The sequence below is a fragment of the Sarcophilus harrisii genome, chromosome 2, assembly GCF_902635505.1.
Source record: "Sarcophilus harrisii chromosome 2, mSarHar1.11, whole genome shotgun sequence".
NCBI lineage: Eukaryota > Metazoa > Chordata > Mammalia > Dasyuromorphia > Dasyuridae > Sarcophilus > Sarcophilus harrisii.
In genome coordinates this window covers 167,010,865-167,155,043 of record NC_045427.1, presented here as the reverse complement: position 1 = coordinate 167,155,043, position 144,179 = coordinate 167,010,865, and the positions used below count along the sequence as shown (strand labels likewise).

Sequence of the window (144,179 nt, the reverse complement as noted above, 5' to 3'; positions counted from 1 at the left end):
AGCATAGTAGATTCTGCTCCAACCTTTTACCTTTACTCTGTATGTATCTCCCTATTTCAGGTGTGTTTCCTGTAAACAACATATTGTAGGCTTCTGGCTTTTAATCCATTCTGCTAACTGCTTCCTCTTTATGGGGGAGTTTACCTCATTCACATTTATGGTTAAAATTACCAAGTCTGTATTACTTGCCATCTTGTTAACCCCTGTTTATGCTTTTCTCCCTTCCTTCCCCCTTACCCCCCTCCCCAGTGTTAAACTTGTGAGCACCACTTGCTTCTCACAGCCTTCCCTTTTTAGTATCCCTGCTCCGACTTTAGAGTTCCTCCCCCATCTTACTCCTTTTACTCTCAATTTCTGTATTCCTTTCCACTTAGCTTATTCCTTCCCTTTTCACTTTTCCCTTCCCACTTTTCAATGAAGTGGGAGAAGTTTCACCATAAATTGAATATGTCTAAAATTTTTATCTTTAAGCCAATTCTGATGACAGTAAGATACACACTATATTCATCCCCCTCCATTCTTTCTCTCAGATATAATAGGTTTCCTTTGCCTCTTCATGAGATGTAGTATGCCCACTTTACCCTTTTTCTGGTACAATTTCCTTTCCCCCTTTAGTTTCTAGAACAAAATATACATGTATTCTTTATATATCTTTATAGCAGAAATATAGTTCCCAATATTTCTTTTTACCTTTTTAAGTTTCTCTTGAGTTCTATATTTGTAGATCAAACTTTTTGTTAAGTTCTGGTTTTTTCATCAAAAATAATTAAATTCCCTTATTTTGTTGAATGTCCATCTTCTTCCCTAGAAAAAGATGCTCATTCTGACTGGGTAGGTTATTTTTGGTTGCCTACCAAGTTACTCAGCCTTGCAGAATATCATATTCCAGGCCCTTTAATCCTTTAATGTGGATGCTGCTAGATCATGGGTAATCCTTATTGTGGCTCCTCTATATTTGAATTGGGTTTTTCTAGCCACTTGCAGTATTTTTTCCTTTGTCTGATAGTTCTGGCATTTGGCCACCATATTTCTTGGTGTTTTGATTTTAGGATCCCTTTCAGTAGGAGATCGATGAATTCTTTCAATGTCTATTTTACCCTCTGTTTCTATGACTTCTGGGCAGTTCTCTTTGATAATTTCCTGGAAAATAGTGTCCAGGCTCTTTTTTTTTTCCATCATATTTTTCAGGGAGTCCAATAATTCTCAAATTGTCTGTCCTAGATCTATTTTCCAAGTCTCTTGTTTTCCCAAGAAGGTATTTGACATTTTTCCCATTGTTTAATTTTTTTCTTTTTGATTTTGCTTGACTGATTCTTGTTGTCTCCTCAAGTCATTCAATTCCATTTGTTCAATTCTGATTTTCAATGAAGTATTTTCTTCACTCACTTTTTTATATTTTTTTCTAATTGTCCAATTGAGTTTTTAAGTGAGTTGTTATGTTCTATGGAATTTTTTTCCATTTTGCCAATTTTATTTTTTAGAGAGCTATTTTCTTTTTCCATTTCACTAATTCTGTTTTTCAAGGATTTTATTTCTTTATCCACCCTGTCCTTAAATGAGTGGGATGACTTCTCCAGATTCTCTTGCCAAGCCTCCCTTTCCTTTTCCCATTTTTCTTCTAGCTCTGTTGTGAGAGCCTTTTTAATTTCTTCTATGAGAATCATCTGTGTTGAGGACCAGATGATATCCTCCTTTGGGGATTCATCTGGAGACAGTCTGTTTTTAGTCTCCTCAGGGTTTAAAGTCTGCTCTCTATCTGTATAGAAGCTATTAATGGTTAAGGTCTCTTTAAATTTTTGGCTCATTTTGTCAGAGAAGTATCAAAGAAGACAAACTAGCAAAAAAATAGAATCTGCTTTTTTTTGGGGGGGTGCTGAGTGGTGTTACCAAGCTTCCTCTACAGACTGCATGTGTGGGGGAGAGCAGCGAGGCACTAGCAGGACATCAATGGCTGTGCTGTGCCTGTGCTCTGAGATTTTGAGAGTGTGCTGAGACACTGTGGGGGTGAGAGGGTGGCCAGGTCCCAAGAGACTCTAGCTGTTCGGGGTTGTATTCTTCACCCCCTGTGTTTTTAGCTTCTCTGCTTGCCCACTGGCTTGCTGCCAGAGCACAGTATCCAATACTGTGGTAAAGCTCTTCCCGCAGAGATGGCTGAGATCACAGCCCACCCCTCTCCGGTCTGTTCAGTGTGAGCTGCCTGCCAAACTTTTGCTGCTGCTGCCTGCCTTCAGCTTGCACCCGATCTAAAACTGTCCCCACCCTCGAGCAAAAAAGACCTTTCCTGGAGCATTTCAAGGATGTCTTCTCTTGGTAATTATTTGTGTTATTTTTTTCAGCCAAGCATTGATTCCGAGGCTTGTCATGAATTAAATTCTGAGAGAAAACGCAGAGCTTAAGCAGATGTGTGCCTCCTCTCCACCATCTTGGCTGGAAGTCGAGCTTCTCTCATTCTTGACCCAATGTGCTTCTTTGCCTGGGTTGGAAAATATGTATGGAATGGATGAATTAAGTGGAATATTAATATACTGTTAATTGGTATCTCTTTAGGGCAGGGACTGTATCTAACTCAGTAACTTCTAGTATTTGGCAGAGTCCCATACACTCGGTAAACTTACATGAAATATTTGTTAATATTTCTACTTCTGCTGGAGGAACTGATCAGACCACTGGAACTTTTCCTCTTCCTTCCCCCTCTTCCTCTGGTTCACCCTCCAACCCACAAACCTTGTTGCCTTGTAGCTCATAGCATTTAGAGTTGAAACAGACCTAAAAGACCATTCAGGTCCCACCCTATAGGCCAAGGGATCCTAAGGGATCTCAGAGTTATTTTAAAGGATCCAAGGATACACACTAAAAGTATTGCTATTTTGATCTTTGTCTCCATGTAAAATGACTATATACAAAAATCAAGCATCTTTTGTAGTCTAATTTTTTCAGACATATATACCATTTTTCAAACACTCTTTTAATTAATAAAATATAAACTAAACTATTTAAACTATATTACTAAATTTTTGCATGCATTTTGTCAATAAATGGATACTAATAACACAACCCTCTCAAATGTGGGGGTAGGAGGTGGTGGGTTCTGTGAAATTTTTTGTCTATTTTAAAGGTGTTCTATTCAGAAAGTTTGGAAATCAATGATATGGTCCAACTTTTTAATATTATATATAAGGAAATAAAGGTTCAAAGATAAGAAATGATTTTTCCAAGCACAACTGAGACAGAATTTCAACCATGATCAAGTATGATTTTGTGATGCGTTTTAGTGTAATGCATTTTAGTTTTAATTTTTGTATGTTCTCTATTTCCTGATATATTTATTCTTCCTCCCAGAGAGCCATTCCTTATATCAAAGAGAAAAAAGGTATCTAATTGTGTTTTAGAACATAATTCTCATTTATAGATTAAAACTATAAGTTCTTTGAAGGCAAATAATCATAGACTTATTTTGTTGCTCTTAATGCCACTTACCTTTATCCACAGGGAACCCACCCAAAACTGAAGACATAATCATAATTTATAATGCTGAATCTGATTTTTGAATGAGATAGAGCACTGATAGTATACAATAAACACACTTTCCCTGTTCCTAGTTCTTCAAGAAACATTAATGCCATCATTAGAGATTATTAGTTTGCTCAAGGATTACAAAAGTAAATAACTTCTCTCTGAAAGTTTATGAGAGGCTGACCTATGACCTATAGGTCAGTGAATCAAGATGGTATATTATACTAATAAACCACTTTTCCTCCTAAAGTGCTATCACATTTATCATCTCATTTATCAAACTGCAGTGAAAAGGTACATGGATTATTATCTGCATTTTTATGATAAGGAAATTAGAGTACATAGAGGTTAAGTTAAATGGTTTGCTCTAAGTCAGACATTTAAAAATAATGAGCAGAAGTGAGATTATATCCTGGGTACCTGAATTATTTTTCTGTATTCTTTGTTCTCTGTTGGCTCCCTCTTGTCTAGAATGTAAGAAATAAAAGTGTTTTTAACTCTCACTCATACTATATTTTTGTGAATAAAGACTGAAAAGGAAGAAACTCCAAAGTGGAAATTAATACCAAATTCTCAGGTATTGGGTGTTTTCTATTTCTAGCTATTAGTAGCTCCCTAAACAGTTTTGGATCCCTATGTAAATATCAGGTTCAGGGTCTCTAGTCTTGCCTAGTTTATGGTAGGTTATAACAAATCATAGCTATTTATTGTGAAGAAAGTAATCCATGATATATTTACCTTTATTTCAAATGTCTTCCTATGGTTCACATAAAGGGTGAAGTCTTCAAAAAGTAAACTGGAGTAGCTAGGTGGCATAGTGGATAGAGCACCAGTCCTAGAATCAGGAGGATCTGAGTTCAAATTTAGTCTTGGACACTTGTTAGCTGTGTGACCCTGGGTGAGTCACACAACTCTGCCTCAAAAAAAAAAAAAAAAAAAAAAAAAAAAAAAGGAAGTAAACTGGATACAATCTATCAGCATTACAATAATATAGAATACCGTATTTGGAAGAAACCTTAGAGATGACCTACTCCAGTTCCCTTATTTTACAGATGAGAAATCTGAGGCCCAAAATAATTTTTCTCAAAGTTATTCAAGTAATTAATTGAAGAAAGGCATCATAGCACTGCAGAGTGATTGCTGAGTTTGGAGTCAGAAAGACCTGTTCCCAGTTCCTGATTCCAATACATAATGATTGTGTGACCATGGATAAGACATTTAATCTCTTAGTATTATAATATTTCCAGTCAATTAACCTGTAAATCCACAAGCATTTATTAAACTCTTCTTACATATCAGGCAGTGTGCAAAATATTGAGGATATAACAACAACATCTCCACCCTGGCAAATTTTGAAACAATATATGCTTTCAAAGAACAAATATTCTATCAAGGAACAAAAGTATGTACAGGTAGATATAAAATATGAACAAAATACAAAACAATTTCAGATGGGGCTCAACAGGTAGAAGAACTAGGAAAAGCTTCATTTAGGAGGTGATACTAGAATTTAACTTTAAAGAGTCCTGGAGATTCTGATAGAGTATAACAAGGAGACATTAGATCCCTGTCACTGGAGATAGCCTATGGAAATGCACAGAGAAGGGGAAGAGAATATCATGTGTGAGGGCAAGGTGAATGGCTTAATCCAGCAAAGGAGATTGAAAAGAAGCTGTCAGGCAGAAAGATGAACTAGGAGAGAACAATGTCACAGCAAAGACTATCTAGTAGAAAAGAATGGGCATCAGTGTCAATGATGCATATAGAGCAGCTAGAAAGCAATGGGGGGAAGGATGTGGGATCTGGCAGTCAAGAGATCACTAATGAATTTGTAGAGAGTAGTTTCAATTGAACGATAAAGTTGGAAGCCAAATTACAAGGGACACATACATGTATAAACATTTGCATAAAATATGCATGACATAGGGGGAGAGGCAGAGACAAAGAGACACACTAAAAGAGACAGTCTCAGAGAGAGAAACAGAGAGAGACAGAGAGAAAAAAGAGAGAGAGAGAGAAAGAGAGTAATAAAAGGAAGAAGTAACATAGGATGCTCAAACAGGAGAGAGAACCGAGTGGTTTTGATGTTATCTTGAAAAGATAGGGGAAACCTAAGCATGTTTGAAGACAGAAGGGAAGGAGTGAGTAAATTGGGATTATAGCCTTAATACTTTTCATAGCAGAAGAGTTGTTAATCTGTATTGGTGGAGGAAATTTCTGTATCAGGGAGTTACTAACATTGTTAAAACTACAAGTCTGAACCCAAAAGAAAAATTGAAGGCAGATACAAAATTAAAATACAAGTCCCCTGACTCTCAGTGCTGCATGTTTTCCGCTGGATAATGACTTGAAATGACTTTCCCTCTACTGGCTTGTATGTGTATCAGTATTGCCTTGTCTAATTCTTCTAGCAAAGATGTTTTTTTTTTTTTTAACTTTGTCCTGGCTTTGAGTCTGCAATTCTTTTGTGGTCAGGAGCCTGGGTTCCATTTCTAGTCTGGCCTCCTTGTTGCTTTTGTGTTTATGAACAAATCAATGCAACAAGTAAATTACTGGGAACAAAATCCTTTCAAGTGTCTTTAATGCAATAACAAATAATAATGAGCCATCATCTTTGACAGCTTAATGAAGCTCTGGGGAGAGAGGTGGTGACCATGCATGTGCATAAGAAGGCCAGATCCTGGCAAACTTGTACTCAGATAATGCCAACTCCATTAGTGGAGAGGATGAGGAAATTGGGTTTTCTGGGAATCTGGTTGTTTACTTCCTGTGGATTATTTTGCAATTATGTGCTCCTCAATAAAACCTCTCTGTCCCTGCAGGCAGCCTGCAGGTGTTACTCTGTAGGTGCTTGCCTCTGTATGCCATCTTAGTGGAAGCCAGAATGTGCATCTTACCAAAGAAACAAACTGATAAAGCAAAGACTCCCTAAACTATATAAGGAGCAATGATCATAGCTATCAATTATCTAGCTCTTTAATATTTGCAAAGTATTTTACATGTATTAGTTCCTTTGTTCCTCCCCATAATCTTGTGAGTTATTATTAATTATTATCATTCCCATTTTTTCAGATGAAAAAAACTGAGATTCAGTTATGTAAAAAGACCTACCCAGAGTCATACAGTTAATTATATTTCTTAAGCAGTATTTGAACTGACTTTAAGTCCTGCACTCCATTTACTGTACTACTACCAAAATATTTCTTCTTTCCATCTTTGCCTTATAGTCATTATTAAGGATTAATTCCTTGGTGCCCTGAAGACTTTTAGATTTATTAAAATGAACATAGCCCCCTAAAAGAGTAAGAGGAAATTACTATCATTTTCCCTTTGTCAGGAACTATTTAGAAGGTAAATTCACAATTTACCTGTGAGAGGAACCTTTGGTTGTGGGACAAGAATAAGAGTCTGGGTATACAAGAAAATAAGGATCTCAGAATCTCAGGAATAGGGAAGTCATGATAAGTCCAGTATTTGGAGACAGGGGACGCAAGTTTTTAATCTGAATCTTAGTTCCTTATCAAATGAGAGGGTTGGGTAAGATCAGGTGTTATTAATCTGTGGTCCATATTTCACTAAGAGGTCTATGGACAGATTTCATGAAGTTGGTGAATTTGGATAAGAAAAGAATAAAACATTTCATCTTTATTTTCTAATCTCTACATATAGCATTTCCTTCAATTATTTAATAAGACTAATAGATAATTTATATAGTACCTACTATGTTCCAGGAACTGTGAAGTGCTTTTACAAATATTATTTTATATGATCCTCATAACAATTTTGTGAGGTAAAGGCTATAATTAAGTTCTACTTTTAAATGTGGAAATTGAGGCATGATGAAGTTTGCTGACAGTCAGACAATTACTTAGTGTCTGAAGCCATATTTGAACTGTCATTTTCCTGATATCTGATCCAGAGGTAGTTAGATTTAGATCTCTGAAATATGCCATGTCTTATTGAAAAAATAGGTGAATTTAGGGAAAATCCATGGACTGAGTAGGAGACATATGGAAAGATCACTGAGAAAAACTTTACATTATATGCCCTAATTAAATATAATCCTTTTTATATCTTTGTACTTTAGCCAAACTACCATTATGCAAAGGTTGACTGGCTGGTTTGCGTGAGAGTCACTTATAGGCTTTTCCACAGTACTAACAAAAAACTTTTTACACAAAAATTTAAGAACCCTTAGAGTAGATGATTTCTAATGTACTTTTCATCATATCTGCTCATGATCCCTTGACTGAAAGTGGATTGTGAAAGGCAATAAGGATAAATATCTTCAAATTTTTTCTCATAGCAGTCTTCAAAATTAACATATGAAAGCCCATGAGGAATGCTAGACCCATGTTGATTTATTGAACAGTGAGTTCTAATTTTTTCCAGTGCACAGATTAACAATCCCTACAAATTTCTCATAATGTCTCAGAATAGAATCATGAAAACATATTGAATTGAACTTTAATTAAGCAGGCATTTATTAAATTAAAATGTTCTAATTTTCTAAATGTTTCTAGTGTTACAGAATAGGGTTTTCCATCTATACTCCATATTCCTTCAATGCTCCATGCATTGATTTAGGAGGTTTTGTGAATTAAAAAAAATACTTTAATAGTTATATTTTAATATAATTGACTACCTTTGTAATAATCTTAATTTTATTTTACATGTTTAAAAACATTATATTGAAAAGGAGAAATAGGCTTCCCAAAATTGTCAAAGGGATCTATGATACAACAATGACTAAGGATCCGTATTTTTAATTGATATATAATTGCAAAGGATTGGGTTAAATTATTCATCACCAAGGCCTAGTAGAAACTATAGCAAGTATGTTGTGTCCTTGTCTACCATATAATTGACATTATTAATTGATGGTTTTGTTAGGTGCTTTCCCTGTGATTGAACTGTGCTATCCCTGCTAAAAAAAATAATAGGTATACCTGTGGAAAATCCATCTGGGCTAGAGGAAGACCACTAAGAAGATCCTTATATTTTAGCCAAATCATCATATGCAAAAGCAGGTTGATTGCTTTGTATGAGAGGAATCCTGAAATAAATATTTAGAGAATTGAATTTAAATTAGAATTTAATTGAATGCAAATTTTATTTCTGACACATACTAACTGCACAAGCATGGTTAGGTCATACAAGTCCTCTGGGCTTGTTTCCTCATCTGAAAAATTAAGGTAATAATGCCTATAGATCTGTGTTTAAATCCAGCTCTGGACCTCAGCAGTTGTGGGAGCCTGGACAAATCACTTAAACTCTTTGCCTCAGTTTTTCCATCTGCAAAATGGGGATGACAATAGCACCTACCTCACAGGGTTGTTGGAAAGATCAAATGAAATAGTTGTAAAAGTAGCTAGCACAAAGCCTAGCACATGTATATAAAAGCTTATTCCCATCACCCCTTTCTCCTTTTCCTTCCCTCCCATAATACCTATCTCAGAAAATGATTGTATATCAAATGAGATAATGTTGGTAATAGAGAGCCTGGATTCAGGAAGATTTTTCTTCCTGAGTTCAAATCTGGCCTCAAACACTAACTAGCTATATGATCCTGGGTGAGTGTTTTAACCCCATTTGCCTCAGTTTCCTTATCTAGAGAAGAAAATGACAAAGCACCATACTGTCTTTGCTAAAAAAAAATCCCAAATGGGGTCATGAAGAATCAGACACAACTGAACAACATGTAACTGTACTGATCTATATCAATGACAGTTATTTTTATCTCTATAGTTGCTGTTTCTTTTTTTCCTTTATCTTGGTTATATCACACTCATTAGTAACTCCATAAAGAATAGATGGTAGGAGTGGGAGGAAGTTAAAGTAAATTTTATCCCTATTGATATTATTAAAATTTAAATAAAATTTAATTATAAAAAATGTGGAAACTTTCTTAAAATGAAGGATTAATTTCATAAAATTAGGAATTTTCTAAGATATCCCATATCTCCTTTCCATCAATTTTCTGTACCCCTTCACTGCTTTACCCATAACAAGAACTATAGTCATGACCAGCAGACTATATATTACTTCAGTATCAAAAGATTAGCAATTTATTTGGCATTGAAACTCCTTCTACCAACAAAGAATTCAGTCCCTCTATGCCTTAAAGATCATTTAGTGAGTTACTGTGGTAAAAAATAAACAAACAAAAACAAATCACCTGATGACCAACTTTCTAGTGATCTTTCTCTCCAAATGTAGTTAAGCTGGTTTTTGAGTAACAGAGTTCATCCTGGGGTCTATGTGCTCAAAGCCTTTCTACTGTGATAAGATTTGCTAGGGCTTTTGCTCCACTAGTACAGCCTTTGGGACCTCAGTGTCATCTCTGAGTCCTTGTGAAATATTATAGTTTGATTTCATTGGAGAGGTATATGTCAGAGAACATTTTTAACACAAGATCTGTTTCCATATATATTTTTCTTTAGTTTTTTTTTTTTTTTGACATGATGATTTCTCTAGCAATGTAAAGAACATTTAGAAGGAAGGAAAAATAGGAAATAAATATTTTTTAGTAATAAGAATTGTGGAAAGGTCATTCTAGAACTTGTTGTCATTCAGTTGTGCCCAACTCTACATAATCCCAAAGTCCATGGGGTTGTCTTGGAAAAAAACAGTGGAGTAGTTTGTCACCGTCTTCTCCATGGTGTTTCCATTTTACGAATGAGGAACTGAGGAAAAATAGAGGTAAAGTGATCTGCCCAGAGCCACACAATTAGTAAGTGTCTGAGGCTGGATTTGAATTTAAATATTCTTGACTCCAAGCCCAGTGCTCTATCCACTCTACTACCTGGCTTCCAATTTGGCTCTCAATATGGTAGGACCATAAAATGCAAAATAATTGTTCTTTCTTATTTTGTCATTAGACACATTAGGAATAAATAGCAGATGGCTTTTTATTTTAATTTGGAATGTCTCTTTGATATTTATATTGGATATTGTTCATAAGGGGCTCCTTTTCAGAATTTAGAATGGGAAATATAGGGATCTCCAAGTAGAACCCAAGGTTTGTCACAGGGACCTGTGGAAGTTATGCTCAAATCATACTGTGGATTTCTTCATCCCTACATCCACTCCAATAATATTTCTATTTTATATATTATAGAGGTAATTATTCCATTCCTACTTGAATATCGCCCTGGAAATATTTTGATGAGATTGGAAGAAATAGGTTTTTATGAGCTTCCATTTAAACTGTAGCACCATGGGGAATATGTGAAAAGACAGTAAAATACAAAGGCAGAATTATGCTAGAGCCAACTTGAAACATTTGAGTGATCTCAACGTTATATTTTCAGTGTGAGAATCAACATTTTATAAATCTGCAAATACCACAATTCAGGGATTGGTGTGTTATTTTGCTGATAGTCTAGATTTTAGAAAGTGATGGAGAAAATTTTAATAATGTAAGTTAAATTTTAAAATGTGTCATAGGTATATTCTGTTCCCCCTCCCCATGTAAAGCCAGTTGTTAAACTTTTAACAAAATATCCTACAACAAACACCACCATTTAAGGGAAGAAAATACATGCTACATTTTGTACATAGAAATAATAATTTAATTTTTATACCTGGAAGGAATCTTTAGTCTAAGAGCCTCACTTTATAAATAAGAAAACTGCAGGTTAGAGAAGGAAAGGTAATAAGTAACAGAGCCAGAATTTGAACAGAGGGCTTCTCAGTGGTCCTTTCACTGCACTGTAATGTTTTGTATGGGATGAGTCTGGCATTTGATCAGATTACTTGAGGTGGCATTAATACACATGGAGAGACTGGAAGCATTTTTCAGAAGCATTATGAAATGGAAACATTCTACATAAGTCTGTCATTTGATGGAATGCAGTGCTTTTTCTATTTGCTTCAAAGCCAGATCTTTCAAAATGTCTTGATTTGGCATGGCTATGACTTCTGTGTGGATTTATAATTGAGCAACAACTCGCTCAGGAAAGATTTCTTTCCTTAAGAAGTTAGCATAGATATTTGGTCAGTTTATTGTTTTTCATTCTAGGTTAGCAAATTGAATCTTTGGTCTGATCTGGGAACACAAAATCACAGTGATCTGGGTTGAATCCAGGAATCTTGACCAGATATTGCAACTGGACCAGCAATAACACCCTGAAGAGAAAGTATTAGGGACCAAAGCTCAGCAGGAACTGAAAGGAATATTGGCCTTGGACATGAACTTGGTGGGACCAATTCTATATGGGAGCTGATCTACTTTGTGAGTCTAATCCTTACTATTTTCCACAAACAAAGGCAATATAAGGGAGGGATCATATCTCCACAGTATAAAGGGAAATGTTTGTATTTTGTTTTTGCTATATCTTTGAAATAAATATTTCTACATAATAACTAAATCATGTTAAGTGGTTAAATGGACCACAATATGCCAGTTCTGTCCCCTAAAATGAGGGGGCACAGCTAATATGGACCCAAACAATGGTAGAGAAAAGCAATGTTTAAATCACATCATGGTTATCTGAGACTAAGTGGGAGTGAGATAGAATAGGATGGGTTTTCATAGAGCAGGACCAGGGTAAAACATGTTACCAGCATAAAACAATCTTTTTCATTTTCTATGATTTGGAGATATAACTTCCTCATTGCATCCTGCTATCTCATATGACTGTATAATTCCAGTCACTTGATTTTTCCCCACCCAGTGTTACAGATAAGATCACTCCAATTTCACATGCTCTATGGATAGCTTTGCCTTCATTATCTCCCCATATAAATCCTCATATAGGATATTTCCATATAAATGAAAACACATAACCTCTTTTTTTCTTCTTTACTTATTTTCTGCCTTTTATTTTAATAATATTTTATTTTCCCAAATACATGCAAAGATAATTTTCAACTTTCACCTTTGCAAAAGCTTGTGTTTCCAATTTTTCTCACTCACCTCCCCCACCCTTCCTACCCCCTCCAAAACAGCAAGCAATGCAATATAAGTTAAATATGTGCAATTCTTCTAAACATATTTACACATTTGTCATGCTATGCAAGAAAAATCAGATCAAAAGGGGGAAAAAAAACTATGAGAAAGGAAAAAGTAAGCAAACAATAGCAACAACAAAAAGATGAAAATACTATGTTGTGATACATATTCAGTCCCCATAGTCTTCTAGTTGCAGATAGCTCTCTCTATCACAAGTCTATTGGAACTGGCCTGAATCACTTCATTGTTGAAAAAAGCCATGTCCATCATAGTTGATCATCACATAACCTTGTTGCGATTTACAATGATCTCCTGGTTCTACTCATTTCACTTAGCATCAGTTCATGTAAGTTGTCCAGGCTTTTTTGAAATCATCCACCTCATCATTTCTTTTAGAACAACAATATTCCATTACATTCATATACCATAATTTATTGAACCATTCCCGAACTGATGGGCATCTATTCAATTTCCATTTCATTTTCCAATACAAAAAGGGCTGTTATAAACTGTTCATTTTCTGTTTTAAATTGACCTATGATACAGTTGGGCATTTGTCCAGTGGAAAAAAAAATTACTCATAGTGAGAAAAATACAGTACTGAAGGAAGAAGAAATACAGCAGTTGTGACAGGAAGCTGTCTCTGGAATCTTTGTTTATATGACACCAAAGGAATTTGCCGAGATTGTGTTGAAGAGGTTTCCTCACCTTAAATCTCTAGACATGGAGAATTGGTCTTTAAATATCCATCTCTCCTTTAACTTTGTCTATCTGGAAGTGCTAAAGCTCTTCTGACAAAGATTTGGCAATGAAGAGGAAATGTTAAGTACCCTTATCAGATAATTATGAATTTGAATAATCACCAAGAATATTCTTTTGAGTGTGTTAATTATAAAACTATAAAGAAGAGTTATGAGGAAGCAAATTCTCACTTAGATACTGAAAATTCCAATTGGTCTCAGCCAATTTCATTTCTTAAGCATGATAAAACTCTTGAAGAGTTAACTAGTCTAGTATACTTGATTTTTAATGGTTTCCTTTGACCTCTGATCATTTTACCCCTAAATAAAATTTATTTGGGTTTTTAATTTTTTCTTTTTTCTCTGTGTGCAAATAATTTAGTCTGAATTTTAGCAAAATCTCAAATTGTTGGAAGTTTAAGATCAATTCCTAGAATGCCCTAGAATATTACCAAAGAAAATAGTAGTGACACGGGGATTTCTTGACTTTACCATTCAATAATATAGATATAGATGAATGGAAATTCATTTATTAAGTACTTAATATGGGCTAGATACATATTAGCTACTAGGAAGACAAATACTAATACAAAATAATTCCTGCTGTCAAGGAGATAATGGGAGAATACATATAGGAGATAAGGCTTAAATAATAGAAATAATAATAATAATTATATTATTAATTAAACAACTCCTGATCTAATCATTAAAACTCTTCTGATATTTAGATGTTAGATTGACCTTTCATGTTTCTATGGCTAAAAATATCTATCACCCTGAGGCCAACTTAGTGAAAAGCCTTTTCAATTTATCTAGGCTATTTTATTAACAATGGACATTTCTGGATCTGTATTAAATGCCTTTTCAGGTTGGTAGATTATAGCAGAGCTGGTCTCCATTAAAATCCCTTCTTCATGCTGCAATGAAGTTGTCAAAATAAGATGCTAGTGGAGAAATAATAAAAACAGAAATGTATATTATCAATAGCTCCACTTTGTAAATGGGCAAATTGATACTTTCATAAGTTTATTGTGGGAACACAGCCATTATCTATGATTATCAAGATATGAACCCTTTTCTCAATTCAATTTAGTTCAAGTAAACACACATTTCTTTAGCCCCCCACTGTACTGAACTAGGTTCTGGGAATACCAAAAAAAAAAAAAAGTCAAATAGTTTCTGCCTGAATGGTGGAAGAGTAATAATGATGGTAGTGTACCAAATGTATAGCGATAAGTAAAAGTAAGCAATTTAAGAAGAAAAGATGTTCTCACCCTTGCCAGAATTAGTAGTAAGAGGTGTTTAGGACTTTCCATAAGAATAACAGAAGATGTATTGAAGGAAAGTAGATGCAAAGATGAGGAGGGGAGAAGGGAATACATTTAAAATGTAGAGAAAACCTTACAAAGACAGAGAAATTAGAGAAGGCATGTGTGTCCAATTTAGTTAAACCAAAATGTGCATAGAACTAGGATGCAATAAGCCTGGAAAGATAGGTGTGATTGTGCAAGATTTTCAATGAAAATCTACTTCCAAAGACAATATTATTTCTACTTTATCAGAATAATTAATTTCCATTATTTGGAACAACATGGAAAGTGTTTCTCTAGACCCCTTAACATTCTGAGCATGCAAAATTCCACTTATTTCATGAAGTTTTTCTTGGTCATTCTGGCTTGAGAGTCTCTAGAATTCCATCCTTTGACTTTTGTAGGATGTATTATATCTATCTCTCCTATGATTCCTTTCATATATTTTCTAGTATTATATTAATTTGTATGCTTTTCTGACCATTTAGACTGAAACTCTTTAAGGATAGGAACAAAATATTATATTTCAGTGTAGTTGCCAATGTGGACATCATTATGCTAAGTTTATAGCAGATATCCAATAAATATTCAATGTAAGAATGAGTGCATTGGCTTTCTTCTAATTTCTTCCTAATGTGTGCCTGTGAAAATAACATTCAATTTAGCATATACATCTTCTTCATAAACTACCAAAATTGGTAATGGAACAAACTTGGTTGTGTTCTTTTACACCAATAAAAGTAAACTTCCATGATCAGAGCAAATTGTCATCATTAATTCTGAACCTGCTGTGATATACCTATCTATTGTTTGTATTTTATTCTTGTTCAGTTATTTCAGTTATGCCTACTCTTTGTGTGACCCTAATAGGGGGTTCCTTGGCATGATACCAGAGTAGTTTGCCATTTTCTTCTCCAGCTCATTTTACAGATGAGAAAACTGAGGTAAGCAGGGTTAAGTGATTTGCCCAGGGTCACACAACTAGTAAGTATCTGAGACTAGATTTGAATTAATAAAGATGAATCTTCCTAGTTCTAAGCCCTATTCTAAATATGATGCCACCTAGCTGTCCTAATTTTTATACTAAAAATAGTAAAATCACTTTTACCCTCTGACTCCATAGGCTTTTGCATTCTTCCTAAACTTAAACAATGTTTATAGACCAATACAGGGATGTGTTGGTAAAGAATATACAAATGTCTGTGTTTATGTTTGTATGCATATATTATGCATAAACACTTTTAAATGTAATCTGCATGTTTATATTTTCTCTACAATTTTCTTAAGTCTATACAATTAAACAAAAAATAAATCAAGACCTGGTTTACATCCTGTGTCAATGTCTGAGGTAGAATGCTCACACTGAAAATTTAACAACTAAATTATTTATTATAATTATTATATCATATTATTATGGTACTATAATATTATTATAATACTGATATTATTGTTAAATTATTATTTAACTAAATTAATTAAAGCTGATTCATATACCCCTGGATACTAGGACTATGCTCTTTGACCCAAGAAAATGGAATAAAGAGTTATGAGAGGCAGTTGCAAAGAGATAAGGTTAAGTGTGATGCTCAGAGAAATGTCCTAACAAAGAGAATTATGCAAAAGGAAGAATAGATGGCTTTGAGCGTTAGTCAATTTTCCTTCATCAGAGAGCTTCTTGGTCAAGAGTGTAGCAGGTATTTTTCAGGTATGGTTTGGATTAAATGGCTGTAGAGCCCTCTTCTAACTCCAGAATTTTGTGATCTCTGATTATTTTTTATACTAAAGCCTGGTCTTATTCACTGAACCATAAGATTTCATAGCAAATCACAAATTATCAGTTTCAATTTCCTTATTTTTAAAATGAAAATAATGATAGCTATAGTATCTACCTCTTATAGTTGTTGTGAAAATCACCTAGTAAACCTTAAAGCCCTATGTAAATGCCAGTTATTATTTATGAACTTAGGCACAGACATTTTTTTTAATCATAATGTAACCAATGGATTTAGCATAAAAGGATGTAGCATCATCTTACTTCTAATGTTTGACCAAAGAAGAGTTATAAATGCCTATTTATGTATGCCACTTTATAGCTTTGGTAGCAATGCCCAACCTGATTTCAAAGTTATCTTCGATAACACACCAAATGAGAAAAACCCATTTAGCCTGGAGGGATTAAGCCAAACTTTGCCTTTCTACTTTAAGGAGAAAGGAGAGTTATAAAAACAGGTTTTAATAAAAGGGCCTGCCTTGGATTAGGAACTGGTGACCTTTCTGAGCAGATAGTTGAAGAGGCTAAAAGTTCAATTTTGTAGGTATTAGTCCAGAGGGTTTTAAATGTGCTCAACTACAAAGATACTTTGCTGGTACAGCAAATGACCGCAGTTTAATGTGTTTAAAGAGCAAGAAAGATCAACAACCCATAAATTCTCTTGCTCACAGACAAAGCTTAAATGAAATGGATGTCGACAAGTCTACAACTTTGTTTTCAATGTTTCAGCTGTCTTTCCTGTTTCCACACATCTTTAGCAGCAATTGTTGTCCAGGACACGTTGACTATCACTTAGTGGGAGCAATCAAGGTCTCTGAGTCTTAGAATGAGATACTGAAGAATGAGAATGTCCGGTGATCTATTACTCTTGTAGGAGTCAAGAGGATAAATAGTTTAGAAATTATCACAGCCCAGAGATATTGCTTTAGCATTGAGATTCTGGGGATCTGTCCACAACCCACTAAAGTTGTTCTCTTCACTACCTGTTTTACCGACTCCTCCCTTCCCTTTTTTTCTATTGTTGGCATAGGACTGAGTGCTCCATTTTCACACCCAGAGCCTGGATGATGAGCTGGCTGCCTGGGGCTAGCCTAGCGGTTTCAGTTTGCTAAATATTTTTCCTGTGTGTCACAGGCTTGGACCCTGGCCATGCCATAATTTCAGATTATCATGACTGAAGAACAATTTGGCCTTCCATGCTACAGCTGTGTCTATTCTCTTTTCAAAGTTTTCTTTTCCAGAAGCTATAAACATCAGGGCTTATTCAACAGGCATTCTGTCCCATGGGCTTCAGTATTGGGTCCCTTCTGAATTTTCCTGAATAACTTTGGAGGAGAAGGCTATGTATTTGGAAAGCTGAGGGGCAAAGGAATATGGACAAAGGCCTTTTCCTAATTAATGTGGGACCCACTTTTGGCAACTGATCTGAATTCAGGACTCAACAAAATAAAATACTGGGTGTGATATGCATTTCTGGGAAATGATTCTGGGGTTCCTGGACAGGATCCTTCTTGTTAGGAGACTGTATTATTGGGGCCAAAGCAGCCAACTTATTTATCAACATGTTCTTCCAAATTTAGGGGAAGGTTTTTTCAGCTTGTTATGGCAATATCATATAGATCAAGTTAGATCAAGATTTCCTTGATGTAATTTTTTGCTTAGGATTCATGCTATTTACAGCACCTAATGTTTTGGATTCCTGGGGTGAAAATCTTAGTCATTTCAATTTGAAAGACATAGAGATTTGGTATTGGAAAGATAAATGCTATTTGCTGTTTGTGAATATATATGTAAAATATATACACTATAATTTGATATTTCTCTGGAAATTTTATGCAAAAAGCTCAATAAGAAATTTAATATGGACATTCATCAAATAACAGCAACAAAAACTGCTATTGGAAGAAGGCATCTAATATGTTGGATATAATCCTTCACAGTAAATTTTTTCTGAAATCATGAATAAGATTCCATAAGATAGGCAGGAGTTGATGCGGTTGAGCTTTGTATGATTGAAATGAATTCTTCTGTCACTGAAATCATAAAGTCATTTGAATAATTGAATGAACTTCAGTCATTCCATAGGTAGCTATAGATTTCTTTGATCCTGTATAACATTTCCTTTCTTTTTGCATTCAGTTTTAATGTGATTGGATAATTCTAAAGCTAGGTGGTATAGTAGATATAGTACTCTCCCTGGACTCAGGATGATTAAATTTCCTGAATTCAAATCTGACCTTAGTCATTTAGCTGTTTACTCTGGGTAAGTCCTTTTATTCTGTTTACCTCAGATTCCTTATCTGTAAAATGAGCTGAAGAAAAGAAATTTTTTTCTTACTTTTTTTCTTTTTTCTTACTATAGTATTTTTGCCATGAAAACTCCAAATGGGGCCACAAACAGTTGGACATGACTGAAAAAAAATGACTGAACAACAGGAAGTCAGTCTAAGTAAAAACTCCTAACTTGAATATTGTGATGTGTGAATTTGTATAAATTTGTGTATTGTGTAAATGTATTTAGAAAGGTTACCTAGCATAGGTGATCTTTCCAGGGCACATGCTATGTTTGACAACTGATTTTCATGATCCATGTGGACATCTGTGTAGCACAGTAGACAGAATGCTGGACATGAAATTAGGAAGAAAAGAGTTCAGATCTGGTGTCAAGCACTGGTTCCTAGTTATATGACCCTGGGCAATTAACTTAATCTCTTTTTTGCCTCAATTTCTTACTTTCTAAAACAGGGATAAAAATTAAATCTACCTCATAGGGTTATAATAATAAAATGAGATAATATCTGTAAAGCACTTTAATCTTAAAATGCTATGTAAATGCTATGATGATGGTGATGGAAAATAGATGCTAAATCTAGTGAGGAAATCTACGATTAGCACAGTTAAAGGCTGTTTTCTGTTGCTTCCTGTTGCAACTTTTAAGAATTAAAGATTTAGACCAAAGATTATTTCTTTGATAATACCATACCACATTAGACTACTAGTAATTTACATGTACCACTAATTTACATAGTGCTTCAAATTTTGCAAAGCAGTTTATGGATGTGATTTTTTTGTGACTCACAATGATTTTTTGAGATAGGCATTACAGATATTATTACTATTGTTCTTGTTACCATATTACAGATCAGAAAATTGATTCAGTTTAAGCTCCCCATGGTCACACAAGTAGTAGGTATCAGAAATCAGGTGTGAACCCAGGTTTTCTGAAGTCCAAGATCAGCATCATCAGTACAATAGGAAAAATGAAAATAAATACTAACTTAATAATTAATATCTAGATATTTAGCTATATATTCCATATATTATGCGGACATAAATACTGTTAAAATTGTTTTGGGGCAGCTAGTGGCACAGTGGATAGAGCACCAGCCCTGAAGTCAGGAGGACCTGAGTTCAAATCTGGTCTCAAACATGTAACACTTCCTGGCTGTGTGACCCTGGGCAAGTCACTTAACCCCAATTTCCTCAGCCAAAAAAAATGTTTTAATACTCATATATCTAGAATAGGCTTAACTCTGGAATGAGAAAGCAAGCAAGAAAACATTAAACATTATACTCTTAGTTTGTGTCTCTTTCCCTTCATCTTTGTGTCTCTTGCCTGTCCATCTCTTCTTTTACCTCTCTCCCCTTTTTCCTCTCCCTCTTCTGCATCAGTCTCTTCTTCCAGATGCCAAATTTGGAATTGAATGAAGATGCTCTTTGAAATAGTTTGAGATATTGGAGAGTTGTCAAGTTTTACTTATCAAATAAGGAAACTTCTCCCAATTCCATTCCCTCTTTATTTCACTAGACGTCATAAGTATAGAAAAATGGAGTGTAGGACAATGTATAGAAATACTTCATGTATTCTCTGTTGTCTGGGAATGAGGGATTCCAGAAAAGTGAATTTTCTAGATATGTTCACTTTCTCCTCTTTTAAGTAGTAATTGATAATTTGAATATGATAGAATTCTATACTTATTAAAACATTATTTATCCTTTTCTTGGTAATTTAGATTCATCATTTACTATATTTTGCTATAATATATTGATTTACCAAATTATTTTTTATTGTAAGTAGCCTCAAACGACTTTGTTTTTAAAGTTTTCATAACACACACACACATACACACACACACACACATACACACACACACACACATACAGATTGTTTTCTCCCTGGCTGTCAGGTGCTGTCAGGTCACTTTACTTCATATTATTGTGTACTTACATACTTGGGCCAAAATGGATTTTCTTATCTTTTTCCCCTAAGTCCTTTGTCAACTTTCCCATTATTACTTATGGTAATCACCATCCTCCCAGTAATATAATCTAGGTGTCATCCTGTGTTTTCATTCTGTGCCCTATATACAGTCAATTGCCAAGTCCTCTCAATTCTACTTTTGACATCTCTCATTTATTTCAGTTTCTTTCCTCTGACACCTTAGTGAAAGCTCTTATCACCTCATGCCTAGATTATTACAGTAGTCTTCTAAATGGTCTTCTTTATTCAAGTTTGCCCTTATTACAGTCCTTGTATGGCAAACTATGTCTCCTGACTCCTTTATTTTTAATGGCTATTTCCTTATGCTTTCCTCATTTTCCCTATTTTTTTCCTCGTCTTTTCATTCTTGTTTCCCTGGGTTTTTTTCACATCCCAGCAAAGCTGTACTGATCCATACTCTATTATATCTCAGCCTCAGAGACTGCATTAAGTGAACAAAAATGTGCAAAAAGTCATATACCACCTCTCCCTTCACTTTAGTCTAAGCTTGTAGCCTTTTCAAGTTAAATAATTTGCTGTCTGTGGGATACACAACCTTGAAACTATTTTGAACCTTGTTAAAGTTGTCAGCATAATTGAAACCATCATATTAAAAAGCATGAGAGCAAGCCCCTGCTTCATACCATTGGGTGACTGGGAAAGTGTGAGAGCATTGTTCATTATTCAGAACCTAAGCAAGCATACACTCAATGTATTTCAGAGTTGAAAGACACCTTAGAATAGGAGTTCTTAAATAGGGCCCATAGAATCCCAGAGTGATCATGTATAGATTTTATGGCAATTGGAAACTTGGAAAAAATATGGAAAAAAAAATTCTACCACTTCTGCTAATTTTAGCCTGACACCGCCAAGATGATCTGCCAAGTATTCAAACTCTACTGCAGAAAGCACAATTCTGAAGATTTGGCTATGTTATTTGAATGCAATCATACATTTATCTAAAAGACTATTTTATGGAGAGCTCACATAAGGCATTTTCATGTGGAGAGCAGAAGAAGCTATACAAGATACTTAAGGTGTCTTTGAAGACTGAGAGATGTGGGAGACTCTAATACAGGACCACTCAGTATGATGTGTCTGCATCAAACTCTACAAGCAAAGGAGAATTGCAGTGCTGAAAAGAAACATGTGATGTGCAAATTTAGGAACATCTCCTCTCCAAACATTCACATGGATTATTTGTACTCTACCTGTCTTCCAAGCTCATATTGGTCTGATCAGCCACAGCCAGACATACCTGATCCCAACATAATAATGTCATTTTGGTCCTCTGAGAATGAAGTACTACAACCAATCAAAGTTGTACCTTCTATAAGAAACTTTTTTCTAATTTCCATAAGTGACTAGAACCTTTTCTCTGTGCTTTCCCCCAAATAATCCAGTCTATATTTTGTTTGTATGTAGTTGTTTGCATATTGTTTTTTTCCTTTAAACTGTGAGTTTTTTGAGAACAGGACCTTTTTTCTTTCTTTATATCTCAACACTCAAATACCTCTCTCCCTCTCTCTCTCTAGACACTAGGGCCATCTCCAGTCATCTTGATCCTGCCACTGAACTCAGATGGCTCTGGAATAAAAAGTGAGGCTGGCAACTTTGCACAGTCCTGTCTTGCTTAAATCCAATGCATTTGCTTCTGATGGAAAATGGTGAATTACCTAGAAAAATTCTGAAAGTTCAGGATCCTTTATAAAGGAAAACTTTGGAAGGACTGTAAGAAGCAATATAGTGGAGGAGTAATGTGTTTTAGATGACAAAAAGCTAGTTTGGGTCAGGATGATCTAGATTAATGACTCACCTCTGACACATAATGGCTATGTTTTCTTGGGCAAATCCTTTAACATTGCAGTGCTCAAGAAAACTTTCTAGAATAATAAATGGTACAGTAGGTGTTGATAATCATTGATAAAAGGAGTTTCCTTACTGGAAGTTCCAGGTACTAATGAATCATAATACTTTTTTAATGGCATTGGAGAAGGAAAAAGAGTGTATAAGGAGTATGAGAGTGCAGGGAGATGGAAACATAACCATAGAATTTCAGAGTTGGAAGAGATATTAGCGTAGGGGTTCTTAAATGAGACCTGCAAAACCCCTAAGTGATCCATGGATAAATTTTATAATATCTGGAAACTTGGATTGAAAAGTAAACTTGTGTCATTATTTTCACTAATCTATAATTGAAATTTCCTTCAATTAGGATTTTTTCCTTTAAAGAGTATATTGACTTCACCAAAATTTCCCAAAGAAGTCAAAATCCTCCAAAAGGGATGATTTAACATAAGACTCCAGAAGAGTCTTTTTTGAACATTTTTAAACATGTCAACCATCCTGTGAAGGAATACCTATAACTGATAGAGAAGGAATCACTCATGAGACAAACCATTCCATTTTTGGGAAACTAATTTTTAGGAAGTTCTTCCTTTTATTGATGGGAATCCAACCCTATAAAATGTCAACTATTTGGTTCTCTTTCTTGTCTCCGGAGCCACACAGAAAAAACATAGCTAGACAGCTCTGCCTCAAAACTGAGGATGGCAGTAGCCATCCTCACCCTTTAATTTTAAACACATAATCTTAAAGTGTGTATCCCTTCTCTTCCTTACCTTTGTTAAAAAGAATAAGAAGTAACTTCTGTATATGTGGATGATAAATGGATAAAGATAAACTTGTACATATAAAAGAAACACCTTCCTCCCAAACTTTTTTATCCTAATGGGGATAAAATAAAATATTATTTGTAAAGGACTTTGAAAATCTTAAAGCACCATGTTAATGTTAAATATGTTTGACATCATCATCACTATCATCTTCATCTTCATCATAATTATCTTTTCCTTTAAGAGATCAGAATGAGATAAACAGTTTTCCTTGAAATTAAAAGCTGTATGATACAATTAAATGAGAAATATCTTATTATATGCTGGTATCTTGTTATATGACTTGGGGCAAGGGATAGGATTAGATGATTTTTAATTTTCCTTCTGATTCTAAAATTCTAAGTCTGTCATACTATTGCATCATGGATCTATTAGAGTTTTGACTTTATATAATGCCTGTAACAAATTTGGAGAAAATATAGAAATTGCAGAAATAAAGTACAATGTTTCTAGCCGAGGAATTTTAAAGAAGACACATAGTTCATAACCTGCGACAATTTCTCTTGATTTCCTTTTGCAGTGTTTAATTACCATGACAGTCAAGAAATCCTAGCTTATGTCTAAATGAATTATCTCTTGCTATTGCCAATGTTTATGCCTCTGGCTAACCCTGCTCCTTTGAATTTGCTCTTTATAATGTCATGGGGGAAGGAAAACCAAGTAGCCACATTTATTTGGGTTATGTAAAAACAAATCTATAGCTCTATATCTATAGCAAATAGGCTCTAAGAGGGAATTCTCTTTTCCTTCAGCCAATTTCCTTTCAACCTGTGTGCATGAGTTACTGGGAGATAAGGAAGCTGAATGCCAGAATTGAAGTCAAACCCATATCTAACCAAGAATCTCATCTATTGTTAGCATGACCTAAGTAGTCATTTACCCTTTGCTTGAAGATTTCTAACAAGGGAAAAACCCACTACTTACTAAGGTAGCCCATTTCATGTTTAGAAGATAGAAGAAACTTGTTCAATAAAAGAAGTGCCTTAATCAAGTGCTGATAATGGATAGTGTTTATTGTATGGGAACAGAGAGAACCAGTTTCTACTCACAAGATGGATATTTGTAAAAATCATCATTTAAAAAAGTCATTAGGATGCCATTCGGATGTATGGGGTATTCACAGAGTACCAGCATCTCTTAGCTCTCAGTCTGCTCAGCCACTTTTGGTGTTTATTTGTCACCTAACTCTCACCTGTGAGTTCAAGAAGCTGTTGCATGTGTGGTGGCCACACTCCAATAAACTATCTCAGCAGATGGACTAAATCAAATTGAGAGTAACTGAGGGTCGCAGACCCTATGGTGAGATAGGGAGATGTTTGCCTCAAGCATGTGAAAGCTTCCATACAGGTAGAATGGGCAGATGGGAACAATTTGTTCCAGTGACCACAAAGGTAAATGAAGCAGGCATTATGAAGGGCTTAAAGTTTAGTCAGACATTGAGAAGGCCATCCTGAGCCATCATCAATTATCTTGATTTTTGCTTTACTACTGGACTTTTTTTTTTAGAGCAAATTGAGAATATTTATTGTTACTACATCTTTTGACAAAAGACATCATTTGACTGACAACATTCTGTCAATTGAATGAAGTCTGAATACAACTAATTTTTTTTCTTTATTAAAGACTTTTACTTTTCAAAACGTATGCATGTATAATTCTTCAACATTAACCCTTGTAAAACCTTGTGTTCCAATTTTTCCCTCTCTTCCTCTACCCAATTAGTCTAATATATGTTAAAATGGTAGAAATTTTATGTTAAAATCCAATATATGCATATATTTATATAATTGTCTTGCTGCCCAAGAAAAATCAAATCAAACCAAAAAAAAAATGAGAAAGAAAATAAAATGCAAACAAAAAAAAAACCAACAAAAAGAGTGAAAATGCTATGTTGTGAACCATACTCAGTGTCCATAGTCTTTTCTCTGGGTGTAGATGGCTCTCTTTATCACAAGACCATTGAAACTGGTGTGACTCATCTTATTGTTGAAGAAAGCCACATCCATCAGAATTCATCATCATATAATCTTGTTGTCTTGCCACTGGACTTTGATGACTCGAAGAGACAATGAGGCAGACAACTTTAAGTTACTCTGTCCAAGTCATCACCCTTTGATGTCCTCTTTGAAAACAAAGGACAAACACCAAGTGTATTATTGGATGCATTGTATTGTCTTTTTTAGCACTTCAAGTCAGTGAATTAGTTTCTGTGGATACTTCCTCCATCAATATATATATATATATATAACATTTTTGTACCTTAACACACACATACACACTTGTGTATATATACATATATACTCATACACATAAGTATATATTTATTTCATTTTATTATTTATTTATATTTATATATGTACATTATACATAAAACACATGTCTTTTCAGTCTTTTGTTTACTAATACATATTTGTATCTCTGTGTGTATATAAACATGTACTACACACATATTTTACATATAAAATATATTTGAAGGCTATATGTATATATAGATATACACAGAGTCTAAGTAACCAGTAATTAAAAAAATCATCACCCTTTGGCCAGACTGGTGATGAGCATCTTCTAACTTAACTAGACTGGATCACAGAATTACAGCTGGAAGTAATATCAAAGTCCATGTAGTCCAAGGCCTCTTTATTTTTATTTATTTAATAGCCTTTTATTTACAGGTTATATGCATGGGTAACTTTACAGCGTTAACAATTGCCAAACCTCTTGTTCCAATTTTTCACCTCTTACCCCCCCCCCAGATGGCAGGATGACCAGTAGATGTTAAATACATTAAAATATAAATTAGATACACAATAAGTATACATGACCAAAACATTATTTTGCTGTATAAAAAGAATCAGACTCTGAAATATTGTACAATTAGCTTGTGAAGGAAATCCAAAATGCAGGTGGGCAAAAATATAGGGATTGGGAATTCAATGTAATGGTTTTTAGTCATCTCCCAGAGTTCTTTTGCTGGGCGTAGCTGGTTCAGTTCATTACTGCTCCATTGGAAATGATTTGGTTGATCTCGTTGCTGAGGATGGCCAGGTCCATCAGAACTGGTCATCATATAGTATTGTTGTTGAAGTATATAATGATCTCCTGGTCCTACTCATTTCACTCAGCATCAGTTCGTGTAAGTCTCTCCAGGCCTTTCTGAAATCATCCTATTGGTCATTTCTTACAGAACAGTAATATTCCATAATATTCATATACCACAATTTATTCAGCCATTCTCCAACTGATGGACATCCATTCAGTTTCCAGTTTCTAGCTACTACAAAAAGGGCTGCCACAAACATTCATGCACATACAGGTCCCTTTCCCTTCTTTATAATCTCTTTGGGATATAAGCCCAGTAGTAACACTGCTGGATCAAAGGGTATGCACAGTTTGATAACTTTTTGAGCATAATTCCAAACTACTCTCCAAAATGGTTGGATTCGTTCACAACTCCACCAACAATGCATCAATGTCCCAGTTTTCCCGCATCCCCTCCAACAATCATCATTATTTTTTCCTGCCATCTTAGCCAATCTGACAGGTGTGCAGTGGTATCTTAGAGTTGTCTTAATTTGCATTTCTCTGATTAATAATGACTTGGAGCATCTTTTCATATGACTAGAAATAGTTTCAATTTCTTCATCTGAGAATTGTCTGTTCATATCCATTGGCCATTTTTCAATTGGAGAATGGCTTGATTTTTTATAAATTAGAGTTAATTCTCTATATATTTTGGAAATGAGGGAAGGCCTCTTTATTTTACAGCTGAGAACACCAACCAAGTTAAGTGATATCTTTTAGGTCAAGTGGGCAACTAAATGGTGAAGAGGATAGAGCACTGAACTTGGAATCAGAAAAGAGACATCTTCAGGAGTTTAAATCTGGTCTCAGATACTTCCTAGCTATGTGATCATGGGCAATCACTAACCCTCTTTGTCTTAATTCCTTATCTGTAAAATGAGCTGGAAAAAGAAATGGCAGAACCATTTCAGTACTCAGAAAACCCCAAATAGGGATATTGAGAGCAGAGCATGACTGAAAAACAATTTAACTTTAACTAGGCAAATTATCATCAGAATAAATAGGTAATTAACATCAAAAATGGCATTTAAACCCAAGTTCTTTAACTCTAGAGCTAATACTCCTTCCACCACACCATGCTTCCTAACAAATAGACCATAACTAAGGTTGTAAATACATTCAAGCCTTTCTAGTGTGGTAGATCTTATTGCCTCTTACATATCACTGACATAGTCTTAAGAACGTAGGGCCTTCTCTACATCTTAACAATACGTCCTTTTACAGAAGTAGCACTTTGTCTGAATAATGCTTATTTTTTAGTATTATACTTCATCAAACAAAGCCAGTTATTGTAGACACATGAATGTTTTGATTGATACTAGTTAGATATCTTAAAAGAAAATTATATCATCATATTTACTATTATCAATTCAGAAACATCTTTCACAAAACAAGGACATTTTGGTGATAATAGATAATATCAATGTATTTGGCATCTATGGTTATGGTGTATGAAGTTTTTATTAACTCAAGCAATGGAATTATCCTTATTATCATTGATTATAATAATAATTATACTAATATAATAAAAATAATAATGATGATGCAGATTAGAGATTGAGATGTTATTCAATTGAATTTAACAAATAAGTGCCTGTCATATACAAAATATTCTGCTAGGCCTTGGAAATATAAAACTAGTAAAGTTGCTGCCTTTCAGACATTTTTATCATACAATTAATGTTATACAGGATCTCCAGAGCTGCTTTTCAACAATGATGTGATACAGGGCAATTTCAATAGACTTGTGATGGAGAGAGCATCCACATCCAGTGAGAGGATTATGGGAATTGAATATGAATCACAACATAGTATTTTCACCTTTTTTGTTGTTGTTGCTTGCTTGCTTGTTTTTTTTCCCTCATTTTTCCCGTTTGATCTGATTTTTCTTGTACTGCATGATAAATGCAGAAACATGTTTAGAATTTAACCCATATTGAATTACTTGCTGTATAGGGGGAAAGGGAGGGAGGAAGGGAGAAAGAAAAATTTGGATTACAAGTTTTTTCAAGGATGAATTTTGAAAATTATCTTTGCATGTATTTTGAAAAACAAAAGGCTGTTATTAAAAAATGTATATCTAGAGCTGAAAGGTTCATTAAAGACCATCTGGTCCAATTCCCTCCTCTGACAAATGAGGAAAATGAGACTCAGAAAAGTTAAATGACTATTCAGAGTCAGTCAAAAATTCTTTACATGTTAGAATTAATGTATAAATATAAGTAAGTATAAAATTATATAAAGTAATTTCAAAAAGTAGAGCATACTAACAACCTCTGGGATGAGAGATATTCAGAAAAGGCAAAAAAAATGATCATGAAAAAATCTATATTTACATTTATTTATAAGTAGGTAAAGGCATTCATTTATTCCACAAACATTTATTAAGCCCTAGTATGAGACAGGCAGAAATGAACTCAGTAACAACATCAACAACAAGAGATTCACAATGGTTTGTTGACACTTCATAAGATGCTACTCTTAGTTATTTGCTTTAAAATCAAGAGATTACTATCCCAACAGCAGCTATGTCTGTGTTGTTAAGATGTTGCATGTGGTTTATCCAAGTTTAAAAGAAAATAAAATAATCAAATTCACCTACCTGCTTCTATTATAGCATTTCCCTCTCTGCTGTTATAACTTATTGGAATAGTTTTGATTTTGAAAGGAGATTATGCTTTCTTCTAAGAATGATGAGAAAGTAAAATTGTAAATTTCTCTTTTGGGGCTTAAGGAACATAAAGCAGTGAGCTGAGCTGCAAAAAGACAAGCGATGAAAGCCATAATGTACACCAGTGGACTGAAGAGTTTTTCCTAGGTTTGGGCCATCTAAAGGGGAGTAAACACTTCTTTTCTGTTGGCACCAGTGCCTGGAGAGCTTGCCCATTCTGGGCCATGCCCTCTCCTTGAACCCAAACCATAGGGACACAGTACATACTCAGACCCTTATCTGGAAGGAACTGCATCTCAATCCACACACTGGCTTCATTATATAAACAGGCTGTATGAAGTGGTTTGATACTCATAAGTTCTTCTTAGCCTCAGTGTAGGAAGCAAGTTGCATTTTATTTATATTTGGGGTGGAATTTTATGACCACATCACCAGATAGTTCCCCTCCCCCCGTCTTTGATATAATTGGTACGTTGAGAAAAACAAGATGGAGTTCGCCTCCAGGTATCTCTAGGGGAGCCACCAGGTTTCAGATATCTAAGTACAGGAATCATGAACTTCCTGCAGCACAGAGGCAGGCAGCATAGGGGCACATAGAAGAATTATTGTTCCCATTTTATTTTTTTAAAAATAATAGAAACAGAATAGACTCTTATGCAGCCTCCTTGGATAAATTAAAACATCCACCCTCAGCTTTGACAGACTTGGGAGACTGATGCTTTCTGCATGAATAAGAATAAATTAAATTTTAAGGGGAAAAAACCCTGGAGCCTATCCAGGGAAATCCCCCAAAGCATTTGGCTTGGAAAATGCTGCCCTGTCAATCCTCCATTCTCAAAATTCAACCTTTTTACTGTAGTTTCTTATTCAAATACTGGAGGGATCATCCTTATATTTGTCTTACATGGGGATTTCTTCCTAAGCTGAGTCTAGACAGTCACCTCGAACAGCAGCTACCAGGGCAACAAATGCTTATTAGGGGGCCTGCTCCATGCTAGGCACTAAAGGAGATATTGGAAGATTAAATGCAACATAGTCATGGGCTCACAGGCTCTTTCCTCTCTGGGTTTTTATGACATTGCTCTCTCTTGGTTCTCTTCCTGCCTGGCTGGCTGTTCTTTCTCAATATTTTTTTTCCTTAATCAAAATTAAGGGCCTCCTCTTCACTTCCCCTTCTCAAAAGTATATGTTCATTAAAGATCTGTTTTGGATCCTCTTTTCTTTCCATACCTTCTCATTTGAGGACCTCTTCAATACTGAATATAGCTTCCATATTCATAATAGTTTGCATGAAGTCTTTTTCATTGGATTATGAGCTTTTTGAGGGCAGGGCCTTATTTTTGACCTTTTTTATTGCTAAAACTTAATAGAATGGCACACAGTAAGCACTTAATAAATGCTCCTTGGTTATGAGTTGAATATCATTGCTATGTGAACGACTCTCAGATGTTTATATGCAGTCTTAATCTATCTTCTGAACCTCAGACCTACACCATTAACTGTAGTTTCCTGAAAACTTTACTCATATAATGAAAGTTAGTGAAGCAGTTAGTGTAAGTAATACTATTTCCATTTTATAGATGAGGGAACTGAGATTTGGAGAGTTACACAGGTTATGTTACACAGCCAACAAGCATCCAAGCCAAGACAAGAATCTAGGTTTCCTGACTTGTAGTCTAGATCTCTTAATTCATAAAAAATGATAAAGACAATCCAAATAAAGTCAAAATCTTGACCTAGAGATTTGAATATGTATGTTTGTATATGTGTGTGTATACACACACACACATATGTATATAAAACTACATAACAAGTATTACATAGTTTTATGTATATTGTGTACTACAATATCTGTATGTATATACACACATGTATGTGTGTTAATATGGATGCATTCATATTCTCATCTTAGAAAAGGCAGGTGACAATTTCACAATAGTTTTTGCTATAAATTTTATTGTTCTGTAAGAAACAACCAACAGGATGATTTCAGAGAGGCCTGGAGAGACTTAGGTGAACTGATGTCAAGTAAAATGAGCAGAACCAGGAGGTCATTATACATGGCAACAAGAAGATCAATGCAATGGTCAATTCTGATGGACATTGCTCTCTTCAACAATGAGATGATTTAAACCAATTCCAATTGTTCAGTTAAGAAAAGAGCCATCTACACCCAGAGACAGAACATCTATACCCAGTTTTGGGAACTGAGTGTGGACCACAATATAGCATTCTCATTTTTTTTTTTTTTGTTATTTTCTTGCAATTTTCTTTCTCAGGTTGTTTTTTTCTTTCTTGATCTGATTTTTCTTGTGCATCATGGTAACTGTATAAATATGTACACATATACTGGATTTAACATATATTTTAACATATTTAATAAATAATAGACTACCTGCCATCTAGGGAAGGGAATGGGGAAAAGGAGGGAAAAACTGGGAGCAGAAGCTTTTGCAAGGGTCAGCATTGAAAAATTATCCAAGTATATATGTTGTAAATAAAAAATTTTAATAAAAAATAAAATTAAAAAAAAAGAAACTCTTGACAGTTCCAGGTGTGGTTGGACACAGAAAAGACCCAAGTGAGAATTACTCCTAGAAAGTGTAAATTTCCAAACTTGTAATTTTAACATTGACCCATGAACAACTCTGAATCAACCTGGAAATTCAGAGACTTTGATGTTTTCACTTACATTTTTGAGATCATTTCCCTTCCTATAAATCCCCAATTAGTTTGTGCCCTGAGAAAGCCCTCTATATCCAGTCAGCCAGAATTCCAGCTGTTTTTCATTGTCCCTTTTCCCTTGGAGTAATAGTAGCTTGGGTAGTGGAAAGAGCCCTGCAGTCAGAGGACTGGTACTCTGATCTTTGCTTTGCTCTTAAGCAGGCTGATGAATCTGGACAATTCACTTTAACTCTGGGAGCATTAGTATTTGCATCCATAAAATGAGTGAATCATGTATGAGATTTCTTCCACTACATTGTTCTATTATTCTAAATTTTTTTTTTTTTTTTTTGGTGTCCAGTCATGCTTTTCCATTCTTGGTGCTTTCAAGATCACAATGATTAGTTGCAATAACTTTCTTATAAAGATATGAGTATGGAAATTTATTGAATGATCATGTCATTTTGCCAGATTGCCTTTCCCACTACTCTGGGAAGAGGGGACAGTGAGATGTAAATGGAAAAACAAAGAAGTATAGTAAATACAGTGTGGGAGTTGGAATCAGGAAGACCTTCATCTAAATCTCACTGATTTTTACTCCTTGTGTAATCATGGACTTGTTCTTTAAACTCTTTCAGCTTTAGTTTCCTCATCTGTAAATGGGTTATTATCACTTAAATCATAGAGTTGTTATGAGGATCATATGAGATAATGTAGGCAAAGTATTTTGTAAAACTTAAAATAACTGTCTGGATCAATCCATGCACACAGCACTTTCTATGACACCAAAGAAATCTGACTAATTCATCTGTGCATCCATATCTTGGTAACTTGTGATTATTGTATTCAAAAATATATTGATTACTTGAAAAAGATGCCAGCTGCCTTTTAACTTCTAAATATGAAATATTGTTACCCCTAGCCAATGTTGCATATGGATCTTGCCTTTGATTTTGCTCCAAACTAAATTTTCCTCTAAATTTTTTTTAGTTTAGTTTTAAACTCAATTAGCTTTGGGATACAATTTATTTGCTATTTTGCCTCACAGGAGCCAATATACATAGCTGGGAAACTGGAGGGCTGGCATAGCTGGTGTATCCCTGTGTGCTTTCTGTCCAAAACATTCATGGTTTATATGTCCTCTGTAAGTCTATTGGAACTAGATTTAAGTTGTGTGTGACTACATTTCTGTTCCTTGAGACTTAGAATTGGCTTAATTTAGTTTGATAAAGTATTGGGGAAACTGTTTCATACTTTTTCCACTCCTAGAAAGTCCAGTGGGCTTTATAAGAATTTGACTGGCTTGTTGCTAAAAGTCATTCAACCCTGGTTTATTAGGAGAAAGATGGATCTCAAAGTTAAACTTTACTTAGTTACTCTCTGTGGCCTCCTTCTGAGTCACATTGTTTCGCAAATGGGATCCATAGATCATACCATATATTTCTTAGCTCTTTACATTAGAAGGGTACTAATAGAGTACATAGATAGTCCATTGATTATTTCTTACTGCTATCATGTGATCATCCCATCTTTTATTTTGGCTAACATACCTTTGATGACATTGTTTACTTTAGTTCTTTCTAATAGCTTCTGATTTGCAATATGTTGCAGTCTGCTCAAGCTCATGATGAATTTCCCCCTAGCTTTCTGAGTGTTGCTCATTTTTAATTCTTCAGAGACTGGAGTGTTCCATAGTGCTTCAAGGGCCAAAATATCTAAGAAACTAGAAAGTAGACAACAAATACCAAAAACAAAAAAACCAATCCCCATAAGAAACCAGAAGCATAATTTCTCCCAAGAAATGTCCCTTTTGGCAATTCTTCGAACATTTTAGTCATTTCTTCCCATGGCTTAAATACCCAGGAGAATGTCTAAGTGTGATGATTTATGCTTGGTGTCTTGGTGCAAAGCAACATTCAGAAACTAAATTTTTGAGCTGACATCTGATGTTTGTAATTAGAGTACCAGGGAGACCCAAGGAAATAAGCAGTGAATCCAGAAACCAAACCAGCAGCTGTGAGTACAGCTCATTTCCCAAAGGAACTACTTAGGACATTTAGTATATGTTATACTATTAATAAAGTTTTGACCTGGTTCATCTCTTCCAAACTCTCATTTTATAAATGAGTAAACTGAAACCCAGTATAGTAAAGAGACTTGTCTAAGGTCATATTAATAGTAAGAGGTAGAAGTAGCATTTAATGCCATAATGCATCTTTCTATACTATCACAATCACTGTATACATTTGAAAGATGCTAAAAGTTCACTACAAACAAGACACAATCTACCATTAACCAGGACCAACCAGTCTAGCATACAGAGAAGATGGCAAGTCAATCAGTGTAATGTTTGGGCTAGCTTTCTGTCGGTCCCCCAGAAGAGCCTTGGTTTCAGCAGGATAGATACCACAAAAATGGACAAGAATAGAGTCCAGTCTTTATTGTGTCTTATACAGTCTGTGTCTGTCATAGTCTGACCCAGTTTCAGTCTGCCTCAGTATCCTCCGGTTGCTGCCAGTCTGCCAGTATCTGTCTCAATCTGACTTTGTCCCCTGTTCTCCATAAATACCCTATTACAATTACATCATTATAGTATACTGAGTATCAGCCAATCTAGAGATTAAATCATTTTATCAAACTAGAGTGATTATATCATTATACCATACTAGATATATGTGAACTAGAGAACCATTATCTCATCAATTCTATTGAGTTAACACCTTGTTTCAAGTATACTTCTTTCAAGTATACTGCCCCAGAGTTTGGCCCTCTACAAATCAGTAACCAATGTCTGAAAATTTCTGGGTATTGATTATTATATGGCACTTAAATATGAGGCAGTGATAAGTAGATTGGATTCTCAGAATCAGAAAAATTGAGATTGAAATCTCACCCCTAAAACTTCATTGTGGAAAATGGTCATCACCTAACTTCTCTTACCTCAATTTCTTTTTTTATAAAAAAGGAAAAGGAGTGACCATAATATTTTTCATACATTTTTATGGTGAGGTCCCCATATGTGAAATGGTACCATGCTTAGAAAGTGATTTATGAACTTCAAATTACTAAGTAAATGTCAATTGTTAATATTATCCTTACAAGTCAAACAGGGCCCGTGATTTTTCTAGTCTTTGCAGCACTATATGTAATCATTGGTTATCCCAAAACACTGACATGAAATAGAGCCATATCTCTTCCACCTTACTAAAAGGTAAATGAGACATAAAACATTCCCAAATGCCACTTTAGCTGCTTCACACTTGACTCACTTTCCATCTTTTCTACCCTTTCTCCTGTCCCATGGTCACAATATTATACTATTTTCTAAATTTATTTCACTTACTTGCCACTGGAATATTTTGAAAAACGGGCAACTATTTGGAGGTGTTATTGGTAGTATATCAGCTGTTTGAGTGAGAGTACAAGATGAAGGCAAATTGAAGAGGGTAGTGATTTTCACAATACCAAAGTGGAGAAGCAAGGCAAACTGAAGTTTTGGGGAATTGGAAGCATCTTTGCAAGCAATAGACATTGCAAATTTTCTTGATGTTTGTTTCCACCATGGAATTGTTTTTTTGTTTTGTTTTGTTTTGTTTTGTTTTGTTTTGCCTATTAGATACTTGATAATCTAAACACTCACACACACACACACACACACACACACACACACATTATACCAGTATGTTAACTTTCTGGGCAGCATCGTGGCAATGTTGTCCCAAAATTGAAGATTACATAGTACTTAATGTATGCAGTCAGTCTAATTTAGTCTAGAGATCATAAATGGTATAATCTAAGTTATATAGTCGGTTAGGGACAGAATAGTTCTTGGAGTCCATTGATTCTTTAACTATCCATTTATTTTGGTGACAAAATATTACTAGTTATGATGGTGTGAAGGAATGTGGAATAGAGGATTATGAATAGTACATTGAAGTGAAAATTATGTTCTCCTCCAATAGAATGTGAACTCTATGAGAAGGAGAAGAAGATTTCTTTTATCCTTGCTTTTGAATCTTTGGCTTTTACATAGGGATATGGATCTTTATCATAGCTAGCACTTAGTTGTAGCATCTCACACAGCATCTAGTAAATATTTAATACTTGATTTGTTGAGAAGGTACTATTCAAAAATATGTTCATATCCCTGAAAACTTTGTGTGAAGGACAAGAAAAAGAAGTCATGGTCTAAATATAGAGGAAAGGGTGGTATTAGGAATGACTTGGAGATTAACTAAGAAAGATCCCCAATATCTCATGATTATTAAATCATTGATCATCAATGATCAGGAGATCTGCTTAAAGAACAGAAGAACAACTTCAATATTATCCTTAGCCACTATATCTTTTTTCCTCCCATGGGCTGGAGTTCAGACCTGTGTTCTTCTGATTAGTAAAAGGAACTCTGAGTGTTAGAAATTCTCTCCACTATTGTAGATGGGTGGCCTTATTGTAACATTTTCAGATAGTTTCTCTGATGCCACCTAGAGTTTAAATGATTAGTCCATGGGCTAGAGGCAGGCCATGAATTCAAATCTTACTATTCTGTCTGTTTCTTCACTCACTATGTTACACTGTCTTTCAGTCTTTCTAAGATCTTTATAATTTTCTGTAAGGTAAATTAGACTTTGTCTTTGGAGATGCCAAAAATAAGCCTAATGTGTGTAAAACAAATTGTTCCCATGTTAAACAAAGTAGCTTCCAGATCTATCATCTCTGGATCTCAATGGATGTCATTTTTTTTAATTTAAAATTTATTTTGAATCAAATTAATTTAACTTAAAATTTAAATACAAAATGAAAACAAAACAAAACAAAAAAAACCCACCATTGCCATATACACAGAAGAAAGAGAGGATTCAATAAAAGCAATAAAGTTCCATTTAAAGAAAACTTATATTATAAATACTAAACATTATTTTTAATGCTATTCATCTTTTTTTGCTTGTTTTGCTTTCAAGTTTTGTTTTGTTTTGTCCTCTATTGTATACTTTGTACTTTGTTTTTCCCCCTTCCTCCCTCTCCTCCCCTCAGGTTTATATATTTATATACCACAATTATATTCCAACCCATTTACATTCTGAGAGATTATAAGTCTCCCCTCACACCCCAATTTTTTGTATTCCTTCTATTCTTGGGTGCATGAGTTTTATTTATATAAAAAGATTTTAATTTAAAATAATCAAAATTTATTCATTTAACACTTCAGCAATGCTTTCACCTTATAATATGATTTAAGATCTGATATTATAAAATCTAGTTCTTTTACATCTTTTCTCTCTGGTTTCCTTTAAGTTTCTAACTCTCTGCTTTTCCAAATGAACTGTTATTGTTTTTTGTTTGTTTGTTTGTTTGTTTGTTTTGTCTAACTCTGTAAGATAGTTTTTAAAAAAGTAATTTAATTGGGATGGTATTACATAAACAAATTAATTAGGAAAATTGCCCTTTTTAGTATATTGACTTTACCTACTCATAAGCAGTAAATATTATTCAATTATTCAGGTCTAATTTTATTTGTATGAAAGGTGCTTTGTGTTAATGTCTGTATAGTTCCTGTAAGTGTTTTGGCAGACATACTCTCAGATATTTTTTTTTATAACTTCGAGTTATTTTAGATGGTCTAAAACAATATGAATATGGCTCCCACATAGTATAATTTCTGTCTTTTGATTAAATATTATAGCTTTAACTTTTTCTGAGATTGACTACCCCTAATTTTTTGCATAATAATTCCACTCCTTGTTTTTATTTTATGTTTGTATGTATTTCACATTTTATAGCATTCCCCGAAAGCAACTTATTGTTGAATTTAAATTTTTAAGGTGCTATCAGTTTCCATTTTATGGGTAAATTCATCCCATTCATATCCTAAGTTATTATTACTTGTATATTCTCCTTCTTGCTATTTTTCCCAATTTCCATTTTATTGGTAAATTCATCCCATTTACATCTAAGTTAGAATTACTTGTCCTATATTTTCCTCTTTCTTTTTGCCCTTACTATCCTTCTCACCTTATTCCCACCCCTCCTCACTCCTCTGTTTTTACTTCTACTCATTACCTTGCCTTTATATTCCTTAACCTACCCCCTAAAATACCTCCCTTATCCTCTCACCCCACCCTGTTCACTCTTCCTCTTGTTTCTTTACAAATTTAGATTTTTTTTTTACTCCTGAAAAACCCATTCGTGTTCACTCACCCACTTATTCATACATTTATAAGATTTTTAAATGTATATATTCTAAATGTATATGTTATTCTTTCTTTAAAACATATCTGATATGAGTAGGGCTCCTGAACTACCAGCCTTCCTTCCCCATCTAAATCCTCTGATACCTTATTTGTATGAGATCATTATTCTTTTATCTTTTCCCTACAACATTTTGCTTTTTAGACTCACATCATATTCAGCACTATTCCATTCTTTCTTTTGAACTACCCAATTACTAATGACAATTCAATGAACTGAAAGTTTTGTCACAAAAAGACCAGAACTTAATAGGAATTTTAACATACAAGATCCAGGAAAAACATTAAAGACCATTTACAAAGGACTCAATAAAGACAAACTGCTCACTTTTTAAATATAGAAATATAAACCATATGTCTTAAGTCTTTCAGTTCATTGAATATCCTTTTTTTCATTAAAGATTATACTTTGCTGGGTATGATATTTTTGGTTACAAATACAATTCTTTTGCTCTTCAGTATATGGTATTGAAGACCTATGGTCTCTTTAGTTAACTGCTTCTAGGTCTTGTATAATTCTTATTGTGGTTGTAGCATATTTAAATTGTTTCTTGTTGCTCATAATATTTTATCCTTAACCTAGAGGTTTCAGGAATTTGACTGATATTCTTATAGGTTTTCATTCTAGGATCTCTTTCAGGTGGTGATTAGTAGATTTATTTTATTTCTATGCTTCCCTCTTGTTCTAAAACTTCTGGGCAATTTTCTTTAATCATTATATTGATTCTTTAAAATTTTTTTTTTTTGATGTTGGCTTTCAGGGTTTCTTATGTTTTTTCTTCTTGCTCTGTTCTCCAGATCAGTTGTTTTTCTAATGATATATTTCACATTCACTTCTATTTTTTCATTCTTTTTATTCAGTTTTTATTCTTTTTTGGTCTCTTATAAAAACATTGATTTCCCCTTGTCCAACATTAGTTTTTATTTTTTTTAATTTTCTAAGCTTTTTTTTTCAAAATATATGCATAGTTTTCAACATTCACCCTTGCAAAATGTTGTGTTCCAATTTCTTTTCTCACTCCCTTCCCTCCACCCCTTCCTTAGATGACAAGTAATCCAATATATCTTAAACATATGCAATTCTTCTATACATATTTCCACAGTTATCATGCTGCACAAGAAAATTCAGATCAAAAAGAAAAAAAATGAGAAAGAAAACAAAATTCAAGCAAACAACAAAAAAGTGAAAATAATATGTTGTGATCCACACTCTGGGTGCAGATGAGTCTCTCCAACACAAGACCATTGGAACTGACCTGAATCACCTTGTTATTGAATAGAACCATGTCCATCAGAACTGACCACTGTATAATCTTGTTGTTGCTATGTTCAATGTTCTCTTGGTTCTACTGATTTCACTTAGCATCAGTTCATGTAAGTCTCTCCAGGGCTCTCTGAAATCATCCTGCTGATCATTTGTTATAGAACAATAATATTTTATAACAGTCATATAACTTATTCAGCCATTCTCCAACTGAAAGGTATCCACTCAGTTCCCAGTTCCTTGCCACTACAAAAAGGTCTGCTACAAGCATTTTTGCCCATGTGAGTTCTTTTTCCTTTTATATGATCTCTTTGGGATATAGGCTCAGTAGATACATTTCTGGATCAAAGATTATGCACAGTTTGATAGCCCTTTGGTCATAGTTCAATATTACTCTCCAGAATGGTTGGATCAGTTCACAACTCCATCCACAATGTATTAAGAGTCCCAGTTTTTCCAAATCTCCTTCGACATTCATAATAATCTTTTCCTGTTATGTTAGCCAATTTGGGAGGTGCCAAAAGTTTTGAAGGAGTCATTTCCTTCCTTAAGATTTTGAATCTCCTTTTTTAGTCGGCCTAATATTCTTGGTTTTCTTGGATTATACTTTTCATTGATTTTTAAAATCTTTTTTGAGTTCTTCTAAGAATTCTTTTTGAGTACTTTATTTTGACATTTTACATTACTCTTTTGTGGTAGGAAATTTTTTTTTTTTTGCTTCAATATCCTTCTCTGAAGATGATCCCTGTCTTTCCCTGTCTTCTCCATTTCCATAGTAACTGTCTATGGTTGTATTCTATTTCCTTTGCTCATTTTTGGTTTTGCTTTTTATTTTTAGAAGCTTATTATTACAATCACCTCTAGTCCTAGAGTATGGGAGATGGCGCCTTTGGCCTCAGGTCCTTCTTATTGTTATTTTTTGAGTTTTGTCCTGGCCCCAAACTTTGTACTCCTTTCTTCCTCCTATCTATAGTTAAGGTTTCCTCAGCATCCTATGCTGGAAATGCTCTTGTTCTCTGATGATCATCTAGTGACTAAAATCTTTACTTTTTCCCTCTGTTCTGGTACCAAAACCAATAACTCAATTCTCATTGTAAGTGCTAGCAGCATCCCTGCCTCACTGCTTCTGCATTCACCTTGCAGTGTGCTGGTCCCTTCTTGCCTGGTATGGCATCTGGGCAACACATTTGGGTCTGGTGAAAATTCCTGTGCTTGAGTCTAAAGATATGTATATCCCAACCCACCTGCCCCCAAGGCTCACAATTTGAAGTTTCTGAGGAGGTAGCCTAGAGGTATTTATCCTTTATTCAGGCCAAACTTCTCCTGGAATCTTTCTTTGGATCTTTTCTGATTGTTTGTGGTGGGTGTAGAGTGGGGGAACCACTGTTCTTCCCTAACTCTTGTTCATTTTTGCTACTCTGTTTACCCTGAGAAGCTAGCTTGTTTGTGAAGGAAATAAGGGGACTTAGAAGTTTCTGACCTACTCTGCCACCTTCCCAGAATCCTCTCCAGATGTCAATTTCCATGTAATATTTTTCTGTTGGACTGATGACCTTTCTGGGTGATAATTGGTTTTCTTATTCAATACAAACCCCAGAAATCCCACCCACCACTTGGCCTTGAGTCCTGTCTTTTTTTAAGTATAGATAATCTTACTTTTTTCACCTTTCTGAATTTCCATTTCCTCATCTGTATAGTAGGACTAATATTTCATTTGCATTGTGGCATACAACTTTTTGTACACAAAAGCACATCAGAACTACAAATTATTACTTATTACTCACCTATTAACTCTTTTAATATGATATTGCAAAGTATACAGGATCTTTCTCCTATGGAGTTAAAAGCAATTTTGTCTTTTCCATACTCATAGCCTCCCTTGGAATTCAGTTGCATGAGGTAATATTGATTCTTATTTTTCAAACACCCTAGTTAGGAAAGATAGACTTAAATGGCTTAAGGTCACATTGAATGAGGGGCAGAGCTATAAACAGAACCAATTTCTATAGATATTGAACTATTACTCTATTTATTGAAAGAATTAAAGCAATTATTAATGCCTTTTTAAAAAATACGATAATCAAATATTACCTCAGAAAAACATAGTTTTAGACACATCAGTCCAACCTCATCATTTTACAATTGAGGATCTGCGACTTAGAAAGTAAAAACAGTTTTCCAAGTTATACTTGTAATAAATAGCTGAATTGAGATCTGAATTCAGGAATTCTGATTCTAAATCTTTCCAGTAATCTTCTATTGCCTCCCCATCCAACACTGACTAGCAATGGCATATTCAACAGAATATTCACCACTGCATTACAGTAATCCCCTGCCTCTCTACTTGAGAAGAAAAAGTGGAATTTATCATCTTTTCTCTGGGAATAACAAGTCATTGCATTTCATCTAAGTTCAGCTGCTTTTGGTGTCATTTTTCTTTACATTATTGTAGTCATTGCATAAGAATTTGTTTTCCTATTTTGGCTTTCTTCACTCAGAGTCAGTTTGTATGAGTAAGTGACAGTTTCTTAAGCAGCATTTGAAAAGTAAGTTGTCCCTTCACCTTCTAGACTCGAATATTTCTTCTCTTAGGAAAGTGGATGCTCCATTTTTCTCTACCAATTTGATCCACATGGAAAATGTGACTTGAACAAGTAGGACCAGAGCAGGCTGACTGAGATCTTATAAGGACCACAAGAGAAGTGATGCAAAACCTTTGGCTGAAAATTGCAGCTGTTGACAACCACTGGCCAGTTTGTTTGTGTTATGAAATCCTGGCATTAATTATGTAAACTAACATCAATGGTCCAGTGTTTCTTGTTCTAAATTGTTTTTATTAGGAAAAAAAAATGAAAGGGCACTATAGAATAGTGAAATAGAAAGAAAGAGAAAATAAATCAAAGCCAGATTGGCTTGTATTACAAAGTGCACTATTTGTCCTTATGGGCCTGAATGCATCTGACACTAAGTTAAGGACCACCTACTTTGAGGACTCATCTCTTATTCATCTCTTTTAAAACCTATTAATTTGGCCAGTGTGGGGTGAAAGCAAATTGTGAAAAAGTGAAAAAGCCCTTATTGGCCTATCCTGTCAACAGGGAATGTTTTGCCAGAATGGACAAGGAAATTATCTTATTGTGATGCTGGACAACAGCTTTTAGCCTAATTGAATTCAGGTAGGCAAGTGCCCTAAAATGAGGCTCAGGCCCAGGTTAATCCTTTTTATTGGCTGGGCTACAGGTTATCAGATTTTCTTATCAAGCAAGACCACTTTCCTCTAGATGGGGATTAACCCTGAGAGACAATGAGAAAGTTCCTTTTTGAAAAAAAGAAATGAAAGCTTTGTCAAGTACAGATCCTTGTAGTTTTTTCCTATAACTTCTACTGTGGGTTTTGGGTTCATTACTTTTTTTTTCAAAAAAGTGAAATTCCTCCCTGCTTTTTGTTGTTGTTACCATTGCTTTTAGCTCATTTTGGTATCAACACTGAGTCTAATCCTCAAAGGTTTTAGAGAAGGAAGGGACTTTTAGAAGATCTTTTTAAATAAAATCCTCTCATTTTACAAAAGAGAAAAATAGAGGCCTAGAAAAGTTAAATGATTTGTTTCAGGTGATACAGAAATAAGAGACATGGTGACCATTGAAACTGAGATTTCTGACTCATAATCTACTTCCTTTCCCACTATCCCACTTTGTAGACCTGATAATTTTAAACAGAATCCACAATTGTGAAGAACACATCAGATTCTATTTACTCATAGTTGACTCACTCTTGCTCTTTGAAGCTTACTAACCTCCATTCCATTTTATTATGCAGAGGCATACTGAGGACCCAATTTTCACTGCATACCAGAAAGGATTTGGGATTCTTATAAAAATCTTTGCTCCAAGTCTGAAAGTGAATATTCTTTAAATGGAATGCCTTCTTAGAAAATGAACTTTATAAATGTACACATATATGGAAGATTTTCTATACATTGGCCAAGATTATGTTTTTTGGATAATTTCTGAAAAAGTAATTAAATAGGCAGTTTAAATATTTATCTATAATTATCTATAAATCTATAGATAATTGAATACTTAGTTTGTATTTAAATTTAAGCCTATTTCTGACCAGAAAGATAATCTTTTAGACAATTAAATATATAAATATTATGTTTATACATAAACATATCTGATATATAAAGATAATATGTATTTTAATGTGATACTTTAAATTCCCTTAACAACATCTGATACCAAATTTATTATATAGTTTCATAAGTTTCTGTGGACAAAGAAAAAAAAATCATAGGGTTGACAATAGGGTGATGAGAGCCTTTGAATTATAGGTATGATATCCAATATGAGACTCATACTAGAGTCCTTTCTACTTCAAGACATCAGTTACAATATCCAATCCAGTGGTTCAGTTTTGAAATTCATTCTCCTTTCCCTCTCTAATGAGGGATTGATGAAGAACTTTTAGAGTATTTTTTTTACCTTTTTAAAAAAATATTAAAGTATTCTGATAAGGTTAGAATTTGTTTGATATATTCTTTTGTGGTGCTAATTAAATTTTTTAAAATTTAAAAAGAAAAATCTATTTTAAAACTATATCAAACAAATCTTATTAATTTGAATTTGAATTTGAAAAATATATCAAACAGCAAGCAGAGAAGCTTATAGTTGAAACTGAATCTCCATTAAGTAGTTTGCTTTTTTAAAAAAGTTTATTATAAATTCAACAAATTACTTTCGATGCTTCCCTGCTTGCTGTATTTAACTTCCTTCTATTCTCTTTTGTACTTTTAAAAATGCTTCAATAATGCTCTTTTTATTTTGTTTTCTTTAACAAATCTATTGTCTCTATTTGTCTCTAGCCAAATCTATGTCTTCTGTTGGCAAGACTATTGCTATCTTCCCACTTTCTGCAAAGCTCACACTTTCAGGAAAGACACACAGACACACAGACACACAGAGACATACACACACACATACACAGACACACACACACAATCTACGTCACAAATAAAAAACAATCAAGCAAAGCCAAGCCATAATTTGCCAAGCACAAAAAATGCATGTCTGATTTTATACCTTGGGTTTATTATCCCTTTTTAAGGAGGATTAGAATACTTCATTGTGAGAACTTTAGAATCATGGTTGGTCATTGCATTAATCAGAATTATTAAGAAAAAGTATTTTTCTTTCTTCTATTTTGTATAAAGCTTTTTATTTTTGAAACATATACATAGACGGTTTTTAACACTTACCCTTGCAAAACCTGTATTCCAGTTTTTTTTTTTCTCTCTCCCTTCCCTCCACCCCCCCTCCTCTGGATGGAAAGTAATCAAATATATGTTGAACTTGTGCAATTCTTCTAATCATATTTCCACAATTATCATGCTGCACAAGAAAAATCAGATCAAAAAGGAAAAACAATGAGAAAGAAAATAAAATGCGACCAAACAAAAGCAAAAAAGTGAAAATACTATGTTATGATTCATACTTAGTACTGACAGTCCTCTTGCTGGAAGTAGATGGCTTTCTCCATTACAAGACCATTAGAACTGATCTGAATCACCTTGCTGTTGAAAAGAGCCATGTCCATTACAACTGAGATCATATAATCTTGTTGCTATGTACATTGGTCTCTTGGGTTCTACTCATTTCACTTATCATCAGTTCATATAAGTTTCTTCTGGCCTCTCTGAAGTCATCCTGCTGATCATTTCTTATAGAACAATAATTTTCCATAACATTCACATACCATAATTTATTCAGCCATTCTCCAACCAATGGGCAGCAACTCAGTTTCCAATTCCTTGCCACTACAAAAAGGGCTGCTACAAAATTTTTGGGCATGTGGGTCCTTTTCCCTGAAAACGTATTTTTCTAATGTCACAAGAGACAAGGGGCATGATGCTTCCTGGCAGAAGAGACAATTTGTAACCTTTCTCTTTGTACCTCTACTTCCAGTATTTCTAGTGACTTCTTGAACCTAAATTTGAAAGCAACATATGTGGAGTAGGTTCTAACCCTTTAGGAGCATGATGAGCATCAAAGGCAACAGCAAAATCTGCAAGCAATCTTAACATCCAACATTAAGAAAATGATTACAACAGATGGGTACATTAATGTAATTAAATACTACAAATACAAAAAAAAAGTATGAAAAATACAGAGAAATCTAGAAAGAAGTCTATGGAATGATGCAAAGTAAAAAAAAAAAAAAAAGCAGAACCAGGAAAATGGAATTCACAATAACAATGATTATAATTTTTTAAAATTACTTCTCCATATTCATGTTTTTTTCTTTAATAGAACAAAAAACTCTTTGGAGATTATTTTGTTTTTTTTTTCAAGAATATCCCCAAAACCAGTGCCTGTCACACAATAGATAATTAATAAATACTTGTTGAATATCATGAAAAAAGTGGCATATTCATAACTTCCCAGATGCAGAAATATTAAATGGGTGGAAATAGTGTTCACATGGGGTGGGAAAGAAACATATTAAAATAATTTACTTTTTAAAAGCTAGCATTTATGTTAACACTTTAAAGTTTACAAATTGCTTTACATATATTATCTCATTTGATCCTTACAACAACCCTGTGATATAGGGGCTATTGTCATTTCATAGATGGGAAAACTGAGGTCAAGAGAGATTAAGTGATTTCCCCATGGTACACTAAGTTGTCAAACTGGAGTTATCAAACTGGAGTTGATTTTGAGTCTTCCTCTCTCCACAACAATTGATCTGATCCATTAATGATGGGGTTTTGGACAAGGGGCTAGAAGGAAGGGGCTTGGGAAGGTTTCCATAGCTTTCTGGGTGCCAAAATTATATGTTATCAAGATAGGAGGAATACTATAGTCTATTCTAACAGAGTATCAGAAGCTGTGATATTTAGTTCCAGGCATGTGGACAATGGCATCATATTAATGAGAAAAAAGACCATAGTTAGCAGCAGGAACAAAGCAAAAACTGAGTAGAAGGTCAAAAAGGATGCTGAAGAGCACCAGCATGACAGCAACAGCTTTCTGAAATGGAGGACTGAGTTTTAGCAGATTCTAACCATGACAGATAGTATCATGCTGGAATTCCAGCAGGGGATGCCTCTCAGCCACACTACTGCAAACATCCCAATTTCAATAGCAGTGTATGCTGGGAAAAGCTGAGATGTATAAGAGTTTCTAGATGTCCCCAGGGGACCATGGGAGGCAGAACTATTTGGATTTAAATGGGAAGAATGTTTTAATTGCAGTGCAAAGCAGATAGCTTCTAGTACCTAAGGAGTATCTGGGGATTTTTGCCCTTTCCTTAGTGGCTTATGTGTCTATTGGAAACTGTATTCATTTGTTTATAGATTATAGATATGAATGCTGTTACTGTTGTATGGAGGGTGGGGTGAAAAGGATGCCATTGCTTGATTTTCTACTGTTATTTGCTTTGATACTTTGTCTAAATTACATACTTTTGTTAATTAATTAATAACTTCTTTTGTGAGCTTTATACAAATAAAAAGCTTTATACAAAATAGAAGAAAGAAAAATACTTTTTCTTAATAATTCTGATTAATGCAATGACCAACCATGATTCTAAAGTTCTCACAATGAAGTTATTGTTTGTTGATAAAAAATACAATAAATGCAAACATGCTCTAAATATTAGCCTCCTTATTGAATTTAAGTAAGTGTTTGCAGAGGAAGAAATCCCAATATATTCAAAATATTTAAATATTCATCACCAATCCTCAGTTCTTCTGTGCTTCATTGTGACCATTGCATGAAAAAGTAGATAGATTTTGCAACTTCAATAATGCCCATATCAGCTCAGAAGCTAATTCTAGGTGAAATTTATTCAATGTAATAGGGCTCTAACACTGAAGAGAATGGAATTTTGCACTCAAAGAAAAACTGAGGTGGTTTTTCCAATTTGGTCTGCACTTTTCCTACCATAATTTCTACCATAATTTCTTAGGCATAATTGACATTTAATAATTGCAAATTGATTGATTGAATCAAAGTGGGGTTAAAATGCAGGCACACTCACAAACAAACCAACTATACAAATTAATGTGTGTGTATTTGATAAGGGAAAGTGTATAGAAGGAATGATAGTGGCTATGAGGTAGTAGTGTTGGGAATGGAGTAGAGTTAGAATTAGTTTACAGAAACATATTTGGAATATACTTCAGTGACTATAGTCCAACTCAAATTTAGAAAGGAATTCACACTATAATATGTCTGACAAGTGGTCCTTCAATTTTTACTTGAAACCTCCATTGAAAGGGAGCCCCCTCTAGTCTCATTCCATTTTTTGTTTTTGTCCCATTCCTTTTTTGTTTTTGTTTTGTTTTTTTTTTGTAAGCAAATATTTCCTTGTGGCCATTTTATATTTGCATATTTTAATCTTCCATCCAGTAATCCTGGATATGCCTTCTGTGTCTAGACCATACTTTTAATCCCTCTGACACATCACAATGCTATTAAGTGCTTTCTGAATTCTCCCTGAATATTCTCCTGACAAATTGTATCTTCCTTTAACCATTCCTTATCTAATGAATAAAGGTAAGTTTTTTAGTATAAATTACTTGTAATTCTAAGGAAAAGAGATCTTAAGAGTTTCCAACAGTATAAAGAATGACTGCAAACCAACACCCAAATATTCTACTAAAAACAAAACAAAAACAAAGCACTTTTAAAGCATTTTGTCAATCAAATAATCTATCAGTAAGCATTTATTAAGCACTTCTTATATATCAAGTACCAAGGAAAGTTCTTGATGATTCAAATAAAAAAATAGTACCTCTTCTCTAGGTATTTACATTCCAATAAATGAGTTATTATATTTTGTCCTGCACTGTAAGCTCATATGACTTCCCCATAGGAAGGCAATAATGAAAGCATATTAAGTTTAAAACATTATTTACTCTAAATTTTTAATCATAAAGGAACCAAATACATGAATTAATGATATGACAATATGCTATTCAAATAATTTCCATTTTTGGTATTCAGTTGATTTTTCTATTTCTCAATTTGAGAAATAAAAGATATAAATGTAATTTAAGTAGGAATAATTGATTTTCATGAAGCCCTTGACTTAGTTCTACTTATGACATTCATATTCCACATCGGTAAAGTAGAGATGAGTCTAATACTAAGAGTATAAGTACTAAGTACTAAGAGTACTCTTAGTACTATAGAGTGTACCCACTAGTACAGTGGGCAGAGAACTAGACTTGAAGCCAGGAAAACCTTTTTTCAAACTCTGACCCTGATATGTTCTACTAGGCAATCCTCAGCAGTTTCAACAGACTTTGTTGCGTAGAAGTTGCCCATGTGCATTAGGAGAGGGAATTCTCATACCTGGGAGTTCCATATATTGATGAAATGAAAGGTTTAGTTCTTTTATTATCAAAGGATAATAAGAATATTATGATTTTTGATATCCTTATGGACAACAGTTCTCTATTTAAACACATCATTAGCATAAAATACCAGAAACAATTGATATAAAACGTAACATTTTTCAGAGAGGCAATTTATTCCCATTATAATTCAGCTTATCCTTAAATCCCTTATCATCTCTCCTAAACAAGAGGTATAACTTCTGCCTTAAAGAGGGAGTAGATTCAAAACATCTGATTAATTACTTATGTACATAAATGATCTGTGTGTATGTGTCTGTCTCTTGGCCTCAGTCTCTCTGTCTCTGTCTGTCTGTCTGTCTGTCTCTCTCTCTCATACACACACACATAATATACACATTTATCTTTCTCTCTTTCTCTACCTCCTTCCCATCTATAATCCAGGTGCTTTGGGCATCAATGAATCATGGGTCTTTGTTCTCTCATGGCTGATATGTAGGACATGATCAAGGACTCCTAAGGGAACAATCATGTTTCATTTTTTCTGTTGGACAAGATAAACCTGATATGTGGACAGATTATCAAGGAAGACATTGAATAGTGTGAAAAAAGTAGCCAATCCAATCTAAAGATACTTTGGACAGAATAAGGCACAACTCTACCTAGACAGAGTGTGAGTTGGTTCTAAAAGATTGTTCTTGATCCCTATAGAAATGACTAGCAGATGTCAGAGCATCATGTCCAAGCTTTACTATGATTACCATGATACATAAATTAATCATAATTCTCCATTTATGAAGAAGACACATTACACTGGGAGGAAGAACAAAGAGAATGTGAGACTATAATCAGAAATAGATAGAAAATCAAGCCCAGAGAAAGGTGCAAAAAGTAACAACTGAATTTTAGGGAGAAAGAATTCCTCCCCAAATGTTCTTGACTCCTCCACTAGACAGGTCTGTGATTCCACTTCCTCACTCTCTAACATGATGTGCTCCCTCCTGGAATGACAGTTTCAAGGCCCCCTTCAGGCAAGTGGCTGCTCACAGAAGATCATATTCCTATGATACTTGGCTCTGAAAATCAATCTCCTTCCTATTCCTGATGGTGATCACTTGCCCAGCAGTTTCCAGACTGACAGAATAGAGTGATTAGAAAGAAGCCCATTTTTCAGTTTTCTATTCTTCATTCGGTTTCACCAGAGCATCATGGTACTGGGCCTCAGGGGTCTTTAAAAAAAATAAACAAAAAATTCCTCTTAAAATATTGATGCTCTTTTAGGTTGCTATCACTCTCCAGTGATTACCTTGCTTCTGCTTCCTCCCAATATAGTCTTCCTTTATGACAAAGTGAAAAAAAAATCAACATATGGGCTATATCTAAATATTTATTCCTCAATTTTGACCTACATTTTAACACCTTTTTATCAAAGAAAGGAAGCATCCTTTCCCAATTTTCTGCACTGACTAGTACTTTGAAGTCTATCAATGTTGTGTTCCTTTACATTATGGTTTTGTGTAAATTGTTTTCCTGTTGCTGTTCATTTTCCTTCTGCCATCAGAAAACTTTTCATTTTTTTGAATTTTTCATATTCATTTCTTATGGCACAACAATGTTCCATTGTTTTCATATCCTATAGTTTGTTCAGCTATTTTCCAATTGAAGAATATTGTTTGCTTACAATTCTTTGTTGCCACAAAAAGTACTGTTATATTTTTCTCTCTATGGGACCTTTCCCTCTGTCTTTGCCAATAAAGTAGCTGAGTTTATGTTTGATTTTTAAGGCTAATTCCAAATCATTTTTCAGAACCATTAGACAAATTCATAGCTCCACCAAAGTGAATTGATGTGCCTATTTTTCCACAGTCCCTCCAACATTTACTATTTTCATATTCTGTCATCTTGTGTATACAATATGAAGCCTCAAAACTGTTTCAGTTTGCATTTCTTTCTTTTTCTTCTTTCCTTTTTACAGAGCTGGATTCAATCATGACTGAGCTTGCAATATTTCTGTCTGCAAACTGTCCCAGGGTTGGTTTCCAAACATTTAAAACTTCCTATTTCTATCAAAGAAACAATTTGAAAAGGAAGAGTAGGTGGAGCAGAAAGATAGCTTATATTTATATGATGATGTGTAAAAATAATTTTTTTTGCACTAAAAACCTACATTGCTCTATTGGAAAAAAAAAAAAAAAACAACTGCTTCATCTCATGGAATTTTTCTTTGATGATATCAAAATACCATTGGCCTTGCTATCTATATTTATGTTATCAAACTCTCCATTTAAAATTCCTAAGCCATATCAAGGAAGATAGGAAAGTAATCATAACAAGTACTTTATAGTTTCCTTCAGTCAAAACCATCAAAGAGAATCTGAATAAGTTAACTTATGCCTGGCATTCTGAAATCAAAACTGATTAGGAAGAACATATTCAAAACAATTAACACCTAATCCTTAGCTATTTAAATGTATACAGTTGAAAATATAAAATATACTATAACAGATTAGGAAACTAGCCTATCAAAACATAGCATATTCACTCTTTTTATTGTTGTTTACTTACATTTTGTTTTCTTTCTCACTTTTTTCTTTTTGATCTGATTTTTCTTGTGCAGCAAGATAATTGTATAAATATATACATATGTTGGATGTTTAACATACATTGGATTACTTGCCATCTAGGGAAGGTGATGGGAGGAAGGAGGGTCAATGTTGAAAAATCATCCATGCATATGTTTTGAAAATAAAAAAAGAACAAGAAAAAAGAAAAGGCAATTTTGCTGATATGGAACATGTAAATAATATGAAATATGAATTTTATTAAGCTCTTGAATATGAGTGTATAAACCACATATCAATAAATGCAATAAAATGTCTTAGACTTCTTTAAAAAAAAAGGAAGCTGTCCTAGCAAAAACCCATAAAATATTAAAACTAGTACCCTAAAATAGTTATATAAAAAGATGAATATTCCCTTAATGAAAAAGAAGAGGATTGGTATATATGCTTATAGTATGTGACAAACAGGTCAAAATTATAGAAATATTAGAAATATATATAAATAGAAATCTATAGAAATAGAAGCAAAAGTCCCTTCACTGAACAATAAAATATAAGTTACATGCCATTAGAGTTGTTGATTGGAACCAAAATGGCTTTTCTCCACATGGAACATGTGACACTGAGATCTGAGAATAGACCCAAAAGACAACATGCATATGTACTAAGTTAACAATATATTGACAAAGAATCATGAAAAAAAGTCTGAGGCATACAGATTTGTTTTGAGAGATTAAGAGGTTATAATGGCATTTTGGAGTCAAGTCACTGACATAATTTCATTCAAAGTTACAGAAGGGTTTTCCTTAAGAAACCTAGATGTAGTTATCAATATGATTACTCAAGAAAATGATAGAAACTCTGGAACAAAGTTCAGATTGTAAAAATGTAGTGCCTACTTACAAGTAGTACATGGCTTGATGGTTTAAATTATATATGCAGAAATTCATTATCCTTCAAAAACTGACATAACATCCTCATACTACAAATTCAGACTTAGACTGTCCTTGACTATACTTGAATATCCTGGATAAGTTAATAAGCTGATTAGAACCAGATCATTGCCACAAACAAAACTTTTTTCCCCAAATTGTTCAGGGAGAACATTCATCAATAAAAGTTTAAAAACAACATTTTCACAATATCATCATACAAATATGATCTTCAAGATACACACATAATAAGAAGCTTTCAAAGCATAGGCATATAACAGATAAAATCATAGTACATATCATCCTTGCTATCATTTATTGGGGTTGTAACAAGAATGATCCAGAAGGAGAAAAGCTTACATCACTATTTTTATTCAACTATGAAAAGTTATCTTTCTACTTATGCATTAATATGCATATATGCAGTGGTGAACAAAATAGAATAAAAGAATACTTAAAGGTTGACAGAAGTTGTTAACAGGAGTATAAACATTTATTTCCACTGGATTTGATTGAGAAGGACCCCAAGGATAAAGGTCTAGAACTAGTTTGGGAACTCCAGTCACTTGAATGAAGATGGGTTTTTTCCTAGGACAGAGTCTGGTTGGGCATTTCTTTTTAAGGGCCATCTCTCCCATTTCTTCTTTTTTGATCTTTGAATACTAAACTGGTACCTTTAGTCAGGCCTACTTCAGCAGACAAGATTGAAAAATAATAAGACAATTTTAGCTGAACTCCATTGAAAAAAAGAATGAGATTGAAAAGATAATAGCAGCATATTTTAAAGTGTTTTAAAGTTGATAGAGTACTTTATTTCATTTGATTCCTAAGACAGATCTATGAAATAGGTAGATGAAATACATTTGAAAACATATAATTTGACCATAAATATCTTCAAGGAAATATACAAAATAATGGGCCATTTTATAATTTTAATATTTTCAAAATGAACTTTCAAAACTAAGTTGCTTAGATACAGATGATATTTAAACAGAAATGGCTTAAACTTACTGACCATTTGATCATGGAAGTAGATTTGGGGGTGAGAAAATGACTCCAGGGTGATATAGTGAGATAGAATTATAAAATAAATGTAATGTATAAACTGAGATGCATATGAGAATTTTAGACTTAGTTTATAAAAGTTCAAATTTTCTTTTATCTATTATGAGATGTCTCCACTCATACTTCTTGCTTTGGGGGTCTATAGTATATTTAATAAAATTCCAGAGGAGAAAAGTCTATTAACTCCTAAATGTCTTTTGTAACTATCAGCTTGGAGACATTATTTTAAGAGTCCTCAAACTTTTTTGTTCTTTAGTAGAAAACATAGTACGATTAAGATTAAAAAAAAAAAAACACACTGAACAATGCAGAGCAGACTGGATCTGTGTATCAAAAAACACAATTTATTATTGTGTAAAAGCCTTTAGCAAGGAAGAGAAAAAAATTTAATAAAGTGGATGAAATGCCCAAGGGAAAAATTAGCACACAATGACTTCTTGTACAGCCAGTCAAAATAGCAGATTGGTGCAGTGACAGGCCTTACAGGAAATATTAAAAAGTACAGATGGCTCAAGTTTACATGTTTACAGAGAAGTTGGAAGAGGCAGTCAAAACCTGCAAGTGTCGTGCATTTTACTAGAAGGTTTTCAGTCAGTAGTTAAAAAAAAAAGAAAGAACCTGAAGACTATTGTAAACATGCTATTAGGATTTTGAGTAGCCTAATCTCTTCATTTTTATTCTTTTGTGCTATATTAGGAGCAAATGGCTTTGGAGGGAATCAAAAAGGAATACTTTGAAGCAAGTTAAAATACAAGCCATTCCATTAGAAAATGTGGAATCTGGCTTGATGGTAGATTAGCTTCATTTCCACTGCACATGGGTGACTTTTATGATGTAATTAGACTTTAGTATCAATTTGCATTCAGGTTTGAAACATTTTTATGACCAAAAAATGAACACTGTAATAGAAAACATTGTAATATATGAATAATGGCTTTAATATTCTTTCGTAGTAGCTTCTCTTGACAAAATGGAACAAGTGATCCAAAAGTCAGCATGGGTGTGAAAGAGAGGAATCTGTTTAACTGAGTGACTTCCAGGGGTCCTGACTGAAAGTCACCATTTGATTATCTTGGCTTAAACTAGGTCTTAAAAAAGAATCCTAGAATCTGCCAAACACCATGAAGGTTTTTTTTTTTTTTAAGTACTTCCCCATCGTTGTTGGCTTTTTGTCTTTGGAATATCTCTGGGAAGTCGGTAGGGGAACATTATTATTTCCATTTTATAGATGAGAAAAATAAGTCACGAAAGATTAAAGTGAATTACTCATACCTAGTTAATAGAACCAAGGGTCAAATCCAGGCTTTCTGACTCATTACAAAACTAGTATAAGGAGATATCAAATGTGAATTTGATAGCATTGAGGATCATTTCAAATAAAGATCCAAATGATATGTCAAAAGTAGCAATCTTATTAGGCAAATAAATGCTGTCAAGTATGTCCTATTTATATGAGATGGAAAGAAGGAAAAATTAGGAAGAAAAAATACCAGGCTCAAAATTCTAATGGTCAAAGAGTGATTCACAAGTTTATCTACTTTGACCATCTCTCTCTTCCTCTTTTTCTTCTTTCTCTCTTTTTAATACACACACACACACACACACACACACACACACACATACACACCTCTTGAGGTAATTAAAAATATTATTAATCCTGTCTCTGCAATCCATTCTGTTTATTATCCTTCCTAATTTTGTCTATTTTTCAAATTGGTCAATATCATCTATGCCTTATCAATATTGATAAAATGTTAACTAGTCTAGAGACAAGAACAGATCTCTACCATATTACAATAGAGAGGCTTCATGGAGGAGATCAAATCTGACCTGGAAAAATGTCAATAGGCATAAATAAAGGAATAGTCCTTTGAGCCATTGGATAAGGAAACAACAAACTACTCCAGCATCTTTGCCAAGAAAACCTCATTATGGGGTCCTGAAGAATCAGGCATGATGGAACAATTGAACATTTTCACACATAGGTGAAGGCATATGGAATAGTATAGGGAACTAAGAAATGCTTCATGTTTGCTAGTCAAAAAGTTTTTATTAAATGCTTACTGTGAACCAAACTCTGCTTTGTTGAAGATACAACATGTGAAAATAGTACAATGTGGGTAAGTTTGGAAAGTTAAATGAAGCCTATTGGAGGGAGGATTCAAATGCCAGACTGAGGGATTTGTATTTTATTCAATAGGCAATGAAGATTAATTGTAGTTTTGGGAGCAAGGGAATGGTATAAACATATATGTCTGTTAGGAAGAATGTTTTGGTGGAGATATGAAAGATTTATTGGTTATGGAAAAGACTAGAAACTCTTAGCCTCATGGATCAATTTATTCTTTTTGTTTAGTTTTTGAGGCAATTGAGATTGACTTATCCAGGGTCACACAGCTAGGAAATGTTAAGTGTCCAAATCTGGATTTGAACTGAAATCCTCCTGAATTTAGAGCCAGCATTCTATCCACTGTGCCATCTAGCTGCCCCGAGGCTCATGGATTTAGATTAGGAAGATACCACAGGTACCATCAAGTCTAGCCCATTCATTTTACACATAAGAGAATAGGCCAAAAGAGATTCAGCAACTTGTCCATGATCAGATATAGAATAATTTTTTACCTAGCTATTGAATCTAGACCTTTTGATTCTAAATTTCTGACCCATTCTATTCACATGCTTTCTCCCTGTCAGGGAAACCTGTTTGAAGGCTATTATAACAGGACTGATAATGAAAATCTAAACTTATATGATAGAAATAGGAGTGGAAAAAATTTTGACCATTGGGGCAATTGTTCAGATAATGGAATAAAGAAGATAATATCAATGGTCATAAATTGTATTGGTGGAGGATCTACCTATCTTAACAATGTCAAAGACCTATTAAGTTCTTTCTTATTATTAATTATGATTAAAACAATCAGTTTTAAGAGACTTGCCCAGAATCACACAGCTAATATATGGCAAGTGTCTGAGCTCAAGTCCTCCTAACTTCAGGACTGATGCTCTATTCACTGGGCCACTTAAGCACCCCTGATCCATTAAATTCTAAAGTAATATTCTCTAAAGTTAGGTACAAATAATTATCCAAATTTCTACATTCCTTCACCAAGTTGGATTATAAAAATTGCTTATATATTAAATGCATGTTTCATAAATTTACATAGAACATTTCAAATTTTACATGAATACTTTTGAAACATACTTCTATAGTAAATAAAACCACAAAGTCACAAAAGTTGACCAAAATTAATTGATTATCATGTAAACCATTTTTAACTCATAATTGTCTATATCTGTTTCTTCCATTTATTGTTGTTCAATTATTCCAGTCATATGCAACTCTTTGTGACACCATCTGGGACCTTTTTGGTTAAGGTACTGTAGTGCTTTACTTTTTCCTTCTCCAGCTCATTTTACAGATGAGGAAACTAAAGCAGAGGATTAAAGACTTGTCCAGGATCACATAGATAGTATGTGTCTGAGACTAAATTTGAAGTTAGGTCTTCCTAAGTCTAGGCACAGTACTCTAGCCACCACTCCATCTAACTGACCTTGTTTCCACTTCTAACACACTAGCTCTGAGTCTTACCATCCCTTGATTAAGGCATTGTAATAATAAAAAAAACAACAGGAGGAATCTTTGTATGAGAAGGTCCCACTACAAGTTATAGTGAAGTAACCTTTATAGTCAGAAAGACTTATTCAAAAAGGAAATATTTGCCTAATGAGCTTTGATGATAGAAACATTGTCTATGTCTATTATATGGAGTTCAAGAGTACTTGATGTAGTGAGACCTTATCATTTGTCTTGTATTGATATTTAGAATAGAAAAAAAACTTTTAATATTAATGCTTCAAGTTTCTCCTCACACTAAACCATCCTTCATACAATTGCTAGAATAATTTTCTTTAAACTGATAAGATATTCTAAATTAGGTATTTTTTCTGACTTTCCTCCCTTCTTGGAATGTTCATTCTCTTTTCAGCCTGTTTGGCTTCCCTGATTTTCTTCAGGTCCCATTGAAAAATCCCACTTTCTAAAAAGCCTCCATTTATGCTAATAGCTTGTTTCTGTTGATTATTTTCAATTTGTCCTATGTAAAGCTTGTTTGTACCTGGTTATTTACATATTCTCTTTCTCTCACCCCCATCAGACTGTTAGTTTTTTGAGAACAGAAAGTGCATTTTATCTTTCTTTGTATCCCTGACACTTAGCACAGTGCCAAGCATATAAATACTTAATACCTTATATTGACTTTCCCTCTCCTCTGCATCCCCTATTCTGGTATTGCCTCTATATGTTATGTTCTATACATAGAAATTTGAACTTCAGGTTTATTTCTTGACATTCCATCTTTGAAAGATTAGGTATGATGGCATGTATCACACTTTCTAGATAAGTTTCTTCTCCTGTGTTTCATGATTTCTATGATCACATTGACAATGATCTACTGCAAATATGTGGAAGAGTTTAAAGTGGTGGGAGATCAACAATTTTCTATGCATAAGGGTAGAGATTTATTAAATCTACCAACAACCATACTACATTTAAAAGTAATTATCTTAACGAGTTGAGAACAGCAATTAATCCATCAATAAAAAGTTTTACTAGGTAGAAAAGTCATTGATCAGTTTAGAAGGTCTTAAAAGTCATTGACTGAATGCTGTGATTATATACAGGAAATATATTTGTATGTGTTAAGGAGGCTGGGCTATACCCTCTGGGATTTATATAAAACGAATTACCTATTTTAGAATTGAGGATTTGGGCATGTATCAGCATAGAGAAAGGCTCCAGCAAAGCCATTGGGAAGAAAAGAGTTCCGCATATGTCTCTGCTTTTCCTCTGGTCAGAGGATGATTTTGTGAACTTTGAGGCATCCCAAAAGATTCTCCCATGATCATTTTTAACAGTTTTCCAGGAAGATCTGAGAGCAATTTCTGCATTAAACAACAGAGATAGACTGGATGTACATGACAAGGAAAATCAGATTCAAAGTTCTACAAGGAGCCCAACAAAAATGCTACTCTGTATCTAAAAGGAACATAATTAGGACTTCAGAGAAAGATTTCCAAGATTTTTATTATCTCCTTTATCACATGTCCTCTAAGTTTGAGCCCATTTTTCTCCATACTCAATATGTACTGGTGGGAGAGTTTATGAGAGACTTTGGGGAGGCTGTACAAACTATACCACTACAATAAGTTTCCATTTCTAAAATTTAATTGTCTGGCTAGTTAATTGCTATCAACTATTAATCATAGAAGAAGCATGGTAGTGGGGGCTCATGACCTATAACATTAGAAATACTTCCTCCTCTTCCCTCTTTGAATCCCTCAAAAATACCAGTAGATACTGAGACTACCAGTGTACTTGAACACAGCAGGATCCCACCTATCATTTCAAGCAGAGTTTGAGAGCTTAATCCTACACACTATATGTATTACACATAGTAAAATGATTTTTAAAATGTGATAATCTGGGAAGGGCTATACTCCATTATGTTGAAGAGCCACTAATATATGTCAGGAAGTATTTGGGTTAATGAGCAGCAACTTCATCTTTCCTTGTGTGAGTGAGAGTTCTGGCAGGAACCCACGGTGTACTGTATTGTCTATGTGAGATGAAGCAAAGCTCTAAAGGGAGCCAGAAATGACAAATCCAAAAGGAAGGAATGAGCAAAACCCAAATATAAGCCAATTTCATATGCCACCTAGAGGAGCAGATAAAGTATACATGAAAACCAAGAAAAAAAAAATGTCAGTAACTAAGACCACAAAGAAAGTAGAGGGTAAGAAATTCAGTCAAGAGAAAAGTTCTTTTGTCAAGAAGGATACTAATGTACAGTGCTATTTGGATGAAGAGTGAGGAATAGTGACTAAAATAACCCTTGAATGTTAAAGATAATATCCTAAAGAATTTTGAAATTCTGAAATAACAATAAAAAGACTTTGGTAAATAAATAGTAAACAAAAATAATAGTTTACCATTCGTATTAAATCACTTTAGAGTTACTTATGATATGTGTAATTTGCTAAATGGGATAATTGTTATTTTTCATCAATATTTCTTTATAACATCTTATTAACATTCCACTTATTTGAACTGCTCTATTTAGATGAATGTAAATAAAAGCACATCTCAAAAATAATATGGTAGAATATATGCTCTTTTAAATCTCTTGGCTTGGCTTCTCTATCTAATAGAAATTAAAACAGCTTGAATCAGTGAGTTTTTTTGGATTTGCATGCTTGCTTCTGAAACCATACAAGTTTATATTATTTAATAAGATAAAAGTCATTCTGACATGAAACCATGTGAAGCAGAATCAAGATTCTGATTTCCCAATTGATTTTTGCACATTCTTCTTTTTGCTGTGTTAGCTTTCCTGCACCTGTGTTTGAGTTACCTCACGCCTTCAGAGGGGCATTTGGGGGATTCTTACAGTACAGTATTGAAAAGTGCAGTGAATAAACAGCTCATATATCTAGTTAATTGCATACTGCCCCAGATCAGGAAATAGGATGCGTAAGCAGAGGCAAAATGGCATCTTTGTTGTACAGATCTATTGAAGGGCTATCGCCTCACAGTGAGACACTGGTATTTAGAATCCTTTACTAATGAGGCTTCTGTCTAATTATTTTTCCAAAATTTGAAGGTAAAGTGGTCTGCCAAAGACAGGCCTCTTGCCATTAGAGTCATGTCCCAGATAACTTAGAAACATACAGAGTGACAATGTAAATGAGAAATAATTTTAAAAGGATAAAACAAAACTCAACAAAACTACTGTGTGAGTATAGTGATCAAGAAAGAAGCTTGAAAAGAGCTTAGGAAATACAATTTCTTTCTTTCTCTTCCTCCCTCTTCCCCCCTTTCTCCTCCTCCTCTTCCTCCTCCTTCTCATCCTTCTCTTCTCTCTCCTCTTCCACTTCCTTCTCTTCCTCTTCCTTTTCTTCTCCCTCCTCCTTCTCTTCTTCTCTCTCTCTTTACCCCCTTCTTTTTCTGTCCTCTTCTCTCTCCTTTCTCCTTCCCCCCTTTCCCTCTTCTCTCTCCTCCCTTCTCTCCCCCCAGCCATCTCTCTCCCTCTTTTCAGAAATAAGGAATTATGAATGTGGGAAATCACATAAGCTCTTATACTAAGTAGATGAATTGGCTGGTTTTTCTGAACTTTTTTCTACTCTTTTTTAAATTCTTTATTACCAGAAATAACACATTGAGGAAAGATGGGCAGAGTTCTATCTAGAAATTAAAGTCATGAACCTGACATCTATTATACTTTGTTTTCTTTCTTTTTTGTGTGTGTAAGGCAACTGGAGTTAAGTGACTTATTCAGGATTACACAGCTAGTAAGTGTTAAGTGTTTGAGATTGGCTTTGAATTCTGGGTCCTCCTGATTTCAGGGCTGGTGCTCCATACACTGTGCCATCTAGCTGCCCCCAGATATTAATTAAACAAATGGAATTCTAGTTAATATGGCAAGGGATCATCTAGTTAAAACCTCTTATTAAATGGGTAAGGAAATTGGACCAAGAGAAATAAAATGAAGTGGAAGAGCTGGAGTTAAAATTCAGGTATACTCATCTAAGTTTAGTTTAGTACCTTTTCTATTAGGTCTCTCCTTCAAATGTTTTCAGATGTGATTGTAGTCATTTGGCTCAGGAATTCATGCACAGACCCGAGATAAAGAGGCTGCTGGCCAGGTCCTTGTAAGCTCTATTAAAATCATGGTCTCTATATTGGAAGGTATGTGAGTATCCAATTTCTGTACAAGCACTCAAGGTAACTAATTCTTAGTAGATAAAAGGCAATATTTATTTTGTATTATAGAAAATACAAAATAACACAAAAGCTTCACAGTAGCTGATCAACAGTTGATAATAATCTTCCCTTTTGGTGAATCCAGTCTTATAGCAACATGAACATTTATAATTCTACTCTAAAGGTCTGGGTTCTGCAAGAAAGGGGAATAAATTTGGTATTCTGAGAGAAGTTACCCTATTCCCTTTCAGTCCTGTATCACCTAGTAGTAGAGAACAAAGTCTACTACTTTGTTCTTTACTATGCCTTTTATTGTGAGAAACAGTGTAGTTTGGATAGAGAGATGACTTCAGAGACAGAAAGACCAGTGTTCAAATCCTACCTCTGATTCAAATTGACTTTGTGACTCTGGGAAAGGCACTTAATCTTTTAATACTCCAGGTAATGTTTTGATTGTAATGTGAGGAACAATTATGAATCTATATCAAATCTTCTACATCAATCAAATCAAAGTTCTAGATAAAAAAAAAAAATACCAAATGAAAAAGATTCTGGAGGTGGAGCCAAGATGGTGGAATAAAGTTAGGAAGTTGCTAAAGTTCTCCAAACTACATGAAACCAAGCCTATGACAGAGTATGATGGAATGAAACCACTCTCCAGCTCAAGACAGACTGGAAAAACTTCAACAAACATCAGTCTCACTGGGGTGAAAAGGGTGAAAAGATAGACTCTGGGAAACCCTATGAGAGGGTTTTAATCACAGCAAATAAGCAACTAAGACCCTTACTCCTGACTCAATAGAGAAGCATTTCAGTGGGGCAGCTTCCAGTTCCAGTTCAGAAGGCAAACTCTTGGAAACTAGACTCTTTCCTGAACTGAGCAGGCAAAGTTACCCCCTGCAAACACAAGAGACCTCTGTGCTCAGTGATAAAGCTCAAAGCTGCACAGGATGCTTGGGACAGCATCAGTTTTACCCCAGGAGTAGAGGTTCATATTAAAAGTTTAAAAAGAGAACTTCTAACCTACCAAAAAAAAAAGGAAAGAAAGAAAATGAGCAAGTAACATAAGAGACCTTTGACCATAGAAAATTACTATGGTGGCAGGGCAGACCAAAACACAAACTCAGATGAGGACAGAATGTCCACAGAAGAAATCTCAGAGTGAAATAAATTGGTCTCAAGCCCAAAGAGGCTTCTTAGAATTTCTCATAAAAGACTTGAAAAGACAAATAAGAGAGGTAGAAGAAAAAGTGAGAAAGGAAATGAAAGGTATGCATGAGAGAGTCAGCAGTTTGGCAAAGGAAGGAAAAAATTGTGTGAAGAAAGCAGTAGAATAAATCAAATGGAAAAAGAGATACAAATGATAACTGAAGAAAATAACATTAAAAACTAGAAAAGGACAAATGGAAGCTGATCACTTTGTTAGATAGCAAGAATTAAACAAACTAAAAAGAATGAAAAAATGGAAGAAAATGTGAAATACTTCATTGGCAAAATGGCAGACCTGGAAAATAGATGCAGAAGAGACAATTTAAAAATTATTACGCTACCTGAAGGCCATGATCAAAAAAAAAAAAAAAAAAAAAAAGAGCATGGATAGCATTCTAAAAGAGGCCATTAAGAAAAACTGTCCCAATATTCTAGAAACAAAGAGGGAAATACTCAATGTAAGAATCCATCAATCATCTTTTGGAAAGATCACAAGGAAAACCCTAAGGAACTTTGTTGTGAAACTCCAAAACTACAATCTCAAGGCAAAAATACTGCAAGTTGCCAGACAAAAACAATTCAAATATCAAGGAACAACCATCAGGATTATACAGATTCTGGCAACTTTTACAAAAAGAATCAGAGGACCTGGAATACCATATTCCAGAAGGTAAAGGATCTGAGGTTACAAAAAAAAAAAAAAAAAAAAAAAAATTAACTACCCAGTGAGATTCAGCTTCATCTTTCATGGGAGGAGATGGAACTTCAATGAAGTAAAAGACTTTCAATCATTTCTACTGAAAAAATCAAAGCTAAACAGAAAATTTAATCTATAAAGACAGGGCTCAAAAGAACCATAGAAAGGTAATCAGGAAAAATACACACACACAAACACACACACATACACACACACACACACACACACACACACACACACACATCCCTAGATAGGAAAACACTATCTATAATTCTTAAAAACTGTATCTGACACTGGAGCAAACAAAGCAGGGCATCACATGGACTAAAGTTGTAGTTGTAAATGTACTCTGATATGATGACATCAAAGAAAAGACATTAAAGGGTGGGAACAAGTCTATACTGGAAAAAGAGGAAAGAAGAGGTATAATGGACAATTAGTTCACACCAAGAAGCTCAAAAGAATCCACGGAAAAAAGGGAGGGGAATGAGCATTGTCTGAAGTTTGATCTCATCAGTTTGTCTCTAAGAAGAAATAACTTAATCATTCAATTGGGGACAAAAATTTATTTAATTCTATAAAGAAATAGGAGGAGAAAAAGGAAAAAAAAGGGAGGGACAGGATAGAAGAAAGGGCAGAAACACTAGGGAAAAAAAGGGGAAGGGTTGACAGACGATAATATAGTGGGTGGAGTGGATTTAAAAAACACTAGTAAGAGAAGGAGATTTGATAATAGATAAGGTAATGGATGGGGTAGATTAAAAAAAAAAAACATACAGGGTGGAAAGAGAGAACAAAAGTATATACAGCAGAGTGTTAAGTCTAAGCTAACTCCCTGGAGGCCTCAGAATCAGCCAGAGTCAGGATAAGTAAAAGTCCTTTGTGTTTAGGGGGAGATGTAAAAGAAGCAGGCAAACTGCCAGGAGTTTTGCCAAAGATCTCTTTTCAATTCTGGACTCCAAAATCTCTAACTTTCTCCTCCTAGTCCTGCTGCCAAGTGAAATCTCACCTCTCTCACCCCACCCTCTAATCCTTGCCTACGATTATCTTAACATCAAACATTGAGTCAGCACCAATGGTAAGAAGAGCCATTTATCCAAAACATATGCTAATAGAGTCATTGTCTCATATCGAATAGGAAGTTAACCTTAAATGCTTGGTTGTCTGATTCAAATACACCTTTTCATAGGGCTGAAAATACAGAACTGGTAATCATAAGTGTTAATGTAAATGGGGTGAACTCTCCCATAAAACAGAAGCAAATAGTAGAGTAGATTAAAAAAACAGAATCCTACAATATGGTTGTTTACAAGAAATACATTTGACACAGAGAGATACATACAGAGTAGAGGTAAAAGGCAGAAACAAAAATTATTATGGTTCAGCTGAAGTAAAAAAAAAGCATTTGTAGCAATTCTAATCTCAGATAAAGTAAAAAGAGATAAAATAAAAAGGGATAAGGAGGGGAAAGAGCATCTTGATAAAGGATACAGTAAATAATGAAGTAGTAACAACACTAAATGTGTATGCACCAAGTGGTAGAACAGGCAAATTCTTAGAAAAGATTTTAATCCAATTACAGGAAGAAATAGCAAAACTATTCTATTGGGGGAACCTCAACCTTCCCTTCTCAGAATCAGAAAAATTTAACCACAAAATAAACAAGAAAGAAACTAGGGAGATTAATAAGATCCTAGAAAACTTAGATATGATAGATCTGTGGAGAAAATTGAGTGGGGACAGAAAGGAATACCCCTTTTTCTTGGCAGTACATGGCACCTACATAAAAATTGACCATGTATTATATTATAATCAAATGAAAAAAGGCATAAATAGTACATGCTTCCTTTTCAGACTACAATGCAATATAAATTATATTCAGTAAAGAGCCAGGAAGAGATAGACTAAAAACTAAAAATTAAATAATCTAATTTTAAAGAATGAGTGGGTCAAACAACAATCACAGAAACAATCCATAATTTTATCCAAGAACATTATAATAATAAGACAACATACAAAAACCCATGGGATGCAGCAGAGCAGTCCTTAGGGGAAATTTTGTAACTCTAAATAGCTACATAAATAAAATAGAAAAAGAAGAGATCAATGAATTAGGCACACAACTAAAAAAGCTAGAAAAAAGAACAAATTAACCATCCCCTCAATTAAATGCCAAATTAGAAAATTTGAAACTCAAAGAAGAGATTAATGAAATAGAGACCAAGAAAACTATTGAACTAATAAACGAAATTAAGAGATGATTTTATGAAAAAACTAGCAAAATAGATAAGCCTCTGGTTAATCTGGAAGAACAAAAAGTCAAGAACATTAAGGTAATTAATGAAATAAAATTATAAAGGATGGTGACTTAGCAGTACCAAACTTGAAACTATATTATAGAGCAGCAGTCATCAAAACCATTTGGTATTAGCTAAGAAATAGAGTGGTGAATCAGTGGTACAGATTAGATCTGTACCTAATATGACACAATAATCAAGGTTTATAATAATCTAGTGTTAGATAAATCCCCAAAATCCAGCTTCTGAAATACGAATTCACTATTTGACAAAAATTGCTGGGAAAACTGGAAAATAATATGACAGAAACTCGGCATAGACCTACCTCTCACACCTCATACCAAAATAAGATCAAAATAAACATGTGATTTGGGTATAAAGGATTAAATCGCAAACAAATTAGGAAAACAAGGAATAATTTACCTATCAGATCTCAAGAAAAGAGGAATTTATGACTAAAGAAGAATCAGAGAACATTATGAAAGGTAAAATGGTCAATTTTAATTACATTAAATTAAAAAGTTTTTGCACAACCAAAACCAACAGAAATAAGATTAAAAGGGAAGTACAAAGCTGGGAAAAAAAATCTTTCCAGACAGTATTTCTAATAAAGGCCTTATTTCTAAAATATATAAAGAACTGTCAAATTTATAAGAATATAAGTAATTCATCAGTTGATATAAATGGTCAAAGGATATGAATAGACTATTTTCAGATGGCAAAATCAAAGCCATTTATAGTTATATGAAAAAATCACTATTGTTTAAAGAAATCCAAATTAAAACAACTCTGAAGTGCCACCTCCTACTTTTCAGATTGGTTAAAATGACAAGAAAAGATAATGATAAATGGGGGAGGAGATATGGGAAAATTGGAACGCTAATGTTTTGTTGGGGGAGTTGTGAAATGATCCAACCATTCTGAAGAGTAATCTGTAAATATGCCCAAAGGGCTATAAAACTGTGCACACCCTTTGATCCAGCAGTGCCATTACTGATTCTGAATCCTAAGGCAATCATAAAGGAAAAAAAGGACCCACATATGCAAAAATGTTTGTAGCAACTCTTTTTGTGGTAGCAAAGAATTAGAAAAAGAGTGGATGCCCATCAATTGCAGAATGACTGAATAAGCTGTGATACAACAAGATAATGGAACATTATTGTTCTATAAAAAAAAAATGTGAACAAGCTGATTATAGAAAAGCATAGAAAGATTTACATGAACTGATGCTAAGTGAAACAAGCAGAACCAGGAATACATTGTACAAAAACAGCAAGAATGTGTGATGATCAAATATGAAAGGCTTGCTTCTTCTAAGCAGTTCAGTGACCTGAATCAATTCCAAAGTCTTTGGACAGAAAATGCCATCTGCACCCGGAAAAAGATCTAAGGAGATTGAATATAAATCAACATATGCTATATTCATTTCTTTTTTTTTTTTTTTAAATCTCTTCCATGGTTTTTCCCTTTTGCTCTGATTTTTCTCTCCCAACATGATTCATAAAGCAATGTGTATTAAAAACAAATATACTTACTACAATTTAAAAATGATTAATTAATTAATTAAAAAGAAAAAAATATTCTGGCTTAATCTTGTGTTGTTCTTCCAACTTCTGGGATATATGGTTGATCCTTGGTGCAGAGATTCTTGATAATCCTTTAGAAGACTGCAGTTTCAGGAACTCTCTATACTCCTCCAAAAGGCTATGATTTAGGAATTTCTATCACTTTTCTTATGGATTTCTCTTTCCTAGGTTGTTGTTGTTTGTTCTTTGTTCTCCAGGAAGACCATCACATCAAAGAAATGATATCATGACAGGAAAGTGAATTGAATTTAAGTGAGGGTAGGCCACTGTGCAAAGTCACCAGCCTGGCTTTTTCTCCTCCAGAGCTATTTGGGTCCAATGGCAAGATGTAGGTCAGAATAACTGGAAATGACTCGTTATTTGAAGTTTCCATAGTTTCTCATAGCTGAGTGCTTTGCAAAGCACTTTTCAAAGAATATCATGTCTAAGTGGTAGATCTTGGGAGATATTCCCCAAAGCATAGTTAACAAGTCTCACTTTGACTGAAGCAATCAGTGATTAAGACTAGGTAAGAATTGAAGCAAAGAATGACCTTTTTTACCTAGTTAATAAAAAAAAAAAATCAAATGGGGAGGGGAAGACTTTCAGAGTTTCTGGACAAAAGGATCATGAGGTTAAAAGCCTTGCAACTTTTTTTCTACAACTACAACATCTTTCTGCTAGCTCAGATCATTTGGGATCCAGGAACTCTTGCTCCTCCACTAATGTCCCTATATTACTTGGGCAGAGAGATTATATATGTTGCTTCTTCATTGCTATCATGTGCGGCTCTGATTGTTTTCTAGAGAGTTGTGGTGAAAAGAAGACTTTAATCTCTTTGCTTCTCTATCCTTTACCACCCCTACTCCTATTGGCCAGGGTCTGCTCTCATGATTTTCTGGAAATCACTGAGTGATTCTCAAATCAAATCAACAAATGTTTAGTAAGTACTTATTATGTACTGATCATTGTGCTAAGCATTGAACTCTTACAGGTCCTATTCAAAGGGATGGTTCTGAGTCACAATGTCCCAGGCTAATTCAAATTATCCTCAGATACTGAGATTTAATTACTCATTCTTCATGAGTTGTCATTGGATAGAAAAGTACCCAAACCCCAGAGATATCTTCAACTCAGTAAGGTATTAATGAAGTTATCACATCTCCCTCTTTTAACTTTATCAATTTAATGCAGCTTCCCTGATCATTGCTTCTTACTTACATGAGCTAGTTCATATGGTTGTTTAAAGGATAAAATGAGTTGTTATGTGAACTGTTTTAAAACTATAAAACATTATATAATTGTGAGTTATAGAAGTAATAGTCATCATTGTTGTTACTATTTCTACTGACAGAATTGAAGGGCATGCTTGAGGATAGGACCAAAGAGAAAAACAATCACTTCCTAAAGGATATGTGGTCTCAATCTCCCAGAACTCAGGATAACCAAGAAAGGAGAAAGGTAAAGAAAGATAGTTCTCTCTCAGAACAATGAGAGAGAAAACTATAGGAATATGCATAAATAAGTATATAAAACAGAGGGTATTTGTTGTGAGGTGTCTTCTAAGGGAGGAATATGTGTTGGTGGTCATGGTCCTGTTGGATGTGTTGCCTATAGGGAGGCGTTTATTTTCAGTTCTGACATGTAAAAGAAAAGCAATAATGAAGGTAAACACTGAGGACAAAGCACAAATTAGAAATTCTGTACAGAGAGTACACTCATTCTTTGGGCTTTCCATAGTTTCTTATAGCTGAGTTCTTTTCAAAGAATTTCATGCCTAAGTGGTAGATTTTGAGAGATATTCCCAAAAGCATAGGTTAGTGGAAGAAACACTAATATGTGTTCAAAAGCTCTATTAAAATCATGTACTCTACATTGGAAGCATATTTCCTGAATGGCAGAGGAAAGTATACTGGATCTGGCCTTAGAAAACTGGAATTGTTTGACTTTTGTTTAGACAATTAAACCTGAGTTTCAGTCTTCTGAGACTCTTTGAGATGAGTTAGAAATCAGGAAATTTGATTTTATACACTAGCTGTGTCATTAACTATGTGATCTTAGGCAGATGAATTGACTTTTTGGGTGCTAAGTTTCCATATCTGTTAAACGAGAGATTGCCTTTAAGATTTGTTCTAGTGCTATAATTATATGTTCTCTGAATGGTGAACATGGTGGCTTGATTGCAAGTATTGATTGCACTATATTCCAGTTGGCTCTCCATGGATGATCTGCTTGACAAAAGTTATTTTTCCAACCTCATTTATTTTATTAGAATGTAATAAACCTTCATGGACCTACAGGAAGGAGAAAAGTATGTCTTTTAAACAAAAGCAGCCCTTATGATTAAAAATGCAGCATTTCTGAGCTCTTTGAGAGCATGTAGTATAGATATGGCAAGATTTACTAAGTAATGGAATGTTTCCTTAATTTATTTGCATCTCTTAATTCAACTCAACTTGTTGTGGAAAGGTTTGAATGGGGAAGATCTCAATGTGATATGATCAGTGTCAGGAATTCCTTCTGTGGAAATTTCCCACTAGTGCAGATCTATTCATCTGCATCCATCTGATTCATCTGTAACTTATAGATTTAGAAAAAAAAAAAAATTTGGGGGAAACATGGAAAGGTTAAATGATTTTGTGTAATGCAGTCCATGTAGTTTGTAGGCTACATTTCAAACTAGATCTTTCTGGCTCTAAGATTTGCTCTCTATCTACTATGTCATGAAGTCTTTCCTTATTCAAGGTGGTGGTGGTAGAGTCAGTCATAATGATAATGAAGAAGGGATTTTGGTAATCATTTCATTGCCTTGGGTTTAGCCCCCTGCTAGTTGTAGTGGAGTGTATGAAATAAGTCTTTTCCTCAAGGAATTCATAATATTGTGGAGAAGAGATATATACACATAAAGCAATTAGAGAATAACATCTGGTGAAGCTTTTCTAATACAAGATATTTCATGTAGAATGATGAGCTAAATTGAATACAAAATAGATAGTAGGTGGGATTTGTGTTTATTTTAGAACTAGATAAATTAAAACTCAGAAAAGTTAGATGACTATTTAAAGACACAAAATAAGTCTGTGGCACAACCCAAAATAGGACTCAGGATAAACATCTGTCTTGGACAGTTTAATCATAGATCTGTTGGAAGTTGGGGGATTGAACTGGACTGTTCTCTATATATTGCATACCAGTTCTTGGATTAAGGGTTCTTATAATTTCTTAGGTTTGCCTGTTTTTCTCTCCTCTGGCACCAGTTCTTTGTCATATTACAAATAATGGGAAGCCAAAGCAAAAGGAGGGACAAAATCTCAACTCTTATACCCACATATGTTTGCTTCATGTTTCGTGTGAGTATTATATACAACTTAATTAAAAATTCTATCATAAGCTAAAGATTCTTAGGCCACCTGAGGGCCATATTTCATATGTATGAAATCATAGCTGTGAAATGGAACATTTTTTCCCAATGTGAGAAAGACCCAGAACAGCTGTTATAGTGTTTGTAACAATCTTGTTGGAGAAAGCAAACAACTCAATTGATGTCATAATGTTACCTCCCAAGAATCAGCTTTGTGTTACCAACTTTTAGAAAGTGCTAGTTCAGAAAACGTTTTAGGCAATATGTTTTCCTTCTTTTTTTTTTTTCCTTCTTCTTCCCTTTTTTGGTTTTCTTATGCTTCAGAATCTTATTAAAAAACAACTAGTACAACAACTACTGTCAAACCCCCAAAATGATAAAAGAAGATAATATATATGATTTTAATGAAAAGTGTATCTAATAATCAATAAAGTCATGAATATTTCTTGGTAAATTCTTGTGTGACAGTCTTCAAATCTATTAAATATAAAGGCTGTATCAGTCATCAATCCTATCTTCCTCCTTTTCTTCCTGCCTAGAATGTGTTGATTCTTTAAGAGAATTTACTGGACCGGTTGATTAATTCAAGGGTAGAATCTAACTAGTTCCCTTTCTACTACTTTCTACTAAGTACTAAGTACTCAGAAAGATAATGTAAATGACCACCACTTTTAAGAAGAAAATAAGCCTGAATATTCCTATTAAGATAGACCTCTGGAGGGTGGGAGTTGGGGGGAGGAAAGTGATTCAACTTCATTGGTTAGAATGTTATTTTGAACCATTACTCCTTAAGTATTTTTTCCATTCAAAACCCTACCCTTGCAATGATCCCACTGATTGGGCAAATGAAAACAGAAATGGACCAGAATTGTTAGGACTTTGATCCTAAATGTTTTGCTATCATTAGTGGCATTTTAAAATTTCTCTGTGCTAGTTTCCTCATGAGCTAAGTAAAAAGACAAACCTGATCTCTTAATCTAACTCTTAATCCAACTTCTGAATCTGTCATTATACTTTTAAAAAGTACAAGATTAGGGGGGTGGAGTTGGGAAAAGGGACAAAATTTAGAAATATGTAATCTGTAGAAAGAGAAAGAAAGATAATTCATCATGCACTATGTCACCAAATGCAAGCTTTCTTTTATGAATTGTTGACTATTAAAACCTAAAAGGAGAATTACAGTATGACACTTGTGAAAGGAAAAGAAAACCTTTAGGCACATAATAGTAGATTACAATCTGTATACTTCTTTTGAAATTGAAGAACACACACACACACACACACACACACACACACACACACACACATACCCTTTCTACTTTCCCTTCCTTTCCCTTTTCCTTTTTTAACTCTTCCCTTTCCTTTAGTTTTCTCCTTCTTTCCTCTTACCTTCCTTTTCCTTTCTTTTTCTCCTCCCCAACCAGTTTAGCTCAATGTTGTCTAACCCTTCTCTATTTTCAGTGCCTATATCAGAGTTCCCCCCTTTACCCTTTTTGTAAGTCTTCTCTACTCTGACATATCAATTTTCCATTTCTAGGTTTTATTCATTATTTTGGGTAATTATAAAAGATCAACTTGTCAGGGTGCTTGGGGCAGGATAAAAAATTAGAGGGGTCAACTGTACCAGCAAAGCCAGGTTAATTCTCATTCTAAATATGAAGCAGCCAAATTGAATGCTCTGTATAGCCATGCAAAGCACATGACTGAGGAATTCCATTAAAAGGCTCAGACACTTTTTCCAGGAGCTGAGAATATATTTCATCCGTAAAAATATATCAGGAGGAAAAATAATATAGATTCAGACTTTTACCTACAAATTAACTTCCTAAAATATTCTTACCAACATATACATTTTTCATGTAATCCTGGAAATCCAGAAACAGGATATTTAATACATCAGATCACAGAGAAGTCTTTAGACTACTCCATCCTATATTCTGTTGGTCATTGAAAAGAACCTATGATCTCACTAGTGTGACAAAATCTCATTAACAAAATTTCTTTTATAAATCAGCAATAGCTCTTCAGCTGATAGTATTAGATACTTCCTTGGGACACTGAGAGGTTATTATGAATTGCTTAGAATTACAAAATTAGTAAATGGAACAGGTGGGGCTTGGATCCAGTCTTCCTAATTTTAAGGCCTTCCTCTATCATGCCTCTATTAAAATGTAAGTCACTTAAAAATGAAATAGCAATAAAAAATTTTTTTATGTGATCTCCATGGTATATAACAAGTTACTTTGGATAATTCATGATTCTTTTTCAATGTATCTTCACCCCATTAAGTGTTTTCTTGAGATTAGGAGGGTTTTTTTTCCCCCAGCAACTCATATTTATAAAAACTTGTAAGAGAACTTTGAAAGAGCAATTTTCCTAGACATCTGCCAATAACAGATGAGTGTTTTTCTTCTGTCACCTACTTATACATTGGAATCAATACAGAAAACATCATTAATTGGAACATGGAAATACAGCATGTGGAAGAGAAGTATAGTCACATAGCAAAAGGGGGCAGATAGCCAGCCCCATGTACCAGAAAACCCACCATATTTTTTCTTAGTTAAAATGGCAATGTTTTTAGCACTAAAAATCGCTAAGGTTTTGGTCTCTGAGCATTAGCACAGTACTGAGATTTAAAAGCACAGAACCCTAAAATATGTATAACATTTGGGGGCAGCAAAATTAATTCTTTTTTGGTACTTTAAAAAGACCTGTGAAAGAGGAAATTTTCTAGACATCTGTCAAAACAGAAGCTAACTTTATTCCTGTTGTCTAAATGTATATTGGAAACAATACAGTAAACATCAGAATAGACCAGTTTTTGGAACATAGAGATAAAGCATGTGGAAGACCATTGATGTTACATGGAAAGAGGGGGCAGGTAACCAATCCCGTTGGTCAGATAATCCAACATACCCATACCTGGTTCAAATAGCAGTTTTTAGTACTAACAATTGTAGTCAAGGCCTTTGGTCATTTGAGCATGACCTAAGTTCTGAGGCAGAATGCAAAGTAAACCGAAGTACACACTGTGGTCATTTAGGCAGGCAGGAAATGTTCCTACTCGGCATTGCAATGTCTATGTCTATTATTGCAAACACTAGTTACTCCTCTGTAAAGAGAGAAGAGGTTTTCTCCATGGAAGTAGCTAATAGAAACAAAGGAATAAACAACAACCCTGAAACAATGCAAATACTATAGAGGAACAGATTGTTTTGACAAAATATGGGCCGACATACCCAAAAGATAGGCTCTGAAAAATGCTGATCTGGCAGGAGCCAAACTCGCCAAGTCCTCATTCAGATTTTTGTCCCTACTCAGGACCCAGCTGTTAATCACTGGCTTCTGTAAGTAGCTGAGAAGGATTTCTGGCCAGATATTCCAGGAAATCTTGTAAATGGTTCATAAACATATGAATGCTGCTGTTATTCAGAGGACTGCAGGCCAGCACAGAGCCCAGTTTTGGGAAGAGGTGCAAAAGGTGGGCACTGCCAGAGATCTGGGACATCTGCAAAATGGGGAAATGGGTCAAGATATCAGCATACTGAGATCTCTCAAAATCATAGAGCAGCTGGGTGGTCAACAGCAAGTCAAAGTACTCCTTGATCACAGCCACTAGACCATCAATGACATACTTCTCATCAGTGAACCAGAAGTTTGGCTGGAAGATGGCAAATGTGGTCAGAATGTTATCAACGGTTTTCTTGGCTGGCACTTTGAAGAGCTTTTTCGTGAAGGTCACCAGCGACCAATCCTGTAGGAACAAGTTCTCCAGGACTATGGGCAGGTGGATCTGGACTTCCCAATTGTCTGTGGGGTTTTTTCCTAGGCCCCAATAGCATCTGTGTCTCTCTGTAACCTACTGCCTCTGCCTAGAGGAAGGGCCTTATCCATCCCCCAGAGAGATGGCATCCTTGAGCCCCCAGCGGTACTGGTAGAGCTCTATTTTTAATTTTGCAGATCAGTCTCCAAAATGATAGTTGCTTTACTAATAGAATTGAGTCTAGATTTCTGATTTTATTGATAGAATTTCGGGTAAAAGAATTCTTTATACCTTTGTAGGTTGGTACTTTCTCTGCAACTTATACATTTTAAAGAAAATTTCTAGGGGTATTGAAAGATTGTCACTTTCTTAGAATCACACAGCCAATATGTGTCAGAGATAGTACTAAAACCTCCATCTTCCTTGGTTTTGAGGTCAGTTTTTGAACTACCATTTTGTGCTAACTCTAATAATTATTAATTAATCAGGTTGAATAGTCAATAAATTTGGAATTTTGGAAAACTTGAGTTTGAATCCTATATCAGGCACTAGTTAATTATGTGACCCAGGGCAAGTCATATAATTTCTCTCTGCCTCAGTTTCCTTCTCTATAAAATGGGGATGTAAGCTTTATGAGGATAGGGACTATTTCATTTTTAGATTTATATCCTCAGTACCAATTATACTGTCTGGTACATAATGGGCCCTTAATAATTTTTTCATTCATTTAATATCTCATGATATATCTTCTGGGCAAGTGTTCATTGGTAATATATTGCAACCTAATTTAGTCTGAAAAAAGTTCTTTACAAATAACCTTTGGGTGACCCTTAACATGAATATTTCAGAGATTTGGATACTCTGTGATTCAGAGCTATAGTGCATCAATAGAAAAATATTAGTGGTGAAAAGATGGGTTTATGTTTCAGGGAGAAATTTAGAATCATAGATAGGGTGTGAGGATCACATATTCAGAGTTAGAAGAGACTTCAGAGGCCATGAAATTCAACCCTCCAATAAAGAAGCCATGACACAATGAATTTAAGTCATTTGCTCACAGTCCTTCCCACATGAAGCATCTGCAGATATGAATTCAGGTCTACTGACTCCAGAGCCAGCACTCCTCCACTGTGTCTTACTGCTTTCAAAACTCCTTTTAATATTTATGAATAATAAAATTATTATTATCATGTGATAATTGTTATCAGATGACATTATTGGCCCATTAATAAAGAATGTGCTTTAAATTGACTTGCAAGTCATAATGATGGACTTAATTGTTGTATCTATACATGCTTTTATCCCACTTTTGACCAGCTGCAGTTTTTCAAAAGCAATCTGGTTTGTGGTCTCTTCAGCCCTGTTCATTGCTTTTGATGGGTAGGTAGAAGATTTAATGGGAAATTTAGGTACTTGGATCATAGGAAACATTCTTTTTATTTTTGTTTCTTATTTTGAACTTGACAAATGTTAATAAACAGGAACATTTTCATATATGAAGTACAAGAAAAGAGGACTCCATATGAAGTATAAATCATTATTATATATTATTTTAAAAGTACAAATTGTTTAATACAATAGTATCAACATTACCCTATCTTGTGTCCCTTTTGGAACTTCTTGTTTTCTCCTGTGTATTTCTTGAACATTTCAGAGGCACTTTCTCTGCCTCTCTGTCACTTTGTTTCTCTGCTCTCTCTGAAATTATATCACCACTACCCCTACTCTGCTCTCACAATTCCCTCTTTCAAATGAAAACCTTTATGTGTAAAATACACATAGTCATGCAGATCAAGTCTCCACATTAGTTTTATCTCATAATCTAGATCTCATTATAAGTACCTACAATTCATCACCTTTCTGCCAAGAGACACATAGCATGCACATTCTTAGTTCAATAATAAACATTCAAATTTCATATAATCTGTAACGCATCAAACACATGGGCTACCAGAAGTTAATCATAGCTCAGAATAAATATAAAACTACTGACAATAAGTCCTTATAATAAAAACAGGATCTTTAACCATAATCCTAAAAAATTAAGATTTACAGTTATTCCTTGAAAAATCATGGCAATGGATTAATAATCAATACCTGCCATAAGCCCATAGGGACCAGCCTTCACAAAAACAGACATTTTAAGAGTTAGAAGGAACTTCAGAGGTCACTTAGTAGAATTTGTATCTATATAAGAATCCTTTATATATCATACCCAAAGGACTTCACTACTTCTTGAAGTATACCTTTCCTTTTTTGGATATCTTTAATAATTAAAAAGGCTCAGGGACAGCTAGATAGCACAGTGGGTAGAGCACTGATAGAGTCAGGAGAACCTAAATTAAAATCTAGCTTCAGACACTTAACACTTTAATTATATGATCCTGGGCATGTCACTTAATCTGAATTGCCTTGCCCCCCTCCAAAAAAAATAATTAAGAAGTTTTTCATTTTTCTTTACATTAAGCCTACATTTATCTCTTTGTACCTTTTACCTTTTTTTTTTTTTTTTTTTTTTTTCTTTTTTAGCATTTTTCTCTTGGGAGACAGAGTAAGATGAATCCTCTTCTTTGTGTAATCATCCAAATACTTGAAGATACTCATTTTACCCAATTTTCTATAAATCTTTTCTTCCCAAACTTGAACATTCCAAATTCTTTTGATTGATCTCAAATAGTATAAAGTTGAGGCCCTTAACTGACCTGGTTGCTCTTCTCTGAATATTTTTAGGTTTAGCAATGTCTTACCTAAAATGGTGCCTAGAAGTGGATAGAATATTCAAGAAGGGTTTAACTAGAAAAGCATACATTACTATTTCATCTCAAGTTTTGGGCTCAATGGAGGATTAGTTCTCATTAGCTTTCTTGGCCCACATTTCATGTTATTGGTTCTTTTGGGATATGAAATCCTCCAAAAGGCATATATATTCATGCACGCACACACACACACACACACACACACAAACACATATATGTAAATACATATATACATAAAAAGATAGATATGGATAGTAGATATAGTTATATATAGATATAGATATACATACATACATATATATATATATATATATATATTTAAATAAGCTGCTGTCTATTGAGTTCAATCCAATTCAAGAAGCATTTGTTAAGCACCTACTTCATGCTAGGTATTGTGCTAAGTGCTGAGGATACAAATAAGAACAAGAAACAGTCCTTGCCTTCAAAGAGTTTATACTCTAATAGAGAAGATAACACACAAAAAGAAAATGAAAATCTGAAAGATGGAAAAAAGGAGGGGCAGAGGATGAGAGGATGACTAAAGAGAACCACTATTGGGGCTTCTATTTAAAGGAAAGTTTTAGGAGGAGTTTAATACTATACCTTCTAGTCCTTCAGTCAAAGGGAAGAAGCAACTGAGAGTCAGGTGACAAAGTAGCATAATATGAATCATTCTTCATGGTCATGAGATTTCTGCTAATCAGCTCAGGGGAGTTCATGTTGTTCTAAGGAGTCAAACCCAATACATAGGCATTACTTTCCCACTAAGTAAAGTTGTTTTTTAGAACCTAAATATAATAGGTCACATTTATATTCATTATATTTCATTTTATTAGATTTAGCTTTTAATTTAGTCTTTTGAAAATTTCCTAAAATTTTATTTTATAACTGAGTTCATTAATTAGCCTCATTAATATAAGGCTATGCAGGCTTCCCAAAAAGAAAAAGAGAAAAAGAAATTTTAAAATGCTGTATTTTCTGCTCTCTCAAAGTAACTTTGCATTTACCTCTGCCTCAGACCAATTAACAAGCTACTGTCCTCTAGGAGGAAAGAGTTGTGCAATAGAGAAAACTCTACTCCTCATGGAGAAAGAGAGGGCCATAGCAGAATTACACTTACTGCTTTCCAGGTCAACAGAGGGCAATATGAAAAAGTTAAAAGAGGAAGACTTTGGAAGTTCTGAGTTTTGAAACCTTACCTACAACTACTGGTCAGGTCAGGTCACAGTTCCTAGTCATGTCCTTTATTATATAGATCCAAGCCTATTCTTTAGTTTACCCAACAAATCAACAAATATTTATTAAGCACTTACTACATGCTAGGCATTATGATAAGCACTGGGAATATAAATTTAGAAGAGAACATTCCTTGTCTTCAAGAAGTTTACATTCTAATGAAAAAAAAAGGAAACTGAGAAGTGTGGGAGGTAAAGTTCCTATAGTTGGGGAAATGGAAATGATAGAGAAAGAAGTTCAAAGACTCAATAATAGAGCCTGGAGAGTAATTCCAGAGAGAACATGACTGGCCTGTGACACATTCCTTAAAATGGAGGTTCCAGGAGAAACTGGGCAATCAGAGGAAGGAGTTCAGGGGCAGAGTGAACTTCTAGGATGAGAAGGCTTCCCCAAGATCTTAGTTTATATTCTATGCTTTTCTACTGAAGGAGAAAAATTCAAACCAAACTACTCCTGCTCTGTTAATGGGCAGAAAGTTGCCAGCTCAATAAAGTCCACATGGTTCATTAGGAAGTACAGTTTTAAATCAAGAGAGACCTGGCCCTTAATAAACAGAAATCATAAACTTCAATTTGTGCAGTTCCAGGGATGACTACTAAGCTGACTGGTGCCATTTGATGGAAAAGTGCTCTATTTGTTCTTCCCACTTTTCCCATTTAACAACTAGAAAATGTCAGTTGTTAACTATGATTTTACCAAAAAAGGCTAATGGGGGGACATCTTTATTTCATGTCTTCCTATTGACTAGTAGGTTAATGATATCTGTTATTAAGACTACCACATCATGGCTAACTCTTAACATATAGCAGCAGACAGATTGTGTTACACTATTAGATGATTTATAGACTGTTTATACCGATATTCTGACACTAATAAGTAATCTTCATTCACTTGGTTTTTAATGTATAGAATGACAAACTGAGCATTTTTTGTATGATTAAGCATCTCACTTAGAAATCTTCAGTATATCAGGGCTTTATCTAATCAGTATAATTCTGTCTTCAAACAAAAACATCCAAAGTAATTTAAAATTGGAAAACAATTATTTTCTGTTTGGAATGTTTCCTGTACATCCTCAATGGCAAACACCTTTAGCAAGCATAAATCACCCATTTTTATGCCTTATTTGTTATAAACAGAAGGTCATAAAACAAAGTTACCTTTGTTCTTAGGTATTTTAGAGAAATTTTATAATTTTAACACATATGTGGGAAATACTTTGTTGGAGGAGGAGACTTTGAGGTGAGATGTAACTCTACCAAATAAAATGCTTAAAAAAATCAATGAACAATATGCTCAGTAGGTTCCTTTATGATCCATACCTTTCAGTCAACTAGTCACTGAAGAAGTATGGTCTGTTGAATATTTTTTTGAGAAAACCTGCCTAGCCACTCCTTTTTCAACTGCAAATGGGTTTTTTTCCCCAGATAGCTTGAGAATTAATAATTCAACATTGTGTCACCTTAACTATGAACCTCTTCTGAGTACACTTGGTCTAGTCTTTGCTTCTTTAGTATCCATTCTGCTTAGTCATATAGTACATTAGAAGTTTAGATTTAAGAGTCCAAATGTCAAGGCTTTCACTTTCATTGATTCAATAGTTTAAAATAGTTTAAATTTTGAAGTATCTTTTCAATTTTTTCTCTGTTATCCTCCATCCAGTTTCATACTTACATACTATTATCAGAATTGATTAGATTTCTTGCCAAATTTTTAATGCATCTATCTCTTTGCTGATATTTGAGATGTTTTTCAAAATTCTTCTTTGTAAACTTTATGTATGAATCTTTATTCTAAATCTACATTTCCATTTACAACTTTAGTTTTGTTCTTGATAAGGAGAACTTGTTTGTTGGTTATGATGATTTCTATACTTTTTTTTTGTTCTCTTGATTGTGCCAATTAATGATTTACATTGGTTCGATCTCCTTAGGAAATAGTTATAACTAGTGTTGATATTTGCTCTCCAATCCTTCCCCTTACCTTTTTTTCTTTTTGGCATCAACAATGTTTAAAAATAATTTAGGTTGGACTTGTTTCAATTGCATGTCATATCATTTCACATTTATTCTTTCTTCTGATTTGATATTATTTTGATCTTTTCTCTAACAAGTCAATGATTTGATTCAGACATGACTCATATAAGTAACTAGTTATTTCCAGTTGTTAATATAAGAAGAATTTAGTTTTTTCTTATTTTATTTGCTATTTACTATGTCTGATTAATTCCAATTCTCTTCTTGAAATATTCATGATTTATGGATGTAAAGTTTCTGCATAGTTTTATTATTTATACAAGATTCTATTTAATAAGCACTTCTCATAGTATATGATTTACCTCTAAACCTAAAGATATCATAAACATACCTCATAGAGGTAGGTTTAGAGGACCTGTGGTTTTTGATGGACTGAGAATGACTCAGAGAGTTAAAAAGACATTTTTTTTTCTTTTAGTGTTATAACCAGGGCAAACCAAGTATTTTAGGGATATACAATATAGAAAAACTGATATCCTTGAAAAATCTAGATAAAAAATAGATGCATTCTTATTGATGGAAGAGATTGTTTGTTACAGTAGTCTTCACAGATTTTTTCCATTTTTTCTGCCTACAATCCATTAAAGAATTTCACAAAGGTTATGAATTTTATTTTAGGCAGTTTAAAAATCTGTCTTCTTATTACTTAATTACCAAACTTGTTGATGATTAATTTGGATTTAGATGTGGTCTCTAATGATAAAAGGGTTTGATAAAAGGAACTATAGATTTATATATGGTCATTTCTTTATAATATAGTGACCAGTGAAAGCTATGTGGCAAGTTTTGTTTTCCTGTTTATTCAAAGCTAATACATGTTTAAATCTTAGTTGAGTTATAGTCTCAGGTACTAACTAAAGGCAGCATCCAACCTTCTCTCTTATAGCTTTGCTGATATCTCAACTTCCTCCTTTTAAATTTTCCCTAGAGAAAATGTTAGAAATAATAAGCCTTATACCAATTGGCTCCTGAGCAGTCTATTGCTGACTTAGAATGAGAAAGAAAAAATAAGTAAGTAGAGGATGGAGAAGGGGAAACTGGACTGAAATTTTAGATCTTCAGATCTTCACAATGTGATATCAATATTTTGTCCATTCAGAATTCCAAGAAGATTTTCCTTTTTTGTTCTGATTTTTCTCTCCCAAAGTGATTCATAAAGAAATATATGGGTTTTTTAAATTAATGTACCTGTATAACCAGGAAAAAAGAAAACAATTTAAAAAAGAATTCCAAGAAGATTAGTCACATTCATATTCTAAAGCCTATCTTTGTGTCATGAATTCCTTTGGCAATCTGGTGAAGCTTATGGACCCCTTCTCAGTCTGATGTTTTTAATATATAAAACACACAGGACTGTCAAAAGAAACAAACAACTGCCTCCCCCAAACAGCAGCAATAAAACTCCCCAATTATATTGAAATAAGTTATTTGTCTGTCTGCCTATCTATCTATCTACCTTAAATTTGCAAAACTCATTTCAAGAATCCTTTTTTTTTAAAGTATGCATTTTCTGATCAAATTTTAAATGTCAAATTATCTTTTGTCTGGAATTATTCAGACCTTTGATTTCTTTCTAATAGGATGACTTCCCAGAAAGCTGACAATAATAGTTCCTTTCCTTTAATGAGGTCAAAGTGCTATATTAAGAAGAATAAAGGCAGAGATTCTTAGAAAAAAATGCAACAAAGCAACAATCCAAAACATCACTGACTAGTAGTATAATTAATTTTGCTTAAATTTAAGGTGATCCTAACATGACTTTCTGTAATAGACTGGCTCCTCTGTCCCTGAGCATACTATAACATTAAAAATTGCATGTGTGAGGCTAAAAGCTTCTGTTTGGATTCAGTTCCTCACCTTAGGGCTTAACATTTTATCTTGCCATTGTAAGTAGCTGGTTGAATGATGATAAGGTCTCTTGCTCTCTTTCTTTTTGGCACTATTTCTTGCCTTTTGAATGCCAAAGGGAGTATAGTTCTTACCAAAATATATTTCAGACCACAGGGCTTAGGTTTTATAGCATTCTTTCAAAAGGATAGGAGAACAACTGTTTTTATGCAAAGTTAGAAAGGAAAAGGGGAGAGAAAAAACATGACCATGTATGTAGTTTTAAAGAAGCAGTTAGAGCAGCCTGGCAATTTTGAACCTTCACTGCTTTCTGCCATAGCATATATACTTTCCATACATGCAATCTGGAGTATTTACTACTAGAATTAAAGACATATGTGAAAAAGTTCAAAATTTTCTAGGGTGAAAGTTTTTTTCCCCTCCTTTAATTTAATGAGCTTGAGTCTCAAAATGAAGAAGTTACTCCAGAAGAGTAAATTAGGCAATCTGGAAAACAGTATTAATTCTTCCAGATCACCAAGGCACTAACCTGCAGCTTTCCTTTAATATTGACTTAGTCTTTCTCCACAGGGATATAGGCCTACTTCATATCAAATTAAGTCCACTCATTCATTTTTCTGCAGAGCCATAATGAACCTAAGGCTACCAGTATTTTGCCTTTGGGTGGGAATACTGGAGAGGAAAGAGACTAGCATCCATCATCTTTTTTCTCTTCTTTTCTTCCCTTTCTTCTCTTGTCTCCTATCTTTGCCTCTTTTCTAGTTTCTTCATTCCAAATTCAGCTGCTGAAGAAGTCTATAAAATGCAAATTAACCTTGGCAAATGTAAAAAAGCATCTCATAAACTCAAGCTGGGGAATGAAGGGAAATTTTTTTGTGTCAAGTATAGCAAGGAACCCAAGATTTTCAGAGCTGTCCCTATAATCTTGGCATAGGGTATTGTGGTTTGAAGGGAGGAAGAAGTGACATTTCTAGTCTAGTCTCTCTCCACCTTTCTCAAGGGGAAATTTTCATTCCTGTCAGGAGGAGAAGCAGAAAGTTGGGCAGGAGGCTACTCTGTGCTCTCATCAGAGAGAGGTGATACTACATTAGAATTATATCTGTCTACTTCTTTAGATATTAGTCTGAGAGCTATGATTGGGTTCAGTCCAACTTCATCATTGGAGAGAAATAGAAACTCAAATTCTCTAATCTCAGGCTTAACCCCTTCCTGCCAAATGCAGACTCCCACTTCCTCTCATGTTTTCCCAGTATCGTTCCTTTAGCAACCCAAGTGGGATTGGCTTTTTATATTTTCCTTCTTGAAGCTGAAGGCACCTGAAGTGATTTAAATCTTCACAAATCCTGAAGAGAAGTGGATGAGGGCTGAAACTCTCTTGTTCTCACCCATTCCATCCCACCCCTCATCCAGGACAGGACATCTATCTCTGCCAGTGAGGAGAGTCCCATGTCAATGGACTTTGGGACAGAGTCTCACCTTAGGATGTGATTATGCCCATTTCCTGATCTTCAGAGGTTTATAACTGGGAAGTTGTGATATCTACTTCAAAACTTAATTATTTGATGCATCTGTGATCTCCAAAATATGAGTAATGTCCTTGCTTATGAAGTTCTTAACATACTTAGTCAATAAGCTTATATTATGTATTTACTATGTGTTAGTAAGATGGCTAGATGGCAGAATGGATAAAGTGCTGGGTCTGGGATCCAGAAGACCTGAGTTTGAATCCAGCCGCAGACATTTAATAGCTGTGTGATCCTGGGCAACTCACTTAACCTTGTTTACTTCAGTTTCCTCATCTTTAAAATGAGCTGGAGAAGGAAATGGAAAACCACTCTAGTGTCTTTGTCAGAAAAACCAAAACGGGGACACAAAGAAGTGGACATGACTGAACCTAAACAACTGTTCTAAGTGCTACTGATGCAGAAGACAATAACGTAGTCCTTGGTTCAGGAAGTTTTGGATATGTGAACATTATTAAAATTAAATGATATAAGAGATGTCATAAGATATAAGATTGATACATGCCTTGGGGATGGAAAAAGAAAAAGCACAATTGGAGTTTAGGGAATGCAAGGAGAAAGTTGGTATGGTAATGTTAAGTAGACAGGAGGATGTGAGCAGGACATTCAAGGTAGGGAGAATAGTGTGAGCCAATGGGCTCAGGTGAGATTATAACAGCTAGGCTTCAGATACCAACCTGCTTCAAATGGAGAATGGTATTGCAAGATTACCCAGAGACTTGGATGCCCGAATAAAAGACTTGGCTTGCTTTCCATTTAGAAATAGAGAAGCCCAAGGCAGCTAGATGGCACAGTGGATAGAACACCAGCCCTGAAGTCAGGATTACCTGAGTCCAAATCTGGTCTCAAATACTTAACACTTCCTAGCTGTGTGATCCTGGGCAAATCACTTAAACCCAATTGCTTCAGAAAAAAAAAAGTTAAAAAAAGAAACAGAAAAGCTCTGGAAATAATAGAAATGGAGAACCTCTCTCTGGAAAGGTTAAGCAGGAAAGTTACAGGGGCACAATGATGTTCTAGAAATTCAATTCAACAGACATATATTAAAAGTAACTTCTGGTGGGGTGTTGTACCGAGGATACACAAGCCCTAGTCAAAGATACCCTACCCTTAATGAGTTCATATTCTATAGTAAAATTAAGTGATGGAGAGGTGCAGTATGAATAAGAGAAGAGAGAGACAGGTTAAAGGAAGAACAGTTAAGTTTTTTTCCATAAATAATATGAGTTGAGAGCAAAGCCTACATTGGCACCATTACAAAGGAGAGAGAAGACGTAACAGCACATAATATGAGGAATTGATGACATTAGTAACTTATTTGACATAACAAGGAAAGGTCAGAGGATTTAAATATGGCTACAAGGACATTTTAAAGTATAGCTAGGGACAGAGACTTAAATCTATGATAACTTTGATAAAAGGGAATTTCCAGCCGAGGAAACTCTGAACCATTTCTAACATTAGAGAATTACCTAGAAGACTGAGAGATTTAGTCACTTTTCCAGACTCACACTTAACCAATATGTATCAGAGACAAGGTTTCAAAATCAGGTTCTCTTGGGCAGTTCTCTTGTCTACCTTTTACAACAGCCTGTGGACCATATTTTGTCAACCCATGGACATGCTAGGACATGCTGCTTCATTTTAAACCTAGATTTCCAGGAAAATTATACTATTGATAAAAATAGAAAACCTAAGTAAGCCTGTTTTGTAGATAAATGATGACTTGTGAGATATGTATTAAATTAAATTTTCTTTATAAGAATTGGACCCAGAAAATATAAGAAGTTTAGACGATGCAGTTGAAAAGCAATGTTTCAAGTCCGTCTCAAACATCTTAATTTATCTGCCAAGCAACTAGTTATGTCTTTTGTTTGATATGGCATAATAAATGAGATGATTATATAGGACACTTTGTAAACTCTGAAGCATTATAAAAATGACTTATTATTAGAAGTTGTAGTTTGTGTTGCTGGATTCTCCCAGGGACCAAACTACTCCCTGGAAATGTTAGGCATTTAGAGACCCTTCAATCACTCAAGTTATTTTTGAATATCTTAACAGCCAACTATTTGGACAGACATTTGCATGTTTCCATAATGGTGCTCCCCCATGGAAATATTTGGCCATCCTAACGGCTTAATGAAAAAATGTTTGCTTTAGCTACAGTGATTGAAACACTGGCTTCCTGTAGTAGCAAATATTTTCTTTTGGAACAAAAAGGTTTGTCTGTTAAAGTAATACCACAAGGCTGCTACCAATGTATTCTTTCCCCATGGATTTGGTCTTCAAAAAAAAAAATCTAGAGAAATCTGTAAATCCTACTCCTGACTCATAGATTTTCTCAGATTAGTTTTATATTTCTCAAACCTATTGGAACAAAGACTGAAATGAATTTATAGGAGGAGAGGCAAGAGCTCTGATATATAAAGTAGAATATCCTTTTTAGGAAAAAAAGAATTTTGACTGTCCTATGTATATTTCAGATTGAGGCTAATATGAAATTAATTGGATTAAAAAATAAGATTGTTATTAGGTCATTGACTTAGTGGCAAAAGTCTCCAACTCAATGCCGCCAACAATTTGGCCCAGAGTTGTGATTCAGTGGCTTAGTATTTAATCTGCATATATTTGGTTATTACTTCTTTATGTATATGTTGTTTCTGCCTGTTTCTGTGTGTTGAGGGGATGATTACTTGATTTCTGTCAAGTGATTGACACATAGTGAGTCCTTAATAAATGTTTGTTGATTAGAATTGAACTTCAGTCATTATAGGAAAAAATTTAAAAATATTATTGAACCTATTGTCATTTGGCTCCTTTCTAATCTTTCCCAACCTCTTTGATATTTCTGATGTTTAGAAGGACACATGAGTATCAACCTTTGAGGATAAAATCTTCAAGAGACACTTGCCTCATTCTCCTTTCCCATCAAATTCTCTTTTTCCTACATATGCAGCTGGGTGGTACAGTGAATGGAGCACTAAACCTGGAGACAAGAAAGCTGCAATTCAAAACTTTCCTTAAACACTTTATAAGCTGTGAGATTCTGGGGGACTCATTTAATTTCTCTTGACTTTAGTTTTTTTTATTTTTAAAATGGGCATAATAATAACAGCATCTATCTCCTATACTTCTTGTGAGGATGTAATTCAATGTCTGTAAAATGCTTTATAAATGTTAGCTAATATTATATTGTTATATAATATTACTATTAAGTTTCATATAAGCCACTTACTAACTATATAGCCACAAGTGATATATATATATATATATATATATATATATATATATGTGTGTGTGTGTGTGTGTGTGTGTGTACATGTGAGATTCATTGTAATTATTTTTCTGAGATTTTAAGGTTCATTGGAATTATTATTATTAGATAAAATGGGGTTGATAAGACTACCCTTACCTATATCACAAAGTTGTTGTGAAAATGTTTTTGACTGTAAAGTATTATTTAAATGTAAATTCTGTTGAAGTCCAATTTTAATACTTCATTCAGGGATAGAGATGATCTTAGGGTCATGATGATCTCTTTGGCAAGCGCTATTCAGCACAAAAATCTCCACATATATTTCTAGTAACAGATTGAACCTATCCCTAGGGGTAAACCTATTTACAGAGACTCTCATTCCCAGGGGGTTGACCATTACATAATGAATTTTTTTGGTTCTAGCATCCCACTAAATAAGTTAAAACATAAGATATGTGGCTAAATATTCTTTACAAATATTCTCAGATCATATGGACCTGGATCCATTGTGGGAGTTGGGGGTCAGTTTTTCTCTCTGGATCTGCCTCTATACCAGAGGTAAACTAGAAAGAAATCTCTAAAGCAAAACTTTTGCATTGCTCATATCAAGGGTTTCAAATGGGGATATGAGTTCCCCTCCTAGAACAGTTTTCATTGTATAATATGGGTATTTGCTATGGGGGTAGCTTTTTATTTTCTCCATCACAGAAACCACATAAGACTCAAAGGACTCAAAGGCATTTATGAACAGATACAGGAAACATAAAACCTTCAAGTAGCCCTTTGCACTAATTATTCTTTGCCTGGAAGGTAAAGACTTTTTGTGAGAATGTATTCACTTCAGTTCTGTACTATCTGAATAGTTTATAATGATAGTCTTGGATGGCTGGAAAGTCCAGATTTCAGGGCCATACATATTATGGCTTCAGTTTTACACCTGTAGGTTTATATTACTGTCTATTCTCTTTTCCTTTGAGAAATGTTTGCTGTTATATAAATCTTCCTATAACTGCCCTTTTCAGAAATTTAGGAACTCTGGCCTCAGAAAGGTAAACTCTTGGTTTAAAATTTGCCATCTCTCAGAATTGATATTCACTGACTTGCCATCAGAAAGGGAAAAATAAAAGCAGAATAAGACATCAAGTATTTAGGAGGTTTAGGAACTCAAGTCACAGGCTCTCCAAGGCAAACCTGTGCCTTTAGTCCCATGTATTTCTGCTATGAATTACCATTGTTTCTGGAAGTTTTGGTCATGGAGAAAGGTTTTGTGTTTCACTTATTACTATAAACTCAAGGGAGAGGGAAAAGGGACCTCAAAAGTTCGAGTAATTTCAATTATTTATTTTTATAGGACACAGGTGTTGGAAGATGTCCCTTCTGCAAATTCATCTCCTTTGTCTATCTGTAGCCAATTGTAGATGCAGATTCTAGCCATCGGAGAATAATCAGGAACACCCTATGTCATTTTAGGAAGGGAAGAATATTCATGTTTCCCTTTCTGTTTCCTATTCTGAAAACAAGTAAGCAAAAATAATACTGAGAGATAGACATTTCTAAGAGATGGAAAGCTCAGAAAAAGAATCTTAAGGATTGGACAACTCCCAAAGTAGGAACTACTTCTGATAAGTATCATCCCCTTCTGACTTAATGTTTGAGATAGCCTCTGTCACTGGAGATTACTCAGAAGTTCCTTATACTTTCTCAGTGAAGGGCCAGTAGACATGTTCCTAAGCAAGAGGCCAGGAAGCATGTGAATCTCCATGTGAAGTGCTCTTTGTATTGTTCAGTTGTTTTAGTTGCATCCTACTCTTGGTGACCCCATTTGGGGTTTTCTTGGCAAAGATAAAGGAGTGATTTGCCATTTCCTTCTCTGTTTCATTTTATACTTGAGGAAATTGAAGCAACAGAGTTAAGTGACAAGCTCAGGATCACATAGCTAATGAGTATCTGAGGTTTGATTTGAATTCAAGTCATTCTTACTCCAGGGTTGGTGCTTGATCCACTACACACCTTGCTGCCCCAATTAAATTTACGGATACCAGTTAGTTGCCAAACTTATGACAAAGATCCATATACCATACTCTTTTCAAATGGATTAGATCAGGTATGTTGATAAGATACTCTGTTATTGACATAGCTCAATAAGCTCAGCTTTGCACCTTCCTCCCCATACATACACAGTATCAGTAATGGAAAAAGTGACAGGGAGTGCTAAGAATTATAATTTTTAGATTATCTATTAGCATTACTTTAACTATTATTGGCTCTAACTATGAGATTTTTGTCTTTTAAAAAATGTTACGTATCATGAAAGAACTAAACCATATCAACATTTACATTCTTGAGATAAATGTAGTCAGAAGACAAAAGGAAGTTGGAGTATTAAGTACAAGTATAGTTGGAGTAGTAAGTATAAGTATCAAAGATGACATCCAGCTCAATTTTTCTTTTTTTCCACAAAGACTCTTGGGTTTCAGTCTATATTTATTTTTTCCTTCTCTGAACTCCTAAAGTACTTTATATAGTTTGAACCATTCAATTTAGCATTTGATTCTCCCTGAGTTCTCTGAGCTTATGAAACAATGCCATTCTCTCACCCCCAAATCTGGAGGCAATATAAGAATCAGTAGCTGAGATGGAGGGTGAGTTACATATAACCCTCAATAATTAACTATTTTTTAGTGGGCAAGGGACTTTTTCATATAGCACTAAGCACAGTGCTCTGCTTTGTTAGTATTCAATAAATGCTTTTGAATAATTATAATAGATATTTGCCTTCCAACAAATAATCAATCACCTTTATTCTCTCCATAATGGAGGGAGCTCTCCAAGTCCCAGACTTGGAACCTGCTCAAGCACTCGTTCACTATCATATTTTGAACTATAGAACTTACATATTGTCTTACTCCTTGATATTCTCCATGCATGGGGACTAGAAAATCCTAATGTTTCTTCCTTCTGATATTTAGGATCTCTGATATTTAGAATCTTTTTCTTCTTAAAAGTCTACACAAAATCTTCTTTCCCCTATGCCATTTCCTCTGCTTATCCCTAGAGTCATCCAGCTCAGCTCTAGCCTTCCCTAGTCCCTACCTTGGTTCTTACTCCCTTTTCATTTCTTTATTACTTTCCTATAAAATTGTTTTTATCCTTGGTCTCTCGTACTTACATTTCTTCCATAGTCTAATGCTCCCTGAAACCTAGATTTCTTTCTCATTTGTCTGGACATAGCTATTCAAGGATAACTTCTTTTTCCCTTATACCTATTGACATAAAATATGAGAAGGTAGAGCTGACATACTACTTTGCCTACTGACATAAAATATCAGAAGGTAGAGCTGACATACTACTTTACCTACTGACATAAAATATCAGAAGAGAGAGCTGACATACTACTTGCTTCCTATTACCCCTCTTAGATGCTTCCTCTGAAACATTACTCAAAAAGCAGTGCTCACTGATCAGTAGAAACTCTAATTTTATAAATGAGTTTACTTTTAAAAGTCACTCTAAGAAGAACTGATTCTGAGTGGACACTAACCATGCAATGAGCACAAGAGGGAAAGAAAATGGAAAGGAAACATAATGTGATAAGATGAATGGGAAGAAAGGGAATACCTCTCAAGTGGATAGACTTCCACACCCTATGGGGGTTGAATATGAACACTAATTAATGGTTCTATAATGAGCTAAAAATTGGTTATGGGCAGAGGAAATAATAAAAAGCACCTATTTCCACTGCTGGAAGAGATGGTCATATTCCTGATGGTATCCACAGGTTTGACTTTTGGTTTGGAGAAGATCCCAGACCACTCCCTTGCTAGGACACATATTACATGGCAAATGAAGGTGTCAGATATTCTGTACATAAAGGGTTCTAGTTATTCTTGTCCCATACCCCATCCCCACCCAAGTCTCCATGACTACAAGAATAGGAAAAGTAATAGAATCATGAATCACACAACAAAAATTCCCCTCAGACAAGAAGTCACTTAAAGAATGGAGATTTGAGTTATAGCCTCAACTTGGCTATATGTTTCCTTATGTATAAAATTAATAGGTTGGACTTACTGACACCATACCTTACATTTTTTTAAAGTTCTAAAAGAGCAGAACGACAGTTCTAAAATGAGGGGAAAAGTATGAAAGATGCAAAGAGTTTATTGAAAATGCAAATTGCTCATTTAGAGTTCCAGTCAAATCAATTTCCTTGAGCATTTTAATACTGTGGCTATTAGAGATTGAGGCCTCTTATAACTTTGCTTCAAGAGCAAGAGGTTAATTCTCTGGAAAAAATTTAAGGAAAAAGTGGAAATATTGTAAAAATGAATTATTTTTGCAATTAAAAAAATTAAGGTCCATTTTTTCTTGGCTGATACTTCACAAAAGACTAACAGAAAACAGTCCACATTGCCAGAGTACTGTAATTGCTCACCATTCTAGCACTTACTATCAAGCCAGATGTTTTTAATTCTCATTACCTGTAAATCTTAAGACTAAGTTTGCTGGGGATTGGTTCTCAGCATGATGAAAAAGGAACGAAGGAAACTGAGGCTGCTTCACAGTTAATTTCTGTTCTTGCTAGTCTGAACATTTGGCATCTTTTTCATTGATATCTAAAGATCTAAATAGTTAGTGTTTTTTGTTTTTTTGTTCACCTGTGTTGGTACAAATACTGTACCTTGCAGCTTCTTACTCTGAATGGAAATTGAATTTCCTGCTTTTTATCCTACCCTGTCATATTAGTTTTCTACTACATCCCCTATTGAACTATTCTAACTATTACAGGAGGTAGCTAAGTGGCCCAGTGAATAAAGTGGTGGCCCTGGAGTTGCAAAGATCAGAGCTTCTGATTCTCTATAACTGTGGAAAGTCATTTGACCTTTCTCTGCTTCAATTTGCTTAATTATAAAATTGAGATAATAGCACTAATTCCCTAGGTTTGTTATAAGGATTAAATGAGCTAATATTTGTAAAAGGTCTTTAGCACAGTGCCCTGTGCATAATAGGTATTTAATAAATTTTTTTTCTTTTCACTTGACTTTTTTGGGGGAAAGGAGAGAGACTGGATCAGCAAAGTAGTACAGTGGAGAGAGTGATGGAATTAAGATCTGAATTCAAATCCTGCCTCAAACTGTTACAACATTTTAGTGTCAACTTATTTTATTTATTTATTTGTTTGTTTTAACACATATTATTGCTTTATGACTCATGTTGAGAGAAAAATCAGAGAAAAAGGGAAAAACCATGGGAGAGAGAAAAAAATAGAAAAAAGAAGTGAATATAGCATATGTTGATTTACATTCAGTCTCCTTAATTCTTTTTCTGGATACAGGTGGCATTTTTTGTCCAAAGTCCATTAAGATTGCTTTAAATAGGTGAACCACTGAGAAGAACCAAGTTTTTTGTAGCTGATCATTACATATTCATGTTGTTATTGTGTAGAATATATTCTTGGTTCAGTTTCCAGGACTTTCTAAAACCAGATTGTTCATCATTTTTCATAAAGTGATAATATTCTATTACTTTAATATACCACAACTTGTTCAGCCATTTCCCAATTGATGGGCATCTACTCATTTTCCAATTCTTTGCTACCACAAAAAGAGCTGCTACAAACATTTTTGCTTATGTGGATCCTTTTCCCTTCTTTATGATTCCCTTAAGATACAGACCTACTATTGGCACTGCTGGGTCAAAGGGTATGCACAGTTTGATAGCCCTTTGGGCATAGTTCCAGATTGCTTTCCAGAATGCTTGGATCATTTCACAACTCCATCAATAATGTATTAGTGTCCCCGTTTTCCCACATCCCCTCCAATATTTATCATTATCTTTTCCTGTCATCTTTGCCAATCTAAGAAGTGTAAGATGGTATCTCAGAGTTGTGTTTATTTGTGTTTCTCTAATCAATAATTATGTAGAGTATTTTTTCATATGACTATAGATGGCTTCATTTTCATCACCTAAAAATCATAAGTTCATATTCTGTTACCATTTATCAATTGGGGAATGACTTGCATTCTTATAAATTTGACATAATTCTATATGTTTTAGAAATGAGACAATCAGAAATACTGGCTTTTTAACAATTTTCCCCCAATTTTGTACTTCCATTTTAATCTTGTTTCTGTTGGTTTTTGTTGTATAAAAACTTTTTAATTATGTAATCAAAGTTGTCCATTTTACCTTTCATAATGACCTTTAGTTCTTTTTTGGTCATGAATTCTTCCCTTTTCCAAAGATCTGATATGCAAATTATCCCTTCTTTTCCTAATTTGTTTATGATATCATCCTTTATGCCCAAATCATGTATCCATTTTGATCTTAGGTATAGGGTGTGAAATGTAGGTATATGCCGAGTTTCTGACAACAGTTTTCCAGTTTTCCTAGCAATTTTTGTCAAATAATGATTTTTTGTTCCAGAAGCTGGAATTTGGGAGTCTATCAAATACTAGATTGCTATAGGCCTTGATTATTGTGTCATGTGTATCTAATCTATTCCATTGATCCACCATTTTCTTTTCTAACCAGTACCAAATTGTTTTGATGACTGTTGCTTTATAATATATAGTTTTATGTTTGTTTCTGCTAAGCCACCATTGTTTGTATTTTTTTCAATAATTCTTGACCTTTTGTCCTTCCAGATGAATTTTGTTATTTTTTTTTAGTTCTATAAAATATTGTCTAGGCAGTTTGGTATGGTACTAAATAAGTAGATCAATTTAAGCAAAATTGTCATTTTTATTATATTAGCTAGACCTAGCCATGAGCAACTGATCTTTTTCAATTGCTTAGATCTGATTTTATTTGTGTGAGAAGTGTTTTATAATTATGTTCATATAGTTCTTTGTCTTGGCAAGTAGACCTCAAAGTATTTTATTTTGTTTACAGTAATTTTAAATGGAATTTTTCTATTTCTAACTGATAGACTCTGCCAATAATGTATAGAAATGCTAATGATTTGTGTGGATTTATTTTATATCATGCAATTTTGCTAAAGCTGTGAATTGTTTCCAACAGATTTTAGATGATTTTTCTGCAAAGAGTGATAATTTTATTTCCTCATTGCTTATTCTAATTTCTTTAATTTCTTTTGCTTTTCTTATTGCTAAAGCCAACATTTCTAGTACAATGTTGAATAATAGTGATGATAATGGGCATCTTTGTTTCACCCCCACACACACTCCATCTTAATGGTAACATGTCCATTCAATTTTTTATTTGTAAAATGGAGATAATAATAGTGCCAATTTTCTATGATTGTTTTAGTAAACAAGATAATACATGTAAAACATTTTAAAAACATTAATGCATTATAGAAAGGCTATTTGGTATTGCTAGTTTTTTTTCCTATTTATTTATATTGTTTCTAGCCCATTGCTTTCCTAATCTTTGTATTTCAAGTCTACTTTGCTTCTGTTATCCCATTTCTTCTACTCTAACTGCTGCCTACTGTGATACTTATGGAACTTGTGGCTAGTAAATACCTTCATAAGGGTTGTCTTTTCTACTAAATTTGATGGAAAATTATAACATCTTAAATGTTAGACTTGATTGAAATTGCTCCAGTCAATGTGGTTGGCATCTGCTTATGTTTTAGCAGACTCTTGTCCCTAGATGACATCATAGTGGGGGGAAATGCTTCAATTAAGACTTCCGGTGAAACAAAATAACTGGAAATAAAAACAAAGGCTCTGATGTCTGGAAAAGTCCATCTGCTCTGGCTCCAGACAGGTCTTTCCTTAATTCTAGCACAAAAAGTTAACAGTTATCCTTTTCTTAAGAAGGAAGGAAACATTTTTGTTTAAGGAAACTCAACAAACAGCAAAGGCTAGGGCAACTAGATTTGCACACAGTGGTTAGAGCATTGGGCTTGGAGTCAGGAAAACTCATTTTCCAGAGTTAAAATCTGGCTTCAGATACTAATTGTATGACCCTGGATAAGTCACTTAACTCTGCCTCAGTTTCTCCATCTGTAAATGAGTTGGAAAAGGAAATGGCAAACTACTCTACTATCTTTACTAAGAAAACCCAGGAAGAGTCGAATAATACTGAAAAATGACTGAATAACAAGAAAGACTGCTATAGTTCAAGCATCCTTTAGTTTTGTTCATTATAAGGAATGGCTAACTTCCTAATATCTAATGTGAGTCTACTATGTTCAGACCAACAAAATGGAGTTCCTAGACAACCTTAAGAGCTTACAAATGAAGCAATTTTGATTCTTCTGTCGTGTTTTTGTTTTATATCTTTTTAAAAAAATTTTTACCATAGCAAGGTCAATAAGTCATTGGTGGTACTGGAACAAACTTTAGTTGTATATTAAGAAGAACTATATTTGAATTCCCATTTTGCTGGTTATTATTGACTTTAGATATATCACAATATCATTTTCCTTTTAAGAGGATTGCATTTAAGCATCAGTTCTTGGATGTGAATCTCCATTGTGGACTTGACTAGATGGCTATTTAGGTCCTTTTTCAGTGGGTAATTCTTTGAAATTGTTGAAAGCACCTACCTTTTTTATTAGAGGAGGAAGAGGTGTCAGAAAGAAAACTTTCTCTATATACATATATACAAACATATAAATCATTGAAATAAGTAATAATAATAAATTTTAAGGGATTAATGAATTTCCTTTATTATTTCTTTACATGGAAATCAGCCATTTGTTTGTTTATTGGATAGCTGGATTCTGGTTTTTTTTTTTTTTTAATTACTCATGAAAAGGTATACAGAATTTTCTTTCACAAAATTATAAAGATTGTACTACTTGTTTTTTGGGTTCCCAGATACTTTTTGTCTATCCTTTTCCAAATCCCCAAATGTATCCTTTTAGCCAAAGAGAAACCTTCTTCATGGATAAATAAAGAGCTTCCCATATTGCTCATTTTCATATTTTTTGAGACAGAGAAGATTCAATTACAATCATTTATATTCATTTAGTTGATTTGTTGCTAAAATTTATTTAGAGTATTTTCTCCAGCAATCATTTTCATTTTATTTCTAATTGTGAATTTAAAAAAATTTTTTTTTGTTAAAGACATTTTCAGCATCATAAAGTGAGTGTGATCTTACAGCAAGTCTCATTTAAGTACCTTGAAATTTTTAAAATTAATTATTTTTTAATAATATTTTATTTTTCTTAATTTCTTTTTTGATTTTTTTTATTTTCAGAACATATATATGGATAATTTTCAACATCCCCCCTTGTAAAACCTTGTGTTCCAAATTTTTCTTCCACTCTTCTCCCCCACCCCTCCCCTCCAATATATGTTTATATATATATATATATTTCCATAATTATCATGCTGCCCAAGAAAAATTAGATCAAAAAAGAAAAAAAAGAGAATGGAAACCAAATGCAAGCAAACAGCAAAAAGAATGAAAATACTATGTTGTGATCCACATTCGGTTCCCACAATCCTCTCTCTGAGTGTAGATGACTCTCTTCATCACAAGACCATTGGAACCTGAATCATTTCATTTTTGAAGAGAACCACATCCATCAGAATTGATCATCATATAATCTTGCGGTTGCCCTGTACAATGATCTCCCATTTCTGCTCAATTCATTTAGCATCAGATCATATACATTTCTCCAGGCTTCTCTGAAATCATCTTGATGATTATTTCTTATAGAATAATAATATTCCATAACATTCCTACACCATAACTTGTTCAGCTATTCTCCAATTAATGGGCATCCACTCACTTTTCAGTTTCTTGCCACTACAAAAAGAGCTGCTGCAAACATTTTTGCACATGTGGAAACCTTGAAATCTTATTAAACATACTGGCCAAGAATGTAAAGAAGATGTAATACTTTTTTAGTTACAAGAAGAAAGAAGCCAGAACTGTGATCTTTTTTTACCCCTCTCAGGAGGGGTATACAGACCACTCTCACACATATATATCCCCACCTACATACTTATTCCTTACCTGTAAGCCCCCATTGTCAGTGGCACCCTGTATCTCTGAGGCTGACCTAAATGTGTTTCTAGGAGATCTAGTATAAAAGCTGCTATTGATGAGAAAGGCATAACAAAACAAAACAAAACAAAAAACCCTCTGTGTTTCTCACTGACTTCTCCCCAGGACCTAGCATCCACCTTGCCTTGAATACATGTCATTAAGCCCTCACTCCTTTGTTGTCTGAACATTTCAGTCTCCTCCCTCACTGCCCCTAACCTTAACCCAACTTTTGCCCTGCCCTCCCTCTTCTCCCAAACTCCCCTATACATTTTGTGATTTCTGGCACATTTGACACTATTTTAATTATTGGTTAATTATTTTTCTTACCATAACTCCCCTTATCTGATGTTCTGGAATGTAGTCCTATGCCTCCTGTGTTATTTCTGTCTCTGATTATAAAATTTCTGACAAAGAAGCCTGTCTTTGGAATGTATCCTCTTTGTTAACAGAGGTATTAGCATATTTCTCTGAAACATAAATGCCAGTAACAGTCTGTGACACATGTGCTCATGTGTTTTCCTATTCCTCTCATTTGATCTTTGTGACTATTAGTTAATTTCCTTATTTTTCTAAGAGTCAGATGCTCAGGAACATTTCCTGAAGGGTTAGGAGCAGGAGTAAAAATGTAAAAAAAATACTTGTATAAAGCATTTATAAATCTTGACAAATTCTGTTGAAAGGCAGTGAGATGAATATCTAGTAATATCCTACTTAACCATAAGCTACTGATGGAAGACAGGAAGTGGCTAATTCAAAATCATTTTTAAAAATGATTTTGCTCTTAATGAATCACTTTCTCCCCAAGGAAATTTTCATTATTATTATTTATTATTATTATTATTATTATTGTTATTATTATTTTTTTTTTTGCTAAGTGTTCATCTCCCAATGCTTTCCTCCTAGAATAGGCAGGGATCACTCAATGGGTTTGAGCCCAATCTGATCAGTATGGGAACTTTGACTTGACCTATTTTTACTATCTGGGATACTGATGATCTACTGATGTTCTTATTCTGAGAGTTCACTATATGTATGCTAAATTTGGTGAGATTACTCAATTGACTACTATATTTTCCTGCATCTCAGAACTCCCAAGCTCAAGAGACATACTAGCCTTAGTCTTATCAGTCTCACCCTCTTCAAGGATAGCAGGCCTGTACCCCATGCTTTGCCATTGTCTTCTTGCATCTAGTATTATTTTTAGATTACAGAGAACATTCCAATTTAAGTTGTTAATAAGTTATTAAAAGCTTGGGATAGCTTTTTCTAAAATTATCTGCAATCTGGATATCAAAGACATGAAAAGATGCTGGGAGCCAGAATTGGTAGATTCATGGAAATGAATTATTTTGAGCTATTGATCTAAATTTTATTTCTATGGGAAGTTTTTAATGGGAATATGATTTCTTCAAATCACATCAGGCATATTCGTTGGACCTCTATGTAAAATTAATTTAAAACATTGAGGGCAGCTTGGTGGGGGGGAGGGATTAAAAGGCTTAATACAGAGAATTTCAGAGTAAACAGGGAACTCAGTGATATTCTGGATCATTTTGTATTATAGCGAGAATTCCCTTTAAAACAATAACATAATTCCATAGTATGCTACATTTAATTTTATGCAACTTACTGTGCCTACTATGTGAAGGGAATTATACATTTGCTAAGTTTATAAAGATAAAAACATAATATTCCTTAAGAGAGTTTACATTCTAAATTAAGCATTTTATAGTATCAACCGGTTCTCTAAGACTTATAATAAAGAGGAACCTACTACAAACACACACACACACACACACACACACACACACACACACACACAAGCAAACACACACAGGAATTGCAATGTCTCCTAATTATTACTAGTTGTGCCCTGTGGGACCAAGCCAAACAAGATAGTGGCTTTTCCCTTTCTAACTACTGTTTTGGGTTGCTGATTTGAATTTGAGAGGATAGTTATAGAGAACCAGCCAATGAATAGAATTCAGAATCTATCTCTGATATATAATAATTATGTGACTGGATAAGTCACTTAAACTCTTAATCCCCTCAAGCAACTTGCTAAATTTCAAAGTAGCTGTAGATTTTCATGAGTAAGGAATATTTTTTCCACTGGAAATACATTCCCAACATCAATAAAAATTATGGTTCTCCTAGCTCACTTCTAATCATAATGTTGAGTTTTAGGAGGAAGCACAGAAATTACTTAGTCTAACCAGTTCATTTTACAGATAAGGAAAGTTAGAAAAGTGAGGTAATATATCCAAGATCACACAACTAGTTGTAATTGGTAAACTGGAAGGTCTGTCTTGATTCTTCAGGATATTTTTTTCAGAGGCATGGGTTATCTGAAATCACATTAAGCCTTTTCACCATCCCTGAATAATATTATTAGCACTACATGAAACCTATGGATGAAGGTGAAAAATGAATTGATCTGTTTAAATTAACAAGTCAATGATCCAGAGAAACCACTGATGCTTCACAGATTACTTACCTTGTGAATCTGATAAAATTCCAGGCCCCTTCATGAGGTCCCATTTAGTGAACAAGGAGTAATTTCCAAATCATGTGGAGGTTTGCTCTTGATCAGCACCCACATGGTTGCCTCTCAGGACCTTATTCCAAGGAAGACTATCAATTTACATATGTCCAATTTATATGTGCCATTGAGAGCATCTTGTAAAGTTAGTTTTATTCATCAGCCATAATTGAAAAAGGGCAAAGTTGGTTATTGATTTTTACACCCAGGGCACAAAGAAGGAAAATTCTCCTATGCCACCCAACTCCAAAGAAAACATCAAGTGAAATGAGCTTTGTAGAAGAGAAAATATATATTGCAATTTCAATTCCAGTTTCCATGGAAGCTTTTAACTTTTCCCATTGCTTCAAATAAAGTATGAGTTTTTCCTAATCCTCAACATTTCCTTCTGCATAGAGAGTATTCAGAGAGAGGATTAAGAAGAGTTTGAGGACATAAATAATCACAATACATACCTTTTAAACCCCCTATTTCTAAGAGTTTGATATAGAAAGATTCAGTTTTAAACAAACTTACCAATGAAGTAGAAAACCATGGAGACTTTGTCAAAAGAGACTTAGCTATCAGGATAACTTTCCATATTTCCACCCTTTAAATTTCTCTTTTTAAAAACTTCAAATGAAATTTAATTTGTTTTGGTTTAAGGTTTGGTGTCAGTTTCTCCCAAAATTTCATTTATACAGTCTTCTTTTTAATGACAGTATTCTTAATGTGGAAGCATAGTTCTCCCTCCAAGTATGTTAGCAATATTCACATGTTGGTGGCTCCACTTCCATCACTCCTGAAATCTATAGGAGGGTGTCAGTATTTTACAATTGATTGTGAAGACTAATTCTAAAAAATGAAGGACATCATGGTAAGTAAATATAGATGGTCCCATGTAATGAATTACATGCTTCAATGTCTCTATGTAGATTTTCAAATCTTTTTTTTCTAGTCCTCACTTCTTTTCTGGACTTCAACCTGATTTCAGATACTTTCCTGATAATATTTCACTGACAACTTAAACCTTTCAGACTCTTTTAAAAATAATTCTTCCTCCCCCCACATCCTCAAACAGAATCAATTTTTACTCCTGATTTCTACATTTCTGCTCATGTTCTCAAAATTATCCTGTATATCCAAGTTCAGAAGTTTAGAGCCCTTTTAGATATTTCCTTATCATTCATTAACATCTTCGAAATTAGCAAATGCTATAAATCAGGGGTTGATAAGAAAGCCATGGAGAAAATGTTAATAATTCAGATTAAACTTAAGTATTAATAAACGCTTCACTCTTCCCCGCCTCCCCCAGAGCTGGTTGTTAAACATTTACTATCACACTTCTACCCCTAATCCGATCATTTGTAAAGTCTATCAATTCCACCTCAGAAAATAATCCCTCTCTCCTTATTCTGAAAGTTGTCACTCTAATTCTAACTCTCTTTTGTTCTAATATCTCTTTTCTTTGATGTCTACCTGCTTGAAATCATCCTTTCTGCCCACTGCCAGATTAATTTTAAAACAAAACTTTGTTAAATTATTTTTCCACTTAAAAATATTCAATAGATTCCCCTGACCAACCAGAAAAAACCAGAAAAAAGGCTAAATTTTTCATTATTTGGCATTTGAGAAACTTCCTGATAGTCCTCAACTGATTTTCTTAGTTTCACCTCTCATTTCTTATTTATAAAAACATTATACTCCAGCTTAAGTGGATTGTTTTCATGGCTTTTCTACACCTGCATTTTCTACCTATTATTCATGCTTTTTCTCCTTTGACATTTGCTATCTGTCCTCTAAGGCCCAGTTCAAATGGACATTTTCAGGAAATTTCCTTTTTTTTTTTTTTTTTTTTTTGTCCTTACTCTAAGAGAGTATAGATGGGATCTCTCCTTTAAATGCAGAAGTACCTTTTTTATTTTAATTTAATCACATTTTATTCTTAGTCTGTCTGTATATATTTTCTCTCTCAAGTCTATTGAGATTGTCATGAATTACTGCATTGTTGAAAAGAACCAAATCTGTCACAATTCATCATTACATAATCTGACTGTTACTGTTGTATATTTATTTATAATACCTAAATTATAATGTGGCTTTTTTTTAATTAATCATTTTCTTAGTCATTTTTATTTTACTTATAGCACCTATCACAGTGCCTACATAGTAGTAAGATTGGATACCTATTCAGAATATATTTGTGAATGTTATTGAATTGACATTGGGTCCCTAGAAGTATGTACTATAGTGAGATCAGGAATTATTTTAGGGTAGAGAAAAAAAAAGGAAAAAATGCAAAATACTGGCTTGGATTTTAGTGAAAATGAGAACTCTGAGGAATGCCTAGGAATTCATATTTTTTCATTAATTTGAAATTGGGCATTTTAAAGAATAAATAGAGTTTAATCATTAAATAATAAGTAATTAATATTTATGTAAAACCATCAGCAAGCATTATCTGTAAGAGGATAAATGAGAAGTCTTCCCAATACAATGAAGGGTGAAATAAGAATGTCCATTATCACCTCTATTATTTAATATTATACTAGAAATATTAGCTATAGCAATAAGATAAGAAAAAGAAATTGAAAGAATTAGAATAAGCATCATTCACTGCAGATGATGTAATACTTAGAAAAGCCAAGAGAATCAACTAAAAAACTACATGAAATTATTAACTTTATCAAAGTGGCAGAATACAAAATAAAGCCACATAAATCATCAGCATTTCTATATATCATCAACAAAGTCCATCAGCAAGAGATAGAGAAATTCCATTCAAAATAATTGTAGACAATATAAAATACTTGGGAGTCTACCTGTCAAGATAAACCCAGAAACTATATAAAAACAACTATGAAATACTTGTCACACAAATAAAGTCAAATCTAAACAATTGGAAAAAAATATTAATTGCTTGAGTAGGCAGAACCAATATAACAAAAATGACAATTAAATCTAAATTAATTTTTTTATTCAGTGCCATACTAATCAAACTAACAAAAGATTTTTTTAGAGCTAAAAAAATAAATTCATGTGGAAGAACAAAATCTCAAGGGTATCAAAGGAATTTTTTTTTAAATGCAAAAAAAAGAAGGTTTAAGCAACTTAGATCTCAAATTGTATTATCAAGAGGTAATTACCAAGGCTAAAAATAGAGAGTGTTGCATCAATGGAATAGATCAAGTACAAATTACATTATAGTAAATAATCATAGTAATTTTGTATATGAAAAACCCAAAAGATGCAAGTTTTTGGGACAAAACCTCATTTTTTGACAAAAAACTGCTGGGAGAACTATAAAACAGGATAGTAGAAACTCAAGTATAGACCAACAGTTCACACTGTGTACTAAGAAAAGTTCAGAATGGATATGTGTTTTACATATAAAGAGAGATACTATAGGCAAATCAAGAGAGCATAGAATCATTTATCTGTCAGATTTATGGATAAGGGAAGAATTTAGTATCAAAGAAAATACGGAGAGAATTACAAAATGTAGAATAAAAAGTTAAATTGTATAAAATATTTTTTTGTACAACAAAACCAATGTAACCAAAATTATAAGGAAAATAGAAAATTGGGGAAAAGATTTCACAAAGATATCTCTGATAGAGGCCACATTTCTCAAATATATAGAGAACTGAATCGAATTTATTTAAAAAATGTCATTTCTCAACTGATAAATGGTCAAAAGATATTAACAAGCTATTTTCAGATTAAAAAAACTTACCTGTAAAAAAAAAGGATCTAAATCACTCTTTCTTGGAAAATTACAAATTAAAACAACTCTGAAGTAGCAACTTATATCTATCAGAATGACTAATATGACAAAAAAAAAAAAAGAAAATGTTAGATATTGGAGGGAATCTGGGACATTAATGGACTATTTGGGGAGTTGGGAACTGATCATACCATTCTGAAGAATAATTTAGAAATGCCCAAATTGTGCATACCCTTTGATTTAGCAATCCCACTAAGTCTATATCCCAAAGATATCCAAAAAATGAGCGCTTTTTGTGTGGCTATGAATTAGAAATCAAATGGATGTCCATCAATTGGGGAATGCTTAATGAAGCTATAACATATGCTTGTAATGGACTATTATTACACTATAAGAAATAACAAGATGATTTCAAAAAAATGGAAAGACTTACATGAACAGATACGTAGTGAAGTGAAAGGAGCCAGGACAGTGTTAAACATAGTAACAGCAATATTATTCTATGAAAAACTGAATAATTTAGCTATTTTCAGCAAAATAAATCTAAGATAATCTCAAAAGACTGATGATGAAGCATATTATCTACCTCAAGAGAACTGATATTGAGTAAATACAGACTGAAGGATGCTATTTTTTACATTCTTTCTTTTATTTTCTCCTTTTATTTAGTCTTCTTATAGAAAATTAATAATATAGAAATATATTACATAATTGCACATGTATAACCTGTATCTGATTGCTTACCATCTCAGGAAGGGGGAAGAGAAGTGAGAGAGGGATAGAATTTGGAACTTAAAACTTTAAATGAATTTGTTTTTTTAAAAAGAAAGAATATAACCATTTTGGCATGTGCTCATATAACCTAAGTTAGAGTTACCCATGTAGGGAAATGCTGGGAGATCTGGTTCTGTGGGATAGATAAGAAAGCCAGCACATATGTAGACAGTCTGCATTCATCCATAATTTAGTTGGAAGCAGACTCTTCCAATTGACTGAATAGCTAGAATTGTGTCTTTAAAATTACCTAACTGAAAATGACTTGAACTTAATTTAGAATATGCCAACTATGATATGCAAATAAGGGGAGGAAGATCATTTTGTCAGACAATGTTAAAGTGACAGATAATCCTCACTACTTAGCCAATGAAAAAAGACTGCTCCCATTCATGTGATGTGCTTAGAAGCAAATCTGTCAAAATTGATTTCAAGTCTTCCCCAGGGGTGAGTCCATTTTAGGTCACTTGGACACTGCCAAACTCCCATTACATATTCATTAATTCATATATCTATTTATGTATTGTTTTATTCATTATTTGGTTGTAGACATCATCTTTTCCCTCATTTTCCAGAATAAATTTAATGAACAATAATTTCTATTGATAGAGCAGTTTAAGGTTTTAAAAGCATGATATATATATATATATGGAAAATCTCATGTGAACCTCAAAGCAATCTGAGGCTCAACCTTCTTATGTTTCCATAGCTAAATGTCAAAAGCAGGATTCAAACCTAGCTCTTTCTAAAAAATTCAATATTTTCTCACTTGTTCCATATTCAAGTACTAAATATAGTCACTAACTATATTGTAATTTTTAACAAGGACTTTTCTTTGGGTTCTCTGTATTGGTTATTTTCTACCTGTTTGAAATGAATGAATTCTTTTTTTCCCCCTAAGCCTTGTCTTTTAACTTGGGTATGGTAGGCTTATAATCCAGCTCCCTTATATTGTGGATTTATGAGAAATATTGAATTATTCATTCTGTCTAAGGTTTCTGAGGCAAGAATCCAGTAAATTATTGCTGTAACTTTAGGGAAATCAGAAAAAAATACATTTGTCCAGATAAGAAACAGAGATTAAAGAGGAAGAGGAAATAAAAGCACCAAATTTCACGTTCTTTTTTATAAAAAGATGTGTACTACTATAGGTCACCAATCTGCAACAAAATTGTGGAATCTAGAGTTCTGGTAAGAGCATTGCTGAAATATTTGACTAAACAGACTAGGTCAGGAAAGTATTAATAATAATTCATACTCATATAGTGTATAGACGTGTGTGTGTGTGTGTGTGTGTGTGTGTGTGTGTGTAGACTTGCTGTGGTGAAATGTCTCTTGGTATATTTGTGGTATATGTTTTCTTTGAATTCCCAGCACTTAGTACAGTACCTGCCACAGAACTTACTTAATAAACTGTTTCTGTCTGCCTATGATCGATCCAGCAACACTGACCTCTTTGCTGTTCCTTGAACAAGACAATTGATCTCTTGACTTTAGGTGTGTCCACTAGCTTTCCCCTGTGCATGGAATAGTCTGCCTCTGCAGTCTACTTTTTGGCTTCTTACCTTTTTTAAAGTCCCATTTAAAAATTCACTTTAAAGAAGGAAGCCTTTCCTTATCCCTCTCAATTTTAGCATCTCTTCAATTCGTTGTTTGATAGTCAAATCAAACTCTTTTTGACACAGAGCATCATACACAGAGACACACACCCAGTGTCACACAGTTAGTAAATGTCTGAGGCTGGATTTGAACTTGACCTTGCATGACTCTAGACCCAGTATTCTATCCACTAAGCTACATGCCAAACTCTATACCCATAATAGCGAGAAATAAAATCCCCTCTATTGATTATTTCTTATCTAACCTGGTTACAATTTTATTTTGTACTTAAATGTCTGATCCCCCCCCATAATGTTGTCTTCCCCCATAAAATTGTGAGTTCCTTAAAGACTATCTTTTGCCTTTTTTATATTCCTACCACTTAGCAGCATCTGACCCTCTTGTTGCTATTGTTCTGTTGGACCCACTCTTCCTGTCCTTATTTGTGATTTTTCTTGGCAAAGATACTGGGGTAATTGACCATTTCCTTCTCAGCTCATTTTGTAGATGAGAAAACTGAGGCAAAGAGAGTTAAGTGATTTGCTCAGAGTTGCCAGATTAGAACTCAGGAAGATGAGTTCTTCCAACTCTAGGCCAGGCATTTTATCTGTTGTTCCACAGAGCTGCCCAGAATGAATGTTTAGTAAATGTTTACTGCCTATCTATCTTTTTCAATCTTTATTTCTTTCTTTACCTATGACTTTCTTTCTCCTCTTCCTTCAATCTCTCTCTTCCTTTCCTCTCTATATATGAGGTTACCTTGTGATCAGGTTTTAGATGAGGATGACTGGTTATGAGAGAACATGGAGTACTATATTTTTAATCATTGAGATATGACTATATAGTAAAAGCACTCAACATGTTTTCCCTCTAACTTGAGAGAAGAAAAGCCTCAAGTGAGGAAATCTTGTAACAGCTTTAGCTACACAGTTCACCAGCATGATGTCATATAAATCATAAATGAATATAGAACTAAATTTGCCATTTGATTCTAACTGACTTCATAGAGACACTTATTCATGTTGAGTACATTACCTTAAATAGATAAAAGGTTAATGGCTCATGAGGTTAGGACATTGCTTCTAAGTTCAGTGATATTCAATGTGCTCTACCAGTATTCATTTAAATTTCAAATACTAAATGTAAAGCTTTACAATTTGTCACTTTAAAAACAATGCTTAAGAAATATAACTGTTCATTACCAAATGATCCTTTTTTCCCCCTAACAAATACTGAGGAAAATTGAAATGAGATTTTTCTTGCCCTAGCCAATAAATCTAAGTGACAAGAGAGAGCTGTTGATGGAGGTTGGCCTTTTTCCAAGGGAGGTGCAAATTCTTGACATGTCTAGGTTATAGAACAGATCTCAGGGGGTCATACTTGTCTATAGTCCTGGATGTGAAGAGCAGGTCATCTGCAGTGTCTGGAGAGGGAAAAGGGTTATTTCACTCAGATGTAGAAACCCAGGTTAGATAAGGAGAGAAACATCCCAAGTTCAACAGGCTTCTGAAACAGTCTGCTCATCTGGCTATGGCAGGGTTGAAGCTAGATCATCATTAAGAAATGAGGACAAAAACTCAGCTCTCAGTCCCTGTGGCATTTTGTTCTTCAGGGTGTAAACACTAATGTACAACACAACTTGGCATTCAGTATATATTTATGTTCCTGAAGCCACATGTGCCTAGGTTTATACAGATGAATTAGCAGACATGCTCTACTGGAACATTTTCTCAGGAATGTCTTGCAAATGGAAACCGTGTACTAAATGTTCAGCAGACATTTGAAAACTGTCGGCAGCCCCCTTTCCTATTCCATTAGGAGTGGGAGCTGTTGACTCTTACTTATCATCTTGGATCAACTAGGAAGTAGGAATTTCTCTTTGCAGATTAAAGGCAATGGTAGCATGTGCACAGAACAAACCTATAAAAATTAATCAATTTCAACAAGGCATCTTGTTGACAATATGACTGTTTCTTCCCCTTCTTTCCCTCTTTAAAAATATAGTCTACCTATTCTTGGATGTCAGCTATTAATAGGAATCACCTTTCAATTTTGCCTGCTTCAGGTAAAAAAAAAAATCTGCTCTTGTATCACAGGAAAAAAAAGTCATAGTCACTTTCTTTTTTTTCATTGGGGAGATGAAGTTTGTGTATGTTTGTGTGTGTTCACAAACTTTTTAAATAGGGGGCCAGTTCACTGTTCCTCAGACTATTGGAGGGCCAGACTATAGTAAAAAACAAAAACTTTGTTTTGTGGGCCTTTAAATAAAGAAACTTCATAGCCCAGGGTAAAGAGGATAAATGCCCTCAGCTGCTGCATCTGGCCCGCGGGCTGTAGTTTGAGGACCCCTGACATATATGAACACGAAAGAAAGTGAATTTTTTACATATAATCTGCTTGGGGGTTAAAAATGTGTATATATGCATGTGTATGCAATGTGAAACAACAAAGTAGCAAAAGTATTCTACTTGTTTTGTTCTCTTCTTGTTTATTTTAGTGTAATTTTTTCTTTTGAAACATGGGATAAATCAACTAGATAATGTAGCAACTTTTGAAAGGTTCATATTTTAGGTACAAAGAGGAGTCTTTTTTTTTTTTTTTTCTTTGCTGAGACAGTTGGAATTAAGTGACTTGCCCAGGGTCACATAGCTAGGAACTGTTAAGTGTCTGAGACCAGAAGTGAACTCAGGCCCTCCTGACTTCAGGGGTGGTGCTCTGTCCATAAAAGAGGGGTCATTTCTGACCAATACTATAAGAATTTCTGATAAGAAGTTGGGAAATACAGTTAGTTCAAAGTCTGGGAGTGGGAAGAAGGGAATCTCAGAATGTAGGGCTATAGTAATTTATATGTAGGGGAAGCAAGGAACAAAAAAGCTAGGGTAAGAAAGCTAGGATATGAATTGACATAAGACTAGAGGTAGCATCTTGGGCATAGTAGTAGTTCATTGAAGTGTTCCCTTAGGGGAAGGAGTTTCATTTAAAATTCATTATCTCTGAGAAGAGAGAATTTAAAGTCATTTCTAAGAAATGATTTTAAATGATTTAAACTTAAAAAAATAAATGATTTAAACTTAGATATTATAGGAAAGCTGATATCTTTGAGACTTTCATATGTCCAATTGAATATTAACAAAATTTTTATTTGCCTTGAATTAGTACTCATGAAAACTATAATTTTTTTAAATCCAAAGAGTAGATTAATAAAAAATAATGGATAATGGGGGAAGGGGCAGGATGTGATACAGAGTCCAGACCTGCAATTTCATTCACAAATCAGAAAATTACCTATAATTTATAGCCTTAGAGTTCTCTGCAAGCATTGAGAGCCTTGGTGCCTTTTTCAGTTCAGGTAGTTAGAATTCTTGTGTATTATAATTCTACAACCTATCTCTCATGTACCCCCTTCTCTTCACTTGAGTGGCCACTATCCTAGTTAGTTAGTCCTCATTGCTTTTCACTTAACCACTTAACCTAATGTAATAACTTCCTAATTGGTTTTTTCTTCCTTAAATCTTTTCTCACTCAAATACATCCTATATCTAACTCCTAATGTAATTTTCCTTAAGAACTATTCTGCTTCCTACTCAATATACTACACTGGGAACCAATTAGCCAACTCAAGTTCCTCTGTTTAGAATTTAAATCATTTCACAACCTAACGTAACCCTTCCAGTCTTCTTATATATTACTTTTCTTCATGAACTCTATAGTCCAAACAAATTTATTCATTGTTCCTTGACATCAGTGGTATCAAATACACAACTCACAATGCCCTCCCTATCCCCAACCAGATAAAACTGTAATTGGAAAATATTTAACAAAATAAATAAAATACAATAAAAATTACAACATTAGTTAAAACTAAATCAAAATCTGGGCTCTTTATGTAAGCATTAGTAACCCCCTATATTTCTATTTGAATCTGACACCATTTTCTAACACAGCCCATTCCATCTCTCAACTTTTTGCCTTTGCATAGGTTGTCCATTAAGCTTGAAATACATTCCTTCCTTACTTCCCTAGTTAATTTCAAAGTTCAGCTCAAGCAATTTTTTTCATTATATTTTTCCTTTTTTTTTTCAGCTTGTGGTATGCCCAAACCTCCCCTTCCAGAAAATGTCTTTTGTTTATTTTGTAAATGCTTTTATCTAACTGTAATGCTGTCTCTCCCTAATTGAATGAATATTTCATGGGAGTAGGCATTGTGTTATTTCTGTCTTTGATGTGCCTACTAAGTACAAAATGCCTGGCACATAGTAGGTGCATTATTGTTTTGTTTTTATTGATTTAAGTTTATTGATTGAAGCAATAGGGATCAGAACCACATGTTCCTGACTTTAAGGCTAGTTCTCTCTACTATGTCATACTTTAAGATGGAAAGTCAGAAATGCGAAGGCAACAGAAGGAGTAAGTGCAGGTTCATCAATAAAGGTTCCCCTGTTGACAAATATTGACAGAACATAAGATAGAAAGTAATGGGCCAGAGTTTGATCCTTGCACTATGGTCATAGAAAGAATCTGGTAGCCATTGGATGGAATTTTTGGCTCTTGTCCAAAATTTTGCCAGTAAGACAAAGATTTCAAAAAATTGAACTATTATTTCTAGTTAGAAAACCTGTCCTTAAAATAAAGGGGGAAGCTTTTTCAGTCATGTTTGTGTATCTCTAAAATCTAGTGCTATGTATAGCGTAATAAATTCCTAATAAATATAGATTTAAGTGTTTGAATTTATGTTGTTTCAAACTTTATTCTGAAAAAAGTATAGTCATTCTTGTGAGATAGTGTGATAAAATGGAGTAACAGACTTGCAGCAAGGAAGACTTGGCTAGACATTCCACCTCTAAAGTTTATTAAATTTGTGGTCATGGGCAACATCATCTAACTTTTCTGAGTTACCATTTCTTTATTTTTAGAATGGATATAATACCTATAGTATCTATCTCATAGTATTACAAAATTCAGATCACATCAATGTTTAAAACCCTTTGCAAACATTAAAATACTATGTAAATGTCAGCTATTATTATTATTCCTATAATACCCCAAAGTAAGTGAGATAGGGTCATGGGCTAGTGAGAGAACACTGGTGTTAATGGACTTTTAGTAGTCAGGAAAATTATATAACAATTCCTCTTCATGGGTGAGATGCCATGCAATTGCTATTTGAAGAAATAATGATACTTGTCATATATTTCCTCCAAATAAATCTGGTTTTAATACCCAAAGTCACTGTTTTCTTCACTTATATTTATTTTCAGTCACTCAAACTGACGCTTGCTGTCAATATCTCCTCACTGTAAGTGTAAGCAGAAGTATTTAAAGAAAGCTGCATTGTTTTATTTTGGGGTTAGCAATTTTCCAAGGCCTACTGGCAGGAGTGCTTAGCGCTAAAGAATTACATGTGTTTGCTTTGTTCTAAATATAGGGCTAAACAGAATACGGCACAGCTTAAAGGCTTCAGACACTTAGGACAACCTAAAAGTGGGTGAACCAATATCTTACATTCAGAAATAAACAAATAGGCAAAATTCTGCTTAGAATGCAAGAAACAGACTGATGGAAATCAGATTTTGTTCTCAAATCCCCTGCTATTCTTTTAAATTCATTTAAGACTAGGAAGTCAAAGTTATCCAATCAGCTATGCACCAGCTCATTGCCACACTAGAAAATTACATTTCATATGTGTATGTATGTAGAGTGCTTTCTTCATTGCACTTCATTCATTCACCAAATACATATTATATGTATAAGTTGCTGTACTACTTAAAATAAAATAAATCATGTTTCTTACATTGTAGGAGTACTAGACTAGAGAAAATAAGTGTTCTAATAATGATGGATAATAATTATTTCTGCATTGGAAAAGAACACTGCAAAGCAGATCCATAAATGGGAGAGAATTATTGAATCTCAGCCTAAAATTTAGCAGCACTTTCAATTCTTTAGTAGTATGAAAATAACTGAATTAAAAATCTTGAAGGCAAGAATAATTATTTAAACTGAAAAACTATGAATTGATGGCTTTTATTTTCTATCTCCCAGAAAGTACCTCCATCATAAAGACTTTGCAATGTCCTGGGGTCTGTCCCAATTCCTCCAGTGATTTAACTGAATAAATTTACAATAAAAGAAAAACTTAAAGAACTTTCAGAAAAATCAATAATTTTACTAAGGGATTGAAAATATTTCTGACATTTTCTTTATGCATATAATGCTGTGTTTACTATTAAGAGACATATTATGGTAAGATGCAGTGTCCTTGGACTTTTCCGTTTTGTCCTTATGATGCAAGTCCTCCTTTGTTTTCGCACTTTTGCAGCTCCTTTTATTTATGGTCTTTCCTTCACATTAAAATGTGAGTTCTTTGAAGGTAGTGACTGTCTTGCTTATATTTGTATTTCCAGTAATTAATACAAGATCTGTCACATAGCAAAGACTAAGTAAAGTATTGTATTATCTATCTTCTCTTCTTATTGATTATCTATGCAAGAAGAAAAAAGTCATGACAGATAACCCAAAAAAGTGAGTAATACAAAAATCATTTACATTTGATATTGAAGAAATATATCTATATCTATCTATCTATCTATCTATCTAATGTCACAAGCAAATAAATTTGGCAACATCTACACACATACTTGTTTGATAGAATCCATTAAAAAAAGATTGAATGCAGAAATATTTTTCTTTTAACTATCTGTCTCAAATGATCAGTTTGGCTGATTTAAAAAAAACAAAACTTTCCGAGTTACTTTCCTATTCTCAAGATGCATTTTAATATTCACATTTAGAACATAATCTTACAAGAATTTCTGCAACTAATAATTTAAATGTATTTTGACCTGAGTCCAGGTAGTTAGGCCTTCATCATGGCTTATCTTTGGATACAGAGAGAGGAAATTCATTTTCAGGGAGAGGGAAGATAAGGAAGAAATTTGAGCATTTTTTTTTCATGGTTCATTTTTCAGAGATCTGACTCAGAGCTGAATTCGAGATGAGAATTTTTCAATGAACACATCATATGTCTTGGCTTTCAATCCAGTGGGTTTTTTTCCCCCCTCTCTTTAAATCATGCGGTATATCCCTTGCAAATTTAACAGAAAAGCACAATGAATCACCCTGGTGAAGTCAATGTGCATAGGCCTTCCTCAGAATGTAAACCTGAATGTCTTGCACATGGCCTCGAGAATCCCAGAGGCTTCAATGAGCCACTGTTCCTGGAGGAGCTAATGCCTGAGGAGCTCAGAAAAGCAATGGGACAGCCCTAACATGATTAAGCCACATAAAGACTCACAAATTTAGCACAAAAAACAGAAATGTTGATATTGGCATCCCTTAACCCCAACCCCCAGCCCTGGAAAAGAAAGATCAAGGGCCTTCTCTCCCCCTGAAATTATTAGCTAGGAGTTTGTTTTCAGATCTTGAATGGAAAGTCACATTTGCTTTCAAAGTTTTCAAGGCTCACCACTGTGGCCTTATTGTTAGTTGGGTCAGCAGGGCTTCTGTAATCAGGGAGTGCCCTCAGATTTATTTAGCTAGCATTGCTTCTTGGGAATTTAAGATTAAGTCTGACAGAAAACTGATCGTTTTTTTAAGGGGCTAATTTCTTTGAGAATTAGACACTTACTATTGTTTATTGAACTGTCTTTTTGCCTGTTTCTTCTTCCCCTTTGTCCATCCTGCTTGCTAAAATAGTCCAAACACTGAAGGAGCCCCAGTACAAATCAGAAATGAAATTGTTGTTAAATGGTATTCCCAGCTTGTTTCCATTTGGAGATAGTCCCTGATTGAAAATGTGCTTTGCAGTGTCATTTCAAAGATTTGAGTTCATGTTTTGCTTTGGCTGGTAAGAGCAAAGATCAGGAATTGCATATGCATTGTGGTATTTAACTTCTGCCGGTTCTCAATCTGGCAGTCATGCCTAAGCTGTTTCCCATTGCTGTTGGTGTTATTTGGGAACCAGCAACTTGAAAGACATAATTTATTGTTACTAAATAACTGCCTTATCTTATCAAGGCTCCCAGCATAGGAAATGTAGGGAGAAAGCTTGGTTATATCAAAACATACTTGGCTAGAGCAAAAGAATCATAAACTAAGGAAAAGAAGAATAAGTACAGACTGAATTTTAATGACTTTTTGCAGCTTGTTTGCAATATAGCATGGGATTGGATTTCAGGGATTTATTTTATGCTGTTCTGCTTTGACCTTGGCCATGAGAGGATGGTGTGTGTGTGTGTGTGTGTGTGTGTGTGTGTGTGTGTGTATAGTGGGAAAGGATCCCTTCAAATTGAAAGAATTTCAAAGTCAGGGGAATGAACATGTTTTAGTCTGGACTTCTAGAAAGCCAGAATGGCTTGTTGCCAGAATGGGGTGGTGGTGGTACAAGTGTACATATGTATGTATATATATGAGGACATGTGGACTCATGCACATTTTCATATGGAAGTAGGAAGGGGTTCCAGCCCTGTTCATCTACAGAGGCTAGAGAACTCAGATAAAGTTTCAGACAATCCAACCAGCCAAGGGATATGTCCCTTTGTGCCAAAAAAACAGGCAGAGATTTTCAACTTTCTATCCAAGTCCTATATGTCACTTGAACTCATAGGGATAAACAATTCAGACAAAGTCAACTTGATTTATTCTTAATGCATCTTGATATCAAAGTAAGATTTTATAGATCTGGCAGTCTAGTTAAGGTCTTCACTAAATAGTTAGAAGAGTGTTTCGTATGAATGGAGAAAGATCTTTGCAGAACACACTTGAAAAGTGATACTATGTGGAACAACCAAAAATGTAAGCAATGGACTCCATATCTGTCAACACATTTCTGTGCTCTTGAATGATATTACCATGTGTATGGGGTGCTTCTACATTGAATTTATTTCTACATTCATTCTTTGTTAAGCTTGAAGACTGTCCCTCCTCCTTTACCCACCTCAATTCCTCCAATCCTTTCAGACTAGAATTAGTGAAGTAGAAAGATCGGCAGTTGCAGGAACAGATCAAGTTTGGTCTTGTCTCCTACTGTTCCAATGTATGGGAGTAACAGCCTCCAATCCAATGGTTCATAACATTCGTTCTTCAAATACCTTGTAACTTTCTTACCTTTGAGATACACACACACACACACACACACACACACACACACACACACAGCTCCACTTTCAACTATATCTTTTCTTCTCTTTTTCATCTTTCCAAGGATACTTAGGCTTATCTTTCTGTGTCTAAAATGTCTTCTTTTTGTGGAAATTTGACTTAAGCACACTAGTTATAAGTGAAAGCCGCTTCCTCTGTATTATTTTAATACTTGATGTTCCACTTTTCATTCAGGTCTGAGTGATGCCTGGTATAGCCAGTGATCTTTTAATTTTCTTTCCCCAGTTAGATTGCAAGTTCCTCAGGAGAAGTCCTGGGTATTTATGTTTCCCACAATGTCTACCACAGTGTCTTGAAGATGACTGTTTCTCAACAAATATGTCTTAATGATTGATGATGATGATGATGACAAGGATTCAAAAAATATATATTGACATGATATTTCGATTGTTCATTGAAGGCTTTTGATATGCACTCCATATTTCTTTGATACATATAATAGAGCAATGTATAAGGAGCTTTGCTATGAAGAAAGAATAGAATATATGTTGATCAGATTTTTTGATAGGCAAGAGAAAATATGAAGGGAGAATATTGAGATTAAGTATATCCTTCTTCAAATTTTATTCTTAAAATGGGATAGTTCTAGACAAATGTGTCCCACCTTTCTTGTCTGATGTTTTGCTTCTTTTCATAAACGCTATATTCTAGCTACACTAGACTGATTGTAGTTCTTTGTACAGTACACTCTGTATTCCCTATCTCTTTGTGCAGAGTAATTCTTATGCCTATAATGCTCTTTACCCTCACTTATACCTTGGTTTCTCTGGATTTCTTTAAGACTCAAATCTCTGAGAATTGTCTGTTCATATCCTTTGACCATTTTTCAATTGGAGAATGGCTTGATTTTTTATAAATTAGAGTTAATTCTCTATATATTTTGGAAATGAGGCCTTTATCAGAACCTTTGACTGTAAAAATATTTTCCCAGTTTATTGCTTCCCTTCTAATCTTGTCTGCATTAGTTTTGTTTGTACAAAAACTTTTCAGTTTGGTATAATCGAAATTTTCTATTTTGTGATCAGTAATGATCTCTAGTTCTGCTTTGGTCATAAAGACCTTCCCCTTCCACAGGTCTGAGAGGTAAACTATCCTATGTTCCTCTAATTTATTAATAATTTCATTCTTTATGCCTAGGTCATGAACCCATTTTGACCTTATGATGACTATATGATGACCAGTTCTGATGGATCAGGCCCTCCTCAGCAACGAGATCAACCAAATCATTTCTAATGGAGCAGTAATGAACTGAACTAGCTATGCCCAGAAAAAGAACTCTGGGAGATGACTAAAAACCATTACATTGAATTCCCAATCCCTATATTTATGCACACCTGCATTTTTGATTTCCTTCACAAGCTAATTGTACAATATTTCAGAGTCTGATTCTTTTTCTACAGCAAAATAATGTTTTGGTCAGGTATACTAATTTATATTTTAATATATTTAACATCTACTGGTCATCCTGCCATCTGGGGGGGGGGTAAGAGGTGAAAAATTGGAACAAGAGGTTTGGCAATTGTTAATGCTGTAAAATTACCCATGTATATATCCTGTAAATAAAAGGCTATTAAATTTAAAAAAAAAAAAAAAGACTCAAATCTCATCTTCTTCAGAAGGCCTTTCCTGACCCTCCCCTGTAACTAGTCCCTTTCTTTCTCATATTATCTCCTATATATTCTGTATTTTTATCTTGTATATAGCTAGTCATTTGCATATTATTCTCATCATTATAGACTGTAGGTTCCTTAGAGACAAATCTTTTTTTTGGATTCCCAGAAATTAGAATAGTACAAAGTACTTAATAGATGTCTTCTTTTTTTTCCATGCTCTCAGACCTTAGTGCCTTCTGCCTTTGACCATATTCCTCTAGAAAATTTGCTCAATATTCATTCAGGATCCCCAAATCTGAAAGTCTGAAGGAACCTCAGAGGTTGTCTTGTCTACCCATATGGGGCCATGTAACTGAATATTGGGGTCACAAAATTATGAATTATTATCATTAAATATTTGATTTGTGTGCCTATTTTATATAGCTATATATCAGGATTGCATAAAACTTTCTTGGGCAAAGAGATAACAAATGGAAAAAATTTAAAAAGCCCTAATTCAACATGTACTTGGATAGCAATTTCCTAAATAATACTCTCCTCAACTAGTCATCTAGGCTTTACATGAAGATTTTCAGTAATAGAGAACCCATTAGTTTCATAGCAATCTCATTTCACCTTTGGGTAACAGCTCTTGATAAGAAGGTTTTCTTAATAGAGAGTTGAAATCTGATCCTCTGCAACTTCCACCCATTTCTTCAAGTTGTTTCTTTGAAACAGTGAAGAATAACTCCATAACTTGTCTTCCACTTACTTTCAATATTAGAAAGCAGTTATCATCTTCTCTTTATGTTTTCTCCAAGCTAAAAATTTATTGCTCCTTCAAATGACTCTTGTATAGCCTGCTTTTCAATTAGCTCACAAATTTTCCTTTGTATACATGTGAAGCTTGTTCATATCCTACATAAAATGTGGTACTCAGAATTAAACATAAAAATTCAGATATATTGTTGATCTGATCAGAGCAGATAACATTAGAATTATCACTTTCTGTGACTATATTAGCATTTTCTTTTGTTTAATAGGTCACAATATTCACACTATCAAATTATCATGCATGTGAGAATATAGAATTATATGACTTTAAAGTTGGGGAAAACCTTAAAAGACATCATGGCTTATGATGACAGGTTGGATCTTTGTTTTGACTAGTTCCCCTCTTCTATAACTAGAGACTGCAATGCTGTCTTCAGCTGTCTGAAGATGCATAAGAAGAATATAACATAACAGGCTTCTACGAGCCTTGTCATTAGAGCCTGCTTTTCGGACTGTGGGTTAGGGATTATTCATTGAAATTCACTTACTGCTGGAGGTGGAAGGAATTTTAGAGATCATCTGCTATTTAGTGATGACAACTTGGTTTCCTCTTAGAACACATATCTGAATTTGGCTTTTATAGTTACAACTCCCACAGACATATCACTGTCATTTTCCCTTTTCCACATTTAAATTTTCTTCTATCTTTCAATCTGAGATTCAGCTAATATGAGAAACTATGGTCTGTCCTAATAGGTAAGAGGGGAAGAAGGCTCTCTAACATCCTTGCTCCTGCCCCAGGTGATGCATATATTTAATTTATAAAAAACTTATGATGATTTATTTTGCTTTACACATAATCCTTATTTTTAATTATTCCACTCACTTCTTCCCAACTAGCCATTTCTTTTTTTTTTACTTTTTAATAATGTCTTTTATTATGATGAAATTGATATACATCAACAAATGTAAACATTTCCTTATACAAAAAAAAAGAACTGAAAAAGAGGATCATGTAGAATGCCATAGATCTCTATTACATATAGCTCATTTTTAAAATTATGATTCCAACACTGACCTCCATGTTTGTGTCCTCTTATGAATTTCTTTCTGTTCCCTCTGTATGTTTTTTTATTTTTTACTTTTGAAACCCTCATTTATTTATTTATTTATTTATTTTTTAAATAACTTTTTATTGACAGAACCTATGCCAGGGTAATTTTTTACAACATTATCCCTTGAACTCACTTCTGTTCCAATTTTTCCCCTCCCTCCCTCCACCCTCTCCCCCAGATGGCAAGCAGTCCTATACATGTTAAATAGATTACAGTAGATCTTGGATACAATATATGTGTGCAGAACCGGACAGTTTTCATGTTGCTCAGGGAGAATTGGATTTAGAAGGTATAAATAACCTGGGAAGAAGAACAAAAATGCAAGCATTTTACATTCATTTCCTAGTGTTCTTTCTTTGGGTGTAGCTGCTTCTGTCCATCCTTGATCAATTGAAACTAAGTTAGATCTTGTCTTTGTTGAAGAAATCCACTTCCATCAGAATACATCCTCATACAGTATCGTTGTTAAGGTATATAATGTGTTCCTGGTTCTGCTCATTTCACTCAGCATCAATTCATGTAAGTCTCGCCAATCCTCTCTGTATTCGTCCTGCTGGTCATTTCTTACAGAATAATAATATTCCATAACATTCATATACCACAATTTACTCAATCATTCTCCAATTGATGGGCATCCATTCATTTTCCAGCTTCTGGCCACTACAAACAGGGCTGCCACAAACATTTTGGCACATATAGGTCCCTTTCCCTTTTTTAGTATCTCTTTGGGGTATAAGCCCAGTAGAGACACTGCTGGATCAAAGGGTATGCACAGTTTGATAACTTTTTTGGGCATAGTTCCGAATTGCTCTCCAGAATGGCTGGATGTATTCACAATTCCACCAACAATGTATCAGTGTCCCAATTTTCCCACATCCCCTCCAACATTCTGCATTATCTTTCCCTGTCATTCTGGCCAATCTGACAGATGTATAGTGGTATCTCAGAGTTGTCTTAATTTGCATTTCTCTGATCAATAGTGATTTAGAACACTCTTTCATATGAGTAGTAATAGTTTTAATTTCATCATCTGAAAATTGTCTGTTCATATCCTTTGACCATTTATCAGTTGGAGAATGGCTTGATTTCTTATAAATTAGAGTCAATTCTCTATATATTTTGGAATTGTTGAGAAGGTCAGGTCAGGGCCGACAGCTGGAAAACAACCAAGCAGGTAAGCGCCAAGATTTTGATGTCACAGATGATGGAGCTCAGTTTTGGGATTTGAGGATGATGTTGGTCTAACTGAAATGTTCAAATTGGCATTTAAAAGGGTCCTACTTGTTCAAGAAGATTTTGCCCCGTAGTCATGGGGCAATACTTGGCCCTCACCTGAAGCCTGATGTCACAGGTCTGTTTTTCCTTGGGGTCCACTATCAGTGATTTTTTACATTTACACTGAACTTGCAAGTGCAGCTGGCTCTCCTTCGTGCTGGTGATTTCTCCTGTACATCCGGAGTGGGAAACTTCACAGTACAACAGAATAGAAGAGTTAGAAGTTTGGGAAGGTCTCCAATTTTTTTTTTTGAGGAGTGTAAAGAATTGAGGGAGGGGTGTGCTTAATAAATGTTTGTTTCTCCCCTTTCCTTTGCCCCCTTTTCCATTCCTGTCTTTTTTCTTTCCATTGACATTGTTGTAAGTAAAATGATGGATAGAATGCTAGATTCAGAGTCAGGAATTCTACCTAGACTCAAATTCTCTTCAGACGCTACTTGTGTGACCCTGGATAAGTAGCCTAATCTCTATTTGTTTCAGCTCTTCATCTGTAAAATGGAATCACACTGAAGAATGAAATAGCAAACCACTCTACTACTTAAGAACATATGGGTCACAAAAGAATCCAAAATGACTGAATACTAATCAATCCTTGTATAAATCACTTTTTAGTTCTGATTTTCCCAAATTGATGTTTTCTCAGTGCTTTCCTGAATCATCCTTTAGTTCAGTTGTATTTCACTTTGTGTTTGTATTTGTGTACAGTTTATTTAACAATCCACTTAAAATGTAGCTTTCTAGAGAAAAAAGCCATTTCCTTTCAACTAAAGTTCTGCAAACACTTTTGTCAGTGGAACCCTTTATTATCTGGTCTGTATATATTCCTTCTGACTCCATGTTTTTATTTTCCATTGTTTTCAGTGAAAAAAGCAGCCTGATTAAAAAAAAAAAAGAAGGCTATGCAACTAGGAAGTCCTGGGTTTAAGTCCTTTCTCTAAGTCATACTACCTAAATGACTGTAGGCAAGTCACTTAAACTTCATAGTGCACCAAGCAAATCACGTAGATTATAAATTGCAAAGGAGTGTCTAATCTGCTTATGTGGAGAGAAAGTCTAGATCAAGAGTTTCCTTTACTGATTAAATTATGCATTCCAATCCCTCAAATTACACTTAGCTTTTAAGCATAGACCCTTAACTCCAGAGATTTTGTAACATTCAAAAAAATGTATTATGAATATGTATCTATATTTATGTATTACCAACAGTGATCTCAAATTTGAAGGTGAAAGCATCATTGGAAAGCTTTTCTTATAGTAGATTAAAGCATTTTTATTTCAATAACCAATGTGAAAAATTAATTTTGGCAGAGCAATCTATACCAATTTAAATTGTTTCTGAATTTAGTGTACTGGAACAAATATATATATATGTTTTAAAAATAAAAAAATAAGTAAATTATATCTATCTATATCTGTTTAAAAACCAGTAATCTGAATTTACACTCTAGAAGATCTTGCTAGCATAGCCATTTTTTACACACAATATTTTCTACTAGTAGTGTATGAGACTGTATTTGATATTGGATAACCTGAAAAAGTCTTAGGGGAAAGTTTCCATGCTATACTGTCTAGAACCAAAAACTTGAGATGATTTGAAGGAAATATATCAGAATATCCTGGCTGCCTTGTACTTGCTGAATTGTGATGCATGAACAATCATGTTAAGCAATATGGCTGCCATTGACCTGTGTTCTTTTAACACTACATGGTTGCATAAAAAATGGACTTAAATTCCCCATTGCTTTAATCTCCGACTGAAATGGTTTCACCATCGGAATCTTCTGTTTTGAAGCTGTAATCTCCAATTATGGTAAATAGGTCTAGAACTTGGTGTCTCCCTGAGAGTTGTGATAGTGATTTTTTCCCCCCTGGCAACCAAATTTTAGAACTTTGGTTAAACTTATGGACATTTTTTCAAACACACTTCAGGATATTTGATGATCAATTTGTTTTTCTTCTTAATATATTCATATGTAATTTTAAGTCACTGTAATATCACTATCATAGAGACATTCTACCAATTTCCCTTCCTGTACTTTCACCTAAATTCAGCCATTTGCTAGAAAAGTCAAATAAGAATGCTGTATCTGTGTGTGGTCTGTTTGTGTATATATATATGGATTCTCTCAATTCAAAGAACAGAAATATAATATTCTATAAAACTGAAGGATAAGAATGTAAAACCACATCCATGACCATTGTCTTAATTCAGACCACTCAGTAATACAATTGGGACTTTTCCCTTCTATATCTGACTGTAATACAGTGTCAAGTTCTTTCCCTGTCTATATCATTTATGTAATAAAAACACTGATGAATGTGACCAATTGTGTTTTGCATTATTTTGGAATCACATATTATATAATGTTTACCAGATTAACCAACTTATTAATTAGCATCCTTTAAACAATAACAACAACAACAACATGTGGAAATTCATTTGGTGAGGATGGGCCTTTTATATACTTTTGACTAGAATTCATTAGTTGCATAATATAGAGTGATAGGCTTAGATTCAGGGACATGGGTTAAAATCTTTTCTCCTTCACTTACCAGCTATGTGACCCTTGATAAAGAACTTACTTTTTGTATTACTGGAAACTTCCCAGGACTGTCCACTAAGGCTTATGGACTGTTATTTCCCATACTGGTAGAGTTCCTGCACTGGAACTTCCTAACTCTGACAAAATTACATGCCTTTCCAAACCCCCTTTTACTAATGTCAACTATGTTATTTTAGACATATGAATTCCTGTTACAGGACATTTTTTGAATTGGGGAAGGGGGATCATATTCAGGATATTTGTAAGACTTACTCTCCTTACCAAGATGGTAACAACCAAGCACAAAGTGAACACTGATCACAAACCACTATTGTCTTACCAAACTAATTACTTTCCCTCAGCAAAATCCTGTTTCTTGCCCATGCTGTTTCCATTGAAGCAAACAAAATCTCATGCTGAGAAAATGACTTTTATGTGGAAACCATTAAAACAATTGGAGGTGAAACTGCAGGCAATTTTTCTCTTAATAATAAAGTCAGCAAGAGGAAAAAATGGTGTTTGCATAGTTTGGTTCATCATAAAAAGTTATGTTATGATGTCTCAGAGTTATCATCACATCAATTTCTGGCTTTTGAATTGGGAGAATAGACACAGTGACACAGACATCCTTATTTTTATAATATACTATATTCAAAAAACATTCAGACTCCTAAAAATTATAGAGGTGAACCCGAAATTCCCAGGCTTTGGAAGAGAAAGAGAAGAATGAAATTCCCAACTTAGATCAAATTTTCTATGTTTTTATGTCTCCTTCTGTCTCATTTCTCATAAAGCTATTTTTTGTCTTCATTGCAACTTCTAGTCTTTACACCAAGTCCTATTAGTTCACTATCTTTGTTCACTTACTTTCTCCTCTCCATGAACTGGACCTCAAAGTCAGCTAGTCCTAAAAGATACATTTTTTCAACATTCTGTCATTTCTAATTCTGTCATTCACTCATACTGAAAACTTAAGTCACATATACTACTAGTCATGAAGTCACAATACTGAGCTGCTCCATATTATTAGATCAAAACCCAAAACTGTGATGACTGGGTCTACTATAGATCTGAATAATTTATTCTCAATTGGGTCCTAACTACTGCATGACAAATCATTTTACTCACCTCTAATCTCTATCACGTCCTAATTTTTCACATCTTCCATTGCACATATTTTAGACCTTCTCCTCTCTCAAGTCCTAATCCCTAGACTCCTTCATCAAATGGCTTTGCTTCCCTCTTTAGCAAATAAATGCTATGTATTTCAGCTCCTCATCATTGCTCTACACCTCAAAATCTACCTATATTTTCCTTTGTCCTCTTTCTTTGTTCCTGTCTGCTAGGATGAAGTGTCCTTTCTACTCACTAAGCCTAATTATTCTATTGTTTCCATTATCCCTTCCTTTTCTATATCTTTAAGGAGCTTGCATTCTCAGCTATTTCCTTTATCATCAATTTCTCCCTATATGCTGGATCCATGGTCAGCTTCCCTTGTCCTAAAAATAGAAAAAAGAAAAAAAATCTCACTTTCACTCGCCCTTACCATTCTCTCAAGTTATCATTTTATATCTCTCTTCCCTTTCATTACTAAATCAAAAACAGTAGTTTACACTCACTACTATCATTTCATCATCACCCAATTAGTCACAAATTACCTGAAATCTAGATTTCAAACTCACTATTCTACTGAAATTACTCTCTCAAAGGCTACCAATAATCTTTTAACTGCAAAATCCGGTGGCATAATCTTAGTCCTCATTCTCCATGACCTCTCTGCAGTTTTGATATTGTTGATCGTTTCATTATGATGAATATGCTTTTCTTCACAGGCATCAATTATTTTATTTTTTCTTTTTCCTTAGAATGATTGGTTAGTCCTCCATCTCCTTTGCTCGATCATCATCTTCTTAAGAGTAGCTGTCCCTTGGGAATCAATGCTTGATTTCACCTGCATGGTCTAATATCATTTCTACAGTGATGACTTACAAATCTACATATCCTACCCTCATCTTTCTATTGAACTCTACTCCCACACTCCCAATTGCTTGCTAGATGGTTGTGCCTGGCTGTTTTATTTGTATTTTAAATTCTACACATCCCAAACAAATTGGATTATTTTAACCCCATCTCAAATTCCCCTGTTTCTTTCTTTCACTGTCCTCTAGTCACCTACCTTCATAACTTCATGATTATCTCTAGATCATTCATTTTTTCACTATTATCCATCTAATTAGTTGCCAAGTCCCATTAATTATACCTCCACAAAAATGTCCTCTATAAAGGCAATATATAGTGGAAATAGCATTGAATTTGAAGTCAGAGATCCCAAGTTCACTCTTACCTCTATCATTATCTATATGACTTTGGTCAAGTTATTTAATCTCTCTGGATCTCAGTTTTCTCATCTGTAAAATGCACAGGACTAAATACCTCCAGATGCCACTTTCTCTGTGTAATTTTCTTTGATATTCAGCTATTAGTGTTATTTCTTTCAATAGTTGTAGAGTATTACTGTAATCTCATCTTTGCTTCTTAACAATGGAGGAGAAGGACTTGTTAAGTTCTAAGTCTATTCTGGCTCTAAATCAATGAACCTTTGATCTATGTGCCTCTGATTCTCCTCTTATCTTTATATTCTCCAGTGCTTAGCATTAAGACACTGCACACAGTAAGAGGTAGTAAATGTTTGTTAAGTTAAATTGAATGAAACTATAAAAGTGAATATATTTCCAGCGCGAATAATAAATAATAAATATAATATAAATATATAATTTAATATAATAATATAGCAGATAATAAAACATAAATTAATGTTAATTTGTGGCTTTCTAAGACAATGCATGCTCCATATGAGTCTTTATCTATGTGAGTTTGCTCATATTGTTCTAGATCCTAATTTCTTAAACTATGGTTTGCAACCCAGTATGTGGTCTCATAACTGAATATGGGGATCATGAAATGATCGTTTATTGTCAGGAAATGATTTGTGTATCTATTTTATATACCTATATACTCAAGGTAATTTAAAATATTTTTGAGTGAAAAGGGGTTGTAAGTTGAAAAAGTTTAAGAAGCTCTGCTCTAGATTATCTATAAACATTAACATAGTTGTTGGTACTTTAAATATGAGATCTTTTTCTAACTATAAATGAGATCAGAATAATGAAGGGAAAAAACAGCTAAATGGAAGAATATATTACAGTTTTAATGTGAAGGGACAACTTGATGATATCATTTGATGACACAGTCCTTATTCATGTATTATAGTTTTCCATGATAAGCATTTACAAAAAGACCATTATGACCTAAATGCAGTTTATGGGCAAGTATTTATTAAAGAGATTTGGATAGAGACTTTATATGAACAATATGAATAAAGCCTTCCAATTAAATCAACAAATAATTTTATAGTTGATGAAATTAAATCAGAGTTAAGAATGATGAATGAGGATGGTGGGAAATACACATATCTGAAAATAAGAACCTGAAATAAAGAATTATGGAAATCAGATTTGTAGATTATGGAGAAGTCTAATGAATGCTTTCTCTGAGAAAAGAAAAGGTAGTATGAGTAGATATGTCATGGTAATTACCAAATATATCATAAAATTAAAATTTGTTATATTTTACTGTAGAAGAAATGATGTCAGTCATTTTATATCAGCTTTCTGTGTATAGCTCAGATCATTGACTTCTTTGAACAACAATGAAAAGCTAGGAAAATGAAATGAAAATAATATATGGAATGGAACTAAAACAACTCAGTCCTGACCTATTCAAATAAGTTGTTGCAAATGGATTATACATTGAAATTAAGGCCATCGAAACAGACTATAATAATTTTATACAGGACTTAAACAAATTTAAATCAGTTGCCATATCTAGGAAAAAAAGGCATCTAAAAATAATTTTGGTAAATATATTACTTTCCTAGCAAAAGAAACAGAGAGGGGGGAAAGGAAAAGAAGGAGAGAGAGGGAGGAAGGGAGAAAGAAAGGTAGGAAGGCAAAAAACAGTCAAAGCTAACAATAGTTTAAATATCAACTCCTTTTGTAAAATCTTATAGAGAAATTTTACATGTGAGTATTAATAGAATGACTTCAAAAATAAAAATGATGAAAGATAAATTAAATTAAAAGAAACCTTGCAGACAGATCAAAATAATTAAAGTCATTCTGTGAGCATTTAAGGATGAGAGCAGGACAACAAACAGAAATAAAATGAAAAATATTTGCAAACTGTTTTATACAAACTTTCATCACCAAAAAAGACAAAACACAAAAAGAATTCTAACATCAGGGTCTTAAATATACTTATAGATTTGACACAAATAACACCAAAGAAAACGAAGATAGCTTCAGCAACTGGATTAGACCAGATACACTTAGAGGAGATTTATGTTGGAAGCAATTTAATTATGAGAATGCTGAGTGACAAAAGTCCAGACCTTATTAATATCAGAAAGGTGACCAAGAGAACATCAAGAACCACTGACCTAAGCTATTTTCTTCTAACTAAAAACATTGAGGATATTAGTAAGACATTCACATCTGATATTCTTCAATAAATCATGCCTTTACTAGCATACGGTTAACTGAAGATGTAGAAAATATAAGATCCTACAATCAATCTCATAAATTATGAAATTGTTTATGTTCAAAATGATTATTGATTGTTTTTTTAAATCTGATTTAATAACATGGCAACTTAAAAAGTTTTCTTTCAACCAGATGTCTCCCATTCATCTTGAGATAATTCTAAATTCTATTAAAGTTTTTATAAGATAATTTTGTTAGTTATTCCTTTTCTTATAATTATCAGTTAAGGTGTAAAACAAGAAAACACATGTTCATAAAAGGTATTCAGAATTGTGAAAGAGAGTTTCAATACAGAATCCAAATTGAAGAATTGCCTTTAGATAATACAGGTACTTTATTATAAATGACACCATACTACCTAAATGCCATGAATATTACAGAATCTCTTAGATAGTATCTATAAGTACTTAAAAGAATTTTTTCTAATCATGGACACAGGAAAAATTATGCTGATGAAATTTGTCTATAGTCCAAGTTATGGCATGCAATTGGATGAACAGTTATCCATCCATTCACACAATGCATATATACATTTATCTTGTAAAAATGGTTCAGATAAACAAAATCTTGGTTCTAGCATTAAGCAGGAGAAGAAGAGAAAGCTAGACTACCTTCAGAAAATCATAAAGTGCCTTTAACAACCCTAAAGTTTAGAATAAAGGCTTATTAAAAAGATCAATAATAGAAGGAAAAGGACCCACCTATGCAAAAATGTTTGTAGCAGCTCTTTTTGGTGGCAAAGAATTAGAAAATGAGTAGATGTCCATAAACTGGGGAATGGCTGAATAAGTTATGGTATATGAAAGGGATGGAATATTTTTGTTCTATAAAAAATGATGAATAGGTTGATTTTAGAAAAGTCTAGAAAGATTTATATGAACTGATGCTGAGTGAAACAAGCAGAACCAGGAAAACTTTATACACAGAAACAGCAAGATTGTGTGATGATCAATTATCACTTATGACAGACTTGGCTCTTCTCAGCAATTTATTGATCCAAGGCAATTCAAATAAATTTTGGGTGGAAAATGCCATCCACATCCAGAAAGAGAACTATGGAGAGTGAATGCAGATTGGAACATACTATTTTCACCTTTTTTTCCTTCTTTTTTCTGGTGGTTTTCCTCTTTTGTTCTGATTTTTCTCTTCCAACATAATTTATATGCAAATATGTAAAAAATGAATATACATGTATAACCAAATTTTAAAAAAATAATATTTTAGTACTCTAGTTATATTGCTGTGAGTTATAGAGTACTACAATCGCTGAAGAATTAGAAAAAGAGTTTTACATATAGACCAATAGAGTGGCTCATAGTGGATGTGAATAAGACATAATATATAACAATAGTGAATGGAGTTCAAAGAAGCAGAATAAAGGGAGACACCAGAGAAAAGTAGGATCAAAAGATGGGCACGAAAAGGAATAGCTGGTAGACAGTGATTAATTAGTATTCTTTAAAAATTAGGAGAAAGTGAAGAATTCAGGCAGTTTTCTAGATGGGTTCATTGTGGTGAACTTCAGGGTCCCCCATGGGTGCAGGCATTGATGGATTATAATCTGCATCATCAGAAGGAGTGCCTAATTTAAGCTAAGTGATTTACTAATAAGCATTACCCAAGCACTTATTATGTTCTACACAATGGGGATATAGATTCAGTGAACAAAACAAACCTTATTCACAAGGTACTTACATTCTAAGAGAGAAGATAACTATACATGTAAATAAATATGTATATATATACATACATATATATATATATATACACAGAATAAATATAAATCAGATAAATACAAATAAATGTAAAGTAAAATACATCAGAGTAGTTGAGAATGTACTAGCAGCTGGAGGATCAGGAAAGGCTTCATTTAGAAGGTGGTATTTGAATGGCATCTGAAAGAAAGACAAGGATTTTGAGAGATGAGTTGAGGAGAAAGGATGTTGCAAGTATTGTTGACAGCCAGTACAATGGCACAGAGATGGAAGACAGACAAAAGCATCATGGATGAGGTCAGAGAAATGCCAGTTTTTCTGAATCCAAAGTTTGGGAAAGGTAGTCGTATACAAAAGAGCTAGTAGGAGAGGTTGGGACCAGATCATGAAGGATTTTAAAAGCTAAGTAGAAGAGTTAATATTTTATTCTAGAGGTAATAAATTATCACTGGAATTTATTGATATATGTCTGCACTTACCAAAATAATTTTTTAGCAATTTTTAGATAGATTGGAGTGGTGAGAGGTGTGAGATAGGGAAGCCAATTAGAAAGTATTGCCACAATCCAGAAAGAGGTCAGAATTCAGACCAAGGTGGTAGTTGTCTAAGTGGAGAGAAGGAATCAGGTAAGAGAAAATGTTATATCAGTTGAAATGGCAAGATTTAACATCTGGTGGGATATGTGAAGTGCAGGAGTGTGAAGAGAAGACAATGCTGATATTACAAAGCTGAGAGAGATGAAGGCTGGTGGTACATTGGAAAGCAATTAATTAAGCCTGGCAAGGAGAGGATTTGAGGAAGAAAGATAATGAAATCAATTTGGGACAGGTTGAGTTTGTGATATATGCAGTTTGAGATTCCATTGGTGGTTTGAGACTGATGATCTGGAAAATACTGTGATCTAGACTGTGATCTCTGACTGATCTACATAGTTAAACCCATAGGAACTGATAAATGTTCCAAAAGACAATAGAAAGAGAAGGACTAGGTCTTCCTTGGGCTATACCTACTACATGGTATTAATAATGACCCAGCAAAGGAGACAAAAAAGGAAGTTATAGGCTAGTAGAACAAAGAGAGAGCTGAATCACAAAAGACCAGAGAGGCAAAAAGGATCTAGGGAGGAGAGGGTGATTGATAGTGCCAAATGTAGCAGATGAGTGGAGAAGAACGAAGACTGAGAAAGCCCACTGTATTTGGCAATTAAAAGATCTTTGTTAACTTTGGAGAAAGGAGTTTCAAGTGATGAGATCAGAAGCCTTATTACAAATAGGTTAAGACAGTTATGAGAGAGTAAATGGTGCTACCATAGATAGTACTTTCAAGAAGTTTGGCTGTAAAAGGGAAGAGAGATAGCAGTTCATAGCTTGAGGAGATGGTAGTATCTAGAATAACTTTTAAAGATTGGTGAGGGCATGTTTGAAGGCAGTAGGGAAGGGATCTATAGGATAAATGGAGAAGCTAAAAATTCAAGAGAGAGAAAAAGTAAGGATGATTGTGTTTACAATCTACTGAAGAAGTCCAGATGACTTGGTATCAAGTGCATAGAAAACAATAAGATCATAGATCCATTTAAATATTAAATTAGAAAAAACCATGCTTTTTTACCTTTCTACCTATATCTAAAGTCAGAGATTTAATAAAACATATTGTACAAGTTCTAATATTCTCTAGGAATGATTGGTATGATAAATAATTTGGAGATAATATGGAAAATTCAAAAGACTGTGAATGGAGTTGTGATGATGGTCAGGGCTGAATTCAAGTCCCAGATATATAACTGACTATTTGAATTTAGGCAAACTTTTTAAATGCTCTTGGACTTAGTTTCAGCATCTGAAAAATGAGGAGTTTGAATTAGATGAATTTTGCCTAAGGCTTACATTTTGCTCTAAGTCTTCGAGGCTCAAAATTGTATTTTATATAAATATCATAATTATATTAAAGCTATTTTTATCTTCTTCCTAGCTTTAATATATAATTTCCTTATTTCCTTTTCGAAATTTATGGGATTTCTTTTCTAAACATAGTACTAGATTTCTACTAGACCTATTGGGGGCTCTATATTTCTGGATATTTCTCTATTTTTTCCTCTGGGTCCACCTTAGAGTGTATTTGGACTTTTTCCCAGTGGCACATGGGATGATTTTCCTATTTCCCTACATGCATCTGTAACTGTGGAGCTCTGAATTCGCTAAGACCCAACAGTAAGTTGGGTCTTTAAGTCCCAAACAGTAGCTTAAAGCTGTGAATATTTGCAGAAATAATTCAACTCTTCTCACCATTTGGTGTTGTTGCTGTTGTTTAATATATAATTGTACTTATTTTAAAACCTTATTAGAAAAGACATTTTTGAAATTGTAAATCTCAAAATTATTGATACATTTAAAGACAGAATATCACTTTCCACAGAAAGGAAAAATCCAGAAGTAAATATATGAATTAGGGTGATATGTATCCATTTAATAATTTAAATGTAAGACTCCCACTCTTAAGTTGATAGCACATGGAAAGATCGGTTGAGCCTTAGCAATGAGATTTCTCTCCATAATATGATGTCACCTGATGAGAAATGCAGAAATTAAAACACATCTGTGGCAATTCAAATTTATTTTCATTTGCATATGAGCACTCCTGGACTTAATCAGCCCAGAACATCTTAATTCATGAATTTCCTAATGGTTCTTCTTTTCTGCAGATGTTAGTCAAGGTTTCTGTCATTAGTTTCTGCTTTGACATCAGCATGGGGTTCTCATTAGCAAATGTTTTTTAAAATGGTATTTTTAATGACATCATACTATCTTTTAAACTAATTTAAAAATTTTGGATGGGGGAAAAAAGGCGAAAGAAGAAAAAAAATTGAAAAGATTTTCTCAAAATATAGAGAAACACTTTATCAAAATTCAGCAGCCAAAACAGGGCCTTACACAGAGTGAATTCTCAATTACCATTTGTTTGTTTTTGTATGTTTTGGTAAAGTATTTTGAATACAATATCACTTAATCAAGGCTTGTTGTATTGCATTGGAATGGATTTGATTAGATGAGAATTGAGTACTGGAAATTTCAGGATTATTGAATGAGGCTACTACTGGAAACTACATAAAGTAAGGAGTTCTTAATCTTTTTATGCAGGAACTATTGAACTTAATGATTAAATCTGTGGACCTCTTTTTAGAATAATGTTTTAAAAGATGCATATAAATTATGTAGGATTTCCAAGAAAATAATTATCAAAATATTAAAAACAAAAAAATAAAGGGATAGAAGTACACACAGTGATGGGTGATTCTAGAAGCTTGATTGCAGAGATATCAGCTATAGTCAGAGGAAAGATGCTTCCTTTAGTAGAAAGTGTCATGTGCTTTAAAAAAAAAAAAAAACTAAAGGCCCCATTGTTCTATTTTTACATTCTATTCTAATAGTCACAGTGGCCATAATTGTATACTAGGTGGGCAGACAGCTCATGCCCCACAAGGCCCAAGAAGAGAATCTGGTTTATAGTCCTCCAACTAATAGAAGGTGGTTTATTAGTGTGACAACCTAATATCATAAGGCCAATGTCAGCATCACAACATAGATGTCCAAGTGTCGATGTTTAATGTCAGTACATCACTGTCATGATGTCTGTGCCAATTTCAATCAATCAGCGGTTAGATATGAAGCGATAACTAACACAAGACAGTGTTATGATAAGTGCTGAAGGAGGAGTACAGATAATAATAACTGGAGAAGTTCATAGCTTGGATAGATCACAGACTATGGGACCAGAAGACAGGATAACTGGTTTCTAGTCCTCTCTCTAATGATAATTAGCTCTGTGACTACAGGGGAGTTACTTCATTTTGTAGATTGGCAAATTGTGACCCAAAGAAGGTTTTTGGACAAGATGAGGTCTAAGGTCCCATCAAGTTTTAAAGTTCATTGTTTTAAACTTCCAGCTGAAGTATTCATAAGAGAAAATGAAATTCTACTGGATCTTGAAATCTGGGTAGCACTTGACTAAATGGAGAGTAAAGATTTGATTAGATAAGATTTTGAGGGTTATTCCCTCAAAGTATGTTTAGAAAATAGTATGACTAGCAAAGAGTAGGTGAGCATGCTTTTTTTGTAGGCTGGTGTTAATTACATAATGTTAATGGGGTAGCTAGGTGGTAAAATAGATAGAATGCCAGGCCTGGAGTCAGGAACATATTTGGCCTTAGACACTTACCAGCTGTGTGACCTTGGAAAATCACTTAATTCTGTTTGTCTCAGTTTCCTCATCTGTAATATGAGCTGGGAAAGAAAATGGCCAACTATTCTAGAATCTTTGCCAAGAAATGAAGACACTGAAATGACTGAACAACAACTGATACTAACATTGATTGGTGCTAGCCCATTAAAATTGACTACCTAGTATCTAAATAGACTGTTTACAAACCTTCTATAGTTAGGGAGCATACAGGATACCAGCATACCAATTATCTCCAGACATGTTTATTTATATCAGTAAAGGAACTGCTTCTTGCCAAAAAATATTTGGGGATTTGAAATGTTGAGAAACTGGAGTTATTTAGTTTTTTCTTCATTCAGTAAACCTTCATTAAATATGTATTATGTACCAAAATCTATAGATTCTAAGAAAAATATAAAGACATGTCCCTTGCCTTCATAGAACTTATTATCTAGCATGAGAGAGGAGTAAAGTAATCTAAAATAAGGAAGAATATAATAAGTATTTAAGAGGTACAAAGTTCTATAGAAATTTTTATAAAGGAGTGATCTTATCTACAAAGAGATAAAGGAAAAATTTTATAGATGAATTGGCATATAAGTTGATCCTTGAAGGTAAGTAGGTTTCAACTGGTAGAAATGTGGAATTTAGATATAGTTCATTGAGAGCAAAAATACACAAGTGTTCAGTTGGGGAATATGTTTAGGAAATAGCAAATAGCACAATTTGGTTGTAATGCAGAGTGTTTAAAGCAGAAAAATGAGGAATAAGACTGTTAAGGGAAATTGAGGGTATGAGTATCTTGAATGCTTGGGAGACAGGTAGATCATACAGTGGATAGAGTGTTGAACCTAGAATCAGGAAGAACTCAGTTCCAATGTGACTGCAAGCTCTGTATGACATTGTATGAGTCAGCCTCTGTCTTCCTTAGTTTCTCAACTACAAAATCGGGATAATAATAGCTAATATAATAATAATATACTAGAGTTGATGTGAGGATTGAATGAAATAATATTTGTAAAATGGTTAGCACAATTCCTGGCTCATGATAGGTGCTTAATTAATATTTGTTTCCTTCCTTCTTAAGAAAGCTACTCTTTGAAATCAGCTCAGATTTTTCCTTTATATTCTTGTCCCTTATAAATGATTCCATTGATTCTTGATTTGGAATAATTTTGTTTCAGATCCAATCAAATCATCCTGACAAAGTACATAGACAATGACGATCACTTTTGTCTGCTTTAGAACTATATATATATATATATATATATATATATATATGTGTGTGTGTGTGTGTGTGTGTGTATCTATGTATGTTTGTATGTATGTTTCTTAGTCTCATGTGTTCTGTACAGCTCAGACTTCTGCTTTGGCAATGGAAAAACATAGGCATAAACTCCCCATTAAGTTACCAGCAAAATATTGTAATCCCTTTGGAATTCCCGGCTATGGACAATGGCTGGCTGACAACTCAGTCTCTCAGTTCTTCTTTGTGTTGTTTATTCACCTTCTTGTTGTAAATTCTTGGTGACAAGTGATTTTTCTTGGACTTTACTAATGATATGTTTAATAAGGGAAAGGATGGAAAACAAAGGGCATCGAGGATCACAAATATTTACATCTGGCAGGAGGGTTGGGAGGAAAAATGATTACAGCTGCCTTTGAAAGTTAATGTTATTAAAATGTTCAACATGAAGTTTCTATTTTAAATAAGAAACACTTGAAAGAAATGGTCAGGATTAACAGGAACTTAAATTGAAACCATGTTGGTTGGTAGGTAATAGAATGCTGGAGACAAACACTGCCTTGAATATAAAAGCATTCTTTTGCCCTAAGTTATGCGTTATGCGTGCGGCCCTCTTTAGGCCACTGGTATTTGATTTGGTTTGGCTTTTTCAGGAAACCAGGAGGAGGTCAGCAGCACTCACTTAAAGGCCCTGTTAAATGGTTTATTCCCTCTTTAAGCCTTTGTGTTGCTCACTTTATTAAACCTTTTTGAAATATTGGTCTGTAAATTTTGTTGATGATGCATCATCCCTATGCATGCCTTTTAGACTACTTTGCAAACTTGTATGTGATTGGATCAACAACGGGAGTAATAGAGTTAGCTTACAATTGAGGACCTTGTTAAAAGCCCCAGTTGGTGGGTAACAGCTCATTGTTTGGGCCATAGATTGTTAGCAGAAACCCTGAGTGTTCCCATCTGGCATTTTCTTCAACCTGCATCTGTGCTGTCAACATACTGTAACTTTTCCTGCTGAACCATAGTCTCTGGCTGTAATTTTCCTAATGTGCGTTGGAGCATCAGTGCTGTTTATTAAAAAAAACATATATTGTGTGACTGTATGCTATCCCATGATGAGCTAGGATGAGCTGGCACTGACTTAGAGACATTTCAAATTTTTCTACCTATGGCTCTAACCTGGCAATTCATAGATTTCCTTTGTAAACTTCAACGCTGCACAGGAACCTGGCTTATACACAGTTTTAAAGAACAATCCATTTTGTCATTCCCTGAAGTTGATTCCTAGGTGCTGGCTATGGTTTCCTTTATAGAATAAAGTTTAGATCTAGCCAGCATAAGCCTCAACACACTCTCTTTCAAAAGGAAGCCATAGTATGGACCGCTTGTTATGGGACAACTTATCTTTGTTGGGACTAGTTGAGCTTCCTTTTCTTCTCACTGTTTTCTCATTCCTGACCTCTGGGCTTTGTCTCAGTGCTTCCACGTCCTTTTCCATCTGGTTTGGAGTTGAGTTTCACGATCTCATCTACTTTAACTTGAACCATTTTATGACTTCCACTTCTCCACATTATTTTGGCTGAGCATCTTCTAATTGTCTCTGCTGCCTATGGATCTCCCATGAGCCCAGACTAGCCTGCTGCTGGAAAGTCTATTTTTCCTTCCATTTTTCCTTTTTTTTTGTCTTCTCTTTTCTTCTAGGATCTTGGTCTTTGGGATACTCATCTCCTATTAGGGAACAGAAATGCTTTGATACTTTTTAGTGTCATATAGGCATGGAGATGCTGCCTCCTTTTGCTTCTTATGAAAAACTTGGTCCTATACAAACATAATGTTGCCCCAAAGGGCACTCTCTACTGTGGCTGAGGAAAATGTGATTTTTGTGGGTAAGTCTGATGTACTTGATAGAAGTTCCAGCTCCTCCATATCTAAGTAGATCACACCAACAACACTTCTCCTTTCTTCCCCAATTATCTCCTAACCCATTAATCTCCAGACAAATTTTCCAGGTTGATGAGGATTTTTTTTTTTCATTTTCCTGTAGTTAATATTTGGTTTTGATACTCTGGCACTAGGGAACTCATGTTGGAGGAGAACAAAGTAAGACTTCTATTGAACCATATAAGAGTAGGCCATTCATAACTTGCCCAGTATATTAGAGAAACTAGCCTTTACTACATCAGATTGAAAAATTAATAGAAAAGCTTGGCAATAGCCTCTAAAAGGAAGTTGGCAACCAAGGATTCAAATAGTTCTATCAAGGGTGGGGTTTTCATGACGCTACACCTACTCATTTTGAGTGCTCAGCCAGGATAACTCCTTGGGGGATTTCTTTTAGGACTGAACAAGTCTATATGTAGGCATTAACCACCTGACTATAGCAATTGCTGTCTTAGCTGATACCCAGAACTTTTTCAGCCCCCACAACCATTTTTAGCTACTACTTTAGCCCTGCTCCACTTGAGCTAGACAAGGCCAAGAATTAAGAGGTAGAGGCACCTCTGAGATTTGTTAGCTACACCAGAGCTGCTTCAACTTTTTCCATTCACAACCCCTTTTCTGGTTAGAAATTTTTACATGTATGTAGGTATATAAAATAAGCATACAAATCTAACATTTACTGATAATAAATCATAATTTTACAACCCTCACATCCAGTTATGTGACCCCATATGGGGTCATAAACCACAGTTTAAAAACCTGGGTACTAGAAGATTTAACATTTATATTATAAATATATTAATAAGCTACTAATTTTTCTGACAAGAAACATGGAAAAATACAGTAGAATTTAAACATTTCTACTAGCATATACATTTCTTGAGGGTAGTGACTTTTATTATACACTCTGGTCTCAGTATAGTATACAGCACAAGCTGAGAAGGATATCTAATATACTAGATGATAGAATCAAAATCCAGAGAGATCCTGATAAGGCAGAAGATAAAAAAAAAAAAGGTTCTTTCTCTAATGAGCATTTTTAAAAATAGTTTATCTGAATAGTCCAAACTTTCCATTGATAATCAGTTACAGCCATTTAGTTAAGGAGAAACTGGGAGAAAAATATATATGGATGACTTAAGGAAAGTGGGAGTTAGGAAGCAGCAGTGGTAGGGGTGGGAGTTAGGAAGCAGCAGTGGTAGTGGTGGCCTTTTTGAGTTATTCTTGTAAATTATGTAATTTCTTCTCTCAAAGAAATCTGGATAAGTGGAAAAATTGAATTTTCATTTTTGTTCTACGTCTGAATGAAAAGAAAAGAAGGATGTGAACTATGGAGATGTTTAGCATTAGATAATTATAAACTACTCCAGAATTTAGGCCATGAGAAACTTTTATTTATAAACTTGGAAACACATAAAGTTAATTTCATTTTATGATGGCTTAACCAGGCCAAACCAAATGTTTCATTAGATTTTTCATGGGGCCTCATCATCAGGGTCAATATTTGCCTTCAGGGTCCCTCTAGTTTCTTGCCTTTATATTTAATGTTTGTCAACCCCATGCATCTGATACCTACTTAAGACTTTTCTGGCACACCTTTGCTGCTCTTTTAATTTCCAGTGTGGAAAGGCATTCAGAAAGGCAGTGCCTCATGTTTTTCACATTTTAAATAACCTCTTTTGCATTTGTATTAGTGGACTTCATCATCCAAATTCATAGTTCTTCAAACCACTTTAATGCTTAATTTTCTAGTTTCTTTAAATCCAATGATCCATTTTTTTTATTCCACTTTAACAACACAAAAAAGATGTCAAGATTTTTAAGGTCCCTCATTAAAAGCTCTGACATTCTTCTATCTGACCATAATCTATCATTCCATCTCTCAATGCTTCATCCTTGCTAAACACATTTACTGCTCTCATCAGTGCCCTCTATTACCTTTCATTTTAGTAGATGCTCAGACTATTACCCATTTTCTGATTTAACTCTTCTCCTCCAATCTTGACCCGTCAGAAGCCAATTCAATGCTATGTCATTCCCTACTTTCAAATCCCTCATCCCTTTGGCTTATTGCTTCTCATCTCTTGCAAAATATCAGCCTTGAATTATTTTCATTATCCACCTCCTCCCAGTCTACTCATCTGCTTCTAAACAGTGTTTCAAGACTTGTACAAGAATGCCATAGGTGTATTATAATTTCGTGGTATCTTTCTTCGACTAGGCTCTCACTGAAACAAGACAGTCTTTCCCTCCATTTATTCCCAATCTTCCTCCCCATTAAAGATTTTTAAACCTTCTCTCTTTTCAAGTATTCTATGCTTTCCCTTCCTCTTACCCACTAGTAATGGACCACTTTTTTACTTAATTGAGAAAACTGTCAATATTCAATATTAACTTCCTTTCCCCTCTTATCTCTTCATTTTCTTAACAAAACATGTCCTGCACCCTCAGTCTCTGAGAGAGGTTTCCCTTCTTTTTAACAAGTCTAATTTCTCTACATGTGCCCTTAATTGTACCCCTCCTACCTTTTTCACTAGATTTCAATCTTAAAGACTCCTGCTCTCTCTTTAGTTTTTGATGTCTTTTCTTAATTCCTTGCTTCTTCCCTACTTTCAATTAAGTTCATATTTTCCCCACCTTAAAAACCTTTCACTCTGATCCCTTCAAGTCATTGCCCTATATCTTTCATCTATATCACACCAAAACTCCTAGAATAAGTTGTCTACACTTGTTGCCTTTACATCCTCTCTTCTCATACATCAGTTCTTTGCACACATCTTTCCTTTGACCTCATCACTCAACTGAAGTTGTTCTCTCCAAAATTACCAATGAATTTAATAAATCTGCTTTTCTTAGACATCCATCACTTTTGTCCACCTTCATCCTGTATTCGACACTCAATCGCCCTCTCCTCTTATATACTTTCCTCTATTTTGTGACTGCTGGTTCTCTTATTTGCCTATCTACTCCTCAGTCTCTTACTGATTCTTCATCCAGATCATTCTGCAACATTTAGCACATTATATCTGAATCCCCAGCACTAGCTGTCTAGTTGCCACTTCTCAGTTTCTTTTGCACATGAATGAGTGTTCTTCAAGGCTCTGAATTAGGTCTCCTAAATTCTCTCTTGTTAGTCTCCTATTTGTAACTTCATTAACTTCCATGAGTCTAACGGTCATTTTTATGTTGACGATGTTATATATCTAATCCAAGTTTCTATTCCAAACTTCAATTTTATATCATCAGCAGCCTATTGGACATTTCAAAATACACTTCCATGAGATACCTTAAACATAATATATCCTAACAGAACTCATCATCTTTCCTTCCTCAAAAAATTATAGTCTTCTATGAACTTTATATTTGTCAGAAGCACCACCATTCTTCACTCTTCTAGGTTTAAAGCCAGCATTTTTTTCTGGGTCCTTAATTTCCCACATTCTATATATATAGCCAATTGCCAAATCTTGCCATTGCTAACTAAACTCCAAATTTCTCACATCTGAGTCCTTCTGTTTACTCACACATCTACCACCACTGTAAACCTTTATTTACTTTCTATATAGAATATTGTTATAGCCTTCTAGTGATCTCGCTGTTTTTGGGCTTTTCTTCATACAACTTCAAAAACACATTTTCTTAAGCCATATCGCTTTTCTATTCAACAAACTTCAGCATCTTTATAGTGCCTCTAAAAGAAAATATTAACAGAGGCAGGTGAGTTAGATAGTATATGTGATAGAGAGACATACTCATTGATAGAGAGAAGGAGAAAAAGAAAGAGTAACAGAAACACACAGATGAAGAAAAAAGGAAATAAGGAAATAAGGAAGAAAAAAAGGAAAAGAGAAAATGAGTTGAGGTCACAGTGAGTATGAAGATCAGAGCTAGAGATTGTAAGGCAGAGGGAAAGATGTAATAGCAAATGCTTAGGATCAGATAAAGGAATTCAGAATTCACAAATATGAAAGTGGAACACATGTGACTGATACATTCAAGAGAATTATCATTTCAATAAGACATGCAAATTCATGGAATAATTCATGCAAAATGAACAAATTGAGCAACTGGGAATTTAGAGTATATAAGGGTGTGTCAATATATATGCTGATGTTCTCTAACATGAAAGTAGAAGTTGAGGAGGAGAGAAAGGCCATGAACCAGGCATTGAATTAATCCAGGAAGATAGAAATATCCAGGAGGTTGGTAGATAACAGCTACCAGAAATCTTGATTGAGTAATAAATATGGATTGAATGAATTTCAGAGCAGGAGAGATTGCTGAGGCATGTTAGTAGTGGGAAAGTCTGGAAATAGCAATGGGGAGCATTGACTTGGGGAGTGGAAGTAGTATGATCAAAAGAGCAAAACACAATGAAAATGAAAACCAGGAATCCTGTGTCATCAGGAGGGAGCCAGGCCTCAGTCCATACAGAAAGATGGAAGAAGTAAGAAAGGAAAAGTTTTAAGATGAAAGCAATTCTGTCACTTATGGAGCATGTATCTCATTTAGCATACTGGATAAAGTAGATAGATCTGGAACAGTATATTTTAGGAAGGCAGGTTCAGGAAGAAGGGAATAAGGGAATGGGATTTGTACAATGATAGCCAAAGGTTCAAAATCACTGGGATAACAAGGTTATGACTGAGTCATAATCTTTGAGGAATGATTCAGGCTGATAATCATCCCCAGAGAACAAGGCAACTGAGGTGAGATGGGACCAATTATTGTGGTGGTATGGAGTTGGGGTTTCAGAAGGGAAATGAAAAGTAGGGTTGAGACTGAAGATGATATAGTGGATCTGGGTAAGGGAAACTTTTTCCAGGAACAAGACAATTGATGAGAACCTTGCAAAGGTCATTGGATTTGGCTATTAAGAGATCAGTGATAAAGTTGGAGAAACCAGTTTTAGTGGTGGTGCCAGATTGTAATTGAGAAGTAAGTATGAGCAAACTAAGTAGGGGCAATAAGTTCAGACAGTTTTTACTGTGAGTTTTACTGTGAAAGGGAAGAGTGCTAAAGGATGATCACTTGAGGAGATAATGGTGTTAAGTGAAAATTTATTGAATACAGAGGTTGCTGAGGCAAGTTTGAAAGTACCAGTGAAGGAGCCAATAAAGCAAAAGGGTCACACAAAAAAGATAAATATTAGAAAAAGTGTGTTGATCTAAAAGATAATATTCAAGAGATGGGAGATAAGGAAATAGGGAAAGGAGGGGATAAAATCAAGTGCATAAGTAGAAGAATTAGCCTTGCTGAGGAAAAAAGACTTTTAGAAAAGGGTAAACAAGAGGAGAATGGGGGATGATAAGATATTTTAAGGTATAGAGTAGGGAGGAATAGGGAATTTATGATGAATAGCTTCTACTTGTTAAGTAAAATATGAGGTGAGGTCCTCTGCTCAGAGAATGGTGGGAGAGGATGGTAATGAGTACTTAAAAAAAGTCAGAAATTTTGGAATAGTAAGATTAGTTTGGGGAATGCAATAAAATGAAGAAGGGAAGAATAAAGGGAAATTCCAGTTAAATTAGAATAAGTAAATTTTGTAGTGTATTCACTAAGCACATGATTTTGTGACTTCTTTTCTATAGCATCCAGTCACCAATGTTTGAATTGAAGTAGAAAAGTGGTAGTGGATAATTTGAAGCTGAGGTTTGGAAAGGCAGGAACAGCCACAGGGTAAGGTGGAGGGAAATATTAAAAAACAGAGCAGTGGCATCAAACTTAAATCAGTATAAGAGGATACTGAATTATACATAAGGGTTCCTGCAGGCTGCATATTAACTTTTTTATTAAAAAAATTCACATATTGACATTACCTATGTTCTTTTATAATTTTATTTATTTTGTTCAAAATAATGCTACTTGAGGATATTGTGGGCTCCAATTCTGTTTTGGGGCTGTAGGTTTGACACTTCTGGAACAGTTATTATTAAATTATTTTAGTCATCTCCAAGTCTTTATGATCTAAATTGTGATTTTCTTGGCCAAGATACTGGAATGGTTTGTTTTTTCCTTCTCTGGCTCATTTTACAGATGAGACAACTGAGAAAAAACAAGGTTAAGTGACTTGCCTAGAGTTATATAGCTATTAAGTGCCTTAGTCCAGATTTGACATGAAGAGCCTTTCTGTTTCCAAGTCCAATTCTCTATTCACTGTGCCAAGGACAGTATAAAATTTAAACAACTTTAATGAGATATTGAAAAGCACTTTGTACAGTGTCTAGCATATAGTAAGCACCATATAAATATTAGCTACCATCATCATTGTTTGTTGATGATAGTGATGATGATGATGATGATGATATCAGAAATAGGAATAAAGAAAAATGAACCCAGACAGATGATGATCTGATGAAATATAGAAAAATGGAGGACCTGGAGTTCATAGTGAAGATGAAGAATAGGTTTATTGAAAATCAATATCAGTGAATTCACAAATCCTGGGGGATATAGTGGGATCAATTGATGATATAATATTTCCCCTAGAGTCTTTAATAAAAAAGAAAACATAGTAATAATTTAACAAATATTTATTGTGATGACCGCATACTTTAAAATCAGCCAGAGTCAGGAATTCAGGTTAGGGGAAAATCATCAATCTTTATTCTCAGTGGAGATGAAGAAAGATCGGAGGTGGAAGAGAATCGGCAATAGCAATATGTGCAGCTGAGTCAAGAAGCTAGCTAGACCAGAAGCCACGAGACCAGAAGCCACCAGAACCGAGCCCAGTCAGCAACCTCCCCAGCCTCTCTTTCTGCCCTATGCCTCCACCCACCAAAATCGTCATTTCCTATACAACATATCAGGACTTGCACAGAGAGTGGGCGGGGGCCATTCTTTCTCCAAGCATATCTATTAATAGAGTATAGTCCAAATACTATTTAGCCTCACATGCTTGGGACTTCAATGCATCAACTGAAGCCTCAGCCCATTACAATTTATTGAAAAAATTAAACTATGGATTGAATTTTTTCCCTACTCTCAAACTGATTGTAACATACTCAGCAAAAGAACTCTGGGAGATAACTATGAACCACTACATAGAATTCCCAATCCCTCTATTTATATTCACCTGCATTTTTTATTTCCTTCATAGGCTAATTGTACACTATTTCAAAGTCCAATTCTTTTTGTAAAGCAAAATAACTGTTTGGACATGTATATATATATTGTATTTAACTTATACTTTAACATATTTAACATATATTGGTCAACCTGCCATCTGGGGGAAGACATGGGGGGAAGGAGGGGAAAAGTTGGAACAAAAGGTTTTTCAATTGTCAATGCTGAAAAATTACCCATGCATATATCTTGTAAATAAAAAGCTATAATAAAAAAACTGATTGTAACAAGATTTTAAAAGAATGAATCATGCTTTCTATTTATCTGTAGCCATAGTACATTATTATGTAGTTTTTCAATCAGTCTCAAAACTGCTTATTAATATTGTTATAAAATAAGATAACAAAAATTTGTTATAAAATAAAAAAAGAAAAATAAGAACTCTGATTTATTTGGTTTCAGCAATTTCCAGAAAAGGAATAATTCAATTTAAGAATTCCCCAGAGTCATCAGCCTCAGGTGGGAGGCAGAATTTGTCCAAAAACTACCCAAAACTTCTGAACACAGAAAACAAAATGCCATTCTAAAGAATTCAGAGATCATCTGCAAAAATAAAATTGAAAAAGAAAAAATTTTTGTAAACTTCAGGATGTATAATAGTTAAATTTAACAATTCTAATGACATCTTATTCTGCAAGTTTCCAAGAGAAAGATCTTCAAATATAGAGGAAAGGAAATTTGAACACAAGGCAATAATTATGCACCCACCAGAAACTCCAGAAAGGAATTGAATATGATTGGAAAAGAAATGAAGTTCAAAATGAAACTCAAAGTGACATTCTAAGCAAACCTGAGCCTAATTATCAACAAAACAATATATGTTCAAAAAGAGAGATTTGTAACATTCATATAAAGAAAATCAGACCTAAAAGGGTTATTTGCATTTTAAGCATCCCTAGAACAAGGAATCACATATAAGGAATCATATATAACCAAATAAATTATATCAGGAAACAAACACACAAAACCCCCACCACACCAAAAAACAAGCAACAAAAACAACAAAAACTTGAGAGAGAAAGTCAATCATGGTGTAAAAACATTTGGCAATAGTAGCCACAAAAATGGCCAATGAGGGAATTTCTAAAAGTATACAAGGACACAAAAGGGAACACAGTATGTAAATGGGATAACCCAGGGATGGAACAACAAGCCTCAAACATTGTGGATTTAACACTCTGTATGTGTGTGTGTGTGTGTGAAACTAATTAAGTTAAAGGTAAACAAAGAAGAAGTATCTCAGGAATAAAAGGGTCTATGGGAGAATGGATTATGTGGCAAAAAAGAAAGACTGAAACAGAAAAAAGAAATAGAGAGGAAATCTCAGTTCAGTAATAGAAGTGAGTCCTAATGAAGAATGCTATCATGAGGATACACACACACTCACACACACACACACACACACACACACACACACACACATATTCTATAATGGAAAATGGCAATTTGTTATTTAGAGGCAGCACTAACTCTGAGAAAGTGTTGTTTCTTTATCAACAAGGATCTCTCTTAATGTAAAAGGAAACAGAGTTTGGAATAGCAGATACTCATGATTAGGAAAACTTCAATCCAGAGAAGAAATGTCATGAGAAGATGGGAAAGAAAGAAAAGGATGGGATGAATTTTAAAAGAAAAAATAGTCCTAGTATCTGAAAAAAAAGGATAAAGCATGAATCCATAGACCAATATCATTAATAAATATCAGCTCAAAAATTTTATGTGAAATTCTCTCAAGCAGACTCTCAAGCAGTTCATCAAAGAAATTATTCATTGTGACCAAACAGGATTTAAATCAATCAACATGGTTAAGCATATTAAAAACAATGATTCTCTAACATATTATTATTTTAAGAAATTCAGGAAAAGCATTTCCCACATTAAAAACTTTTTTTAT

At 34.2% G+C, this 144,179-nt stretch overlaps 1 protein-coding gene across 1 annotated transcript; it reads right to left on the bottom strand.

The window, feature by feature from the left end:
- Nucleotides 1-73,298: 73,298 nt before the first annotated feature.
- Nucleotides 73,299-134,766, bottom strand: LOC100915038 (mortality factor 4-like protein 1). Its single transcript, XM_012540150.1, has 4 exons — nucleotides 134,679-134,766; nucleotides 134,197-134,286; nucleotides 118,909-119,072; nucleotides 73,299-73,721 (listed from the first exon to the last, which is right to left on the bottom strand). Exons 1-4 carry the CDS (start codon nucleotides 134,764-134,766, stop codon nucleotides 73,299-73,301), a joined length of 765 nt encoding a protein of 254 aa, XP_012395604.1.
- Nucleotides 134,767-144,179: the final 9,413 nt, after the last annotated feature.

What these genes read in the sequence shown, in the direction of transcription:
- LOC100915038 (XM_012540150.1), bottom strand. Translation starts at nt 134,766, where the DNA reads ATGGTTCAAGTTAAAGTAGATGAGATCGTGAAACTCAACTCCAAACCA. An exon ending in CACTGAGACAAAGCCCAGAG is followed by an intron (nt 134,287 to 134,678) that starts GTCAGGAATGAG and finishes TTTAATAAACAG; the next exon opens with CACTGATGCTCCAACGCACA. An exon ending in TGTTGACAGCACAGATGCAG is followed by an intron (nt 119,073 to 134,196) that starts GTTGAAGAAAAT and finishes CCGGATGTACAG; the next exon opens with GAGAAATCACCAGCACGAAG.